Genomic DNA, 138,959 nt, shown 5'->3' on the forward strand with positions numbered 1-138,959 from the left:
ATCAGTATGTAGACGTGTGTCTTGGTACACAGCTACGAACATATAGCTATGTGGCTATGCTAACTAGCGCTAGCACTTATCCATGATAAATAAAAATCATCCACTAGATCTTCAAATCTGCAGACGTGGGGAGTAAAACCGACCTCTGCCAGAAAGGCAGCAGGACCTTTTATGAAGGATTGGTCACAGATTTAGCGTTTCTTGTTGTTTTATTTGTCAGTATGTCGACGTGTGTCTTGGTACACAGCTACAGCTACAGCTACAGCTACAGCTACAGCTACAGCTACAGCTACAGCTACAGCTACAGCTACAGCTACGAACATATAGCTATGTGGCTATGCTAACTAGCGCTAGCACTTATCCATGACAAATAAAAATCATCCACTATATCTTCAAATCTGCAGACGTGGGGAGTAAAACCGACCTTTGTGTTTATTAAGACAGCCTACAACTAGCATGCCTCCCTCCTAAGCTCCTTGTTAGCACACATTTGTGCAGGTAATGAAAAACGGAGGGGGGATTCAGTATTATTTTATACAGTCTATGGGCTGAACAAGCTCCGAGCTCTGACTCCGTGACAGACCGGATATTGTTGTTACGTAACAAAAACACGGAAGTCTGAAACAGCTCGTTTCACACACATTTACAGAAAGGTGTAGAAATCAGAACAGGGGCAGAATGGATTTTTTTTCATTCTCGGGGGGTTTGTAGACATGCCAGGGACACATATTTCAGGTAAAGAACCATTAAAAAGTCAATTTTGCATGATATGTCACCTTTAACAATGACAATGTTATCAATAATGACAATGCTATTAACAACAATGACAATGTTATCAACAATGACAATGCTATTAACAACAATGACAATGTTATCAACAATGACAATGTTAACAGCAATGACAATGTTTGTAAGAACAATGACAATGTTATTAACAGCAATGACAATGTTATGAACAACATTGACAGTGTTATGAACAATGACAATGTTATGAACAACAATGACAATGTTATGAACAACAATGACAATGTTATTAAGAACAATGATAATGTTATGAACAACATTGACAGTTATGAACAATGACAATGTTATTAACAACAATGACAACATTATTGTGTAATTAACCACAATGACAATGTCATTTACAACAATGACAATGTTATTAACAACAATGACAATATTGACAACAATGACAACGTTATTAACAACAATGACAATATTATTGACAACAATGACAATGTTATTGAAAACAATGACAATGTTATTGACAACAATGACAATGTTATTAACAACAATGACAACATTATTACCAACAATGACAATATTATTACCAACAATGACAATATTATTACCAGAAGTGACAACTTTTTAAAGTTCTATTTTTGGGCATTTTATTAATAGGACAGCTTAAGAGAGACAGGTAATGCTAGAGCAGAGATCGGGGGAAGACAGGCAGCAAATGGCTGCAGCGCGGAGTCAACCCAGCGACCTCTGCAATGAGGACCATAGCCTCTGTACATGGAGCGCACCCAGACCACAAGGCCACTGGTGCCCCTTGACTACATTATTAATAACATTGGATGATTCTACCAATGTGAAAATGGTCACACCATCAGTGGCATTGCTTCTACTTATGATAAATGGACTGTACTCACATAGCCCTACTCTAGTCCTCTGACCACTCAAAGGGCTTTTTCAGCACGTCACATCACCAGTTCACACCATTTACATTTACATACACTAATAGTAGAGGGTGCTGTGTAAGGTACCCATAATTATTTTCATGCACGTTCGTGGCTCATCGTCTCGCCCAAATGCGCATTGACAGGAGCTTGAGCCACCAACCTTCAGACTGAGATGATACTAAATCAACCACCAAGCAATGGCTGAATTTGGTTTGACCAACAGTGACAGTGTGTAACAACATCAGCAGTGGTTTAACACGTGTGGTGGCTTTGGCTCAGTGGTAGAGTTGGCCAGAAGCTTCGTTTCACATTCCAACAGCCACATGTTTTTGAGCAGGAACCCATGTCGGTCCCTTGACATAGTCAGCAGTGGATGAATATGTTTGAATGGAAATACTTCACACTGAATGTCCCTTACTTTATCATCCTCTACAGTGTGTGAATGTGCCATGAATTAATGAATGTGACCAGTAGTGCAAAAGCAATTTGAGTGGTTGTAAACATGACAACAAGCAACATATGTCAATTCACCATCAGCAACAGTGACAGTAGCTTTTCCTTCAGGGTCAATGGTTCAGCCAACCAGAACAATGACTCAACCAGCAGCATCACTGGTTACCAACAGTGACAATGTTTAACTAACGGGGACGTCAATTATTCTGACAGCGGCAATGTTTCTAATAATGTTACAATGATTCTATCAACCCAGTGGATTGATTAAAGGAAACGACGTATCAACAGCTACGATTATTAATAAGTATATTAACAATGTTTCTACTACAAGTACGACTGCCAACAACAGCTACAACATTTCCTCTCAGAGATATTATCTTTGTATCAAAATTAGTTTTGTGGCTTTTTCAGCCCCAAATGAACAGGACATATCAAAAGGGGATTTTGTATCCTAAGGTGGCAGGGTTTCTATCAACTGGGACATCTCTGCAAACAACAATAACAAAGTTATAAGCAGCAGCAGCAGCAATACTTCTAGCAACATTGATTATGTTTCACTTCGAAGAGACCACTTTTATTACGAGGACATTCATTTATTGCAAAAGATCCAGAAAAGGATGTCAAATGTGCAATGTTTCTGGCGATAAAACATGTGTAAACTCTCCATTAAGAGAGAAAAATGCTCTGATGTTTGCAGGATTCAATATTAACAGTAAACAGATATTAGAGCACCATCATCAGTTGTTTCAGTGCATGCATTTTTGAACCAAACTAATATAATAACTTTATTTAATGAAGTGGTGAGACAATAGACCAATAAATCATGTTGAAGAGGTTTTTTAAGGTTAAATAAATAAATAAAAATGGATAAGTACATAAAAGCAATAAAAGGATAATAAAAGAGGTTTTTAGAATGAGAGGACGATATCACATCGGGAAAATAAGAAAAGGGGAAAAGGATACGTTAATTAGGAACATTTAAATAATATATATATCATTTTTTTTCAATAAATAATAAAATTGAACTAACAAGTACAATTCAAAACAATTAATAAGTTGGATACAATTTGTAATTTAATTTGTAATTTATTTATTATAGGATAGCCCTTGAGATGCAGCATCTCATTTTCAAGGGGGTCCCAACAAAATAATAAAATAATAAAAATAATAATACAATCTAATAGTAATAGTAATAATAATAATAATAATAATAATAATAATAATAATAATAATAATAAAATAGAAGTAAAAGCGGTTAGAAGGGTGAAGTCGCATAAAAGCTCTAATGTTTAGACTTTACCTGCAAATCCAAAGACTGTGAGTAAGTGCAAGAATAAACTGACAGAAATGCTGACTCTTCTGTTTTTCTAAGAAATGAAGCATCTTCAAATATTTGTTAAGACACTTCAGGAGATTTAATTGAAGCATTTCAGACTAAATGAAGATTTCCCACTGCTGGAAAAAAAAGCTCCAGTAGAGACAGACCAGATAAACAAGTAACCAAACACTCATCTGCATTCATCTCCTCACCCTATTCATCATTATTTTATCGCATCACTCCAGTCGTGTTGAAGAGCAGATAAATGAATCTGATGGTCCGGCCTCATCTCTGTGTGTTTTTCTCTGAACAGTCCTCTTTAGATGATGAGATGCTCACAGAGTCCTGATGAAAACATCAGAAAATTACCTGCAAATCTCATTTCGAGGCCACTTGTAACTTGATTACAGAGCGCTGAGTGGATTGAGCGGAGGCTGCGTTTCTGAGGCACATAGCGTTGATGCAGCGAGTGATAAGTGAGGGAGAAAAAGAACAATCAGCTGTTTATCAGCTGATTGAGTCAGAGCATTACTTAAGCGTCATAATGCAGGAAGGCAGGCGGGTTTTCCCGGGTATAACTGAGACGCAGAGGTTTAAAAGAGAAAAATATGGTGAAAATAATGTTAAGTCATTCACAATTATTTTATAAAATATGGACAATACACCCAGTCTTTTTCCAGGACCTGGTTTAGCAACAAGGCTTGGCTAACTGCATGTAGTGAGGCTAATGCTTTATTCTGCTTTCCCTGCCTCCTTTTTCAAACGTCAGGATCTGACCCAGCATGGATTAAGACAGGTATTACTGATTTGAAGCACTTTTCAGAAAAGACAAAGAAGCATGAACAAACTGGGATCCACATGGAAAAAGCACTGTGACTAGCCATGTTTGAAAAATATACATTTCATACCAGCTATATGAAGGCTACAGGATAGGGATGCAGTCCCTTGAGTGTCCACTAGAGGCTGACTCCAAAAGTCAAGGTATCCCCATTAACACCCATATTAAAATGCAGATTTACGCAACAGAATTCAACATGTTTACAGCCTCGTACAGAAAATATTTATGTACACAATGCAGATTATTTTATAACTCCTCCATAGTGATTATATTTAGGCTGAGTTAAAGCACAGATTTGCATATTTAGGGTCCTGAGTGATGACTGACAGGCGGGTGTGTTGTAGCTCCACCTCCTCGTCTGGTTGACTGAAGGTTAGTTGGAGTCAGCATTATGTCAACTGAGCTTTAAAAAGCCTCTTCAGAGAACATCAGGTGACATCACTGAGACTATGAGGTTGACATGCAGCAGAGGCTGTGATTAAGAGTACGCTTCTACATGGGGTACATGCTTTAACCACTGAGCTACACCAGTGCATGGGAAATGTTCAAAAATATATTGAAGACTTAAAGTGATAGTACTTATTTTATGTTGGACAGTTAAGAGAGACGCAAAACTCCATCTACATGGCTTGTAACATCATGTAATGCAACCCGACTCTAAAACCCTGAACTATCCCTTTAATACCTGTGTGAGTGTTTGTTGATTGATGCTTTACAAACGCAGTAACAATATTTGAATATCCCATGCTCTCTCCGTCCGACACTGTTTGTTAAATAAACGTTGACCTGGCGATGTAACAGCTCTGCTGGAGGAAGCAAACGTGTGAAACTGAAACAAGCTCCTCTCTGCAAACCGAGTGGGGGAGGGATGGAGTGAGAGAACGGATGAGTGGTCAAAAAGATAGATTAAGGGGAGGAGGAGAGTATAGGGGGGAGGGAGAGAAGACGGATGAAGGAGGGAAGGGGACGGGAATATTGGAGGAAACGTGGATGAATAAGAGGAGAGATGATTCTGCTCTACTCCAAGGGAAAGAGAGGAATGTACGGAGGGATGGAAAGATTGAGATAAATAAATCATTGAGGTTTTATTCGAGAAATGATACATAAATAGAGACATTAATAATTGAATTTACATAATGAAAATCACACCTGAGCCATGTGCACAGGCTGCACACACACACACACACACACACACACACACACACACACACACACACACACACACACGATCACATCAAATCAGAGTTGACATTTACAGATCTGCAGCATTTTTTCTACATGCATGCATTGAGACACGTCAGGAGGAGGGAAAGTGGGCAACAGACAGATGATTAAAAGTTTCTGTTGGTAGAGTTCAGGCGATTTCTGCAAGATGTTCTTTTCCAAAACTTTCTCACTCTCACCTGGAGTCAGTGTGTGTCTCGGTGTGTTGTTGTTGTTCCTTAACCTTTGCAGAAAATCATATCGAAGCGTCCGTAAAGTTTGTTGTTTTTTTAAAGAGCAGCTGAGGCCAGAGGTCTGTCGGGTCTGTGGGTGCAATAAAAAAGTCATAAAAATGTCATAGAAGCAACCAGAACGAGGTCGTGGTTACTGCCGACTGAGAGCAGGAGTGGGCGCAGACGCCGTGATAAAACCGATAGTGTGTGGACTTGCTGGTCACCATCTTTGTTTTTTGAGCAAGATTTTTAGGATGAGGGAGGAAGTTGTTTCTTTAAGAGTGAAGTTGATTTACAGGCTGAGGACAGAGAAGGTGCAGCTTTCACACAGGACTTCCACCAGATCCGTGTTCGGTCCGTGTTGAAAGTCCGGTGCTGTGGCGGCTCAGAGACGGGCCGGACATGGAACTGGTGGAATTTGGCCGTCAGTTTCTTGTACCTGAGAGTTGTTTGTGCAATGATGGTTAACTCTGGCTAACAAAAACAAACACAGACGTGCAAAACAAAAATAAAACAAAGGTCAAAGTTACGATTAGGGCCCTATCATGAACTCCACGCCCTTTGTCTGCCTTTTCACACATGTATGTTGATTAGGGGTGGGAATTGAAAAACTGGATCCAACTTAGAACCGGTTCCAATTGATCAATTCCGTTGGAATTGTACTCCTCAAATGTTATCGATTCCTCTTAACGATTCATTTCCCAGCACAACGTCACATCACGGTACGTTGCAACACTCTGCGACGCAGATCTCCTTCAACAACGAGGAAACATAGAGAGGAAGAACGCTTTCCTCTCCAAATTCAAAGTATTTTCCTCCAGGCTCCAGGGGCCACGTCTGGACTCACGCGGTCGAAAATGAGGCACAGAGAGAGGGTAAAATACCTCCGCGATGACCCCCGGAGGAAAAGCGTTTTTCCTTTCCAAATACAAAGTCTTTTCATCCAGGCTCCAGGGGCTACGTCCGGACTCACGCGGCCGAGAATGAGGTCAACCTATTGTTCAGTATGTTCAAGTTGAATATGTTCATGTTCAGTCTTGTGCAAACATCATTTGGGAAAAAATAAAATGGTTCCTTTTGGTGCGGAAGACTGTGTACAACTATTTTTTCCCATCAGGAGAAAATAATTCAGGAACTGTTAGAAGAATTGATAATGAATTGGATTGATAAGCAGAATCCACAATGGCATTGACATTGATAAAATCTTATCAATTCCCACCCCTAATGTTGACGATATGATAATGTCAGACATCTTCTCAGTGACTGGAATAATGCTGCATTCATGTGGTGTCCGACACATTGGAAAAAGGAGTTTCGGAGTTGGAGAATGCTTGTGAACTCCTGCTAAGTCCGAAAGAATTTGGTGCCCGACTTGCAGATATATTCGTCATGAACATTGCAGAGAACAATGTTTTAAAAGCACATAAAGCACACACCAAAGTCAGAAGAATGCCTTCTTAACTCGGAAACTGGGACCATCTGAAGAACTCATGAATGCAGTGGTACCCTGTTTAGTTTTGGAGAGGGCTGGCACCCGAGAAGAGCATGCAAGAGAAGAAAGAGGTTTGTCTGCTGGCATCAATATATACATATCCCAATATGTAAGCCCATAACTGCACGTTCAAGTCAATAACAATAGGTAACTGAGTCGAGCAGTAAAAAGTAGAAGGCAGAGAAACTGTGTCCAGCATGATCTGGATTATCGGCCAGCTCTGCTTGGACTTGGAATAAACACTTCTGTGTCTCAGTCACTGGATTTGGAAAATGCTGCTTTCAGGGTAACATCCAGACGTCCTAAAGTCTCTGTGATGAGTTTTTAACCGGTTATGAAACAGACTGAAATAGATACCAATGTTTCTCTATGACCCACAAAAGCAAACGGAGCATCCGCAGCAAGACTGATCATTTCTGTATCGTGGTTTTTAAAGCCATACCAGACGACAACAAAGACAACAAAAATATTAACATTGCAAGGGAAATTTGACAGTTAAAATACGAGAGGTATCCTCTTTGATTTAAGAGTGAAGCCAATACAGAAATGCCTTAAACATACATTAAATGGCCAGCAGGGGGCGACTCCACTGATTGCAATTAGAACTTAGATTGTCTTGCATGAAATTGTTCGAGTTCCGGGTTGAGTTATTCTCTCACTTAACATTTTCCTCATGAATTTATGGTCTCAATCTCTAATTTTAAGTCCTCTTCCAAACAGATTAATGTTCTTTTAGAGAGAGCATGCAGAGAGCATGCTTTTATTGATTCTGCTGCTGCTTCTTTCTTAATATGTATAATAGGTGTAATTTCTTTTTTTCCTCTACTGTCTCTACTGCTCTAATGCTTTGATCTCATTCTATCACCTGCATCTCATTCTATTCCTCAGTGTAAATTTTGGCGGCTATTTTAGATTTAATATTAGTCTTAGTCTTTAGACAAAAATGCGGGTTAGTTTTAGTCACATTTTAGTCTTTTCAGCCCTTTATAGTTTTAGTCTAGTTTTAGTCGATGGAAAATCAAAACATTTAAGTCTTTGATCTTTGCCAAAACATTTTCTCTATTTAAATAATTAATGCAGTCGATCAGATATCGGTATCAGGGTTATACCAAGTGTTAAAATCGTCAATATTTCAATCTTTTAACACTTTTGCTTGTGTAATATCTTTAATATCTTTAGTGAAATAATTCAGTTCCTGTTAAAAAGTCAAAAGAAAGGTAGGTGACTAAGCTAACACTGCTAACCCTCAAATAATACCTCAGCCTGTCACAGGAATGCATCACTTTTATCTTTAAAGATTAGACGCAGAGCAGGGGGAAACATGGAGTTTGAATGTCCGGCAGTCGGCCACTAATGTTTTCGTCTCGTCATCGTCTCGTCAATGAAAACTAAACATACTTTTGTCACAGTTTTTATCATCAGTGATGCACTTTAGCTCATCATAGTCTCAATTTCGTCATGAAAAAAAAGAGTCGTTGACGAACATTTATCGTCATAATTCTCGTTAACGAAATTAACACTGCTATTCCTTTGATAACATTCCATTAATTTGATCTCATTCTATTGCTTTGATCACATTCTAAGTGTAACGTCCAGCAGGGAACTCCACGAGTAGGACAGAGAAGATTCTATAGGTCTATGAGAAAATGTTCCTCCTCCTCTTCAGCTGATTTATTCCCTCAGTAAAGACTTTATGGTCTCAATCTCTAGTTTCTTCTTCATCACAGCATGATGTTCATTTAGTAAATGAGGGTCCCATTTAGAGTCACAGAGAGCAGGAAGAGGGGGAAGAGTCAGACAGGGCTACCTGTAAATGAAATGTTGGCCATACCCAGCCAGGTAAAACAAGATCCTTGTTCAAATATTGCAAAATGTAGACATAGAGGATCAGTGGCAGCGTGTGGCCAGTGCTTTAAGGTTAGTAGCTCTGGGTAAAGGTTATGGTCTTGGTCAGCTATGTGAATGGGGCCTCAATGTGTAAATATAGTGGTGTAAAACATGAGCAGGGTGTCTGTATCTCCTCTGTTTTCAATTTGGAAAGCTTCCAGATGCAGCTGAAGCAGTCTTTCAGGATAAATGAGCACATGTAATAATTCTGAAGACAGAATAGGTGGAGCCAGACAGCGAGTGTGTGTGAGAGAGATATAAGGGAGAGAGAGAGAGAGAGTGTGTGGTGATGGAAACAGCCTAAAAAATACAGCGACAGTGCCCTCTAGCTCAGCTGCTCTGCATTTATTTTGAATTACAGAGACAGCTCACCTGATGTTCTCTGCCTCTGCTTCAGAAGAGAAGGTGTGTGTGTGACACGTTCATACATCTGTGAGGAAACTGTGGCGTGTTTGTTTTGTGGTGACGGGGAGAAACAAAAAGGACATTTCTGCTTACTTTTCATTGTTGTGGAGGCAGAAAATCTCAGAGATGGGTAACTTCAAACCACCAAAGTGAAACCAGATACTTCCTATTTGTGTGTGTGTGTGTGTGTGTGTGTGTGTGTGTGTGTGTGTGTGTGTGTGTGTGTGTGTGTGTGTGTGTGTGTGTGTAATCCTGTTTGTGTGTCTTAACAGATCACAAGTGTTTCTTCAATGTCTCTGCAGCAGACGCTCTGACCTCTGTTAGCTTGACTCTCACACACACTGTAATTGCATTTCTAACTTCTACCAGATTAACACACACACACACACACACACACACACACACACACACACACACACACACACACACACACACACACACACACACACACACTCATGCCCAGGGGAACCGCGCTGAAGCTGCTAAACTATTTTTAATCATCTTTACATTTGTTATGAACTGCAGTTATGATGGAGGTAGTTAACTCTCCTCACCTCGTACTGGGAGGACTGGGGAGAGGAGGAGGGGGAGGATGAAGGGAGAGAAGGAGGAATACAAAGAGAGAAAGAGGAGAATACAGATGAATGAGTAAAGGTGTGTTCTCACATACAGATCCAGAGCAGCAGTTTCCTCTGTGAGCCCGAGGCCCGTGTTTGTCTCTGCGTTCAGCAGGTTATTTAAATCCTTCACTCTGTTGTTTTTCTGGAAGCTTGTTAAAAATCTGCTCTCGAGTATTAGAAAGTTGTTCTCTCTTACTGAAGCCATGAGAGGAATATTATTGTATTTTTAAACCTGTGCTTTATTTTGATATATTCTGGGGTAGTCTATAAATGACTAATGGGAACAAAAGTTATTCCAGGTTTCAGGCCAGCAGCAGAAACCCCCAATTGAATATTTTAACATCAGTTAAAACTCCTTATTGTGCCTTTAATGTATATTTTAAGTGAGTCATACCAATATGATAAACTTTAACCATGATATTATTATTAAGGGCTGTGACTCAGCATCCTAAGTACAAATAAATGTCAGTTCCTCAAATCTTCAGTGTCAGCCCTTTTTTTCAACCCTTTCACTTCCCTCTCTTTGACAGACCAAAATCAAGAAGGGGCGGGGCTTTTGATACCAACTTCATAAACAACAAGGCGTAGGCCGATACAGAGAAGCCACTAACCACACTTTTTTTTTTGCAGGGTATAATTAACATGTCACCTCCCGCTGTGGATAATGTCTGCAGCCATAATGCTCTAAAGCTCTACTACCTGGATGTAAAGGAGCTCAGGTGATAGATGTCGTCTCGTAGCGCGGCATGGTTTGTCAGAATGTTGATTTAGTAAATGGAGATAAAGTTGTGTGTAGGCTGTGTCTGGTTAAACTGACATATAACTACTCCACCAGAGCAAAGAGGAACCAGCACATGCATGTGGTCTGTGTTATTTAATTGGGTGCTAGATGGATAAACAAGTCCGTCATTGGGAAATACTCAGGTCAGAGTCAGAAGATAAAACAGGACAAAACCACGCTACAAAAGGAGGTTATAGGAAGTTCATTTAAAAGCAACCATTGTTCTATGGAGCCCCTGAAGTTTACCTCAAAAACATTTTTTATCACGTGTGCACAAGATTAATATATTGCTTGAATATTTCTATTCTATCTATGATATTAGGATTTATGATTCTATTTCTTTATACGCCAAATCTGAAATAAACAAAACAGATAGGTCCACAAAACTCTGGAGTAATACTCTGTTATATTGATTTTATGATTTTGCTTTTATGTTCAGTATTTTGTGCTTAAAACTCATCAAACACTTTTTAATCTCAGCTCATCACATACCGACTGTTTTTAAACTGATGTATGTTTATGATCTTAGGGACTGTTTTAAGGTTCGTCTTTTCGCTGTTATTAAACTCAGGTGATGTGAAGTTTTAGAGAAGTCTGAGCCGTTACCGTGTCCAATCAGTGAGTGATGTTCGATAAGGGGTCCGTCAGCGAAAAAGACTCCGGCTGAGCCTGTATTATTCACTTAAATCCAGGACAAAAGAAAGACTCAGACATCTCAAATAAAGATTTCAATGTCTCAAAACACAGTCCTCAAAACAAGATGAAACCGGCTGTTACGAAAATAAAAAAACACCATCATGTCAAGGATGAAGGTTTATGTATGTGTAGGGGTTTAAAAGAGAGAGAGCAGAGGGAGGAAGGGAACAGGACTTACGGTTTCAGGGAGCCAGAAGGGGAATCATCCAGGAGAAGAATCACAGGCCAGTCCTTTAGGTGGGAGTACAGAGTCTGAGTTTATGAAGTTTATCACGTCATTTGCTGCTGATGGATGAAGTGGTATTCAAGTCCAAAGTGTCCTTCTCAGAGAAGTCCAAATAAGATCAGGAGTTTAAAGGAGCAAAAAAGGCAAGCTAAAATCTCAGCCCGCTCCAGCTTTGTCGTCCAAACGTCCTTATTCCTTTGTAAATTTCCAGATCCACACTCCTCCTGACTGTTCTTCTGCAAAATTAGTCTCCTCTTTGCTCTCCCTCACACACACACAGGCCACAGGTGTCAGTAATCACCTTATCACCTGACTTTAACTCTCCTCTGCTGGGCCACACCAACCCCCTCTAAAAGATAAACAGCACTACTCCGATGCAGAGCAAAGGAGCATCCAGCCTCTCCTCTGGCTGATATCCACACTGCAAGAAGGACTGAAGGCTGGTGGTGCTAGCTCTGCTAGTGGTTGCCACACTCTGCAGACTCTGTGGTCTCCTGTTCAGCTGTGTTGCATTCATTGTGTTAACTTTTAACTGTTCCTGAGTGTTTTCTCACCTTTAGACGAGTCGACTAGCCTGAATTTTGATTTCTGTTTGAAAGGTGGAGGAAAGTAGTCCCATGAGAAACATCCATAAACCCGACAGAGAACAACCTTTTTTGAAACAGAAATACATTTTACATCACTCTCTTTAAAGCCAACAGGCTCTACTGACAAAAACGTTTATTGCACATCGTGAAGGATAAAACATCTTAGCAGTCAGTTTAATGTACAATAAAGCTCAAAAACTATGTAACACAGTCGTTCTGCCCCAAATACTCACTAGAGCAACACATGTGGATTCATCCACTGCTGAAACTAGTCCTGAAATAACGCCTGTTCACTTCTCTCCTGCTAAGGAAGTTAATACCTCTGAGAACAGCAGCAAGCCAATCAGAACGCAGGATTTTCTGCAGTGTAACTCTTGTTATACATGAGGAGGTCTGTGTCTCCAAAGTCAGACTCTCACAGCGGGTGGGCCTGTCAGCAAGAACCGGATCAACAGACACACACACACACACACACGCACACACACACACACACACACACACACCTAAACACACACACACACACACACACACACACACACACACACACACAGTCTCATCGTCTCTTTCTGTCAGTGTCAGTCACTCTAATAGGGCTGCTGTCAGGTAGTTCGAGCATGAGATAGACAGAAGGAGAGAGAGAGAGAGAGAGAGAGAGGGAGAGAGAGAGAGAGAGAGAGAGAGAGAGAGAGGGTGAGTGTGGTGGTGTTTACTTGATTGATTTTTACCAACAGGCCCACACAAACACACACACACACACACACACACACACACACACACACACACACACACACACACAGGGTGTGTACCTGTACCTCTGAGCTCAGTGTGCAGAGATGCTGACTGTTTTAACTCTGAAGTTTAATGAAGATAAATCTGACGCTTCTGGTTGAACCAATAAGCTCCGCCCCCTTTTTGCACACTCTTAATACAACGTGCATCACATAGTCCCTGCAGCTGCTTGATGGTTTGCTATTCATGCCTCAGATGTGACATTATGCTGGGTTAAATAATAATAATACTAATACTACTACTACTACTACTACTACTACTAATAATATTATTATTATTATTATTATTATTATTATTATTATATACAGATACACAAGACTTCTATTTTTGCCGGATACCGGAGCACGACGCATCAATCTCAACACAGCAGATGGAGCGGGACAGGAAGTCAGGCACCAAAACAAAATGAAAACATCCGGTTAATTTTCAGAATAAAACACTCTGTGTTATCACCAGATCGTATTTCACTTAACTACAACAACAAACCGTCATAATGAGCGGAGCTAGGCCTGGAGTCAACAGGTCAGAGGTTTTCAGAGGACCAGAAAGACAACATGGATGAGGAGAGGAGGAGGAGAATCCTTGATTCAGTGATTACTGCTGGAAAACCTCGGTCACAGGACACAAAAATACTCTAAAAGCATAAAATGATGATGGATATAAACTTCACCGTGGCCTCCTAAACATCATGGAACAATGATCTTTCTAGTGCAACTCTCAAAGGAAACTAAAACTACTGATTTGAAGATGAATATTTCTTTAAATGCAGATTGTTTAATTCCAGACATCAACTGCTCTTACGTGTCAGGAGAGACGATAAGCAGGAATAAATATGTCCTGACATGTAGCCGGCTGAAGGGATTCACCTCCACAGCTGCCCTTGGAGTTAGTATTCACAGGCACTGTGCCGGTTGTGTGTGTGTGTGTGTGTGTGTGTGTGTGTGTGTGTGTGTGTGTGCGTGTGCGTGTGCGTGTGTGTAGCTGTGGCTGAAGACGTTTTACAGACAGGAAATGACACGTTATGGTGTTGTGTGTTCAGACATTGCCAGGAGCAGTTTAGTCCTCGCAGGTTAACGAGGGGATGATGCAAAAGCTCACAATACAGAGACAGATGTCACACACACACACACACACACACACACACACACACACACACACACACACACGGTTCACAGTTACCAGGAAAAAGTATTAGTAGGTAACTTTTCCAAAACCATGGTTGTATAGAAAGGAAATCATGAAGCTAACCCTCAGACTGGTGAACAAAAACAACCACAGAGGCCAAGTATATTTGAACACTGACGGAGCCAGGTGTGCTTCTTCTGTTTGCTTCCATTTCTTATGCTAAGCTAGGCTAAACACAACAAGTAATGCTGCTATAGGCTTAGACTGACACACTGGGATCCTGTCTTTCCCTCTCTCTCCTCTCTCTGCCTGTCTCTTACTTTAACTCTTCCTGTCCCACTAAAGTTACTAACCATCGACCTTTCTGGAGTCCCTGAGCTCCCTTGTCTCGTAGGTTCCTCTGGATCTCTGCAGCTGTGGATGTGCCAGACTCCAGCTACTACAACTAATACTATCCGTCTCACGCCTATCATCATGTGTCTAACATAAGTCTGGTCCTGCTGGAGGTTTCTGCCTGTTAAAGGAAGTTTGTCCTTGCCACTGTAACTTGCTAAATGCTGCAAAGTGCTCTGCTCATGGTGGATTAAGATGAGATCAGACTGAGTCCTGTCTGTAAGATGGGACTGGATCTTATCCGGTCTTTTTGTTGGGTCTTTGTTAATAATTGAACATAGAGCACAGTCTAGACCTGCCCTGTTTGTATCACTTTTGTGATCAAGATCATTTTTCGTTTCCTCTTCAGGACAGGGTTTCCAGGATGTGTTCTTCCTCTGGTTTTTCGAAAGGATGTGTGCTTCCTATGGTTTCAGAGAGGTTTTCAAAATGTGCCAGAAGCTTGGATTTCCTCTGTTCAGACATAAAAACGACTCTTTGGTCTGACTAACGTTCAAACGGACTCATCAGCGTCTGTTTTCTTTCAGCGGCTGTGAGCTCAAACCAGCTGCAGGATGAAGAGCTGAAAAAGAAGGTCAGACGTCTAATTGATGTTTTAATTAACTTATTAACCAGACGGCTCTTTGTAATTCCAACAGGCCGACTCCGACGATGTGACCACAATGTTGGAGTGAACGCAGGGACAAATGTGCTGCAATACATCAGAGGCTCTGACAGCAGAGAGAGTCAGGAGATGATAAAAGTTCAGGTCCATGCTTCGACAGAGTTTCTAACAGACGAAGAGAGGGAATGTAAAATAATCAGATGTTAAGTATGTTACTAAAAAATGTGTCAACAAGTATGCTTCACTCTTGTAAAGAAAAATGCAGCAAAATGAGGCCGATACAAAAAAAATCCAAACTGCAGTTCATTGAGTGTCCACTCAAGGCTGGCTCCAAAAGCACAGGAATCCCCAATATAACCTATAGGTGCTTTTTGACAGCAGGAACCAGGGTCTAAATTTAGTTCCTGGGTCAGTTAATCCCTGAGAGCCACGCCCCCAGGAACTTTTAGGGGGACCCTGTAAACTGGAGACCTTCAGCTGAAAGGGGTCAGTGTTTGTGGAGTTTACAACAGCTGTTGAAACACAGAAGAAGTCCACAGGAATGCATCCTAGTTTAGTTTTTATTCAAATGTCCAAATGATCATCTAAAGACATTTGTGAGGGATGCATCCAGATGAAAGTCTCCAGTTAACAGGGTCGCTCTTTGAACTGGAACACCGGTCCTGTAAGTCGAGCGTTTCAGGCGTTTTGAATCATCTTTGTCTCGATCCATGAAGTGTAAATTGAATGAATCCATTTACAATAAAGCACGATCAAAAACAACACAATAGTAATCTCCTTCATGCTAACAATGATGTCGCACATGATGATAACGGCCTGTCTGTCTCCTTCTATGGGGTCATCTTTGCTGTATGGCCTTCGTCTCTTTCTTACCGCCCTCTACTGGTCAAAAGGTAATTATTGGATGTTTTCCTGCATACTTTGGGTCCGTATTTAATGACAGACATGACGTTTAATGATAACATGCTAAGAGTTGGAAAATAAAACAGGTGTGATATCTTAAATATTTAATGGTTGTAAAATTTAAGAGACACCTTTAATAATGAAGGGAGAGACTTAACGAATATGTGTTTCTGCAGAGGTGAGCAGTGAGCTCCAATCAAACAGTATCAATCCAATCCTGCTCTGTGCTTTGTTTACAGACGCCGAGAAGACCCAGTTTATTCTGGTATCCCGTCTGTTGTTATGACAACCTATATTACCACAACTTTCTCATGCAAAACCTCCAGGGAGGGCGGGAGAGTGGGCCAGGTACAGCTCTCACAAACACACACAGATACATACACACACAGAGAAATGATTGTGCCGTCTTTTCATTATCATTCTCTGTTTAGACGAGCACACACTCCGTCACTGACAGTCTCACAGCAGCAGGAAGTCATCAGGATCAGAGTGTTTGTGAACGTATTGTCTGATATTCTCTGAGAGGGATCTCTGTTGTAACAATAAAGAAGCCGAATCAATCCTGAAAATAACTCAGGGCGTGATAAAACTCTATCTGTGCGCGCTGTCAAGACTGTTTTTTCAGCACCACGGACAGCAACCGGTGAATCAGTCCTCAGATCTCTGGGATTTGATTGGAGGAGAACAGACAGAGGTGACGTTCTTCTTTCTAATGCCAATCTGATTTCATCTAGAAATTAAAAATTAACCAGGGGCTGGTCTTTGGGGTGGCCTTGCACCCTTTAAATCTGGTTGGCCACCACATGGACAATTGGCTTTTGGCCTTGTCGAAGAAAGTATTGAAGAAAAACAAACTACTGGCAGCTTTCGTTGCATTTGTTTACTCCTCAAAGATTGAAGCTAAGATTTAAGTGAGAAGTAAAAACAAAAACATACACAACGGTATAACATTATTGGGATACTTTCATATTAGTAAGTATAAATAAATGCTGTTCATCATGTGCAAACAAATGTGTAATCCCTACAAAAGCCAGTGCCCCAGTTTGGCCACCCCAGTTGAAAGAGTCTGACTCCGCCCCTTCTGTTAATAAGCAAGATATCAGTTTCTGCACGTCTCATAAAAACATGATTAATTTTTTTTTATTTCCCTACATATTTTGGTGCATTGGTCAATGGTGTCCCTTAACCTTTTGCGTCCTTTGCCTCCCTCCATCTCCTTCCATCACAGCCATGTGTCACCACCTAAAGATAGAAAAGGGCAAAAAGGAAAGCCCAGAGCCATCCCAGCAGGCTCATTAACTTGCTGACCTCGATAAAAACATGACAAATTCAGGACAGGCTTTCCTCACAGCGTTTATCTGAATATAAAGATATACGAATAATTGTGAAGACATGGGTTTAAACCAAGCGGCAACCTCCGGTCTAAAAATATGAGTCAATGCGGAAGTGTTAAAAGCTGCAGTTCATCGAGGATCCGCTTGAGGCTGGCTCCGGAAGTACCGGAAGTCACATACACATGAATGGGGAAAAGACGATCTTTGCAGCATTAATAAACATGTTTACAGCCTGGTACAAAAGATGAGTGTAGTCTGGATAGCTAATTTCTCGATGTCCTCTCACTGTGAGGGGGGTGAATTTTTTTCTAATTCTGCAATTTCGAAGATATTGAGATTACCAGTCTTCCAATGAGAGGCACAGCTGCCTGTGGGAACACTGCAGCTGTTGGCTAGGAGGCTCAAAGCCCGCCTCTTTACGTCACACTGGCTCGACAGAAGCAATATGGCTGCCGCAGCCGATTGGTCTCAAAACAGCTCTTCAGAAACAGATGGGTGACGTCACGGATACTACGTCCATATTTTTTACAGTCTATGGTTTAAACATACAACCCTGAGTTATTTTTAATGTCCAGCAGGGGGCGCCTTCACTAATTTTATGTAAAGTTTGTGTCATGGTACGCAGAAAACAAAAAGAGGATCCAGACTAAAGTGCAGACTAAAATAAAGGTCTAATTAACAAACAACAAGAGAGAATCAAAAACGTACATTAAACAAATTTTTTTTTTTTTTTTTATAACTTTATTTTCAAGTGTGTTACACCAGTGTGACATACAACAAGGTAATCCCGTTGTCGACAACAGTTACAAAGTAGACCACCTAAACAAAACAACAACAAAAGGAACAAGACAGATTCATCTTTAAACAAATCTACAAGAAACACAAGAGAACAAGACAAGGAAGACGTGGTAACACTTAAAGGCGTTGCTACCAAAAAAAGTAAGATGTGTTGGCATGTAGGCATAACCCAAAACTTACTTTTGTCCTGGGCCTGATTGTTCTGAAGGGTAAATCTGGATAACAAGGACTTGGATTTTGAAAATTATAGTTTGGATGTCATACAACTTTGTCAACAGGGGAGCCAATGTCCACACAAACTAAAATTTACCCATGGTTGCTTTAAATGAAACAGTTTATGTTTTATAATAACAGCTGTTCAGTCGATTATTTTATAAGAAGGACAAAATCCTTCTACTTTTTTTTCCTTAAACAACGCCACAGGTTTTCCTCTTTACATCCAACATTTCAGCGCGGATATCCCTTTCAAAACCTCAAAACCGTTCTTGTTTTTATACCTGAGCAGCATTGTTTAATTTCCTCACTAAAGTGTCATTCAGCAGATTAAATCACATGAAAATGTTATTTTTAGAGCTAATGAATTGACTTCTTCCTCCGAGTATTCAAAGTAAACAGAGACCTAAAATAAAACAACGTTAGAAATCATACGTTTGATTCCAGTGACAACGACATGACGATAAGTGATCTGCACTCTGTCACTCCTGTATTTCTCTCGTCTGTTTTGTTCTTCTTCTTGATGATGCTCGTTGTTTTCGGTGTTTCTGGGTCTGATGTTTATCTCGTTATTTTTCGGTCTGGTTTGAGGGTCGAGGTGTTTTTAGAAAAATGGCTCCAGGCTTCGTCTGTCAGCTGCAGGGTGTTTGTTCTCTCGCAGCTCTTTTGTTAAATTGAATCAAACGCAGGTTAATAATAACAAGCTGACTGACTCCTGCTGGAGCCTCTGATTCAGAGTTCTGCTCCTGGTTTTCAGAATGTACTGGTGAAGCTGCTCTGAAACATGTCACATTATTACCGGAGGCATCGTAAAGTACAGGATCACTGTAAGAGACCTGAGCATGGCAATAAAGAAGGATGAGTCCAACGAGATCTTGAGAAAACAACATGAAACCAACACGAGGCAACATCCAGTCTTGAGAAATTAAGCTTTTGGAAGTGTTAAAAACTGCAGTTCATCGAGCGGCCACTAGAGGCTTGCTGCAGAAACACCAGAAACCACATACACACCCATTCAAAGAAGACGATCTTTACAGCAGAAATAAACGTGTTTTAAAAAGCTGTTTTGGTCTGATTAGGTCATTCATTTAAATGCACACACTACATGGATGAATTTTTTATAACTCTTATTTTTGAAGATATTAAAGCTATAGATATTGTTAGGAGGCTAAATGCCCGCCTCAGCTCCAACTCTTTGCCCCTTGTTTGGTTGACTGACTTAACTTTACCAAGAATTGAACCCAAAAGCAGGACTCGAGCATATCCTGTATAATAAATGGACGTAGTCCCCATGACGTCTTTATCTGTTCCTGAAGCTCTGTTTCCAAGCTGATCGTCAGCCGGAGCCATATTTGAAATGTTGAAGTCAACTTAACTTCTGTTGAGCTAGTGTGAGGTAAAGAGGCAGGATTTGATCCTCCTGGCTAACAGCTACAATGTTTCTGTGTGTCAATCAAGTCAGACACGCCCTTATTTGGGCAAAACTCAAAATCTTAACAAGTGTGTGCTGGGAAATGAGCTACTCAGACCTACAGTGTTTTTTTTTATCAAGACTGTAAACATGTTTATTTCTGTTGTAAACATCAGCTTCTTTGAATGGGTGTGTCTGTGGTTTCTGGTGTTTCTGCAGCCAGTCACTAGTGGACGCTTGAGAAACTGCAGGTTTTGGCGCTTCTGCATGGGCTTCATATTTAAGAACGGAGGTTGCCGCTTGGACTCAAACTCAGACTCAAGGTACCAGATGATAACAAGACACAGGTGCAGCATGTTAGGATAAAAAGGGGGGCGGGAGAACGGGACAGGAGGTCAACAAACGTAATCAAGAGATAAGAGTGAGTAACAAAATAAAACAGTAAGTTCAGGACAAGAAACCTGAGGAGAGGCAAATAAAATAATTTAAAGTAACAGAGACTCTGTCCATGTAAATGACGTGTCCCCCTCCGTAACGCTTGCGTTATATAGTTTTTGTTTTGCTGTATTCAAGCCTCATTTCTGGAAACACTTGAATATTGTACATTGGATTTGGTGGAGTTGTTTTGTGTGATAGTACAGAATATTCTCTCGTTATAAATGTATGTCCAGCATAGATTCCTCTCCAAAGCAGAGATATAATTGGTTGAAATCTTCAGCCTCAGATGCCTCCCCTCCTCCCCCTCCTCTGTTAGCCTGTCCTGAGGTCAGTCCGTCTATTTCACAATGAAAGTCCGGCTTGTGGCCCGCTGACCCTGAAGGTTCTGCTGCTTCTGAGATACCAGCCCTGAAATTAACAACCTAACCCCCTCTCCTACTCCTCCTTCACCCCTCCACCTCCTCCTCCTCTTTTCCCTCACCCTGCTCTTCTTTTCTTCTTTGGTTCCTCTCATCTTCCCTCTTTTGTTTCCATTCCGTCATTCCCTCCGCCTGTCATCTCTTGTTTCCTCTCTTCCTCCGACGCTTCTCTTCGTCGTCTTGTTTTCACACAGATGTCTTTCTCCCTCTCATCCTCCTCTCCTCTTCTCCTTCCTCTTCATCATCACTTTTTGTCGAGAACTTTCTCTCAGCCCTGCTCTCTTTTCTCCTCCTTCAGATGAAACATCTCCAGTAAGATATCATGAGGATTCTCTCCTCCATCAGAAATTAATATTGGGCATAGCGTTAGTTCACAAACACAAGCTCGGCCTACAGAATTCTAGCTGATCTTATCTCCAGCCCCTATCAGCTGATTACAACTATGAATCCTGCTGATGCTCGCTCTGTTCTGTATCCTGGGGGCCTTTGCTGATGCTCTCCCTGCCATGCCTTTTCATGTATGCACATGACAAAGAGGGGAGGTGTGCTCTCCCCACCTCCACCCTTCCTCATAGGCACATGGAAAGGTTTGCACACACTACTTTTTGGGTTTAGGCTTACGTATACAGATCCTACGCACTGTTTTAAATGCCAAACCCCTGATTTGTTAACATGCACGTAGAAATGAACGACGCCCTCTTGCAGCTGTCGCTTTGCACACACAGCTGGTGTTAAACATCTATAAAGTATCAGCAGTTCATGTTTAATATCGATTAAACCAGAGGAAGAGACAAAACAAAGTTGGAGAGCTGGAATTGACTCCTCACACACACACACACACACACACACACGCACACACGCACACGCACGCACAGAGGCCCTCACAGAAATAAAGAGATGAGCTGTGGGAGTTGAATTGCACTTCACTTTTTACAGCTCTGCCTCCTGGAACAAAACTCATCATCCCAGACATCATCTCCGTCTCCCCCCCCCTCTCTCTCTCTCTCTCTCCCTCTCTCCTCATCCTCTGTGCTGTTACCAATCACTGACACAGAGAGGAAGGTCAGCGCGTGTCTCTGCTGAATACTCCACTCATCATTTACACTGCTGGATCCCTGTACAAAGTCTGAGTCGTCCTCACAGGTTGGAAGAGAGAAATAAAATCTCCCCGGGTTAGAATTTTGAACCTGAATAAATAATTCACTCATTAAAGAGCAAGGCGGTTTTTAATTCAGTCAGGGATTCATGCAGACGGTGGCCACGGCTGACACGCTCATTTGAAATTGAAATTGTGGGGAGTTAATGGGAATGAGCTGATTTACAGTGTGTTCATTTATTTAACAATGCTAAAGGGCGAGCGGGTCAGGTGTGTGCAGGTGGGCTGAGGAGGTAAGGGACTGGAAATGGTGCAGGGCTTAAATATGGGGGCTAACAGCAGCAGGAACAATCTTTATTAGTTAGGCAAATGTTCAAACTAATTTTAAAACACATGAAAAAGTCCAAAACAAATGAAAACATATGCATTTACAGCAATCTAAATGTGCTTTGATATCGTCATACTTTTCGAAGGATTTGTTCAATCCCTAAATGTGTCATCTTAAACGGTAACGCATAAGCACTATGTCCGCCGTCCTTTAAACAGCCTAACAGGTGTGGTAATCCTGCCATTAGCACCTGTAATGGTGGGGTCTACCGACATTAAATGCGATGCTTTGTTGGGGCGTTAACCTGGATCATGCATATTAGTACAAACTGCCCTTTTTCATCGCTAATGGAAGGACGTGCATACGGGCCCTGGACTCTGACATCAACAGGTTTAATGTAGAAGACAGGATGGGGATGGGAGGGAAGTAGGTTGCACTGCTAACAGAGCTACACAGCCATCATGAACTGCTGGCTGCATGGCTAACAAAGGTTTGTACACGGACGAACCTTGATTTATTACAAAGGGAAGGCTCCAAGCAACCTGGTGGTGTTTATTGTTGTGTAGTCTGATAACTGATTAATTTAGTGTCTGTGCTTTTTTTTAGTGTCACTCAGCACCCCCTGCAGGCCTGGAGGACTTCTGCCATAAGGTCAGGAAAGTATTTTTCTCCTGCATGTATTTTTCAGTGTTTTGACTTTGCATCATACGGCATTAAAGCAGCTGTTTTAGTTATTTCGTTTTTTTATATTTGCTTTGTGTAAATCTGAAAAAACGAGAAAGATCTTTCTCCCTGAGCCTGTGTGGGCGGCGTGCAGCTCCTGTTGTGGCGTTTAAAGAATTCAGATTTTAGACTGTGGGAATATTTTCTGGAGCTTGTGAGTCCGGCAGCTTTCAGGTGTTCTGAAGCCAAACACACCTTATAACACAACAATCAGTCAGTTTGAAGAATGACTCAGACGTTTCTCTTTCTCTGTATTCGTCTCTCCCACACGAAAACAAACACACACACACACACACACACACATACACACACACACACACACTCACTGCACAGATAAAGAGCAGAAACAGGCGAGCAGACGGCTGTTTTTGAAAATATCAGTGTTTACTTCACAATCTGTAATTAGCAGACTGTTGGCTCATATACAAGTCAAACTTCAGTTGGACGATGGCCAATAAAACGCTGATTTACAAACATAATGGAGGAAGTTTAACGAACTCACTTCCTCTTTATAATGGGAATAATGTGATCATTAAACCGAGCAAGACAGAGAAGACATCCAATTTACAGGAATGATTTAATACGACAAATATGGAACATCCCCAAAGTCATCAGCTGGTTCATCTGAAAATACAATTATGCCACACTGACTTAATTTTGGCATCATCTATCACATTCTCTCACTACTTTGGAGTCTGCGAACGGCGCCTTTTTCTTTTCCAAGATGATGATACACAGAGGGAAGCTGCCATGGCGCTCTTTTGGGCTCTGCAGGAACACACCAGGGTCATACACCTGCGTTCGAAAGCTGCAGATAAACTCAGCACCGACTCCTCCCTCTCCTGTGATTTCAGGAGAAAGCTGGTCCCAGAGAGTCGGGTATACGTAACGTAATATTCTCTACTGCCATCCACTGCATGAATGATGCATGTTTGTTTTGAGTTTTGAGTTGGCAGTAAACAAATAAATACTTTGTGTCCATACAGCGTTTCGCTTTACTCTGCACAGGTTTGAAAGCTTGGCTACAGAGCATGACGTTAATGTTATGACTACTTCTGCACATGTGCAACTCTTTACAAAGATGGGTATGAAGTAAGATGGCTCACTTACAAGCTACTTTCGTGCACGCTGTTTGTGCTGTCCAACTATTTTTTCATACATTGGATTCAGGTTTGTTGGTCAGGTTGGGGCCACTCGGATGCACCTATCTTCCTCCTTTTACCCACCATTTACCCACCTTACTTCCAATTTTAATCCGCCTTTCTTCCACCTTTTATCCACCCGTAATCCTCCTATCTTCCACCTATCTTCCACCTTTAATCCACCTTTAATCTGCCTATGTTCCACCTTTCTACCTACTTATACCTGCTGCATTTTTTCCATCTGCTTTTTCACCTTTTTGTGGTGACTTCGTGGCTTTTGTACTGCTGCTCCCTGCCACTTGTCCTGCTCCTCCCTGCCTCAACCTTCTTCTGCCCCTTCCACACTCCCTGCCTCAACCTTGTACGTTCCCTACACTGGACTTGAACCCTTTACCTTCAAACTGCTAACTGGCAGTGATTTCCTTTTTGGGTCTTTTCCTTCTACTAGTTGTTTATGAGCATGGTTGTATGTGGTTGAGCTGTGCCTTTAAACAACTACAACAAGGTGGTTGAATGAAAAGACCTAAAAAGGCAATCACAGTGAGGGAGCTCTGTGGTGTTTTGGATTGGGCTGCAGCCTTATAGTCTGATGGTATGTGGTTCAAATTCAACTGAGGGCGTTAAATGTGAGATGAAATGAAACAGTTTCCTTGCAATGTGGTTGGGTGGTTATATACCTCCTTATACCTCCGTACTTCGACCTGCAGTTCCTATTGCCTTTTTCGCCCATTTGTGGGGATTTTCCTGGACTTCATTGCTTTTGTCCTGCTCCTACCTGCGTCATCCTTATTCTGTCCCTTGTACGGTCCCTGCCTCAACCTTGTCGTCCCTGCCTCAACCTTGTACGTTCCCTACACCGGACTTGAGCTGTCCCGGTCTTTACTGTCCTACTTACAGGCACTAAGGCAGTTGGCTAAGCTCCTGAGGGACTGGGTGGATAGGATGCCAGGTAGAGACTATTATGAGCCATTTCCAACACTAGATCCAGTGGCTCTGAAAGGAGCTCATCCAATTCATAAGCTGTATTTGTGATGGGGACTGCAGCAACATTTAAAATTTTTCACCAATAAGGTTCTACTTACCCAAACTTTAAACAGCTGTCATGGATTTTGCTACAGGAGTTGAGATTAAATCTTTTAATATGTGTTATTAGAGATCTTTATGAACACATTGGTGAAGAGCAATTTTTGGTAACGAATTTATGCCCAGATTTTCACAATTTTCCCTAACTATCAGGTAAACTGGAACCTGTGATCATGTCTTCAGTCACTGATGCATCTTTCTCTGATGGCCGAGCAAAGCTGCATGAAGAAAAACAGAAACGCCTCTAAGAAGCATTTAAAGACGCTGAATTGTGATTGCTCAACCCACCTGGGACACTTTTATTGCCAGATGCTGAGAAGCTGATAATGCCACTCTGCCTCTCAGACACATATTTAATTATCGCTCACAAAATGTAAGTACAGCGGCGAGCACTCGGTGGGAAGAAGCACGCGGACCGGTCTGTCTGCTGTGATAATGGCAGCTAAAATAACACTGAAATTAACTGTGGTTCTCTCTGTCGTTAAAGCAGCAGGACGAAGGGGACGAAAGCAGACACACTGAAGACAGAAAGTGCCGGAGCGATTATCTGATCCCGGATCAGTTCAGATCGGACCACACAGAAAGATAATGAAGGTGGTAAATATAGATTTAGCACATCACACACCAACAGATCCTGATCACCAGTGTTTGGAGCTCCCACTGCTGGCTGGCTGCAGTATGGCTCATGCAGTAAACCCCGCCTCCTTCATGTTAACAGATGGGACATGAGTCAAACTTTAAAATCAATGTGCACATCAAAGAAATGTTCCTCAAACATGGTTCCTGTTGTTAAGTGTTTATTTTTTGGTGAACGTTCGTTCGGTGTTAAAAAGAGGAGATCATGATTGACAGTGGACTAATCAGGCAGGCTTCTGCAGATTTTATATAACAGAGAAAAAAATCAAAGATAGCGTTTCATTACAAAATAACATTTTTTTAATTTTTCAAAGAGACATAAAGTTTCCCTTCTGTACCAACAAATAAAGAGAGAAGTCTTCATCACTTTCAGGTGCCCAGGTGTCTCACTGTGAAATCTGAAAATGTGTTCACACCAACAGAAATCTTGGCTCCTCTGGATATCTACCTTCATTGGCTTCTTGAAGCTCTGCTGGCATTTCAAATGAAGAATTTATTTCCCCATGGTTAAAATGAAAGCCATTAAAGTGGACGAAACAAACACTATATGACAAAGCTCTTTGTGTTGTGTTATAAATGTAACGTTGAAGTCAATTCAAGATATCATTTTTTTCTGCTCATCATCACATAAATCACACATGACGTTTAGGCATTAGTCGTCGTTGCATCTTTCTCTTTATTTGAAAATAATTCTTTACTTTTGTTCTGATTATGGTTGTCTACTCGGTATCTTGTCACTTGGATTGAAGGTATAAATCAAGATGCAATGCCATCACTCCAAACATCATATTGGACCTGGGCCCCCTGCAACATCACTTGAAACCCACAGTAACCAATCTTGGTGTTATAATGGACGGTGATTTCAAATTAGATGAACAGATCAATTCTGTAGTCTGATCTTGTTTTTACCATTTGGGGCTTTTATCTAAGATTACAGAGAGAGCCTCCAGGCTTGTAAATTTTTGTGACACAAATGCTTAAACATTCATACATTCATGTTTGGTGTAAATTGTGTTGTGAGAGTTGCGTTTGTCACGTTTTTGCTTTTTTTTTCTGCATTAACAGATTTTAACTCAGGACAAAAAACAACAAATGAAAAAGAACCTCTGGATCTGTTTTGAGACTTGTCTCTCAGTTCTTATGTTTTGCCGTAAGTTTATATTTAACTTCTGATTAAACACTTCAACAAACACGCTGAGTGGCGTGCAACTGACCTTTGGACTCCTACACTCTTTGAATCATCAGAGAACTCGTATTTATACTATGACATGATCAGCTGTTTTACTTTGGACCACAATAGAAGAGAGCATTGCTATTAGAGCATGCATTTTAATGTTATTTGTGCAAGCACTGACATTATCTCTAACAAACAGCAGCTTGTACAGAGGTTTTTTAGTGAGAAGTAAACCAATGCTGCTCTTCAGAAATCCTCAGCTGTATCTGGAACCTGCCTCCCTGCTCCTCCATCCTTGTTTACACCGTTTCAACATCTCCCCAGGTTCTCCCTCTCTCTGACTCCGATGGATCCATCCTCCTCCTCGGTCTCTCCGGTCTCTCCCTGTGCAGCTTAATTGATCTGGCTGCCTTCAGCTCGGCCGGCTGATTAATTGCATTCTCTGCCGGTGTTTCAGGTTTGAGATGAAGCGGAGCGAGGAGGGTGAGTGAGGGCGTTCTGATGAAGAAGAGTCTGAAAACAGAGCGCAGACAGAGAATGAAGAAAGTAAGTGCAGCAAATGGAGTTCAGGAACTCCATTATGAGTGTGATTACAGCCCGGTATGATAAAACGTCTCAGAAGGGAACCGGCAGTGACGGGCAGATCGGGAACTTTTACAACTTTTTTTAAGTGTTGATGTCGTTTAGCGCTAAGGAGAGCTGTGAGACGTTAAAAAAAACCAGACCAGAGAATTAAAATGATTGATTTGTCCCACAAACAAACACGCTCACATGAAAACATCTGATATGTTTAAAATGCAGGCACTCAAACACATTTTGAACAAGCCAGGAGACAGCAAATATGCTCGTTTACAATATTCCTGTCACATTTTCCAAAACCAAGAGGAGCTGTCGAATGACATTTAAGCTCTGGAGGAGTGGAAAAGAACAACTACAGAGAAACACATGCTACCATTTCAGTTGGAACTTTCTGTGAAAACTGCAGACTAACCTTGAGCACTAAATGGGTTTTGAGAGAGCTATCATGTATTTAATACTTCTGAAGTTAGTTTACCAGAGTCTGAAAATAAATAAAGTATTATCTTTTGCTTAACCAATCAGATCACTGAACCCAAGTAGGAACCATAGATGTAGAATCATGTTCTACAAACATCTTATTGGACTCAAACAGAACAGCTCAAACGGCCAAGCTTGAATCAGAAATTGGGAAAGCACACAAATAGCTTTATTTACCAGAAAACTCTTGAAGACACGTCCACCTTAAGTTCCAGCAAATCTGTCTATTATTAATTTATAATTGAAAACACCCTGGGCCTGAAAATAAAGTAAAAAGGGAAATGAACAGCTGGCTCAGTGAAATGGCACACACCAGTAAAAAATAACTATATTCAAAAGAAAAGAAAGCAAAAGCGTGGAGCTTTGCAGCCTTTAAAAGAACATTTATCACCAGCGGTAAAACATTCAGTCTTGCAGAGAGTCAACCATGAGGGGTCTGGTGTTCCTGCTGTTGGTGGCTTTGGCGAGCGTGAAGGTCTTCGAGCGCTGCGAGTTGGCGAAAGAGCTGAGGTGACGGGATGGATGGACACGGAGGCGCCAGCCTGGCTGACTGTGAGTACCAGCCTGTCAGTGTGCAGACACTGGACCATTACCACAAGGCATTCACATGCAGTTTTTAAAACATTGATGCAACATACAATTTATTCCTCACGATTTAAAAGATTAGAATGAGGAATAATTCTGAAACCTAAACTGTGCAGGGATAATGTACAGTGAGCAGCTGGTCACAGGACATTAAGTCCTGACAGGATGGACAAGAATCAGACACGTAGCAAAGGGGTCTTGTCCACCTTGTCAGGATTTTAGTTAGCATAACCACCAAGTCACTATACATTATCCAACTTATTACCACATGTCAAACAGGTACCCTATGATTAAGACATTTTGAAGGCTCTGTATTTTATCTCTGCAGGGGTTTGTATTGCTTGGTACGAGTCCAGTTATAATACTCAAGCAATAAACAGCAAGAACAAGAACAAATCCACCGACTATGGAATCTTCCAGATCAACAACCGCTACTGGTGTAACGATGGAACGTCCACAAACAAAGCATGCAGAATCTAATGCAGCGGTCAGTAAAGAAAAACGCGCCAGCTTTAAAAGCTGTTCAGTTAAGACCAGGGATTTTGAGAGTGCTTTGCTATTGACCTGGGATATTATTATTATTATTATTTTTATATATATATATATATATATATATATATATATATATATATATATATATATATATATATATATATATATATATATATATATATATACATATTATTTTATTATATTTAAAAAATATTATAATTAGTATTTTTTCTTATTATTTTTATTATATATATATATATATTATAATTATTGATAACAATTATTACCACTGTTGGTGTTATTATTATTGACAGTAATATTGATAAGAAATGTAATTATGATATATATATATTTTATAATGTATTATCATTGTATCATATTTTATTATTATTATTATTATTATTATTATTATTATTATTATTATTATTATACATTTTACAATTATATTTTTGTATTTTTTTTATGATTGTTATTAATAATTAATACTGCTGTTGTTGTTATTGACAATAATGTTGATAAGAAATATTATTATAATATATATATTTTTCATTATGTAATATTGTATCATATTTTAATATTATTATATTTTTTCTAATTCATTTTTTGTATTTTTTTTGTAATTATTATAAATAACTGTTACTGCTGTAGTTGTTATTGACGGTAATGTCGACAAGACATTTTAACAAATAAGATTTATACCCATTTTTCTTTTTGTCACAGATCTTCTGACTGATAACATCACCGCAGCGATCACCTGTGCCAAACGAGTCATCGAGGACCCCAATGGCATCACAGCCTGGTGAGATCTGATCACATGACTGGATCACAGATTGTGGTTTGTTTAAGGACCCTCTAACTGGGGAAAGATGAGTAAAACAATGTCTCTCTGTCTGTTTCAGGATGGCTTGTGGAAAGTGTGAGAATGAGAACCGAACTCAGTACGTGGCAGGATGTCGTTTTGATAATGAAGAAGAATGATATCAGCGAAATATCATTCTCACATGCAGCACAATAAAACGCTTCTGTTCTTTCTTTGCCTGATCTGACAGCTAAACAATAAAACGCAAGCTTAAAAGCAAAAAGTCTGATCTTTATTTTGGTGTATTTCAGTCAGACCACTCACGTTGTGATGGTTTGATTGTTGCAACAGTAGAATATTGTGTTAAGCATCCAAGCTCCGACAGCCAGAGACACAATCAGTCCAAGGTGTGTCAACAGAAGGATTGATAAATAGTCATTATCTTAATTTACAGCATTACGAGTTAATCAAACTAAAATTCAGGGTGAGTCAAGGCCAACGTAATGAACAAACAATTATGACTGAGAGGCATCTGCAGCTCTGACCTGAGAAAGAAAAGATGGAAGTCTAGCTCACAGCGCTGGTTTCATAATGAATTGGAAGCCGTGGAGAAAAACAAGGAACGGCAGCCAAACCTTGAGCAAATCAAACACCACACAGTCCTTTATTTAGTCCCTGTGAACCAGAGCTCTCCTGTGCTGCAAGAAGAGAAAGGCAAGTTCACTGAGTTCATCATTCATGCTTTAGCTTTGGATCGTCTCTGATAAACACTCAAGGGTTAATTGGTGCTTCATATTTTCTCTCTGCATATATTTGTTGTGTTAAATTTAGGACTTTTTCCTCCTTTGGAATACCTGCAGCATTTTTTTCAAATTGCAATCATTTTATTCTCTGAAACAGTGAAAACATCCACACTGGTGACGCCATTTTTACTCTCTCGTCAGCTTGTTGCAGCTTGTTCTTCTTCTCTGGATTGCAATATCGCAATATGTAGGTTTGATAATTAGTCAGTGAAAGGAACTTTTATTTGTGGTTTTCATCAGATAAAACTGTTTTATTGGAATAGCTAAGGCTGATTAATGATCCTGCGTTGAATTGACGGCATACCCTATGCCGGGGGTCCGCGTAGCTGACGTGCACCTCCTCCAAAATGTAACTACCCGTAGAGCCGACGCGGACCGCAAGCCCTGTGATTGGTCCGCTCAGCGGCATTGTATTTCCCACATTTAAAGCACTTCCGGGATCCCGGACAATGGCCGCACATCGGCCGTGTATTTCATCTCTTCCTCTCTATTGTTCATGTAATCATGTCTGTATGATAAACAGCAACATGTATCAGCTGTAGATTAACATAACACGCTCTGAATCTCTGTGGAAAAGTAAACAGAGATCGTAGCGTGGCCGGAAGCAGGCGACCGGCTGTCAGAGAGACCACACGGCCCTCAAGTGTTTCAGCAGAGTATTGCTGCCCGACACGGACACATCAACGCAGAAGTATGTGGTGCTCATGTCCGCGTCAGCCCCAGTGGAGGGGAGACGCTGAGGTATAAATCAGCCTTTAATGATAATAAAATATTCCAGTTAGAGGCCGATAATTTATTGGACAGAAGAAAATACAAAATGATGTTCCACAGGACACAAAAGACAAGATTTGCCAATCAGATCACTTCATTGCATTGGTATGACTGGTTCAGCTCCTCAATAACTGCAAGTCCCATACCACCCCATCACACATGGTGTCCCCCAAGGCTCACTGCTTGGTCCCCTCCCCTTCATCCTCTATTTGCTCCCCCTCGGCCACACCATGGACTACAGTTTTACCACTATGCCGATGATACCCGGCTCTACATCCCCACAAAAACCTTCCCTCCTGCCATCCTCTCCACCCACACAAAATGTTCACATCACACCCATCCTTCAGCACCTCCACTGGCTTCCCATGCAGCACCAAATCCACTTTGAGATCCTGCTCAAGCCCTCCACAACTTTGCGTCCTCATACCAGGCCGACCTCCTCAAGCGCCACTTCCGGTCTCGCCGCCTCAGATCCTCAGATGTCAAACTCCTGCCCCCATTACCTAGACCCAGCACTGCACCTTGGGGAACATAGCCTTTGCCATCATTGCCCCAACTCACTGGATCTCCCTCCCTCCAAACATCTGCAACTCTGACTCTCTTCACTCATTTAGAGATCAACTCAAAACTTCTACTTCCTGTTTTTGGGGGGGTTCTGTATTTTTTCGCACTTCATGTAAGGAGTCTTTGAGTACCTTTTAATAAAAGCTCTGTAAGTCTTACCACTTATCGTTGTTATTACTTTTACTGTAATTTGTGGAGCTTCTGACGGCTAGTTTGCATTGCTAATGGCTGGACGTGCATACGGGCCCTGGTCAAGAAGCTGTGCATGAAAGAGAGTGGAGGTTTTGACAGTTTGTCTCCACAATCAAACCAAGAAAAATCGTCCGGAGCTGCAGAACTCTGAGAGCATTTTTGCTTTGGGATATAACTGTAATATCTGTTTAACTATAGCCCATTCTTTGAGACAGTCCATGTGCAGAAGAACAAACATGCAATATCACAAGCAGCACAGTCCACATGAATAATCATGCTTTGCCACTGATTGACTGTCAGCGACTGAAACAGAAATGAGGAACCAAGGACATGCACATAATGTTCTGACTGTCAAAGTGAAAGTAAACACAACTTCTACTTCCCAGAATTCTGCCAATGACACTTTCATTTCAAGTTCCTGTTTATCAGGCTGCACTGGTGGTGAACTCATGCCAGTTACAGATCTGGAATTCCCCTGTCTGTCTGTCAGTCTTCAGTGTCATGATTATACAACACACTGCACCTGGACACAAACAGAGTATTTCACAAGACCAAGCTTTGCTCAGAAATTAGGAAAGTACACAGTTCCCTTAAGCTGACCATTTAAAGCAGAAGTTTGTGACTGCTCAACCTATAAAAGGATGACTTTCAGCAGCTGTCCTCATTCAGTCCTGCACAGAGTCAACCATGAGAGGTCTGGTGTTCCTGTTGTTGGTGGCCGTAGCCAGTGCGAGGGTCTTCGAGCGCTGCGAGTGGGCCCGGATACTGAAGAGGAACGGGATGGACGGGTACAAAGGCATCAGCCTGGCCGACTGTGAGTGACTTCCTCCCTGCAACATCACATTTAATAAGTGTCAGATATAGTTCTGATCAATAATGGCTATAAAACATTTATTTGAAGTAGGCCTTGAAAGAAGAGTAAAGAGTAAAGTGAGGATGTACTGTTATGACTTTTTGCACTGAGATAGAGACAAATATTTGAACATTGCATTCCCAGTCTAGATAAGCAAGTTAAACTTTTATCTATTGGACTAGAATGATGCAACTGAGCTCTAAATATCTATAGGAGCTTCTTATCTTAGACGCATGTTTTACGTCTATTGAAGTTATAAGTTATTTGAAGCAATGAGGCTGTTAGTTTCAGTTTGTTTGAAGTATGTTATGCACATGAGATTGAAAAAGAAACCTGTTCATATTTGACTCTGCACACATTTCTTTCTTTAATCAATGGCTGATTGGTATTTTCCTTATTTCAGCTGGTTATGATAGACTGATTCTGACATTTGTTGGGTTTTATCAAATCTTTTGCAGAGAATCGCCCAAAGCAGTTCATGTTAGCTTATCACAAACACTTGAATTAAGGGGAAAACGTTATCTGACCAGGCTGGGAGTCATTTCAAGGAAACCAGCTGCAACTCCAACTCTTTTTTCATTTGGTTGATTTAACTTTGTTTTCCTCTGCAGGGTTTGTCTGTCTGAGTGGGAGTCCCACTACAACACCCAGGCCACCAACCACAACACTGACGGATCCGCCGACTACGGCATCTTCCAGATCAACAGCCGCTACTGGTGTGACAATGGCACTCCCACGTCCAACGCCTGCAACATCAGATGCAGCGGTCAGTATTGACAACCTACATGCTGGCCTGATGATATTCAAGCACAAATATAGTTAACGTTTTTTGGCTCTGTGCAGTTTGCTCTTGTTTTGCATCTGATTGGGCAGATATGAGCTGTCAGCATCTCCACTCTGTGCTGTGCAGAGTGAACTCATATCCTCCCAAGCTTAAATCCCAACAAATGTTCTCCTCAAGACCCTTTCCAAACAGAGCAGGTCTAGACCGTACACTATGTTCTATTATTAACAAAGACCTAACATCAAGGACAAGATCCAGTCCCATCTTACAGACAGGACTTAGTCTGATCTTATCTTAATCCACCATGAGCAGAGCACTTTGCAGCATTTAGCAAGTTACAGTGGCAAGGACAAACTTCCTTTAACAGGCAGAAACCTCCAGCAGGACCAAACTCATGTTAGACACACAAGCCCAGACTGATCTAACCTCTTGTCTTTATACTAATAGTGATGTCAAAGTAATATTAACAGACTTTGTGTACACAGCTTTGGGTAAATACCTCCAACTCTAAGTAGATGGTAAAGAATTCACTACTGGTGTTTTCTGAGAATGAGACGTTTTTTGTAGTGATGCATAAAAACGAGCCAATTCTGCCTCAATGGATGCATGATGGATTTTTTAAATATGAGACCCTGTTTGCTCTGCAGGGCAGTTTGTGATGCATTTAACCTTTTCTGTGTGCTTTGTGAATTAGACAGTGTCGTCTTGTCTCGTGTGCACAGGTTTAGTGTGCACAAAAGCAACTACTACTGATAAATACCTCGTAGAACCCCAACTTCTAAACCCTCTGTGTGATCTCTTTTAGTGTCATGTGCACAACTTCAGCAGCCACAAAAGCAGCCCAATGCTTTGTTATTGAGGCAACACTATTTATCAGGAAGAAACAGGTCTCTCTCAAAGAAAGAATGCTTTTTATTTTTTTAAAAATCTAATTTTTTGTTATAAAGAACTCTATGTTGAGATTTGAAGGGTCTGTTGTGTCACGTAAGGACAAATTCAGAAGAGGACCCAAGTGCAGATTAACAAATAGTTTTAATAAACACAAAAAATAAACAAAAACATACTTTTTCAAACAAATCCAAAGGGAGACACTGAGAACACGCGGAACACACGGACATACTCATGCAGGGAAAGACAATGCACTGACACAGGAGAGGGGACACAGGGAAACTAAATACACAGGGTGATAAGCAACAGGTGTGGAACACAGGACACAGGTGAAACAAATGAGTGCAATCAAAATGGAGGGAAACACACAAGGGCAAGAAACTAAACCAAACCAGGCACTCAGGGATCAAGAACTACTAAATTTAACAGGAAACAAGATAGACTAGAAAACACAGAAGGAATACAACACAAGACACAAGGAGGACCTAAGAAACTTACAAATAAACTAGAAATATAAGAAGGAGAACAACAAAGAAATACAAAAACGAAGGCAACTCATGACGTGTTGTTTTGTTAAGAAACATTGAAATCAAGATTTTCTTTATTTTCCTTCTCAGAGCTCCTGACTGATAACGTCGTCACAGCAATCAACTGTGCCAAACGTGTGGTCAGGGATCCCAACGGCATCGGCGCCTGGTAAGATTTGATCATGTGACTGAAACACAGATTGTTTTAAGTTCATTGACCTTTGACTTGGAAAGACGATGAATAACGAGACCTCCCTCTGTCTGTTTCAGGGTGGCTTGGAGAAATCGCTGCCAGGGCCAGGACCTGAGCGGCTATGTGAGAGGATGTGGTGTTTAAAAATGAAGCAGGAAAAAGAGAGTGTCATCGGCATATTGAGTTTCTCACAAGTTCAGACACATCGGATTAAAATGCTTGTATTGTTTGTGTTGCTGATCTGACACGACTGATGAAATAAACAAAGAGAGAAATGTTACAAAATGAGTGAAATCATAATTTTTTTTACTTTTCTTGTGTTACAGAAAAAAGGTTGATATTTCACTGATTGAGTTCAGAGTATTTAAGGCCCTGAGGGGTCAAAGGTCAAGCTCCTTAAAACGTATTTTTTTAGATGAGGACATGATGGTTCAAATCTGATTTTACGAAAGTAGGACTAAAATAAAAGTCATAACACTTAAGTCAGGAGCACTTTAGTCAAAGAGAATTATTGATTTGCATGCAATAAGTTATATTTGGCAGTTTGGCTCTGTTCTGAGACCTCCCTGCCCTTCAACGTTCCTACACGGAAGGGCTAAGACTGAGACGGGTGGAGCACACCTCCTACCTCTTTCATATGCATACATGAAAAGCCAAGGCAGGGAGGGCATCAGCAAAGACCTCCAGGCAACAGTGAGGATACATGACACTAGTAGGCAGGTGTATTTATAAAGCAAATTTAATATGCAGCCAGTTATGTTAGATTCTCTCCCTCTCTCTCTCTCTCTCTCTCTCTCTCTCTCTCTCTCTCTCTCTCTCTCTCTCTCTCTCAGTCTCTCTCAGTCTCTCTCTCTCTCTCTCTCTCTCTCTCTCTCTCTCTCTCTCTCTCTCTCTCTCTCTCTCTCTCTCTCTAAATTCAATTCAATTTCAATTTCAATTTTTTTCAATTCAAAGGGCTTTATTAGCATGGAAAACATACGTAATCATTGCTAAAGCTTAAAAAGAAATAAAACACAAAATTATAAACAATTACAGAATAATAACATTCAATGTTAAACTAAGGTTAAACTAACAGAGCTGTATAGAAGTATAAAAGTAAGAAAATATATGAATAATAAAGATAATAATGATAATAAAAATAAACATAACAATCATAATAATAACAACAACAATAATAATTACAATAATACCAATAATTACAACAATAATACTAACGACAACAAAAATAATAATAATGATAATAATAATTTCATTTATCTTTTATAGATGACTACAGTTTGTAGTCTCTCTCTGTCAATTCAAATTTACTTTATAGTCTCTGTCTCTCTCTGTCTCTCTGTGTCTCTCTCTCTCTCTCTCTCTCTCTCTCTCTCTCTCTCTCTCTCCCTCTCTCTCTCTCTCTCTCTCTCTCTCTCTCTCTCTCTCTCTCTCTCCATACTTCTGTAACTTAGCGTACATAGTATACAGTGTTGGGTCTTATTATTTATTTAAATTAGGAAGGATTATTATAAATATCAGCCTCCTTCACTGCTCTGAAGTCTGTAACTTGCAGAGTCTTAGTGTCCCGCCGGACACAGAATCACAACTGATCCTGTCTTAACCAAAATGAACCTTTAATCATTCGATTCATCTTAGGACTTCTTCCCAAGGATTAAGACTCGCACATTGAATCCTTCCTGTGTGGAGTCACAGCCTGAAGCTGGCTCAGACCTCTTGACTCCCCAGCAGGGTGCCCGTATGCCCAACATCTAATAGATCTAATATCAGGTTAATTCCATAAGGCCATTCCCTGTCAGAAAATATCCAATTTAAAATATAACATTAAACAAACATAAGTATGAAAACATGAAATATTTTAAAAACTAAGATCAAGAAAGAAAGAAAGTAAATTGAGTTAAAAATGTCATTAAATCTCAGTTTGTAAATTAAATTAAAAGTTTGTGGTTACAGAAATAAAAACTAAGGTTGAAAGATGAGTTTGCATCCATTTAAGAGGTGGAGTAAGCAGCTAAAAGTAAAATCAGACACAGCAGAAGCTTAAATAGAAAGCACATTTTGAAATATGCCAGTTAAGTTGCAAAGAAGGTAGTCAGCTGAGTTGTCAGCTGATATGTGGGCGGAGCTTGACTTTGTGGCCTTCCTGAGCTCACGCTGTGCTCAGTTTGTAGTGAAGGGTTTAATAGAACTTGTCCAAGCCATGAATAGAGTATTTTTTGTCTCTTTTCTTTTAATAAAGCCTTAATCTTCATTTATTTGGTGACATACAGTATCTCACAAAAGTGAGTACACCCCTCACATTTCTTCTAAAGATGAAGCACAAGAAAGCCCGCAAACAGTTTGCGAAAGACAGCAGACTAAGAACATGGATTACTGGAACCATGTCTTGTGGTCTGATGAGACCAAGATAAACTTATTTGGTTCAGAAGGTGTCAAGCGTGTGTTGGGGCAACCAGGTGAGGAGTACAAAGAAAAGTGTGTCTTGCCTACAGTCAAGCATGGTGGTGGGAGTGTCATGGCCTGGGTCTGCATGAGTGCTGCCGGCACTGGGGAGCTACAGTTCATTGAGGGAACCATGAATGCCAACATGTACTGTGACATACTGAAGCAGAGCATGATCCCCTCCCTTCAAAAACTGGGCCAGAGGGCAGTACTCCAACATGAGAACAACCCCAAACACACCTTCAAGACAGCCCCTGCCTTGCCAAAGAAGCTGAGGGTGAAGGTTATGGAGTGGCCAAGCATGTCTCCAGACCTAAACCCTATTGAGCGTCTGTGGGGCATCCTCAAATGAAAGGTGGAGGAGCGCAAGGTCTCTAACATCCACCAGCTCGCTGATGTCGTCATGGAGGAGTGGAAGAGGATTTCAGTGACAACCTGCGAAGCTCTGGTGAACTCTGTGCCCAAGAGGGTTAAGGCAGTGCTGGAAAATAATGGCCACACAATATATTGACACTATGGGCCCAATTTGGACATTTTCACTTAGGGGTGTACTCACTTTTGTTGCCAGTGGTTTAGACATTAATGGCTGTGTGTTAAGTTATTTTGAGGGGACAGTAAATTTACACTGTTATACAAGCTGTACACTGACTACTTTACATTGTATCAAAGTGTCATTTCTTCAGTGTTGTCCCATGAAAAGATATTATTAAATATGTGCAGAAATGTGAGGGGTGTACTCACTTTTGTGAGATACTGTATGTTTGTTTTAGTTTAGTTAACAAGAGGGATGCACTGATGCAACTTTTTACATCCTAATCAAGCACTGATACCTGGTTTTTAGTATCCCTGATCCAGAGAGTGTTAAATTATTAACATGTTCTCATCTCTGTGAGTGTGAGGTTGGGTGTCATTTATGTGTAAGGTAAAGGTGTGACCTGGGCATGCTGTAATCTCACCTTATCAGCCAGCTCATTGTTCCTCATGATCCTCAAGCCTGAATCAGTCAGAATCATCAAACAACAAGAATAGATGCAGACCCAAACCTGCAGGTCTGAGAGACCTCCGCTTGCAGCTCTCCCCGGTTGAATACAGCAATTACTCAATCATTCAGAGATGTTCAGCACTGAAGGCCCACTTGGAAACGGAACCGTTCCCTGAAAAGAGAGCTGAATAATGTCCCTGGGACTCGGTTTAGAACCTGCTACCCACAGAGAAAGAGTTCTGAGTTCATCCAAAGGTCCTGTGTCCCCTGTGAAAGTTCATGAAATGGAAATGCAGCTCCAGGGCTCCCTGAAAGAGCAGGGCCCTTTATCCCAAAATAACTGTATGACTATCAATTCTTTGAAGTTTCTCTGGCTCGGGTGTTTCTCTGTCGGGACGGGAGCAAACACCTGCAGCAATCTGCTGGAATCCTGAGAGGAGGCTGTAGATAAATCTGAGTTGTTTGGTAATGACTGGTTCATGGCTTTAATGTCTGAAAGCTTTATCATGATCAGATACAGCATCATCACCGGCAGCAGCTTCATGCCTCCTGTTTAACCTCCGCCGCCACCGTGTTCGGATGCTGAGCACGGAGAGACGCTGTTACAGGATGGATACAGGAATCCCTGGACAGAGAGAGAGAGGGAGGGAGGGAGAGAGAGAGAGGGAGAGAGGGGAGGGAGCATCTGGCAAAGAAGCAGGAATTTAAATGTGTAGTTGCCGTGATCAGAAACTGGCATCATGGAGCCATTAGCAGATGCAAATGAGAGTCGAGCTGGCAGACTGGGTGTCTCACACACACAAACACACACACCACACACCACACACCACACACAATCACATACAGTCACACATACAGAGGCCAACATCTGGACCGGGAGCTGGAGCCAAGAATCTGACAGAACAAACAACATACTGATTAGTTAGCTACCAGACAGAGATAAAACCTGTAAAGTTCGATCTGAGGGCGGCGCAGAGTGAAGGTTAGCGGGTCAGGAACGTCTGAAGGGTTCATCCTCATGGGAGCAGGAGAAGGATTAGGACATTAAGTAGCAGGCTGGAAGATAGATGAAGAGATACCAGAAAACTTTGACATGATGGCAGTGAAATTCAAATGATATCGACAACAAATCAACAACAACAAAAAATGAATTGATGGGACCAGAACACATTAATTTTGTTGTTTGATTTTCAACCTGCACAAAATAAAAAAGTAAATAAAATAATAATAATAATAATAATAATAATAATAATAATAATAATAATAATAATAATAATAAATAAATAAATATATATATATATAATGTTAATAAATGAATAAATATCGAATAAATACAATAAAATAATGATAATAATTCCCGTAAATTATTATAAAACAATAAAAACCACAAAATAAATTGATAATAAATGAATAAAAAATTTTGAAATAATAAGAATAATAATAATAACAATAAAAATAATGAAATACAAAGAAAAAATAATAATGTCAATAAATGAATAAATGAATATAAAATAAATATATATAAAATGATAATAATAATAATAATAATAATAATAACAATGATAATGATAATAATAATAATAATAATAATAATAATAATAATAATAATAAGAATAATAATAATAATAATAATGATAATAATAATAATTACTAATGATGATAAATAAATAGATAAATAAATAAAAGAATAAATAAATAAATAAATAACCTACACAATATCCAGGTACAGAAAAAAAACGTCCCTGAAGACAGACCAACATTTCACACACGGCTTATCCAAAACAAAATGTTACATCTGAATTACAAATGATAATCTAAAAGAAGAGTTTGTTGGAGTTTGTATGTTCAGACCTTCCTATTTTTGACGTTTTATGGGTGTCTGCTCCTGTGCAGTGGTTTTGAGCTCCCAGCCAACCGTCCAAGGTCGGGACAGATAAACACAAAGAGAGTAGATAACATTTCTGCCTCTCTGCTCTGCTCTCTGTCAGCAACAGACATGCATCTTTAAGAAACACCAAGAGGACTCGTAGAAAACATTAGTGTTTCACCAAACTGTGAATGAGAAGGTGTAGTGTGTGTGACAGAGGGCGGAACAGAGAGACACTTTATCCTTACATGATCAACCATTGATCCTCTTTCTCTTTGCTCGTGACAGCTTCTTGATGAAAACATGGGTCTTGATTTGTTTTAATTATAAGCTTTGAGGCTTTTTGACACTACAAAATGTTAAATTAACAGGCTTCATATCATTTAACAGCATGTGGTATTGTAAAGTATTGAAGTATTAGACGACCTTAGTGTAAATCTTCAGCTTTGACAAGGTATAAAATTAAAGACATCAGATGATTGTGAATATAATCATTTATTTACTCCAGTCCAAGAATGTACACATACATATGTCCTCTTAAGGTATAAAATTTTTCTTAAATAAGCAATTGTTCCATTTCATATTCATGTAAATTCTCATTATTTCATTAAAACCCCTGAAGACTTCTTTAAAACTCACGACAGTCACACACCACAAACATCCAAAAATATCAAGCACAGTAAGAGTTCGAAGAGTTAGCAAAAGCCGTCCAGCAGTTTGCAACCTGACTTTGGGATCGCTGATGATTTTATTATATTTATTTATTATTTATTATACATATTATTTTCACCTTTATGACACAAAGAAAAACAAACATGTATCTGTATTTGAAAATTGAGCGATTATAAAGTCGTAAAGTTTGTGCATATGATAAATCACAGAGAGATTAAAGGCTTGGGTTGTTGCTATACGCTGGAAATATTGCTGCTGTTGCTCGCCGGGTTCCTGTTGCTGGTGCAGTTGTTTGTTGACATGTTCATGTTGTTGCTGGTGTTGTTTTCATCGCTGACGCTCTGGAAAAGCTTTGTAGTTTCTGTGTTCCTGGCTGTCGTTGAGGGTTACGAGATAACGGTTCAGATGATTCTGTCTCTGGTGGTCTTTTTTTGGTTTGTTGTTCAGATGAAGAGGATGATGATGATGATGGTGGTGATGATAAACCTGAGGCTGGTGAGCAGAAGGATTCTGGAGAAAGAGAGAGAAACAGACATGGTTAGATTTACTGTTCACAAATTAATCTGTAGATTTGAAGCTTTTTACCAAAGTAACACCAGAGACAGCTCAAACTTAATGAAGTTCTCTGCCTTGAGGTGTTTTTGAAGAGGTTTCTGTTTTGGTTTGACCCCCAAAAAGGAACATTCTTTGCTAAATAGACTCATTTGCAGCTAATGCCAACAAAAATATGCACACATATCTTCATCCTGATGAGTTTGCAAGCTTTTGACGCAGACTAAGAACCTGAAACTAGCTTCAAAACGTGCAGTTGTTGCATCAGGATTGATTTTCCAACGGTGGACTCAAGTTGTACACACTTCAGACCAGTTTCAGCCGAATGTATCTGCCTGTTGAGACTGTGGCAAAAACTTTCGGCTTGTCTTAAGAGTGGGGAAATAATGACAGTTAGCTGACACAGATGTGATAGCAGCCTTAGGAGCTACTGGACCACCTCTGAGAGGGAAAAGTGGATCAACATCCTGTCCTGCAATCCATGCAACGGCAACATCATCCCTTCCATCCCTTCTGCCTTGTGTTGTGCATGGTTTGTCAGAGTTAAAATGGTTTTTTTTTTTGCCAAGTTTATCTTTAAAAATGCAAAATAAATCTGCAAAATAAACACACCTACAAACAGAGCTGTTAACCTCTTTCTTTACATGTTGCACGGTGTTCTCACCTCCTGCCAAACGCTGACAGTCTTTGAAAAACATGATTTTTAAAGGTTCAGACTCGGCTTTAAGGTAGGAGGAAAGAGGGAGAGGAAGGTCAAACACAGCCGTCACATGTAATTAAGTGCCAACATGTGTTTGTGTTAATGAGCACTCAGCTCTACGCTGGTGTCTCCTAATAACAGATAAAGCGTGAATATAATCATGAGGCTCTCTGCAGAGACCTCTGAACGAAACTCCGCCCCCTTCCCCCCTGTTCTCCATTAAACCAAATTGATTCGTTTAGCTTGTCTTAATAAAAACCCTCGGCAGAGCAAACCGTCTTCCCCCACCTCCTGTGGAATTATAAATACAGCCTCTGGACAAAAAAATGTCCAATTAATGCAGAGAGCCTCCATGCTAATCATTAGGTTCTCCATTAACCCCTCGACACCTCCTCCCCCTGCTACATTAAAGAGGGGGGAGGGGCTACAATTACGATGCTTGTCTGCTGAGGCCTTTAACCGGACTGAAAACATTTTAATTATACATAAAACAGCAGAGCCAAGTGTTCACACGACAGGGGAGCACCACTGATATCAAACACTACCATGTTCTGCTCCTCCCATTGGACGTCCCTGTTTTCCTCCCAGTGCCTGAGAACATTCTGACTCCCATACGTGGAAGAAATGTTCCTCTGATAAAAATATCAGAATAGACGAAGTAAAGGAACAAGATTTATGCCAAACTGACGTTGTTAACCCCTTCGCCCCATTTCGCATCCCCCTTTCCACAGTTTGACTTTGTACAATATTTTTAAAAAGAAAGCGCCATTTAAATCCCTGGCACTTCAATTCCATCCCACATTATGCATTTTACTTCTCTTCCCTTGGTCTAAATCTTTTATTTACCATTTTAAATTCACCGTAAGTCCCACTTTATTTTTTTCAACCATTTCTGAACCTTTTATCATGTCTTTTTTCATCCTACCTTTGGATCTCTTTTCCATATTCCTATTTTAAATTATTTATGTTGTTAAAATACCTTTTTTCATTACATTTTCAGTCCTTTTGAACCCCTAGGCTATTATTTTTTCCATCAACCATTGCGCCATTTGGAATCCCATCTTTTTATTTCACTGTATCTACATTTGACCTTCTTAAGTTTTTCATTTAGCAGTATCAAACACCTCCTACTTTCCATTTACATCATATATTTTGTCCATTTTATACCCATTTTTTTTGGCATCCCTTCTAGGAATAATATTCTTTTCTATTTGAATACCATTATGGTTTAATTTATCATTTTAATCATGTAATTTAAAGGCCTAATCCACCCAAACAACTCAGTTCTAAAACCTTGTTTAATACACAAATTGTTTTGTAATTCTTAAATTGTGCCACTCTGAATCCCTTTTTTTGTAACCCTCTCCTAATCCATAATTGCGCCACTTTAGGATCTCCTCGTTGTGTTCCCATTTAAATTTTGTATGGGTTTCTTCCAATACCTTCTTCTTTTGTGCCATGTTGTTCCCCTTGCTCCATTTGGCATCCCTTCTTCACGTCTTCCTAATCTTAACTCTATCACTGTGCCATTTTTGTTGGGTACCTTGGGTTTTCCTCTAACTTTCTTATTTTCATTTTTTAATCCTTAAGTGTGCCATTTTATTCCCCTTGCTCCATTTTTAACCCTTTTTAATATTTTGAATATCCCAGAGTTACCTTGTTTTGTAAATAATCCATTTAATTTGGTACTGAATTTTAGTTTTTTTTTAATCTGTAAGTGTCCAATGTTTACCCAACCTTTACTGTTTGCATCCCTTATATCCATTTACAATATTTATTTGTGCCATTTTGCATCCTTTACCTTGCAACGTAAGTCCTTCCCTTTAAATATAAGACTTTGAATAACTATATTTACCATTATGAAACCCTCTTTGTTCCATTTAGGATCCTACCTTACCATTTGGTCTGATTGGAAACACCACATCGATGCTGATGGTCCCAAAAACTATAATTTTCCATACCTGATTTGTCAGCCTTACGTAAGGAGAACACAGGGTTTAGTTAACCCACCAAACCGTCTTAAACATGAAGTCTTTGTTTCAGTATTTTTCTGCTTCATTGTTTTGGTGTTTCAGCGTATTAACATGTCTGTGTCTGACTGTTGTCTTTCAGTGTTTCAGTATTTTCATGTTTCGGTCTGATAATCCTCAGCTCAGCCTTAATTACTCCCTAATAATTAGAAAATCCTGATAATCTGCAGCTTAATCGAGGCAATTCAACTGACTGACAGCGTGCACGCTCACACTCAGCAGTTATCGGCCTGCTGAATGACTTTGAAGCAGATAATTCTCAGTCTCAACAACCACTAATTACCAGCAGCTAAAAAATGCTGCAGGAGTCTGAATCAGCTTCTCTGGAAATTACAAGATACACAGCTAATAATCGCACCCACCCACCCGCACATACACACACACACACACGCACACACACACACGCACACGCACACACATGCGCACACACACACTTAGAGACAGAGGCGAGCCTGTTTGTGTGGCGGTATCAAACGGTCACAGTCTTTTCTCAGTCAGCAGAGAGAATCTTTCGTCTCGATCAGATAACAGCAGCAGTCTGCACATTTAAAGGAGCAGTGCCAAATTTAGAGTTTTCCTCTTTCTTGTCTTTAACAGAAGAGGATAAAAGGATGGATGTCAGTTTTATTTCTGTGTTTGATCTGATCTTAACCCCTAAAAAGGTTCTGCACACACATGGATTAAAAGTATGTGACATTGTTTGAAGGGTAATTTTATTTTTGCATGCGTAATGTTTCCAGAAATTCATACAGGAGAAAGTCATGCTGAAGCAGAACTTTCATGAATGAATTATAGAAGGACAGAGCAATCAATTTCACTTTTTGAATTTGAGTTTTGAAACCTTCCCTTCAAACTACTTCCAACAGTTTATAACTTGAGACAGAAAAGCACAATAGCAAACATTTAAGTGTCGAGCAAGGATCTAACTTAATCTTCGATCAGAATAATGCATTTTGAAAAAAATATATAATAACTTGTGTACAATATTGGTTGGATTTTTATTTGCTCTTACAGTGTTTTTTGTTTTATTTATTTTATATATTTTGCTTTTTTGTGTGTTTTTTAACTATTTTTTAAAAGTGTTTTATTATGATTATTTTATTTTATTCTATTTTATTTCCTGACTGCGTTTTATCTTCTGTGTGTTTTAATTCATTTTACCTCACTGTGCAGAACTTTGCTAAACTTGATTTTTTTTTTAAATGTGCTATACTAATAAAGTGGATTGGATTGGATTTAGTTTTAAAAAACCTGCAAGGCACAGTTTGACGACATAAATCAAATAGTTTACAGGAAAAAGTTAATCCACGTTGAGTGTTTTCAAGAACATCAAGGCCTCTGTAATAATATTAGTTATAAATACAAAGGTAATTAATTAGAATTTTCCCTGTACCTAAATAAAACACAACTTGAGAAGTTCAACAACTTTATTTCCTTTATTACTAAATGTTACAAAAAAATTCCACCTGAGTTCTTCTAGAAAATAAAGATTTAAGAGCTGATTTCAGACCTTCTGTCGGCCATGTTGATTTTCTGGTGCACTTGCAATGACTGGCCAGTGGGTGGCACTGTGTAAGGGGACGAACTAAGGTCCAAAGAGGTCAAAATCAATCAAAATCTGAATATTTAGAAGAAAAATCCCTTTTAAACAGCTATTCAAAGTAGTGACTATGCATGAAACGTCAGCTGTTCTATCAATAAGGGAAAAAAAGCATACAGCTGTGTAGCTCCAACAAAGTGTCTCTGATAAGACAGTATTTATTAAGCTAGCTCAATAAGAGTCAGTGAATGGCTTCGTCAGAATCTTTATTGAACTTCAAACATTAAATTCCTCTTTGCAGAGCGAGGCTGGAACAAGTTTGCAAGATCTAAAGTCTACAAACTAGCTCAATATCTGACCCTTCAGTGGTCATCCATCACTGAGGTTTTACCCGGAGTCTAATTACTCACAGAGCTCCAGAGAAATGGACCCGAGAACTCAAACAGGTAAAAACACTGACTGAAGCACTCTCACATAAAAACACAGTTTCTCTCACGCTCATCGAGTCTCGGTGCTTCAGAGCAGGCTGCAAGCTAATGTTTATAATCTCTATTAACAGATTCTGCATGTATGTAGATTGACGTTAATGCAGCGACTACACGCCCAGACATCCATTACTGACGTCCTTCATTTGGTGAAGCATCTCAAACGTATTCAGGTTGATCTGACTCGTATTTAAAAGCTAAATCCAACTCAACTGATTAAATTCAGAGCTGGGTACTGCTGGGCTGCATTCGCTCGGTCTGTAGAGACTCTGTTTGGCAACATGTGGGTCGCCCAGTCAAGTTCCAGTATGGACCAAAGTCTAGAAGTTGCAACTGGTTCCTGAAGAGGTGCCATTTCACCTCCTGAGCCCTGCTGAGGTGCCCTTGAAAAAAGCAACTGCTTTAAGGTGCTTGTTCGTGAGCAGGCCCCTCACTCTGATGTCTTCATGAAAGCACATCCATGGGAATTAATAGAATCCGTCTTCTTCCTCTGACTAGCATATTAAACGTGGCAGCATTAGCTCATCAGCACTGAAGTGTTAAGTTTTAACTTGTGAGTCTTTTTCAGGTCGTTTAGGAACAGATTTTCCAAGTTTTTTCCAAAACAGCTCTGACTTATTTTCATATCTTGCACTCAAAAACAAGTTTTTTAGTAGCCTGGGGTTTCACCTAGCTCAGTGTTTCAATTGAAGACATAATATTCTGAGACTATTGTCCTCAAAGCGGACGAGCGAGTGAGGCCTCACACGGGACTTTCACCAGATCCGTCCGTCAACACCCACCGGTTGAGTTTAATTACTAATTCAAGGATTCTCCTCCTCCTCAGCTCATCCATGATGTCTTTCTGGTCCTCTGAAAACCTCTGACCTGTTGACTCCAGGCCTGGCTCCGCTCATCATGAAGGTTTGTTGTTGTAGTAAAGTGAAATACGATCTGGTGATAACACAGAGTGTTTTATATTGAAAATTAACCGGATGTTTTCGTTTTGTTTTGGTGCCTGACTTCCTGTCCCGCTCCATCTGCTCTGTTGAGATTGATGCGTCATGCTCTGGCATCCGGAAATAGAAGTCTTGTGTATCTGATCCGGAGGGCTCCGACCTGCTGGATCAGACATGCAACTGGAACACAACGGAGCGGATCCAGTGGAAGTTAAGACATTGACTAGAATAGAAACCTATCAGATCCAGTGTGTTGACGGCTTGGAGACGAACCAGATACGGATCTGGTGGAATTTGGCCGTTATGCCTCATGTCATTCCCTACCTTCTGTCCCCAGTTTTCTACTCTATCCACTGTCCTGTCTCTTAAATAGCGTGCATATTGTTGCACGTTGGGGCATGATGCAGGCTAGGGTGTGGCGAAAGTCTGGGTGCTGAGCAACTGTAGAGATTATTTCTGCAGCGGTGTCTTCATAAGAGGAAGATCACTGAAAACAGCTATGAATCTTTATGAGTTAGCTAGCTTTGGTTTTGCTGAGTCACTGAGCATCCAAAAGTTCTGTTTGTGTCTCTGAGGAAACTGGGTCAGGAAGAGAGGAGAGGAATCGGAAGAGCAACATGCATGGACACATGAGAGCAGCCTTAACTGATAGACAAGCCTCTGATTGAATATCATTTTAAGGAATCTTTAAAGCTCCCTGTGGAAGTAATACTGCTGTGTCTTTACGAGCAACAACAACAGACATGAAAGTTGATTATTGAGGTACAGTTATGAGTCGGACGAAGCGATAAAGAGCATGCGTTTTTCTAATTAATCATGCATAAGATTCATTATGAGTTGGAAATTTAAAGTAGAGGAAGAAGATTTCTTTTTTAGCAAACATTCACTCATGTACCGAACAGCAAAGAGATGTAGAGTTCAAATTTGTCCAAAGGAGGCGCCAAAGTTGACACAATCGAAAAGTTCCCCACGGGAGCTTTAAGTAAGGATGCTAACATGCTAACTTTCTTCTTTCCTGCATGAGAACTTTTGAAACTAGAGATTGTTTTCTGCTGGCAGCACTTTAGCACTAGAATCTAAAGCACATTCATCACTGCAGCCGGAGTAAGGGAGGACTTGAGCTATAAAAAAAGTGCTGTCCAAACTCTCTCTGTCGGACTTTAATAAAAAAGTGTTGGACCTGTTTCTGTCCTCGTTGAGGCAGCGTTAGCGTGTTACTGCCACCTACCGCAAGAAAGTAAGGAAACGACAGAACAAACAGATGAAGAAGGAGGATAAGCAACTCAGCAATAAAACAAACATAAATAAATTATCAGGAAGCAGCATCGAGAGTCACAGCGGCAGGAAACCAAGTGAACAGTTAGAGATTCTGGGAAGATTTAAAATGGTTGTTTCAATGGCCCAGGAGACACACACACACTCAACACACACTCAACACACACACGCAGGCTAGCCGCTGCCCTCTCTCTCTGGTCCAGCTATAAAAACCCATTAGTAATCACTCCTCGACTCTCAGCGGCTCTTTTCGCCCAAACGACTTCCATCCAGCCAATCTGCATAAATCTGCATTAATGGACGATTCTCGCTCCGCAGAAAACAAATGTGCTTTGAAAAAAACACCTCCTTATCTGTCGGCTTTTAGAGGAAATACCAGACACACACACACACCATCCATCTGACAACACACACATGACTGCAGCTTCAATTAATAAAAGATTTATCATGACAGGAACATCACTACGGCTGCACTTACAGAGGAAATATACAGAGGCTCTGACTGGACAAACAAACGCTGAGGATCTGGATTTTCAGAGAGCTTCAGCAGGAATGAAGACGGAGGGTTTGTCCTGAGGAGTGATGACCTCCAACGCTGCGTCCTCGTTATCAGGGTTTTCAATAAGTCATGAGTCATTCTGTGAAACTTAGATGCAGGTTTGCTTTCTTTGAGGATGTTTGCCTCAAAGAATCAAGCTTTAAAACCATAGACGGTATGAAACATGTTTGTAAATGCTGACTCACCCTAACTTTTTTGTTGACCTGATTAATAACAGACAAAGGGGTGGAGCTAAGCAGAAATTTAGCCCCCTTACGAATAAAGAAATTAATCAATCAGACTCAAGTCTGCATAGCTAATTTCTCGATCGGCACACACTGTACGGGGGGGGAATTTTTTCATAACGCTGCAATTTCAAAGATATTGAGATTATGAGTTTTCCATTATGAGAGGCACAGCTGACTTGATTGACAGGCGGGAACACTGTAGCTGTTGGTGAGGAGGCTCAAAGCCGGCTTCTTTACCTCACACTAGCTTGACAGCAGTTATGTGTTATGAGTTGAACATTTCCAATATGGCTGCCGCCAATGATTGGCCTCAAAACAGCGCTTCAGGAACAGACGAGTGACGTCACGGATACTACGTCCATTATTTATACAGTCTATGAAACAGCCCCAGTTAGTTTATAAAACAAAAAAAACATACACAGGAATCTGTTTGATATTTGAATGTTTCAGGTTGAAGCAGCTGATATGAGTAGTGGAGACAGAAATGGTGACTGCTACCCTTGTCCCCAGTCAGCAAAGTCTGTACACGACCCCAGCTATAATAAAAACTATAATAAAGCCAATAAGGGGGCACTTGTTCTTGAGCATTTGAACCTTGATATAAAATTAAGTCAGCATAGTTTGGGGACACTAGGCAAGAAATCCAGGGGAATAAAAAGGGACGATAACATTTCTGAGTCATGTTTTCCCTCAAAGAGCAGAGGAAGGATCAAGATACCAATAGCATTTATAGATGTCAGATTGTTTGCTGTGACTTCTGTTGGTAAATTAAGCTAACAGAGAAGTTCTAAAAGCTGCAGTTCCTCTAGTGTCCACTAGAGGCTGGTTCCAAAAGCCCAAGGAACCTTTTAGAGCTGATATTAAGAAGCAGAATTCAACGTCTCAGTCTCTGTTCCTCATTTCTTCACTCATGACCACTGAACACAGGCAGTTTTTATTTTTAACTAATCCTTTTGATAAATTCAGGCTAGTTTTGCATAATTAGACATAATTAGGGGGTGTGGCTTTGGCCTCAGTTTGACCACTTCACCAGGGTCTTGGGTCTGTGGTTTTTTGCATGATGATGTCCTCTGAGAACGTCATCTTTTTTCAGATCCCTCCTGTTCAAAGATGTTTCTTAGCTTTAATACACCTCCGATCCTGCTGATCCCAAACAGCAAACTTCAAACCAAACAAAGGTTCAGGTCTGACAAGTCAGCACCTCTTTATGTCTGACAGATTCTGAGGTAATGTTTTTATGTCTGATCTGTTGTATTTCCCTCCAGAGACGTATTGTTTTGTATTTTCATATCTGCAGTTTAGTGCTTTCAAAATCAACTCACTGAGACTTGGATGTGGGCTCTCGTTGGACTACGAGGTAAACACACCAGTTATTGGATGAAGCAGACAGAAAGATTTCTCTGCAGATGTCCTGACGTGAAGCTTTGGTCTCTACAAAACAACCGCTGCCGGGTTCAGGCAGAGTTCAGAGAGGAGCAGGGGTGAGATACTCCGGAGCCGCTGGTGGAAGAGATGAAGCTTCATCTTTGATCCTGGTTTCAGTTTAAAGGTAAAGTTGATAAAAGTTTTCCATTGCTCCAAGCTTCAATATCGGTCAGAAACGTGGGCCGCTTCCTGAGAGAGAGTGCGTCCAATCAGAGGAAGTCCCGAATTAAAGGCCCTGACGACCTTTAATTCACAGGTGGATAAAAATCTCCTCCGTGGATTCGTTTTTTAACATGAGAGGGTTTTTTAACTTTAAACGCAACATGAGCGAGAGTGCAGGTGAAGCGCTGAATCTAAAGGTGAGTTGTATTTACTGCAGGCTGAGTCAGTTTGTTTAAAGGCTGCGTCACATGTGCGGTGTGTGACGGCTGCAGGACGGCTTCATCTACATTTCACCTGCTGAAAATCTTAAAGGTGGCATATCATGCAAAATTGACTTTTTAATGGTTCTCTACCTGAAATATGTGTCCCTGGCATGTCTACAAACCCCCCGAAAATGAAAAAATCTATCCGCCCCTGTTCTGATTTCTCCACCTTTCTGTAAATGTGTGCTGAAACAAGCCGTTTCAGTTTTCTGTGTTTTTCATACATCAAAACGCCATCCGGTCTGTAATGGAAGTCAGAGCTCGGAGCTTGTTTAGCCCATAGACTGTATAAAATACAACTCAACTCCTCCTCTGTTTTTCATTACCTGCACACGTGTGCTAACAAGGAGCTTAGGAGGGAGGCATGCTAGTTGTAGGCTGTCTAAATAAACACAAAGGTCGGTTTTACTCCTCACGTCTGCAGATTTGAAGATCTAGTGGATGATTTGTATTTTTCATGGAAAAGTGCTAGCGCTAGTTAGCATAGCCACATAGCTACATGTTCGTAGCTGTGTACCAAGACACACTGACAAATCGACATAAAAAATAAAACAACAAGAAACACAAAATCTGTGACCAATCGTTCAGAAAGGTCCTGCTGCAGGCGCCTCTCCGTCAGGATCAGATTCTGGATCAAATTCAGAGGGTTGAAGTAACGCGGGTCTGTGAGCAGCCATGTATATTCAGCCAACATGTAAACATTAGATTAATGTGCTGGAGAGCCAAGGCCACATCTATTTCCTGAGGGGGCGTGGTCGGAGAGCTCATTCTCATTTAAAGGCACAGACACAGAAAACAGCCTGTTCTGAGCAGGGCTGAAAAGGGGGGTTTACAGGCATGCCAAAATCTGATTTCAAAGTGTTTTTTGAGCAATAAACTTTAAAGACATGTTTTGGGGACCTCTTAGACCAATATATTTTGATGAAATAGAGCATAATATGTCACCTTTAATTAAGACAACGAGGTTCACCTGGGCTTGGGCAATTAAAAGCCCACAGCTGTCCTGCTGCCTCTCCTTCAGGGGATTTCTGTGCTTTTGTTGTGTTTCTGTTCATCTCAACTTAAGTTTAGATGATCTTTGTTCCAATATTTAAATACATCTGTCACCTTATATTGTCAAGTTTTTGTAGGTGTTTTTATGATTTTATAAGCGTCTTGTTGTGGTTTGTTGTCAGCCCCACAAGGCCGCCTCAGAGTGAGGTAACACTTGTATGTTGTGTTTTTTGTTGTATATGGAGCTGAGGTGATGCAAGACAGATGTCAGGCTCTGTCCGACAATAAAATCAAGTCTCTGTTCATTTTAAAACAGCATACGGTTACAGACGATATTTCCTCTTGTGCAATCTCCTTCTCTTTCTCTGCCTCATCTCCGCCCCTCTCTGTCTACACACAGTTGTCTGTTAATGTAATTAAGATCATTTTAGTAAGAAAGTAAGAAAGATAACCTTGATATGGTGAATAAATGTACAGAAGAAGAAAACTAGAACTTATATTTAAATCATATAGGCTTTAAGGTCATCATTTAAAAATCTAGCAACGTCAGGTTACAGGAAATAAATCTACCAGAGAGATCTCTCTTCCTCCTCATCTCACTCTCTCCTCTCTCTCTCTTTCTTTACACACTAAATATAAATGATCAGAATCAGAAATACTTTATTTAACAAACAAACCTCTGAGCTCTCTTCCTCTCTCTGCTCTCAGAGTAGAGTCTCTGGTCTGCGGCCCCTTTAAACGGAGACCCTGACCTGGAAGAGCGGCGGGGAAACGGAGGGATGATGGATGGATGTGGGAACTTGTGAAAGTGAATGTTTTTTAATTTGGTTTTGTTTACCGGCTCCGCGGAGTGAAATATAACCGATAACCAAACAAACTGTAATACAATACACACACACACACACACACACACACACACACACGCACACGCACACACACACACACACATAAACACACATACACATAAACACACATTCCCTTAACCATTAACACACACTCCAACAACAACAAGCACACAGCCCATCAATCACACACACACACCCACACACACACTCAGTCTGCTGCATGGCTGAGTTTCAATCAGACGCCAAGAATCACATCAGCATTCACAACACACAATACACACACACACACACACACACACACACACAGCAGATTGGTTGTACTTCTCCATGGTTTGAGACATTTAAAGCCGTGATCTGTAACTTTCCTCACGTTCAGACTGCAGTACAAACGTTGAGTCATTCAAACCTCCTCAGACGTGCTTCAGTGCTTCAATCGTTTTGTATTTCAGTAGTTTGTCATGTGATGTTGTTTGCCTGTAGAAGTGTCACTGAACATGCTAACATGCTGATGTGAGCGTATCGTTGGGTGCATCTCATCCTGCAGGAGTTCTCTGTGAGGTGAGCTGCAGAGGTCATTCAGGGTAAGCCAGGTTTCAAACTGCAGCATGCAAAAACTGATCAACTGTTTCTCACTGCAGGAAGTGGACCAGCAAGATTACCCATCAGCCATTGCAGCTCTGCATTATTACTCATTACCGGGCATTCATTTTCATTTTACTGAATTTCCCACCAGGATGAATAAAGTATTTCTGATTCTGATTCTGAAAATCGATGGCCTGTTATTGTGCTCTGCTGGATGAGACCTACGAATATTATCCTGCATGTAAATGGAGGAACCAATCCGATGTGCAGCGAGGTTCAGTGGTGACAAATCAGACAAACGTCAGAGCTCCAAATGTCGGTTGTACGGCATGTTCTGAATGTTATGTTATGTCCTTGCCACTGTAACTTGCTAAAAGCTGCAAAGTACTCTGCTCATGGTGGATTAAGATGAGATCAGACTGAGTCCTGTCTGTAAGATTGGACTGGATCTGATCCTGTCTTGATGTTGGGTCTTTGTTAATAATTGAACGTAGAGTACGGTCTAGACCTGCTCTGTTTGGAAAGAGTCTGAGGATAACATTTGTTGGGATTTGGGGCTTAAAGAGGTAAAAGACACAAAAACTGCTGCTTTACAAAATCGAAGAATGCATATGAAACGGTGTGTTTATGGACTGAGAATGAAAAAGAAAACGTCACAGAGTCTGAAAGAAAGAGGAGGGTTAAAAAAGTTGAGTTTGTGCAGAGTGTGGATCAGAATATGAATCTCTTCAGGAGGAGAACTCTTCATTTAAGCGATGGATCAGATCTCAGTTATTCAAAAGTTAAACTGGTTTTAATAGAGACGCTTTCGTTCCTTCACCAGTCTATTTAAAAGTACTATTAGAGTTTGAGTTCAGTAAACTTTAGACTCAGATGTCATGACGTGTTCGGGGTAACGAAAAGAAGAAGTGATATCTGTGCTCGAGGGCTTTCTACATGCAGGAGTCTTTAGGAGGGAAGTTAACTTAGATAAACATTCAGTGAAACAGGAAGTTTAGAAACCGCAGAACTGATGACTTGTAACGTGGGTCATATGGTATCTACTGCCCCTCATCTATTTATGACACTCTTTGTTTATCTCTGTTTCATCCTGTCATTTCTTTCAGACCTCATGTTTCTAACTTTATCTTTTAAGTAAGGAATAACGTAAAGTGAGCGGTGTGCCAACAGAAGCTAAGGTTTTTGCCACAGTGGCAACAGTTGGAGGTGAAATGTTCCGGACTCCTTTCTGCAGATTGATTTAATGTGACGTGTGTGATCAGTAACCTGTTGAGGATTCATCTCTGTAGCACTGAATGCAGATCAGAAAATAATCTCTGAATCGATATTGGGTGCCGTAAAATGTGTCTTACACTTGTTTCCTTAAAGGATGATGTTCTCACACTTTTTAAACCATCTCCCTCCTCTTCTCTGACTCTTCTTCTTCTTCTCTTATTCTGACTGAAGCTCACCTCAGCTCACCTGAAGGCTCCCTGTGTTTCCATGACACCTTGCTGATGCTAACCTCTGTCTCTAAAAACCATCTGCACATTCAGAGAGACGTCTCTAACATTTTTAGTACAATGGCATTTAGCAGACATTGTACTCTTCTTTCTTTCATAAACAAATTTAAAACACTACTAATGTTGATTTCTTAAAGAACACCTGTCAGTTTAAGAAAATCAAACTTCAGGTCCTGATTCTTTAAATTGTTTTTTGTGGATGGAAGTGATTTGTATTTTAATTAGGTACATCTTCCTTTTGTCACAATGTCTCAAAGATAAACTCAACAGAATCAAACTGATCCAGACCATAGACTGTAAATAAAAATGGACAGCGTTGCTCCACCTCGTCCCATTGTACGGTTCTGAAGCCAAAAAACCCCACTCCTGGGCGCAGACATTGTGCAGCCAGAGTCTGCGAAGCCACAGAATTTCTGTGGTTGCCACGGTTATTTCAGTGTCGGTGCGGTAACGAGCTCCGCCCTACAGCGCAGCGTCACAAGATCCTATAGAGTTTCCCTCTACGGCAGCTGTCAGTCAAAGCAAACCTGGAAGTAAAACCCCATTTTATAACTTCTAATAACTAACAAAAAAGAAACTTTTCAGAAAAAAGAGGCCTTGAACACAAAACAGTCAATTAATAATACATATCACCACAGCATACGGATCTGAGAAACATTCGTACGACGTGTATTTATTTTTTAAAGTTTGACTGCAGCCCCATTCAAATTAATGGGGGGGGCAGAGTTTTTGACCTATACTGCAGCCAGCCACCAGGGGGCAGACACTTTGCTGGAAGCTTCACTTCCAACCGAGCGAGATGCACCCCTGATCCAGGCACAGACGACCAAATCTGTAGGTGGGTCTGTGTGCTGCCTACTTCGTCTTACTTTGGGGGCGTCAAACTCTACACAAACGGACACATCCCGAAAGTGTTTTTAAAATATTTCTATGTGGTGCATGCACATCCTTAAACTGCTAGGCACCCGATGATGGGTTTTTACTGAAGAGTAAAATTAACAATTATTTGGTGAAATATTTTGGACAAGACTTTGACTTTTCAAACTACTTTATTAATGCAACAGTTCAAAATAAAACACTTAAAAATCTATCTCAATAAGAAAGAAAAAAGAAAGAAAGACAGCAAGAATAGAGGGAGACAATAATTGAGAATAAAAAAAAGATGAACAGAAATATAAGATGAGAAGAGTGGAAAGAAAGAAGGGATAGAGGGAGGAAGGAAAGACAGAGAAAATAAGTAGCTATCTTGAAGTTGGAAACCCAAACTGGATCACCTGATCTCTTTATTTCTTTAAACGTCCCTCTTTAAAGATTTGATCCGGTCTTGTACCTTTAAAGGACGATATCTAACGTTGAATCCTCTGATGAGCTCACAGACATGTTTCCTCTCTGCAGCTGGTTTATTAAAACACCGCTCACCTGTCTCTCTCTTTCTCTCCTCCTCATCCGTCTTCAGGCCCTCTTCCCCTCCAGCAGCTCTCGGGTGTTTTCGGCGGCCCGCGCCAAACCATCAGCCATCAGCGCCTCCTCCAGACTCCTCCTGGCCTGGTACACCTTCAGCTCCTGCTCCCTACAAACACACAGACACAATAATATCATTATAAATTACTTTATTTCTACATTATAATAAAACAAACAGCACATTTTGATATATGAAGATGTTTTCGTCCATGTTGTTTTGTTTCTGCTGTTGATTAAAGTGTCAGTCCAGCTCCTTGACCTCAAACTCAGCGACGTCAGCTCTTTAAAGAGGACGTCTGTGATTATTTCTGCTGTCACAAACACAGAGGACACGTCTGCCTCCTTTTCTCAAAACAGGCAAAGTAATAAAAGGAGAGAGACAGAATGTGGGCCAGCGTCTGAGACTGGATCTAGATTAAAACGCAGCCAAAGAGATGCAATGAGACGCGGCCCGTTAAACTGTGTTTGTTCTGTTTGAGACTAAAAATAACATCAAACTGAAGAGTTTGAAGCATCATACGTTATCATTTATTTTGGATGTAATGATGCTTTACAAGACAGTTAAAATCAGCATCTGAATCATTTTCAAACAGCAGAGGGCGCTGTCTGCCATGGATCGCTCTATTTGACGAAGCAAACGTAAGTTTAGAGAGTCAGACGAGTCGGTTTATTAAGGTAACAAAAACAGAAAAATGAATTGTCACAGGATGGTTAATAAAAAGGGATAAAGGCAACAAGTAGACAGCTTTTATTTTGAAAAGACAGCCCTGTTAGAATAAATCAAAGCTCTCTCTCGTCTGTCAGACTGACACGGAGAGCTGTCGCCGCCCTGCTGGTGTGATCGCTCTCAGGTTCTCTGTAAATGAAGCTGTCAGCTCCGAGCTGTCAAAACGTCTGAGTCCTCTCTGAATACATCAATGATTATGCTGCTTTATGATGGTGGTTTTGGTTACAGACCTTCACAGTTTCCTGTCAATCGAGCTCTGTGACTTTCTGTATTTTTCTGTCTGAAATATTTTCGTTTTGGTTTTTAGTATCCAGAACTTCTGCAGATATTTCGAAAGGAGAGGAGAGTGGATAGAACTGTGTTATTTCGCAACACTCAACACTGCAGGAACGTCCACATGAGCATGCATAACAAGACCAGGTGCAGCTACAAGCGTTGTCAGTCCAGCATCGTGCACTTGATGTAGGTTTGGGTCATAAGTAATGGCCCTGTCACAGCTTGACGATTTAGCCAGCGTTTTCCCGACGTATCAAAATGCCTCTAAAACACTACACTGAATTATCGATGTTTCCATTGACTGCAACGTTATCATCTAGCAGCAGTGCCCTTTGCGCCCTTTCAAAATAAAAGGACATTTATTTTTTCAGAATAGAAAGTAAATGGTTAAAGGGACTTGTACTTCTATATCTCTTTTTCACTCTTTCTGACCACTCAAAGCTCATTAACACTACTCGTCACTTTCACAAACATTCACTCACTGATGGTAGAGGCTGCTATAGTAAGTGTTAGCTAATCTCATTCATACACATTCACACCGCTGAACAACCGAGGGAGCAATTTGGGGTTCAGTGTCTTCCCCAAGGACACTTCGACATGTGTCTGCAGGAGCTGAGATCAAATCGCCAACCCTCTTTTCTTCTCTAAAGCATTTAAGGAAATTTCACAAAATCAGCCATCACAGGAAGTGAGAAAATGAAATATAAAAATGCTAAAACATAAGTAAAATATGATCAGACACAATCAGAATAACATTTAAAGAGCAGAGACATGACATAAAAACTGCAATCACAATACATGTATTAAATTTAAATTAAAGCTGCAGTCAGAAGACAGAAGATCTGCAACAACCCGACTGATCCTCATGAGGAGGAAAGTGCTGCACATGCTCAGATGATAAACCTTTAAACACACATGCAGAGTCGGTCCTGTCACACCGTCTGAGCATGAGCAGAACGTTCCTCCTGATGAAGATCCAAACAGATAGTCTGCTCTTAACGTGTCGTTAAAAACAGAAACAAGAAAATGTTTCAAATCAAAGAGATGAAAACAAGATTTGTACAAAGTAAAAGAGAAAAGCAGAGATGTTTCTGTTTCAGGGAGCTGAGGAGGAATATAAGAGGGAAGAAGAGGGAGGAGAGGAGGAGGAGGAGGAGGAGGAGGAGGAGGAACGAGAGCGATTTAGGATGACAAGCACATTCAGCTGGAGAGAGAGGAGGGAAGAGGAAGAGAATTGGAAATTAATGGAGGAGAGAGATAAGAAAGGGAGGCAGAGAGGAGGAGGAGGAAGGCTGTAGGGAGGGAAGAGATATGAGAAGAAGGAAGACAGAGGGAGGAAGAGGAGGAGGAGGAGGAGGGGTAAGAATTGAAAGGTGGAGATGGAAAACAAAGGGAGGGGGAGAGGGACGAGAAGAAAATATTTAAAGGATGGAGGAGACAAGGATGAGGGGATGTTGAAGGGAATGAGGAGAGGATTGATCAAAAGGAAGGAAGAGAAATAAGGCTGAAGAAAGGAGGGATGAGAGAAGGATGAAACTGCAATGGAAGAGAATAAAGTGAGGAAGGAAAGAAATGGAGGACAAGTAAAAAGAGAGGAAGGAAATGAGGAGATAAACAAGGAGTGGAGAAAGAAAAAAATAAAGTACTTAACAGAATAGAACAAGAAAGAAAAAACGAAGGATGGAAAGAAAGGGATGGAGGGAGGAAGGTTAGAAGGAGAAAAGAAAGCATGAAAGAGAATAGAAGAAAAGGTGAAGAAGGTCAGAAAGAGACAAAAAAAGGAAGGAAGGATGGAGAAGGTATCAGAGAGACGTAAGGAGAAGAGAAAAGAAATGACAGATGAAGGTGTAAAATAAGGAGGGAGGAGAGGAAATAGAAGGAAACAAGAGGAGAGGAGAGGAGAGGAGAGGAGAGGAGAGGAGAGGAGAGGAGAGGAGAGGAGAGGAGAGGAGAGGAGAGGAGAGGAGAGGAGGATGAGGTGATGGATTCCAGTGATTCCGCTGTAATGGCTTCAGCCAGCTGTTCTCTGCTACTGGACACACACACACACACACACACACACACACACACACACACACACACACACACACACACACACACACACAGTCAGAGTGTGTGTGTCCACAGTGCCCCCTGCTGTCTCTCTGCAGAACTCGTCTCTGTGAACTGATCAGAGGAATTACTCTGCTTTATGTTTGAACATCATTAAACTTCTCTCCTCCTCCGTCTGTCATCCATCACTTTGCAGGAACAACTTCCTCCACTCGTTCACTTCATTACGAGGAAAAAGAGAAGTAAACGCAGAGAGATAATCCATCACGTTTGAGACTACAGCCGGGCTTTTGTCTATCCGCAAGGGGGGATGCAGAAAAGAAAACTCTGAGCTCTACATGGTGCATTCAAGGAACCTGGGACACCAGAGAAGTCAGAAGATAGGGAAAGGTTATAAAGTGATGTCCGCTGAAAATGTAAGGCGGCTCTGTGCAGGTTTGTTGTGTTGTTTTGAATGTGGCAAACATCATGTAAGAGGTTGGGAGTGAACAGGAGTTACAGGTTAATGTGATTATCAGACCACTCGGAGCAACTCACTTTGAAGGAAAAAGATCCCCGTCTCTCAAACTGATAAATGCTCCACGATATGTCTGATACTCCAGAATATGATGGGATGTGCTAACATAATCCGTATCTAACTTTTCAGTCCTGTATGCATTTTCATCAGGAAGCTAACAAGTACTTGTGAACGAGAAAAGGGATGCTATCAGCAGGCTTTGGTGTCTGCAGGAAGAACAGCCTGTATGGAGAGCAACAGCTGGTGTTCTAGAATGTTCTAGAGATCAAAGACAGAACTGCAGAATTCTGAGATCAAAGACATAATTCTAGCGTTCTGTCTTTGATGTCAGAATTCCAGAGTTCTGAAAATTCCGTGAAGGAGGTCAAACCTAAAAAATCATCATGGTCTCTAATCCTCTTTCAGCTACAACTAACCTGTAATTACAGATTCTGATTCACAAACATGTTGAATCTGGATCTCAGGGTCAGGATTTTAGTCTGAGAAGGGTTCTGGTCTCTGTCTGTAGTCTGAGTAGTATCCACCAATCAGGTCTCAGCAGGAAAAACAGTCTGTATGGAGAGCAACAGTAGGTGTTCTAGAATTCTGACATCAAAGACCGAGTTCCAGAATTCTGTCTTTGATGTCAGAATTCTGAGAACAAATGGAACATTCTGCAAAGAAGGTCAGACCTAAAAAAAACATCAGTGTCTCTGATCCTCTTTCATAGACCTCCATTCAACAAACAAACATTGTAAAGGTAGTTTTCTTTTCCTCTTGAGGACAGACCTGACAAAGCTTGACTTTTGACTTTTGACTAATCTGCATCATGATGTTATTTCAGCAAACTTAAGACTCGGTAATTACAAGAACATCACAAGAACATCAGTTTCTGTTTCAGGTTTGAGAGTACCATACAACACAATTTTATCATTTGGATTTGTTTTGTTTCCATGAAGCAACACTGTTAAAAAAAGAATCAATCTTAAAGCTGATTGGCTAATGGAGTTAGTGTAACTTTAAGCTATGATTCTAATCCTTTAGCAGCAGGTGTAACAGATCTGTGGATGAGTCTACAGATCAGAACACAGCTGATGATTGATTCAGCAGCTGCTTCCTCTCCATCAGCGATACCTTTGCTCTAACTCTCCCGCCTGGCTGTAGTGGCTGCCGCTTCTCCTCCGTCCTCCTCCTCCTCCTCTGTCACGCTTCATTAGTACTCATCTCTGATCATCTGTCTCCTCTCTCCCCACCCTCTCATCCTCATCCATTCCAATAACTTATTTTTTCCGCTACCCAGCATGCATCAGTCACCTGCACTCATCTGATCTGTCTCAGGCTGGAGAGAGACTCTACAAGCGCTCGACTCCAGGTTTCATCAGAGGTCGGAAGAGGTGAGAATTTAAAAACGTGTATAAGAGACTGACTCAAAAACGCTGATGATTACACCTTAGATCGTCATGATTAAAGGGTAAAGTGTGACTTATATTCACTACAGGTGATACTTTAAGGTCTCTGCAATCAGTTAGAAGACTTTTACTCAGACATCTGTTTGGAATGTGACTGAAATGAGTTTAAAATATAAGTTTAGCGGATATTTGTGCATCCCTGGTATCAATCTAAGGTGTTTAAAAGCTTTAAAAAAAACTAAGTTTACCTGTACACACAATTAAGCTAACATTTTTATAGAGCAAACTACATAAACAAAGGTTTCCACAGATATCAAGACTGTTTGTCGGGGTGCTCTCCAGGGTGCTGATCCTGCTGCTGGGAGCACCATGGGCGGTTTAGCTCTCTCTCCTTCATCCATAACAGCAGGAACTTCCACCTTATAACTTCTAATCTCTGCCTCACCTGTGGGAGTTTACCACCCAGCGAGCTGAGGGGGTGAGACAGGTCTGTTGGGTTTTCAGTCTCAGGAAGCTGGCTCTCTTTTTAACCTGTCTACCTGTTATCTTAAAGTTACAGCAGATCATCCCTACTGTACGACAACAAGGTGAGTGCAGCATGAAAGGACTCTGGATTAAGTCTGTCAGGGTTAACAAGTTAATTGTGATGTGATTAAAGTCCAAAATTTGTGCTTTGTTTGTTTTTAATCGCATGCAATGTCATCTATTAGCCCACCGTAGTTCAGCTGCCGCAGTGTCTTCCTGCTTCCCACTGCTGCCTTGATGGAAAATAACAACACAACTGCACTTCTGTTTCATTGTTGCAGACTAAACCCCCTTTTTACATGTGACTACTCGGATAAAGTAAACCTCACTCTTCTTTGTTGATCTGTCTCAGATAGAGAGCTTTGTTGGTTTTTGTTTTGCAAAGAAAATAAAGTCTTTAAATGCTTCTTTGGTCTCCTGTTTCCTGCAAGTCAGAGTGCACAACACTAAGATAAAAGGGCTGAGGTGTTTCTGAATAATTCACCGCCAAAAGACAGATGCGTCCCACTCTTTCATCTTCAAAGAACGATACACTTGTAGAGGGAAAAAGTAAAGCCCAAAAACTGAAGCTGGCACTAATGATGCCGCTTTTAAGAAGAGAGCAGGGCTTAGTCAACATTTCTAATTAAAAGTGATTGAAATGTCTTTAGGCTAAAGGTTCATCCTCTGGTATCTTCCTTGCCAGAAAGACTGTTGTGTAGTCACACATTGTAAGACATAAAGACCTATGAATACCTGATGTGTTCGTCAGTGACGGTGTAGGCTTTGAAGAGCGGCTGGGACGTGTTAAGCCAGATGGCCGGATTCTTCTCTGCAGCCACAGACGTCTGACCCGTGATTGGAGCAGAGCTCATGTGCAGAGCGCTGGCGATGGCTGAAAGCAGAGTTTCCTCGCTGGAGTCTGGACCAACACCTGAAGAGAGTGGTCAAAGGTCAGAGGTCAGGAGGAGCATATCAAGGGTGGAGGCCAATCTTGAAACCTATCAGTTACCGTTTGATGACAGTCTATGCCCCGGAAAACAATTGACAACTTTTGTTTTTGTTTTCTGTATTAGCAGGAAAGTTAATAATTTTACAACTTGGCTCATTAAGTTCTCACAGAAGGGCGCCTGTTTCTGTTTCTGTCTAGTCTCAGTTTCACTGTAAACATTAAGCTCCACAGAGGCTTCACTCTGGCTTACTTCAGCGGTATGAACCTGAAACAGAAACTGATGTTCTTATGATGTTCTTGTAATTAACAACATCATTATGCAGATTAGTCAAAAGTCAAAAGTCAAGCTTTGTCAGGTCTGTCCTCAAGAGGAGAAGAAAACTTTTACAATGTTTGTTTGTTGAGTGGAGGTCTATGAAAGAGGATCAGAGACACTGATGTTTTTTTTGGGTCTGACCTTATTCGCAGAATGTTCCTTTTGTTCTCAGAATTCTGACATCAAAGACAGAATTCTGGAACTCGGTCTTTGATGTCAGAATTCTAGAACACCTACTGTTGCTCTCCATACAGACTGTTTTTCCTGCTGACACCTGATTGGTGGATACTACTCAGACTACAGACAGAGACCAGAACCCTTCTCAGACTAAAATCCAGACCTTGAGATCCAGATTCAACATGTTTGTGAATCAGAATCTGTAATTACAGGTTAGTTGTAGCTGAAAGTACAAAGCTTTGTCAGGTCTGTCCTCAAGAGGAGAAGAAAAATACTTTTACAATGTTTGTTTGTTGAATGGAGGTGGGAACCATCATTAATGATGCTGCATTCAGGGAAGTCAGGAAATCTAAATGCTGATTGTCTTTAGTGACACAGCATCAAGCAGATTTGTGTCTCAGTGCAAATGTTTGATCTAGAACAGATTGTTAGCTGCTCTTCATGCAGATATCTGTTTATAGAGAGAAAGAAATCCTCCTCAGATTCACAACCATGGGAGCCGTCATTACGCTGGATTGTGCTCCTCCAGCTTTTGCTCTCCATACAGAAAACAACTTTTCAAATGTTTGTTGAATGGAGGTCTATGAAAGAGGATTAGGGTCATTCAAGTTCTTCACGGAATATTCAATTTTCTCAGAATTCTGTATTTTTTTATTGATCGCAGAATTCTAGAATGCCTGCTGTTGCTCTCCATACAGATTGTTTTTCCAAAGCCTGCTGATATGTGATTGATTTGACTACAAACAAGCTACAAACAGAAACCATAACAGTTCACACACCACAGTATGGTCCATGTTTTTGAAGAGTCTATAAATAGAAATTGGGATGGAGACTCACTCTGCAGTCCTTTGGGCAGGTCCATCGACCGCAGGACTTCCTCTGTGACGTCTGATGAACGGAGACCTTTCAACCTTCTCTCCCAGAACAGCTGCAGACAGAAAGACAGATGACAGACAGACAGTTTAATCTCAGCCTCTTGGTGCCCTGACGTGCTGTGAACTGGAGTCTGCTGCTGTGTTAAGAAGCTGTAAAATCCATTTCATCATTTTGTTGCTACTTCACATTCCAATAGGGAGCACTTGAAGGCTTTTACTGTGAAGTAGCTTCATGAAGTGCAGCTTTACCCAGCAAGGTCTCACATAAGTGCTCAGCTCATTGGAAATATTGCTTTCTTCCCAGTTAAACCATTTCGAGGGGGCGCTGATAAACGCTGTAATACGGTGTAATTTCATCACATTTAAAGGTAATTCTTACGTTTACCCTGAAAGCTTGCTGTGAAAAAGTCTGATGAACATACAATAAAAACCTATGAGCCATGAGATCAGCAGGTCAGGGGCTTTTCACTTTCAAAAGGCTCCTTCAGATGCTGTCGAAAAAATGTGTTCTACTTTTCCTGACCACAAGTGGTCCATCAGATTCCTCCTTCATGGCCTTACTTCTCTCAAGATTCATTGTTCTCTAAATCAAAGGAGACTCACTTTAAATGTCAGTGTCTGATTTCAACTCAAAGTAGCAGCTGGTGATACAAATGTTAAAGAAAACACAACTAAAGAAGCCTCGAATCTTCAGATTAGCTTTGAAATAACAGGTTAAGTTACGTGCACTTAGATATGTTAGATAATTAGCCACCTAGTTAGTTGTTTGTGAGCAACAGGCGGGACCCCTCCTTCACGGCCGTCCTTCCAAGGATGCCGCCCCTGAGTTGGACAGAACTGTTGTAGTTTTTTTGGACAGTGCGTTTGGATGATCCGGAAAACAAAAGGTAGGCGGGGTAGTACATTTTTTTAAGTGAGTTGGTTACTTTTGAATTTTACGACAACATTTCGGATGCACATCAAGATGATGAGCGCTGATTGGCTTTTGTAAATATCTGTTTCTAGAGAGAAAGAAATCCTCCTCGGATCAACAACCATGGGAGCCAGGATTTCATGTGCTCCTCCTGCTTTTGCTCTCCATACAGACTGTTTTTCCTGCAGACACAAGAGCCTGCCCATGCACGATTGGTCAAAACTACTCAGACTACTACTGGACAACAAATGGAAACCAGGACACTTCCCATGCTGAGAATCCAGACCGCCAAGTAAAGTTACTACATTTACAGTATGTGTGGAAATTGAAAAAACAGACTAGAAAGATTCATACAAAGTGATTTAACATTTTAAATGTACATCTGTATAAAAACACACAGCTCAGTTGTGTTTTATTGTGCAGGTCTCAGTTATGTAGGGTAATAAAAATCCTGTTATCAAAACAAATAAATACAAAAGAAGGATTGAATAATTAAAATCAACAAAGTAATACTACTCAAAATCACCTATATTAAACTGCTTACAGGTCTGGGAGAGCAACGTTTTCCTGTATTTGCAAGACTTTTACATGACAAAGATTTTCTACCATCTATATGCAAAAGGAACTAAAATATTTCTTTCACAAACAATTGTTTAACAGGTGAGACAGCACGTCATCTGCACCTGACATCACTTCAGACTAGAGATGGGAAGTTGAAGCCTCATGAAGCTCTGGGCCTGTCTGATGTGATGCTTTGGAGCTTCAAACTCAGAAAGAACAGCAACATCTGGTGGCTTATAAACCAACTGCAGCCCTTTCAACTCTGTTTTTAAAGTTTCAGTGAAATATTTGAGAAATGAAAGTCAGAGAAGCAAGAAATGAAACTATCTGTACCTCCGCCAACCTCTGCTCAGATGTACTGAATTAAATATTTCCACTTGCATCAGTATGTTCCTTTAAATCACAGCTGAACACATATATTTATCCAAAGGCCGTCTTGTACTATTGTTTTATCCACGATGCTACATTTATTTTTAATTTACTATATTCATGTTTTTCTTTTATTCACTCATTGCTTTTATTTGTTTTACTGATTTTAAATGTTTTATTGTTTTAATTGCTTTTAATGGTTTCTCTTTCCCTCTTTTATTCTGCTGTTCCTCTTAATTTGTCTTGCTAGCTCTATATATCCCCCCATGCTTTGTTTAATATTGTGGGTTTTTATTATGTAAATCACTTTGTAACGTCTGTTTTGATAAGTGCTATATAAATAAACATTATTATTACTATATTGTGTGCAAGTGTGTTGGAAATAAATAATAATCTGTTTTTTATTTCTTGTATTTGCAGATAAAAACTAAAGTAAACATGTTTTGTCTTCACTTTTCCTTTCCTTTTAAGAGACTTCTTAACTGTTGAGCTGATTCAAGAGTTTTTGCAGCAAAGGTGACGTTCAAAGCTTTAAATGTCATTTAACCTCTAACGCTTATTGTGAAGCCTCACAGTTCACCCGAGTAAAACAAGCTCCGGTAACATCATCTGCTCGTCTCTACTTCGTGACGTCTCCTGTAAATCCTCGCTGGGTGCGACACAGGCTCTCCTGGTTGACATGTTGGTGTGGATGATGCTCCAGTTTCAGTCACTGGCTGGCCGTTTCTCCATTTGAGCACTTGAGTAGGCCGGGACTTAACTCTGAGTCAGTTTTTTAAAAATGGTGAATTTTATCGTTGTTAAACTTTTTTTTTTTCATGTCACATCACCTTTTACCCCCTCTGAGGATCATGAACTCTGTATGTGAGTCCCAGCTCTCTCCCCATGAGGCCACATCTCCCTCTAGTGGCTGCTGTCACCATGACAGCCTGCTCTCCTCCATCATCTCATGTTTAACAGCCCTGACCCCGCCCTCAGGCATTACCATGGAGACACCTGAACATGTGAGTGTGTGGCTTTGTGTGAGTGATAACAGCTTCTCACCTGTCTCGGCTGCTCGGCCCCTCGCTGCATGTCCGACTTCACCTTGTTGCCGGGATGACTCGTAACCTTTGTAACGGGCTGTTTAAAGATGGAGGCCGTCTGTCTGATGGGCAGAGCGGTGTTCAGGTCCGGTTTACCTCCCTGAAAGACACGCGTACGAGTCAGTGTGTGTGTGTGACCTGACTTATTTTCCTTCACCTTCCCTCTCTTTTTCCTTTCCTCCTGATATGGTTTACTTTCCGAAACATGAGACAGAGAGCGATAACAAACGTGTGTGTGTGCTTGAGCTTAAAGGGTTAACTCCAGCTGAGGTCTCACCAATAACAACAGGAAGTGTGCATGTGTGTATTTGTGTGTGTGTGTGTGTGTGTGTGCTCCTAGGTAATGAAGTGTGAAGAGCAGCAGCAGAGCTGCAAACTGTGTCAATACACCACCCACACACGCATGCACGCATGCACGCACGCACGCACGCACACACACACACACACACACACACACACACAAAAACACACACACACACACACACACACACACACACACACATACACACACAAAGGTTAATTCTGCGTTGCTGAAGGATGTTGATGTGTGTTTGTTCAATTCAAAACAACACACTTCACCCCCTGCAGCTGTGGAGAAGCTCGAGTATGGAGGTTACCAGGCTAGCTTAGATTAGCTTAGCTTAGCTCCCTCAGGTGGGTCCAGTCCACATCATAACAGATTCTTGTGTTGGTTTGAAGCAGACACTCAAAGTTATGGAAAGTTCAATGACTCTTGTGTTAGCGTTTGTTACATTTCTTCCCACCGTTCCTCCTCTACTGTGATTATCCGATGCACACAGTGCTGTAGGAGGAATCAGGAAGCTGCCTTACTAAAACAATTAAATAATAATAATGATCAGAGGATCAGTGCAATAATGACCTAAATAGAACTGAATGACAAAAATGGCCGCCAATGTTTCTCAACTCAACTCAAACTCAAAATATACCTGCTTAATCGTGATATTCATCCTGCTAAGTGGTCGATATAAAACAAAGCAAATGTCACGTTTTTTTATTTGAGTTACCGTAAACTCTGAAAAAATCGCACCGGTGTAAAGACGCACTCTGTATTTGAAGGTCAATCAGAGATTAAAAAAATGTAAACTGTCTTCCTGCATGGCGATGTCTATTTTGATCAGTGATGTCTTCAACGAGGAGTTTCTGTGCAGCTGTGTCGCTCTTTTTGTTCCGTTTGTTTTCACTATCGGGAGTTTGCACTCCTACTAGCTAGAGCAGGGGTTCTGAAACTTTTTGGAGCCAGGGACCCCTCATAATTGTAACACAGATGAAGCACATTAGTGATGTGTCATGATCAAAAGCTGCGGCTCTGAGAGCCGATGCTTTATAGTGAATCAGAAGAGCCGGCTCCCAGTTTTTCATTTCGCTGCTTAGCTCTCACAGTGTTCAGCCCCAGCTCTGCTCACAGCAGAACTTTGTTTTGATTGGTCGGCATGGCGGCCATGCTGCCAATCACATGTGAGGATATAGGATTCAGGTGATGGAGGGGAGGCTGTGTATCCTGGCTACATCTGTTCCTTCAGAGAGAGTCTTCTTGAAGACCGGGCAAATTCTCACTGAGAGGAGAAATCAGATCAGCCCATCCAAGCTGAGGATATTAATAATGTTTGCTCCAGTTTGGTTCTGTTTGCATGAGTTTGGTTCTGGTTCTGTTTGCTCCAGTTTGGTTCTGGTACTGGTTCTGTTTGCTTGAGTTTGGTTCTGGTTTTGGTTCTGTTCTGTTTCGGTACTGGAAAATTTCTGGTTCGGTTCTGGTTCTGGTTCGGTTCTGGTTCGTTCTGGTTCGGTTCTGGTTTAGTTCTGGTTCGGTTTTGGTTCGGGTCTGGTTCGGGTCTGGTTCGGGTCTGGTCGGGTTTTCTTGAGTTTGGTTCTGGTTCTGTTTGCTTGAGTTCGGTTCTAGTTCTGTTCTGGCTCGGTTCTGGTACGGTTCTGTTCTGGTTCTGTTCTGTTTCTGTTCTGTTTCTGTTCAGTTCTGGTTCGGGTCTGGTTCAGTTCTGGTACGGTTCTGGTTCGGTTCTGGTTGCGGTTCTGGTTCGGTTCTGGTTCGGGTCTGGTTCGGTTTGCTTGAGTTCGGTTCTGGTACCGTTCTGTTCTGGTTCAGTTCTGTTTCGGTTCGGTTCTGGTTCAGTTCTGGTTCGGTTCTGGTTCGGTTCTGGTTCGGTTCTGGTTTGGGTCTGGTTCTGTTCTGGTTGGGTTTGCTTGAGTTTGCTTGAGTTTGATTCTGGTTCTGTTTGCTTAAGTTTAGTTCTGGTTCTAACCCTAATCATAACCCTAACCCTAATCTTAACCCTAATAATAACCCTAACCCTAATCCTAACCCTAACCCTAATCACAACCCTATCCCAACCCTAACCCTAACTCTAATCCTAACCCTAACCCTAACCCTAATCCCAACCCTAACTCTAATCCCAACCCTAATCACAACCCTAACCCTAACCCTAATCCCAACCCTAACCCTAACCCTAATCCCAACCCTAACCCTAATTCTAATCCCAACCCTAACCCTAACCCTAACCCTAACCCTAATCACAACCCTAACCCTAACCCTAACCCTTATCACAACCCTAACCCTAATCCTAACCCTAATCACAACCCTAACCCTAACCCTAATCACAACCCTAACCCTAATCCTAATCATATCCTTACCTTAACCCTAGGGTTAGGGTAAGAATGGTTTTGTAACAGAATAAATGCACCAAATTGGTCAATTATAAGGCTGCTCATAAAAACACCGTACGTAAAAGGGTTTTCAACACAGACCATTCGTTTTTTTTCAAAATTAAGGTAAAACATACGGCTACAAAAGATCCTAAATTAAGAGCCGTTCGGGAGTCGAAAGAGCCGACTCTTCTTTGGGAGCCGAGTTAAAAGAGCCGGCTCTCTGAAAAGAGCCGAACTTCCCATCACTAAAGCACATGCTTACTACCATTTGCACTCTTAGTTTCCCTTGGAACTATTTGTATCAATGTAAATACTTCAGACCTGTACCATAGTGATAAACAGATAACACTTCAATTTGAATCAAGTAAATACCACTTGTATACTTTAAAACAGGGGGTCATTTCATTCCTTGTGGACTCAACATGACAACATTTATACTTTTCAAGTAATTGATCTTAAACGCTTTCAGAAAACGAACAGTAGCAAGACTCACATATCCCTTCGAGCCACCAAATGGTATCATAACAATGGTGTATATGCTGTTTTTAATGACACAGCACAATTTTATAATTTATTAGAAATGTATTCAAATTAATTCACGGACCCCCATGCTATAGTTCGCAGACCCCCAGGGGTCCCAGGACCCCACTTTGAGGACAACTGAGCTAGAGTACGGTAATTGAGCTCTCAGCCTGCAGAGAAAGTTGTGAGAAACAATAAAACTAGACAATATACCCCCGTTTTCTGTGAATGCATGATTAGGAAACGAAGGAGAAAAGGTGTGAAAAAAGTTGTGCAGTGTTGCTGTCTTTTCCAGCACAGCGTGCACTCAACATTCAATGAATGGGGATGTGTTTTGTTAATCGGGTCAGGTCGCACGCAGCCATGTTGGAATAATTTTCCAGGACTATATGTGATTTTCCAGGACATTTGACTTTTTCTCCCATTTTCCAGGTGTTTTCCAGTACTGGAAAACTGGTCAACTGTTTTCCAGGTTTTCCAGGCCGGGTGGGAACCCTGTCAAAGACAACATTCTAGAATTCTGCCTTTAAGATCAAGGACAACATTCTAGAATTCTTTCTTTCATGTCAGAATTCCGAGAGAAAAGTCAACATTCTGAAGAAGACTCATGTCCAATCTGTTAACATGGAGGAGGCGGGGTTTATGCTCTGAAATGCAGCTTGTTAGCAGGGGGAGCGCCAAATGTTTTGACTCCACTGTGAAGGAGCTGTTGTGTCGCTTATGTTTCTATTAATTCTTCTTCATTTAACTGATACACGACATGTCAGCCATATTAATTATGCAAGTCTATGTAGTCTTCCTCTGCTCTGCGGATTGCACAGAGGTTTATGAATACTTCTAACATGTGCTGCCAAAATAAATACCATAAAATTCAGAGTGTAAGGTGCACTTTTAATAACTGTTCATCTAAAAAAATCTGCCGCATCCTTAAACCAGTGCAACCAGAAGAGGAAGTAAGCAGGACTGTCTCCAGGTTACCTTAGGTCATGATGACCAGATGAGAATTCCTTCCTCATGCCTGAACTTCCTCCTCTGTTCCTTTCACTCCTTGCTTTAAATAAAAGTATCTTGCTCCCAAGTTTGACTTTCACCGGGGAGGTTCTGTTTGTTTGTCGAGATGCCAAGAGGCTGCAGCACGGGCCGAGCAGGATCACATGACATCTGACCCGACTCGTAAACAAACTAACACTGAGGTTTAAAAAAAGCTGAGTCGAAAACATCCAAAATATCTTCCATGTGTTGCTTCAGAGTGTTTCTACAAGCTGTTCATGATGTGTTTTTGAGTTTTTGATACTGGCTGCATATCTCTGATTTTTGTTTTAGTGTTTTCAAACCTACATTTCTACCTCCTGAAGGACGGGACTCTCGACCTCGGCAGAGCTCTGAGCTTTCTCTGCACTTTTACTTTCTCTTTGTCTGACCGAGTTCTCGCTTTAACAGAACATTTTGTCATTTTTTTGTTTGTTTTAAATTGTTTAGTGATTTATTGCTGATCCGTTCCGTTTGTTTGTTCGCTACAAACTTCAGGAACGAGATGATACAGTTTACCCAGAGATAATAACATCTCTGACACCGAGGAGTTTCTCTGCTTTCACTGCGCTGAGAGGGAGGAGACAGAGCTGCTGTTATCTCTGGTTCAAAGCACACTACAGCACAAACACACACACACACACACACACACACAGGCTTGACCTCTCTCCGTCACACACACACACACACACACACACACACACACACACACACACACACACACACACACACACACACACACACACACACACACACACACACACAAGCACACAGCTCTCTGACCTGTGTGGGCGGGGCTGACTCTTGCAGTAACTCTAGTAAGAGAAGCTTAAACATGACCGGGGGAAATACTGCTTTCTGGTTGGCTGCCAGGCGTCTGCTATAGATCTGGTCAACAGTTCAACCAGTTACCAATCAGAGCTGGAGACCAGATACTCCTGACATCTTTTGTGAAAAATAACTTCTTACATGTGGATATATTTTTCATTTTAAGTAAATTAATGTATGTTGTACAAAAGCAGAGTGATGTTGTTTAGGTTGATTAAAGTTTGAAGGTAAAATGTCACCTTCACTGTCATGTGAGTGTTTCTCAGAGCTGGTGTTCTGTGGAATAATGCTACCTATCCAAATGTGCTTCCAAGTAGCTCTGCAAATGTTGCTCCCTCCTGTTTGGATCTTTTCTTGTGTTGTATTACTCTCAGATGAATGCTGCTTGGCATAAAAGTGTCTGGTTGAAGTAGTAGCATTGCACCACTGTAATGCCAACACATGCACATGACATTGTGTTGGTCTTAAGTGGAAGGAAAGAGGGGAGCGTGCATGCATTTTGCACCCCAGTCCATTGTGAGCATACTCTGATAAAGTGTGCTCACAGTTTGTCTCAATTAATCAATCAAGCTTTATTTATATAGTACCTTTCATACAAATCAAATGCACTTCAAAGTGCTTTACAGCGATTGAAAATAAGAAAGAAGCTAATGGAAAAACATATTAAAAAACAAAAAAATATTTTAAAATAGAGATTTATGCACACCGACAACAATAAAATATGTGTAAATAAAATAAGTTAAGTATCAGATTATTATTAAGAGTATACATCAATTTAAATGTATTTAAATAAATAAATAAAAAATAAACAGTAAAAATTGATAAAAATAATAAAGCAACATTTAAACCAATATAATAGTAAAAGTAAGTAATACAATTGTTAAACCCTACATAAAAGCCAGATTGTCTGATGATGTGACTGTGTTTTGGTGAATTTGAAGTCTCTGTGTGCTGTTGTCTTGAATCTTTAAGGCTGAATTTAGAGTCATTAATTTGTTTCAGAGCTATGGTTGTCCACAGAGACTGTCCACTACCTGTCACACACACCGTATGATCAGCCTACCTTCCTCTGCAGTACGTTAAGATCCTGTCTGATAGAGTCGGCCTCACTGGAGATTTGAATAATACATACATCTGCTGTGCCACGTGTGAGGATGTACAGTACACACTGTCTCTCTCTCAGTCAAGGGAAGAAGACGGCACAGATCGTTTCTCATGTTGTGGGAATGCTTCAGCAGGAAAACCCAGCATGCATTTTTCTGTCAGGAAGCTTTCAACGACTATCTGAAGGTGTTGATTCAATGTTGATGTTTTGACCAAGACTCATCACACATTCATGCAGATTTAAACGATGATTTTCATGTCCTATCTCATGAATACAGCAGCTGAAATGTTTGCATTAAAGTGCATCGCAGGTAGAGTTTGATACAATCCTGCAAAAACTGCTCCAAAGTCCTGCAGCCATCACGTTCTGTTTGCACGGTTTGCAAATATGTGTCTATGCATATGATTATGGCGCGTATGCATGCCTCTTTTTTTCAACATCCATGATACCATTCTCATCCTAAATCAATTCATTCATGTGTGCACACAGGCTTCCTGTCACTGCTTCATCAGTCAGTGAGTCAGCACCCCGGTTGGGCCACTCCACTCAAAGCCTGCTCACGCCCGTCACTGTTGGGACAAAGACTCGTCTGACAGGACGGAACAAGTTTGAGTCGAGACACCCACGATGTGAGAAAACTCACGGCCACATCGTTCACGAGTTGAGTGCAAGTCTGAGTGTAAACAACCACAAGAGGGGAACAAGTTCTCATAGAGAAACTTTCAAGGGAGATTACAGACAAACGTCACCGGACTGTACTGGAGTCGCGCAGCCATTTCAGCGCTACGAGAATAAAGAGAGTAGAAGAAGAAAGCTCAGCCGTCAATGGTTGTCGTATCGCTCTCAGATTAAACTCTTCCTCTCTGCTGAATAAGTGTTTGTGCAGTAACCTGCTGACCTGTGAACTTGCTGCAGGAGGAGATGTGTTAATCCCATAATCTTATAACACACAACACAACTCGAGCAAAGGCTAAGCCCCGCCTCCACAGGTGTGTGTGTGTGTGTGTGTGTGTGTGTGTGTGTGTGTGTGTGTGTGTGTGTGTGTGTGTGTGTGTGTGTGTGTGTGTGTGTGTGTGTGTGTGTGTGATCTTCGAGTGTTACCTTGGCCAGGTTGAGCTGGTCGTGTCGAAGTCTCTGTTTGTTCTTCTGCATCTTCCCCGGCATCATCTTCCCGGTCCGGAAGTCGAAACATCCCAGATCCACCGCATTTCCAAGGTATCGGGAGAGCTGAGGTTTACTCCTGAACTTCTTCCCTGAGGGGCTGAGAGGAGGAGAGAGAGTCAGAGTGATGTCACATCACCAGCTGTGGCCTATTACCCCTCTAGAACACTACACTCCCAACATGCAGGCCTGCTGGTCGTGCCTAAAGTCTCTTAAAGTAGCATGGGAGGTCGAGCCTTCAGATATCAGGCCCCTCTCCTTTGGAATCATCTACCAGTCAGGGTCCACGAGGCAGACACCCTCTCTACTTTTAAGAGTAAGCTTCAATCTTTCCTTTTTGAGAAAGCTTATAGTTAGAGCTGGATCAGGTTTGGACCAGGTCTTAATTATGCTGCTATAGGCTTAGACTGCTAAAGGCTCCGACTGCTATAGGCTTGGACTGACACACTGGGATCCTGTCTTTCCCTCTCTCTCCTCTCTCTGTCTGTCTCTTACTTTAACTCTTCCTGTCCCTTTAAAGTTACAAACCATAGACCTTTCTGGAGTCTCTGAGCTCCCTTGTCTCGTAGGTTCCTCTGGATCTCTGCTGCTGTGGACGTGCCAGACTCCAGCTGCTACAACTACTACTATCCGTCTCACCACTATCATCTCTGTCTCTCTTCTTCTTCTCCCTCTATCCCTCTCTCCAACATGGTCTCAGCAGATGTGTGTCTAACATGAGTCTGGTCCTGCTGGAGGTTTCTGCCTGTTAAAGGAAGTTTGTCCTTGCCACTGTAACTTGCTAAATGCTGCGAAGTGCTCTGCTCATTGTGGATTAAGATGAGATCAGACTGAGTCCTGTCTTTAAGATGGGACTGGATCTTATCCTGTCTTGATGTTGGGTCTTTGTTAATAATAGAACATAGAGTACGGTCTAGATGAATCACAGCGGTGTGTTTGCACGGTCTTGTTTGGGCACACGGCTGGAGAAGCTGCATCAGTCTGAATCAGCTTTCTAACCACAGAACTCTGTTTAGTATGATGCATGCAGAAATAAAGGAGTGATAATATCTAACTCCACCTACAGTCGGAGTCTGCAGGTGGATGCTCGAGGCTGAAGGTTTGAGTGCAGCACTGGTGCAGAGCAGAGGCAGAGACCGGAAATCCTGCAGCTTAAATAGACTCCCTAATTTAGAGGATACGTTTGTCGGGTGATTGTGAGAATGATGCATGATGAATGTTGAATTAGTGCAGCTTGAGTTGCTGCATGAACTAGCTCACAAGTGTTGCTCCATTGAAGTATGATCATGACAACAGCAAAGCAACTTTTGATGACTAACTCAGAGTCTTAAACATCCTGCCTGCAGAGACCCATTTATCCTCCCCCCTTGTCCAACAGGGAAGACATCATGCTGGGAAGGATGTGTGGACAAACTGAGAGAAAATATCAGAGGGAGAGCATGTGTGAAAGGAGCTAAGGTTACTTTTTAAATAATGCATATGTATAAGATGCGTTTTAGGAAGTCAGCATTTAGGTCAGATGTCTGATCCTGCAAGGGCGAAAGGTTCCTGACGGCAGAAGCAAACTCAGAATTTAGTTTAGTCTTTCACACCGCTGCACAGAACGACTAATAGAGGAACTGTTTAATCTGCAATCCAGACCGGCTGCATCTTAAACCTGCGTCTTTTAACGGCGAGTGTGTCAGCGAGGTCAGTCCAGGATCAGAGACCTCGGGGGAGCAATAAAGGTCCAGAAGTGTTACTGGTCCTCGCAAAGATAGAAGAACAAGAGCAGACACACAGCCTGTGTTCAGCTGCGTCTGACATGTAGGTCAGCAGCAACGCAGCAAAGATCAGAGGCCGTGTGTGTGTGATTGTGTGTGTGTGTGTGTATTGTGTTTCATCTTGCTTAAGCTCTGCTCTGTAGCCACCAGATGAACTCTGTTTCTGTGGCCGTGTTCTTCCTGGGAACATTGTGGAAGTCATGTGAATCAGACGTTTGGATAAATTGTGGTGCAGACTGAGATAAACAGCGTGAGTAAAGATGGAGGCAGCAGAGAGCGAGGGAGAGAGGCCTGTGCAGGGTGGTGTGTCAGGGTGTTGCTGCTCTTCCAGTAAGTCGACCTGCTGACTGGTCTCCTTACTGGAACTGATGAGTCACATTTCAGGGCAAACTGAAAGTAAAGCCGCCCGAGCGTCTGCCCTGCGAGCGGCTGCTGCTCCTTCATGTTCAGAGTCCAGGATGTGACGGCGCTCACATGTGTCTGTCTCTGAGCTGTTAATCTGATCTCCCCGCCCGCTGATCAACAGGAAGAGAACGCATGCTGCCTGTGAGAGCAGCCGGCGGCTCTCGGGCGTCACAGCTTCACCACAGACCTGAGCTAACGATGACATCATTTCCTCTGCAGTCTGCAGGAGAGAGAAGATACACGGCCAGGAACATGAAGGACCCAGGACTACACACTGATCTGCCTTAGAGGAGGGCTGCGATGAGAGATTCATGCAAAAATGCTCATATCTTTCTTTTGTTCCATAATCAAATATAACAGTTACTCGTGAGTGATCACTTTTTGTAATTAAAGGAGTATTTCACTACTTAAAGATATATTTGCACCATCTTTAGTGAAGATTTATCAGACCTTTACGTGCACCACTCTCCTTAAAACTCCAAATTTTCATACACGTGTGAACCAAGCGGTAACCTCCGGTCTCAAACTATGAAGCCCATGCAGAAGTGTTTGAGGCTGGCTGCAGAAACACCGGAAACCGCATTCACACCAATTCAAAAAAGGTGATCTTTGCAGCATTAATAAACATGTTTACAGCCTGGTTCAAAAAACAGCATGGCTCTACGTAGCTAATTTCTCTATCGGCACACACTGTACGGGGGTGATTTATTTTCTAACGGGATGGTTCAGAAGATATTAAGATTATAAGTTTTTGCCCAAATAAGGACATGACTGACTTGACTCCTGGACGGGAACACATAGCTGTTGGCGAGGAGGCTCAAACCCCACCTCTTTACATCACATTTTGTGTGGCTGAGTTCCGCATTACCAATATAGCTGCCGCCGCCAATTGGCTTCAAAACAGCGCTCAGGAACAGATGGGTGACGTCAAGGATACTACGTCCTTTATTACATTCTATGGTGTAAACGCAGACGTTTGACTCTGAGAGGACTGTTCTCTGCACCCTCCTTGTAAAAGTCAGCGTAAAGCGGGCGTGAGCTGATGTGTGAACACAGCAGGAACACACCCTACAAGCGAGTGGGCGGCGTGATGATGTCATTCACATGCTTCAGATGTCATGTTAAGTTTGCTGCTATCGTGTCTGTCTCGCATTAATGATCTGAAACTTGTTGAAGGGACACAAATGTAGAGACAGTGAACGCTGCTCCTTTAATTAAAGGCACAGTAAGGAGCTTTCATGTTGAGTTGATTCTGGCGCCCCATCTGGAGGAAATCAGTATTGTTTTTTGGCATCTGAATCAACACTTGAGAGGAGATAAGCGGGAGTAGCAATGACGCTTCAACACGGCTTTTAAATTGTTTTTAACTAAAAAAGCCATGGCAGAGATTAGTCGGTGTTTTGGTTTAAACAGCGACCCTGTTAACTGGAGACTATCAGCCGGATGCATCCCTCATAAATGTCTTTAGACGATCATTAAATATCTGATGAGGATTTTTTGAAATCTTAATAAAAACTAAACTAGTTTGCATTCCCAGGAACTCCCTCTGTGTTTCAACAGCTGTGTAAACTCCACAAACACTGACACATTCAGCTGAAGGTCTCCAGTTTACAGGGTCACTTTTAAAACTGTAACTCCGAGAGAGACGCATTCATGGTAGACTGAGAGAAGACTACTGTTACAAGCTGCTAAATCAAGTGAATCACAGCTTCTTCTTTTGAAAAGTACACACACATACAAAAAAGATAGAACTAATAAAAAGACATGAAAGAAAGAGAAATCAAGTGAATCACAGGTGTGTGTGATGTTATTGTGGATGGTGGGTGGAATAAAAACACTGTGGTTAATCTACCAATCAGACACCTCAGATACGTAGAGCCAAGCCATTTTTTGAACCAGGCTGTGAACATGTTTATTATTGCTGCAAATATTGTCTTTTTTGAATTGGTGTGTCTGTGGTTTCCGGTACTTCCAGAGCCAGCCTCAAGCGGATTCTAGATGAATTGCAGTTTATAACACTTCCGCATGGGCTTCATAGATTGAGACCAGAGGTTACCGCTTGGTCGTCAGTGGACACAGGCCCTTAAGGCGCTGGTCGGATATGCCATGCTTCTGATTTTTTAAGGTGGTCCGTCCGAACATTAATTAATTTTAGGATCAATACATTTACACAACTTAAAATGTGAATTAAACGTATAAAAGTGAAAATGAAAAAAAAACACAAGGAGCTCTTCATTTGGAGGGTCGAGGTGGGAACTGGCCCTGACTGAACTTCATGAAACAGCTTTTTTAAAACCACTAAGTTTAATAATATTATTAACATATCAGATATTGATAACACCGTCAGTTATACACATCATGTTGCTAAGGAAAGGGGTAACAACGCATTTGGCTTTGTCTATTTTTTTAATGATTAATCAATAATTGATCGTTAACGTTTCCAAACATCGATCACGGAGATTTCTTAATCCTGACTGTTTTAATCCTGACTGTTTTATCACCTTCAGATGAGTCAGCTGGTTGGAATTTAACTTTCTGTTCACAGCTGTTAAATGAGTCGCTTCAGGACATCTCTCACCATGAGACAACTTTTGCGAAGTGCTTTGAAGTCGAGGTCGTCAGTGGACACAGGCCCTAAAGGCACTGGTCGGATATGCCATGCTTCTTTTTTTAAGGTAGTCCGTCCGAACCATAGACTGTATAAAATATGGACGTAGGATTCATGACGTCACCCATCTGTTTCTGAAGCGCTGTTTTGAGGCCAATCGTCAGCAGCAGCCATATTCCTGCTGTTGAGCGATTGTGACGTAAAGAGGCGGGCTTTGAGCCTCCCAGCCAACAGCTACAGTGTTCCTGCCTGTCAATCAAGTCAGCTGTGCCTCTCATTGGAAGACTTGTAATCTCAATATCTTAGAAAATGTCGCGTTAAAATAAAATTCACCCCCGTACAGTGTGTGCCGATCGAGAGTGCTTCAAAGTCGAGGTCGTCAGTGGACACAGGCCCTTAAGGCGCTGGTCGGATATGCAATGCTTCATCTTTTTAAGATAGTCCGTCAGAACATTAAGTAATTTTAGGATCAATACATTTACACAAATTAAAATGTGAATTAAATGTATAAAAGTGAAAATTACATAAAACATGAGGAGCTCTTCATTTGGAAGGTCGAGGTGGGAACTGGCCCTGACTGAACTTCATGAAACAGCTTTTTTAAAACCACTAAGTTTAATAATATTATCAGATATTGATAAGGGACACTGTGTTCACCACCTTATTATAACCACACTGAGACAGTGAACACTTTCTGATCAGCTTCATGAACAGCAGGAATAACCCCCTGATTTAAGAAGGTCCAGGTTGACTAATCGATCCCTGTTCCCTGTGCAGCTGATCCGGACTGATCGATAAGTACCTGTAGTAGTAGACGTCGCTCTTCCCTGCGCTCAGCCCGGACTTCCTGATCACTTCTTCTTTCTTCCAGCCGGGCGGAAGAGCGGGACAGTCCGTCCTCTTCCTCTCCATCCTCCCCCTCCTGAAGATCCCACGATGATTCCTCTGAGGGGACCGTATCGATCAGTCCGCGGTGAACCCGGCAGCCCGGGCGGTCCCACGTCACGGAGGTTCACGGCGGCTCTGCCTCCCTCCCTCCGCCCCGGCTGCTGCGGAGTCTCTGCCGCGGAAAAGTGTCCCGGGTCGGGCTCGGGGCTGCGCGGTGCCGGGGTGAACTGCCTCCAGGTCCGGATGTAGCTCAGTCTGGCCCCGGGGAGACCCAACGGCTCATCTGATCCGATCTGAACTGAACTGGACCAACGGCAGGCTGTGACGTCTGCGATATTACACACACACACACACGCACACACACACACACACACATACACGCACACACACACATACACGAACTGACACTAACACACACACCCTCTCTCTCTCTCTCTCTCTCTCTCTCTCTCTCTCTCTCTCTCACACACACACACACACCCCCTCTCTCTCTCTCTCTCTCTCTCTCTCTCTCAGAGATCGTCTGTTCATAGAGATGTGTCACTCCGAGGTGATCAAAGAAAATCAAGGTTTTTTAAAAGATGGCCGACGGAAACCGAAAGTTGTTGAGGCTGCACTTTTTATTATCGTAGTTCTTCAGGGTCATAATTATGTCAGTTTATTTTATGATGTCGGCATCATACATTTTTTTTAATCCCACCAGGTTTAATAGCTTATACTCTATGTGTGGATTTTATTACTTTTTGACACATGGTGATAAGCATAGACTATATAAAATAGGCGTCATCTTGCTCAGCTCAAAGTGAGGCCGCCGCTGGCTGCTCCCCCTGGTGGCTGGCTGCAGTATAGATCAAAAACTGTCTCCCCCATTCATTTGAATGGGGCTGCGGTCAAACTTAAAAAAATAAATACACGTCGTACAAATGTTTCTCACATACGTATGCCGTGGTGATATGTAGTTATTAGTAATTGTTTTATAACTTTGTTTGTTGGAAGCAGTTTCAGTGGTAGCAAAGGAAAAGTACAATATGGTACAGAGGACTTCCATTCGTCCCATCTTTCCCTCTTTTTTCCCTCCCACAAATAAGGAAAATAATAGAATCCAACCCAAATGTAAAAAATAATAAATAAAAATAAATAGATAAAATGAAGGGGGGGGGCTCAGTCATCACAATCAGGCAGGGAAGTCAAAGATTCAATATGATTCAAGAGATGGCTCCAAGTCTTATCGAATGTGTTCGAGGAACCATTAAGGGATGAAGTTATTATTTGACTGTTTTGTGTTCAAGGCCTCTTTCTTTCTGAAAAGTTTATTTTTTTCGTTATCCGGATTCATATTGATTGACAGCTGCCGTAGAGAGAAACTCCGTAGGGCCTCGGGATGGTATGCTGTAAGGCGGAGCTTGTTACCGTCGAAACACACAAATTCCCTACTGCGCAGACTCTAGCTGCAGAAAATTTACAAGATGTCTGCGCTCTGGAACAGGATATTTTGGCTTCAAAACCGTCCAATGGGAAAAGGCGGAGCGACGCTGTCCATTATATATACAGGCTATGGTTCTATGAGGAAGAAGTGCCTTCCCAGCCAATCAGGGTAACGTAGTGGGGCCTCCACTCGACCAATCAGGACAGAGGGTTGGGAAGTAGCTCTGATTGGTCCGTGATAACGGGAACGAGGGGGATTATATCATTGCTTGATACAAAGGCATTGGAAAACACAGAGATTTCGCCATAATCTCCAATTACTTCACTTACAGATGAGTACAGATGGGTATTATGACGTTTTCTCTAAACTCAGCAGAAAAAAAGGAACGTTTTTTAAACCATTCCTACCAACAGCAGCTTTAACTGACACTAAAGTATAATGTGTAAATAGCCTGCAAAACATGTTTTGGTCACAACCACTTTAGAAATTATTCTAATATGATAAATATGCAAATAATAACTTTTATGTGTAAATAGTTCACTATATAAATAATAGAAACATATTTTAACCTTAACTTAAATACATGAATTGACTTTCCTATTAAAGCTTATAAATATATTGTGAGCACAAGTTGTTTTTCTTCAAGTAACATTAAAAGAAACAAGACAAACCTAAGTTATTTGGATTCTGGTGTCTGGACTTTGAGTCGGAGTGATCCCTCTCTACTTTTACTTCCTCATCTCGCCGTGCCTCCACTGACGTCAGAGGCCGTGGGTTAAAGGGGCTGCAGCCATGAACTCTGGAGACACAGCAGATAGTGGAAGTGGTCAGACTGTTGGAAGGTAAGTATTGTGTTATCTGAGCTGGGTCAAAAGGTGAGGTGCAAAGATAAGAGTGAGGGAAGATATTCAGATCAAAAATGAATGCAAAAAAAAAAGTTTGATACTGTGAGGTTGTTGCACTTTTTACTCCTTCTCATCAGTGACACGTCTTACAATAATCATCCCTATTCAAGAGAAACTGAAAGTTGTGGTCTCAATAGATATCTTCACTTTGCTTTAACTTATTTTTGTATTTGACCATTAACCATGATTTCTTTATTTTTTATTATAAGTTAGCCAAAAAAAGTGTGAAATGTCTCCTCGTCTATTAAATTCTCTGCACTCATATTTTGGGAATGCTTTTGTATCATGATTTCATTGCTTATTTGCAAACAGAAGCCTTATTGGTGCATGTTTTCTTTACGTTAGCGTATAAATACAAATTAATTGACCATTAATGATTAATTAATTACGTAGAAGGGGTGGGATTGAATAAGTTTTACCTCTTCCCACTCCTTTTTGGGTATGTAATCAGAATTGTTAGTGATGGTACAATTTATTATTATTATTATTATTATTATTATTATTATTATTATTATTATTATACCTACTACTATTATTATTATTATTATTATTATTATTATTGTTATTATTATTTCGCATTGTATGTAACTTTTGTTTTTTCTGTTGTGTTTGTCTTTTTGTTTATTCTTGCTTGAGATTATTATTATTTCTACTACTTTTTTTCACATGTTCCCAATAAACACTTTCAGATCAAATCAAAATCAAAAATCAGGAAGGTTATTTAAAGCTGTTGTTCGTAGTCGTGATATAAACATCAGTTCTGAGAGAGATTACGATTGTCAACACTACGCTTCCCCTCTCTGCTGTCGTAACCCCGCCCACAAAAGATCGCTGTGCGCCTTCTATTAGGAAGTAGTGGCTTCCCAGCCTCGTAGTGGGGCCAGCACTCGACCAATCAGGACAGAGGGTTGGGGAGTAGCTCTGATTGGTCCGTGATAACGGGAACGAGGGTAATAATAACATTGCTTGATACAAAAGCATTGGAAAATGCAGAGATTTTGCAATAGTCTCAAATTGCTCCACTTACAGATGACTACCGATGGGTATTATGACCTTTTCTCCAAATCCAGCAGAAAAAAGTAACGTTTTTGTCACCATTCCTACCAACAGCAGCTTTAATCAGGGCTGTAGTCTGCTGGACTATACTCTAGTTAAATGCAGAAAATAAACAGATAAAAAGACAAGTCATGATCACACAAATATGACAATAAAATAAAGTAAAGACTGCGTCAAAAAGAATTATTAAATAAATACATATTCAAATAATTTCTTTAGATCTATAACTTAAAGGAGAGGATTCTGCTTTTTATTTATGAGGGTGTATTTTGTGGTATTTACTTTGTTTGACACCTTTTTCTGTCACACTTTTCTGCACTGCTTCTAAACCCGTCCAGCAGGGGGCGACCTTGCGCTTACACGTCTGTTTACCAACCGCGTTAAGCAAGCGAGGAAGTCACATAGGGAAGTCAGCCCTGATTCCAGACCATGTTCCAGACCAGCTAGCTGAGAGCTAGCTTCACCCGGGAGGCTTGAATCTCCAGTTTCAGAGGTCTGTGTTGGCTGTGGACGAAACTGAAGGAAGAAGACACAAACAGGAGACAAACTGGAGTAAAATAGTAAGCTGTGTGTTTTAATTTGAGGTAGATTAACAGGTTTAAATCAGAACATTCCTGCGTTAGGCGCTTTTCTCCTGTTAAGTATGTAAACACTGTAACTTAGCTTATTCGGACTTGTCAATAAGTTATCCTTATGGAGGCAAAAGTCCTGTAAACACTTCAATATCACTAAAATACTGTTAACCTTCTGTGAAAACAAGTTATTTAATCATTAGAGAGTCAACGGTGCTGATTTATTGTGTTGTGGTTGTTGTGAGCTAACTGTTGTCAAGGCTTACACCAAACAAGCACTGATTTTCTATCATTCAGACACCTCCAGGTTGCTTCCTGTGAACTTTTAATGACTATACAGACATTCAAAAGTTGCTAAATTCACTTAACAACTTTCTGACACCTGCTTTTATGAAGTGAAACTCAGATTGGAAGATGTTGAATCATGATTGTTGACAGTTTGGACTCAATAAAAAAGATAACTTCAGTGGTTAGATACACTAGGAGATCAATAAACTATCTTCATGTCTTGATTAAGTTCTGTACATGGTGTGTTTATTTCTACATGATGCTGGTAGACAAAAAGATTAACTCATATACATCACTTTAGATTTTAAATCCGTTCTACGTCACAACGCGGAAGTTAGCATCTGATTGGTTAAGGCACTATACACGGAATAAATTGTCAAATCTGGACTAGATTAAATTAACAATGATTAAATCAAATTAAACATATATTTTAATTAATTGTATTTGTATAGATTTTATTAAATTAAAAACTAAATCATTTTATTTTTAAAATAATAAATAGATTCAAATTCAGTTATTAGTTATACAGTCTATGATTAAAACACAGTTTATAATTTTGAAACCTTTACTCTATTTGTGAAAATGTAAATGCACTTAGACCACATTGTACCAGGTCCTGATCCAGAACCACTACACCTAGACTCATTAGATCTGGGCTAGACTATCCCTGGAAATATTTTTAAAAGGCCAGTTTCACTGTTTTTGTGACTCCAGACCACATTGGACATTGTTATACCAGTGAAAGTGACATTTCCCTTCTTTTTCTGCACCCCTTAGAATAATTTAGTCTGAATCTTACAAGACTATGTGTTGGTTCTGGTTTGGGACTTGTTCGATTGCGGTCTACAGCAGGGGTTCGCAAGTTGTGGGTCACAAGATGCCGTCTAAAAAACAAAAACAAACTATTTGAAGTATTTAAAATCGCATATTTTAAGCTTTATTGTACAAAATAATGTTGCTAAATCATAGATAAAATCATCCAAAATGTCATAAATATTCTTCTTTTCTTTGTTGTCTCATGACATCTGAGCTGATCATGATCGATCCAGGACAGAGCAACATTTAACCACCTCGAGGGACAGTGGATTACTCGCCAGCATCATAGCGACCTCTTCTTTCTGTACAAGACTCATTATTAACCTCAAAATGTGGTTCTTGTGTTTTTTCTTTCTGCAGCATGGAGTACAGCCGGTTGGTCGGGGACGTTCTATCTCCAGAGTCAACTGTGACCTCCCTGCTGTCCAGCTCAGGTCACCTGAGGAGCGGTCTGCTGGCTCCTGAACACAACGCCACCTTCAGATACAGAGACAAGGTTCACTCTGCTTTCATGTTATTACTTATGATGAGTTCACTGCAGCAGGAATGAGATCTGTGGAGGAAGATTGCATGCCTTCAACTGCTTTTATGTCAGTGGTGAAGTCCAGATGAGCTGCTGGCTGTAAAATATTCGGACGTGTCTCGTCGTGCTGAATATAATAACCCATGCATGTCGATTTATCGACCCCAGGAATATGAGTCGGCTTCGGCAGCGTTGGACGCCTACATCACAGACTTCGAGAGGAGTCGACAGAGCAGAGAGTCTTCTACGGGAAAGCTGGTTCTGCCTCAGAGTCCACGCTCCACACCGAGCAGAGCTGGAGTGAGCACGCTCAGGAACAAAGATGGTAGGTCATCAGCTCTGTGTTTGATGATTTAAATATTGTTTCTGTTAATCCTGATTAAATCATCTGTTTTTAATGTTTCTTTTTCACCCATAGTCCTCCGGGAGCGTCTGACGGAAAGGGAGCTGGACTTCCTGAACCTCCCCGTCAGCTCGCTCCATCATCGCAGCAACAGAGACAGACTCTCCATGACCACTGATGAGTTACTGTCCATCCCTCATGATGGCTCCATGCCCATCACCCACACCTCTGCCTTCATCCAGGGTCAGTAGACGCACTACCCAACACATCACCTACAAGTCTAGCTTCAAACAAGGTCCTTAAACCTATCACACACTCCTCTGCCTTCATGCAGGGTCCTTTAATGCATCGCTTCCTTTATTTATCCACAAGTCCTTCATCACATCTCACACTTTTTATTGCATGGTCTTTAAACGCAGCACTCACATCTCCACTTCCTCCCGAGGTCTTTAAATGCATCATCCACACCTGTGTCTTCATCTGAAGTCGTTAAATGCAGCACTCGCACCTCCATTTTTATTGAGACGTCATTAAATGCACCATTCACACTTTCAACTTACCCAGCTGTCATTAAACGCATCACCTGCAGCTTCACTTACATCCGTAGGTCATTAAACGCATCACCTTCGCTCACATCTGAGGTCTTTAAACGAGTCGTGCCCACCTCTGCTTTTATTGAAGGCTCCTTAAATGCATCACTGATACCCGAGGTCATTAAACGCATCACACCTTCTCGTGTTTCTATCAAAGCTCTTTGAGTTCTGGTTTGTTGGACAGTTTCCATCGTTGTGCAGGTCTCGTCCTCTGACTCTCTCGTCTTCTGCTTCAGGTCTCGTGTCCCGATCTGCAGCCCCTCAGCCTCGCTTCACCTCCTCGAGACCTGCACACAGAACCTGGGACAGACCCGGCTGCAGCCACACCACCCCGGGACTAAACCTGCACCACTCTCACCCAACCAGGGCACACAGAAGCTTCATGTTTGTGCTGTTTCTTCTCTTTGTTTTAAAACAAATGTTGTATAAACTTTACCTTTCATAACTTTCCCTCCTGTCTGTGTACAGAGGGAGACAAGGAGCAGCCATGTTGAGACCAGATGCCGACGTCTCCTCAGGCAGCTACTCAAGGGTGGCTATGGTTTATATTTGAATCACCTTGAGGTCTTCGATATTCTTCTTCTATGTCCAACAGTGTTTTACTCTTTCTCTCTTTCAGTCTGCACACAGAGCAGCAAGATCAGAGCGAGCAGACCCGTCTTCGTCCTTGCTCCACCTCCCTCACTGGTTCACCAGCAACAAGTCTGAAATGAACTTCTCAGGAATCACCAGCGTGCCCGACCTGAAGTATCCGGCCTGGATCCAACGCTGTGACCTAAGCGAGCCGCCAACGCCTGCAGAGTCCGAGCTGTGGGACGGTACGACAAGCTCCACACGACACCAAAGACACCACAGTCCACAGCTCAGCCATCAATAACTCACACTGCAGATTGTTCTGCTGCCTCATGCATGAGTCAATGTTTGAGTCTCCAGCTGCACAGAGTTTTCTACCCTATCAGGCTTTTGATTTCTCCTCCTCCTCCTTTTTTAAAGAGTAAATGTGCAGCTGTTGGAAGAGGCATCCTCTGCATTTGCTGTCTTCTTTAACATGAACTGAAATAGCTGACTAACTGACCCAATGCCTGCTGCAATAACTGATAATTAACTCCAAAGCAAAGCTGCAACATGGACGACCAAAAACATTAATTGATCCATTCTTAACTCAACAAGAAAGCCTGGTTCAAATCAAGTCTGATCTCGTTAGAACCGCCTGATTTTGTAGTTTCCAGCAACACTGAACTCGCTCTTCTTTGCAAAATAAGAAATAGAAAAGGTGCAAAATAAATCCTTTTATTGCTGTGTTAAAGTATGTGCATGCTATTTTAAAATTGCAATGCATTTTGTGCATTAAAGCTGGCCTGTCATCATTTTAAACTACATCTGCATTTGGCATCAACGAAGACGCTTCACAGGTGGTGCAAACAGTTCATTTAGTGTATAACTCCTGACATATCATTATCAAAACAACCTTTTTTGATCTCCATGTTTATCTTTCAGGTGTTTCTCTACCCGCACATCACAAAACAGGAGCTCCATCCTGGGTGGAGGAGCTGGAGGAGGATGATCCAGAGCAGATGCCGGCTCAGGTGAGAGAACTCGTCTGATAAAGTGTTTGCAGAGAGGTCCTGATTCAAGACAGAGTTATTGTGGAGTGTTCAATGTTACATCCTGCTCTCTATCAATGGGAGGCGCTGGCTTTGGTGTCATGAGCGTGCAACTTGTGTCACGTGATTAAAGGTGGTAACTCCTGACTCTATTCACTCACGACGACGGATTTTGACTGTTAGAACATGACTGAAGCTCAGAGATTACTTGTCGTGCTCAGTTTGGAGCAGCAGGAGCTCCGTCTGCAGGGACTTGGCATGGGAACTGGAGGATAGCTGGCCCACGTCTTAGTATGGACCAAAGTCTGGTGGTTGGAGAGACGCCAGTTAACCTCCTGGACACTGAGGTGACCTTGAGCGAGGCGCCAAATCTCCAGCTGCTCCGGCTGCTCGCCTGTGTGCAGCTTCTCCTCTCTGACATGTCTCCCTTAATGCACAGAGTCCTGTCCATGCGTGTGCAGCATGGTCCTTACATTCATGCAGGATCAATCAACTATCTTTTTGTCTTACTCGTCTTCTTCTCATGTGTCTCAGGCCGACAGCTGGCAGACTCTCAGAGATCTCAGGCTTCAGTTTGCTGAACAGATTTCTCTCCTTGCCTCAGAGAAGAGAGGCTCCAACGTCATGGAGACTCTTTTCAAAAGTAAAGACTCAAATGACTGATTTTGATTCTATAACATGTGACATTTGGATCCTTTTGGAATATCTTTTGTTTGTGTTTGTCCTCCTCTCAGACAACAGGATCGAGTCTCTGATCCAGAAGGCCGATCAGGTGTTGAACTCTCTCTCTCAGAGCTCTGGAGGGGCCGACAGTCGTTCACAGTCAGGTGAGACTTGAACAGAGATGTGTGCTTCTCTGCAGCCAGGGATGAAATTAAATTAAACTTTGTCTCAACCTCTCTATGAAGTAAAATTTCTGCTGTGAAATGTTTTGTGTTTCAGTCAGTATCTCTGATTGTATTGAAGAAGACGTGGGTCGTCTGAACTCAGAGGAGCAGCTCCACTGGAGTCATTTAACTCGGTAAGCTTCCGTCACTCTCCCTCTGTTGTTGGTTCTGATGCCTCATAAGTAAACACACTGAAGATGTGATGATGTGTTGAACCTGCAGGGACTCAGTAGCAGCAGCAGCAGCAGGTCACGCTGACGAGGTTCAGGCTGACAGAGGAGTTCAGGTAAGAGTTGATAACACAGTCTAAAATTATCATGTGACAGATTCAGGATCGCAGCATCCCCCTTCTGACTGCATCCTCCTGCAGGCTCAGGGCTGCGTCTTCAAGCAGCCGGGTCCAGCAGAGGCTCTGAAGCAGATGCTGTTCAGGCTGCAGGCAGTGGAGGCGGAGCTTCAGAGACGACCGCGGACACCAGGAGCTCCAGGAGACGGGTTACAGGCGGAGGAGACTCCAGTGAAGCAGGTGAGAACAGACACTTTAAAGGTCCAATTGGGGGCGCGGGTGGCCTAGCGGTCTAAGCGCCCCACATGCAAAGGCTACAGTCCTCATTGCAGGGGTCACCGGTTCGATACCCGGCCGGTCAACCATTTTCCGCTCTCTAATCCCCACATATCCTGTCTCTCTTCAGCTGTCCTATCAAATAAAGGAAAAAAGACCAAAAATATAAAAGTGTATAAAAGGTCAAATTGATGCTGCTGTTTGAAGTTTAAGAAAACACTTGACATGGCTTTCATCCAAACATTCAGCAGAGACCTGAGGAAGAAAACAAACTCTGTGCTCTCATGTTTAGTCTGAGGGAAAAGTCAAGGACTGAATCTAAAGAGTCAAAGATAAGAACAGTGAGTCAAATCCCTGCACTTCTTTCTTTTATCAGAGCAGAGTAAGAACAACAACACGGCAGGATGAGTCTTCACTGGTTGAGTCTTAAATTGCACCTTGTATTTAATTAGTAGAACTCTTAATCAAACAGTGACATGTTGAATAAAGTTTGTCTCTTCGTGCTGCAGAAACCTGAATCGGAAGAAGAGCTGGAGAGCGTTTTTGGAGGAGCGTCTCTGCAGAGGTAACCGAACATGTCATGTCAGATTTCTCATTCATCTCTCACAGTGCCACATGCTAAACGCTGGTATCCGTGCTGTATTCTCCATCCTCAGAGCTCTGCATCACCTGAGCCGCCTGAAGATGCTGGTGGAAGAACCCAGAGAGAAACGCACAGAGAACGAGGAGGAGAAGGACGAAGATGAAGGACGCTACTCCTCCTCCTCTGCTGAAGGACTCGCTTGCTCTCTGCAGAAACCGTCCTGAGACTGAGAGCTGGTTCTTCACAGCTCCTGTCTGTCTTCATCATCTCCGTCTGTGTCCTTAAACATCCTGCAGCAACAAGAGAAGCTTACACCGGAACAGAAGCTGCAGGTATGATGACAATCTTCGTGTTTGGAGCCGAGCCAGCAGGGGGCGCTGTTTCATGCTGACATTTAACACGCCAGTTTCTTCATTTAAAAATGCCATAACTGTTTCATGCTAATGGAAACACGTTGCAATGCTAGTCACGAGTAACTGTTACACGCCAAACTTTACTTTGTTGAAACCTGTTGTTGATATGAACAGCGTTTCACTTCACCAGTGTTACAGATTCATAATGCTAAATATTAGCATAAACATGCTACTAACATGCATTTGTTTACAATAAGGATTTTATGCTAATGCTACAGTATTGCAATGCTCAAGTTCAGCTCATTGCAACACTACATGTTACATTTTTAACTTCACATTCAAAAGAAAGGATGAAAAGAAAACATATCTAAAAATTTGAAGTTATATATTTTAAATACTGATACATGAAGCACTTTGAGGTGAAAAGTGAATGTTTTATTGTTCTAAATGTGCAAACTGAGGGCGTCTACTGTGCTTAAATTCACACATTACAGATTTATATTGCATTTTAGACACCACCTGTTGAATCAGAATTACTGTACAAGACAAGAAGCGTTAGAATCCTGAGTGAGGGATTAAAAATTAGGGTAAAATAATCCCCTGAATGCATCTATGTCAAAGTGAAGAGGCCAAATGTTTGCTTTTAGTGCAGGTTATCAGTGTAAGTTTATGATGAAGGTGGAACAAGAAGTTTGAGGAAGAGTGTCTGAAGAAGTTCAGCTTTAGCTTCTTAAAGTGTCCGAGTGTTTACGACTGAAGTGCCAAAAAAAAACACGCCTCATAAAGTCTGTAACGAAGGTTTTTACACATGAACTTGATGTATGTCATTGTTGGTCCTGTTACATTATTTTTTAAAGGTCTTGAAAGTCAGTTACTTACTTTAACTCTCATCCTTCTGTTGAACTTTATTTAGTCTGATTCGGACACGTTTTATTTGTATGTTTGTTCAGTTTCAGATGAAAAGATGAACTTGTGTTTCTTAAAATGCCACCTGCTCACATTAAAGCAGTGTCTCTACCTTCAAGGTGTCTGTCTGTTATTTTAATCTTATTGCAGATAGTTCAGACTATAAATGAAACCTAAATTCTTCTACAAACAAAATAGTGATTGTTTTTGAAGCATTTCAAAGTTGGAAAGATGTTTTCTTCTTCTTCCTGTTGCTGAAATGATCAGAAACTGTTTATAAGCAGGGTACCCACCCGTCCTGGAAAACCTAGAAAACAGTTGACCAGTTTTCCAGTACTGGAAAACACCTGGAAAATGGGAGAAAAAGTCAAATGTCCTGGAAAATCCCATATAGTCCTGGAAAATTATTCCAACATGGCTGCGTGCGACCTGACCCGATTAACAAAACACATCCCCATTCATTGAAAGTTGAGTGCACGCTGTGCTGGAAAAGACAGCGACACTGGGCAACTTTTTTCACATCTTTTCTCCTTCGTTTCATAATCATGCATTCACAGAAAACGGGGGTATATTGTTTATGTTTTATTGTTTCTCACAACTTTCTCTGCAGGCTGAGAGCTCAATTACCGTACTCTAGCTCAGTTGTTCTCAAAGTGGGGTCCTGGGACCCCTGGGGTTCCGCGAACTATAGCATGGGGGTCCGCGAACTATAGCATGGGGGTCCGTGAAATAATTTGAATATATTTCTAATAAATGATAAAATTGTGCTGTGTCATTACAAAACAGCATATACACCATTGTTATACCATTTGGTGGCTGAAGGGATATGTGAGTCTTGTTAATTTTCTGAAAGTGTTTAAGATCAATTACTTGAAAAGTATAAATGTTGTCATGTTGAGTCCACAAGGAATGAAATGACCCCCTGTTTTAAAGTGTACAAGTAGTATTTACTTGATTCAAATTGAAGTGTTATCTGTTTATCACTATGGTAAAGGTCTGAAGTATTTACATTGATACGTTTTACAATACAAATAGTTCCAAGGGAAACTAAGAGTGCAAATGGTAGTAAGCATGTGCTTTAGTGATGGCAAGTTCGGCTCTTTTCAGAGAGCTGTCTCTTTTAACTCGGCTCCCAAAGAAGAGTCGGCTCTTTCGACTCCCGAACAGCTCCTAATTTAGGATCTTTTGTAGCCGTATATTTTACCTTAATTTTGAAAAAACTAATGGTTTGTGTTGAAAACCCTTTTACGTATGGTGTTTTTATGAGCAGCCTTATAATTGACCAATTTGGTGCATTTATAGGGTTGTGATTAGGGTTAGGGTTAGGATTTGGGTTAGGATTAGGGTTAGGGTTAGGGTTAGGGTTAGGATTAGGGTTAGGGTTAGGGTTAGGTTTAGGGTTAGGGTTAGGGTTAGGATTTGGGTTAGGGTTTTGATTAGGGTTAGGGTTGGGATTAGAGTTAGGGTTAGGGTTGTGATTAGGGTTAGGTTTAGGGTTAGGATTTGGGTTAGGGTTAGGTTTAGGGTTAGGGTTGGGATTAGAGTTAGGGTTAGGGTTAGGATATGATTAGGATTTGGGTTAGGGTTTTGATTAGGGTTGGGGTCGTGGTTAGGGTTAGGATTAGGGTTAGGGTTAGGGTTGGGATTAGAGTTAGGGTTAGGGTTAGGATTAGGGTAAGGGTTAGGATTAGAGTTAGGGTTAGGGTTGGGATTAGGGTTAGGATTTGGGTTAGGGTTGTGATAAGGGTTAGGGTTGTGATTAGGGTTAGGGTTAGGGTTAAGATTAGGGTTAGGGTTATGATTAGGGTTAGGGTTAGAACCAGAACTAAACTTAGAACCGAATCAAATTCAAGCAAACCCAACCAGAACAGAACAGCATGGCCGCCATGCTGACCAATCAAAACAAAGTTCTGCTGTGAGCAGAGCTGGGGCTGAACACTGTGAGAGCTAAGCAGCGAAATGAAAAACTGGGAGCCGGCTCTTCTGATTCACTATAAAGCATCGGCTCTCAGAGCCGCAGCTTTTGATCATGACACATCACTAATGTGCTTAATCTGTGTTACAATTATGAGGGGTCCTTGGCTCCAAAAAGTTTGAGAACCCCTGCTCTAGCTAGTAGGAGTGCAAACTCCCGATAGTGAAAACAAACGGAACAAAAAGAGCGACACAGGTGCACAGAAACTCCTCGTTGTAAACATCACTGATCAAAATAGACATCGCCATGCAGGAAGACAATTTAAATTTTTATAATCTCTGAGAGATCTTCAAATACAGAGTGCGTCTTTACACCGGTGCGATTTTTTTCAGAGTTTACGGTAACTCAAATAGAAAAACGTGACATTTGCTTTGTTTTATATCGACCACTTAGCAGGATGAATATCATGATTAAGCAGGTATATTTTGAGTTTGAGTTGAGTTGAGAAACATTGCGGCCATTTTTGTCATTCAGTTCTATTTAGGTCATTAATGCACTGATCCTCTGATCATTATTATTATTTAATTGTTTCAGTAAGGCAGCTTCCTGATTCCTTTGCTGGCTCTTTTGTTTTTTTCTTAGCTCATTTTATATTTTTTGAGAAAAGAGAAAGCTGAGATGAGAGTTGCCCATCATTGTTACTTGGTTGCACTAATAAAGTGAAGTGCTGTACAGCTGTGGTTGCATTATTCTATTATCAATTTGCCATCATTTTTAAGCATGTAAGAGATGATTTCATTGATAGCCATAGACTACATGTCTTTCAATGTAGACTTCCACTGAGAGGAACATATTACACTATTTAGGAACTAAATCAGTAACTAAATTTAGTCATACCAGCTTGATCATCAATGAAAATGTCCTGGAAATGTCCTGGAAAATGATCTCTGGAAAAGAGTGGGAACCCTGATAAGAGTGAAGCTAACAAGCTGTCTATATCAGTGTATCGTCTGTAAAGAAATGAGGCTTTCAAATGTTTTAAAAAGTGTATAAAAATCAACGCAGAGGTCAGGATATTCTGGTTTTAAGTTGCCAGAATGAGAAAAAAACACAGATATTTTAAAATATTTTCATGTTTTATTAACTTCCCAGCTATACGGCACATACTGACAAATTTGGGGCGTAGCGTGACTCCTTAAATGGGTGTTGAAACCTTCGACTGCTTAAAACATCAGACTTTGTGAGTCGTGTTTCAGCAAACTAAACAGGAAGCTACTTTTTTGAGATATTTGCATTTTAAAAAATCTCCAAAAAGCTCAAACGTGACAAAAACGGCAAAGTGGTGAAGTTCAGGAAGCTCCAGCCTTTCACTCAAAAGAGGCCACGCCCAAATTCATGCATGTCATCATGAATAGAGGAAACAGAGAGCCAAGAACTGTTTTTGTAGCACGCTGTGATGTCATGTTTAATTCTGCTGTGAGGTCAGACTCTTACATCTAACATGGAGCTCTATGAGGATTGACTCACTTTTGAGGGAAGCCCCTAGTGGCCACCTGAGGAAGTGCAGTTCTTTGGTGCTTACACTGTAAGCTGCATTTTCTTTCCTTGGTCATGACCAGACGTTAATCAGCCCGTCACTCCCCGCTGATATCACAGTCTCCCCCTTGTGGTCGAATGTCACACTCTGCACGCCATCACAGTGACCCGACAGGCTGCTCACTGCGAGGGAATCCACCTCCACCAGTCTTACCATGCTGTCGCTGCACGCAACAGCAAGTGTCCTCCCTGACGGGCTGAACGCTACCTGGTTGGCGGCCTGTGGTCCAATATCAACCGCTGCTGTAGCTGCTGACGCCTTCCTGATGTCCCACAGGTTGATAACGCCATGAGAGTCACAGGAAGCTGTGATGTTCCCCGCCAGGCTGAAGGCTGCATGGTTACAGGGGTTCTGGTGACCCTGAAAGGTAGAGGTGCAGACTCCCAGCCTGGCGTCCCACATGGCGAGGGTTTTATCGGCGGAGCAGGTGAGGATGAGGTCAGAGAAGGGCAGGAAGCAGACGCTGTTCACAGAGGCGGTGTGGCGGCGCAGTGTGAGATGGTTGATCTCTCTGTTCAGGTCCCACAGCTTGGTAGTTTTGTCAGCAGAGCAGGATGCCAGGAAGTGACCGCAGGAGTGGAAGGAGCAGGACCAGGTGGGCTGAGTGTGACCGGAGAGCGTCATCACGCAGCAGCCACGAGAGAAATCCCAGAGACGCACCTGAAGGACAAACGGGCTGAGAGTCAGGAAGTGAAACAATTTAAATTTAGAGAATGTGAAGAGTAACGACTCACTCACCGTCGTGTCTCCGCTCGTCGTCGCCAGTTTGGCTCCATCAGGGTGAAAACTGCAGCCAGACAGCCAATCAGAGTGACCCTCACCTGTCAGCACCATCTGACCAACCTGGCAACACAAACATCATCCTTTAATTTCTCTGTTATCAGCTCACAGCTCAAAGCCAGCGTCCCTGATGGTATAGGGATCATAAGAGTCCATGGCATGGGTTGCTTCCACGTCTGTGAAGACTCCATTAATGCTGAACAATATATACAGGTTTAGGACCAACATATGCTGACATCCAGACAATGACGTCTTCATGAAGACCTTACATATTTCAGCAAAACCACATTCTGCACATATCACAACAGCATGGCTCTGTAGTAGAAGAGTCCACGTGCTGATATGACCAAGAAGAGACTCTGAACTGTTGAACAGCTGAAATCCTCTATCAGGCGAGAATGTGACAACATGTCACTTTAAAGTCTAGAATCTGGTCTCCTGAATGTTGTTGAAAGAAGAGCTTAACACATGGATGGATTAAAAAACAACAACATTGAATTAAATTAAATAAATTATTATTATTAATAATAATAATAATAATAATACAAAATAAAAAAATGATAAATAATAACAAAAAAAATGAATAAATAAAATAAGAATTAGATTAAATTCAATTACTTAATTAAATACTACAGTAGATAATACAAAAAATAACAAACAATAAAAAATATATAATAATAATAGTGATTATTATTATTATTCTAATAATAATAAATATATAATTTTAAAAAATCTGAATTTAAAAGAATGTCCAGTGTGTTGTTGAAAGAAGAGCTGAACACCATGGATGGATTAAAATAATAATAATATACTAGATTAAATCTTATTTATTATTATTAATAATAATAATAATAATAGCAATAATAATAACACAAATAAATACATAAAATAATAATTTGATTTAACTAAATTAAATTACTTAATTAAATAATAAAATAAATATTATAATAATAATCACAAAAAAATATTTAAAAAAAATCAGAATTAAAAAAGAAAAATGATGCCTTAAAAATATATCCTATATGTGAATTAATTTAAAAGAAGAAAAGTCCAGGTTGGTAAATATGACCCAGGAGACTCTGAACTGTTGAACAGCTGTAATCCTCTATGGTCTCCTGAGTGTTGTTGAAAGAAGAGCTGAACACACTAGATGGATTGAAAAACAAACCCATCTCGTACCTTCTCCCCATCCACTGGCAGCGCCCACAGCCTCCAGCTTCGATCATCACTGGCGGAGGCAAGGATCATCTTTCGTGGATGCAGGTGGATGCAGCTGATGGGGAGCTGGTGAGCTCTGATGGAGCAGGACAAGCTGAAGGAACTTTTATAGTCTCCATCAGAGCTCACCTGAGCCAGGCGAGGGTCAGGGAACTCTGCTCTCCTTGGAAGTCTTAAGGTTGATCTTGCAGGTGAGCTACTCCTGAGGCCTCTCTCTTTCTTGATTTCAGAGTCCTCCTGGTTTTTCACTCGCTCCTTCTCTAAACTGAGGAGCATTTTCTGCGACAGAGCGCCCTGATATTTGTCGTCCAACTGTTTGAGCGCTGGCTCAAAAGACTGCAGGTGTTTCCTCAGCCTCTTGTGGTCCTCCATCAGCCGGTCCTTCTCCTCTAGAGCTCGTCTGTACTGTATCCGGTGGAAGTTCCTTTCAATCTGCATCCTCACCAGGCTCTCCCCGGCCTTCAGGACCTCCTCCCTGAGCTGGTAGGTCTCCCTGCAGACCTCCTCCAGCTCACTTTGGAGGAGCTGCTGGTGTGTGAGAGCGTCAGGGATGAAGCAGACACCAGTAGAGGTCATCTTCAGAGACTCGGTCTGGAGCTTCTGAGCCGAGCCATACCACTCCGCCTCAAAGCTGCTCAGAGTACGGCTCATCCCCAGACCCCGGAGGAAGTTCCTCAGGAAGTCGTCCACTGCCTCTGGGATTTTGGGAATAGTTTGTTGTTGTTGTTTTGGAGGATCGTGTTTCCTCCTTGAAGCAGTGGAGGAGGCGGCCTCCCTCATCGCCTCCTCAAAGTTCTCCTCCACCTCCTCACTCCTCTCCTCCTCCTCCTCCTCCTCCTTTGAGAAAACCTCCGTCTTCACCTCCTCCACTCGCTCCACTCTTTCTGTCCTCTTGGCTGACATTTTGACTCCTCTGCCTCTCAGAGTTTTGTTTACATGTTACCATGGTAGCTGTGTGCAGAGCAGCTGAGTGTTGTTGTACCCTGTTACCATAGTCACTCTGTGACATAGCTACTTTTGTTAATGTCTGAACTGATACCAGTGTTTTTAAAGATATATTTTATTGTGAAAAGGTGTTAAATATTTTGAAAATATAAGATATGAAGTATTAGATATTTACAGGCTGAATTCTTTCTGTAATTAAATGTAAACATTTTTAGTGATTTTTTGTTATTATGCAGCATTTTTTCTGTTATTGTTGTTCTGTTTTGGTCATGTGTTTAACGTGTTTTTGATAGTTAGCATGTTAGCTAGTCAGTAAGTTAGTTAGCTAGTCAGTTAGTTAGTTAGTTAGTTAGTTAGTTAGTTAGTTTTTTTATTAGTTTAATTATAAAGCCAGAATATTGTCAAAAGGATAAGTATGTGAGATTGAAAATGGTCAGTAGGTTTGCATGTTAAGTTACAAATGGTTATAATAATAATAATAATAATAATAATAATAATAATAATAATAATAATAATAATAATAATAATAATGAATAAATAAATAAATAGATAAATAAGTAAATAATTAAAAACAATTAAATTGAATCAAACTAAATTAAATTAAGTTAAATAAAATAAAATAAAATTGAATTAAATTAAATTGAATAACTAAATAAAATAAAACAAATATGAATAATATTAATAATAATAAAAATATTCATATTCATATTAATAATGAAGTAAAACGACTAATAGTAATAAAAACAAGTATTATTATTATTATTATTAGTAGTAGTAGTAGTATTAGTATTATAAAAAAATAACAAAAAATAACAAAAACAATCAGATTAAAAAAACGTTACACCTCAAAAAATATTTTCATTTTTATGGACATTATCCTATTCCGTGGTAAATTTTAAAAAATGTGTGATTAATTCTGAAAGAGTTTAAGCAGGAAGAGAGAGAAAGAAAAAATAAGAGGCGACCGGTGACTCTCGGCCGCTAGAGGGCGCTCCTGCTTCCACTCCCTGCTGGTCTCAACCATGGTCTCAACGTCATATGAAGTCGTCACATGACTGTCAGGAGGAAACACAACAGGAAGAGAGTTTGAGCTTTTTGTTGTTGTGAGTATTTAACTATTTATTAAATTAAGAACTTAACAGAGAGTCAGTTTTGAGCTCGAGCTTGAATCTTAACGACTTTTCACACGTGCACGGTTTAGCGGCTGCATTTTTGTTCTGCATGGAAAAACAAAACTCCACTGAGAGTTCACTCAATTTAAGATAACATTGGTTATCAGCAGAGGTAGGTGATATTAAAGCAAAAATGTAAGGTGTGGTTTACATAAAGAGGATCGTATTGTTAATTCGGCTTATAATTTGTTTGACTTTCTCAGCAGAGTTTTTAATGTTTTCATAAAATATAACACAAACTCGAGTCGTCTGGTAGGATGGTACACATGCTAACAACTCATCTGAGCTTAAACGACACATTCATTTCAAGACAGTTGTGTTGAATTTAATGTATTAAGCATCAATGATGTTATAAATATCTAGTTTTCAGTGTGAGGCACTTTTTATAGGATTACTACTTTAACTTTGCATTTTTATAATTTTGACGGATTTTTGAATGGAGTTCGGTTTGTGGTGTTGACACCGTTAGATTCACGAAAGGACAGCATGTTCTCAGCTGTTTCACTCTCTAACACTTTAACTCACTTCAATCAACAGATGCAGCTGTGTAGGGCTGTTCGTAGAGCTTCAGTTGAATTTAAAGCTCAATATAAGTGATGTGGAGATGCTTGAGTGATGACTGTTTAGTATTTGTGATATTTAAAAAGTAATTTTGATGCACAGTGCTGATATAATCATCTACAGTCAGATTAAATCACCCTATCCCTCATGGAATAGAGATGATCATGCATTAGATGTCTTTAATATATATTTTTGACATTTTTTAATACTGCAACAAACAAGACAACACCAAAAACACTACCAAACCAAGCAGGAGGAAAATGTATAAAATAAAAAAAAATCAAAGAATCTTAAATTTAATCCAGATTAAATGTTTGTTTTCTGCATAAGAGATCTATTCGGTTTAATCCAGAGAAACCAAAAGCTTGTGCAAGATCTTGCAAAAGCTCCTCAGGATTAACTGTTCTGTTTTATTTCCTGCATGTTTTCCCTCCTGATAGATCTCCCTTATTGTTTAGCATACAGTAAAAACATTCATCACAACATCTCAGGTGTTTGATCATCAGAAAAGTGTAAATGCATGATTGTATCACCCTGCAGGGACAGAGGTCACCATGGGGTCTGCAGTGGAGAGGACAGACGAGCATGTGAGAGAGTACCTGATCTACAGGGGGTTCACGGGCACGCTGAAGAACCTGGACGGGGAGATCAAGGCGGACAAGGAGAAAGGCTTCAGGGTACGAGTGAAGGAAAGAAGGAGGGATAACATTTCATAGACAGAGTTTAACTTATGTCTGCTTTTTCTTCAGTTTTTACAGGAATTGTTTTTTATAGTCGGTTAATTTTGGTTTGTCTTCACGGAGGAATCCTGCTCTGCATGAACTCGTATCTTAGTTTAGAGAGTTTGTCTTATTCATTTAAAAATACATCACATTAAACATCTTATTCTATCCTATTCTCGTCTTCTTCTCTGCAGGTGGATAAGATCATCGATCAGCTGCAGCAGTTCATGCAAAACTTTGACCTCTTCGGTCTGAAGGAGTACTGGCTCTACCTGGACAGACGTCTGTTCTGCAGACTGGAGGACGTTTACAGATCAACCGTCAACAAGCTGAGGACCAGCCTGTACAGATACTACGTCATCAACACCATCCAGGTAACTCCTGGAGGAACCTCAACGCTTCAAACTGAACGAGAACGGCTTTTAAAGGACGCTCTCTTTCCTCTCTGCAGAAAGGAAACCTGGAGAAGACTCAGGAGTTCTTCCAGAAGCAGGCGCTGGAGCTGCAGGGTCAGGCAGAGTGGCGTGATTGGTTCATCCTGCCGTTCATCCCTGCCCCCGAGCAGAACCCTGCGTTCTCTCCGTACTTCTCCCGACAGTGGGCCGACACCTTCCTGGTCTCACTTCACAACTTTCTGTCTGTCCTCTTCCAGTGTATGCATATCCTTCTGAGTCAGTGTCAAGTGCTGCATGAGGTTTAATCCTCATCAAGTCTGTCTTTAGAGAGAGCATCAGTGTGCATGTGTTCAGATCTGCAGGTTTCCACTCCTTAACTGTCTCCACCTCAGCCCGTCCTGCTGAGTTTTGACGCCGAGGTTCAGAGGACGACCAGCCTGACGGAGGAGAATGAGCAGCTCCGCCAGCTGGTGAGAATGAACTCCTTTCATCATACACTTTCATCAAAGTATTAAAGATGGACGATAAATCAGGATGATTAATGCATTTAGAAATAATCTGCAACAGCTGACGTCTGTGCTCACAAGGCTGATTTAAAATAAGAAAATATGGAACAGATAATGTCTGCAGATGCAGCATGAAAAAAAATCTAGATCATAACTAAATCAAAAACATGTTACTTGCTAAAATAACCTGTCTAAGGGACTGCAGATGTAAATTAGCTTTAAGCTAACTCTGGTACAATGCATCAGATGGTGACATTTATGTTAAATATTGTACATGGTCCCTTTACAAATAAATTGAATAAATAAAATAAATCTATTAGATTGTAAGGTGCAGACTCAAAGGATGTTATTATTATTAAAATAGTTGTATTTTATCAAATGCAAAAACCAAAAACATGATATCAGCTGACCTCCTCTCTGATTATCGGCTCTGATATCAATCAGAGGAAGAGAGTAGATCCTGCAGTCTGCTTCCTCCAGATGGTCGGTGAACGCCCAAAGTTTGTCGGCTTCTTTCTAAATTTGGTCCTGATATTTTACACAATATATTTTTGCAGTATGAGATCAAACTTTATACCTGACCCGTCTCGTCTCCTCTCGTCTTCTCCTCCAGCTCTTCGCCCTGCAGACAGAGAACCGGGACCAGAGAGATGGAGACGAGGTGGTCCACCACAAGCTGCCGGCCTACGTCCAGAACATGGACCGCCTGGGAGACACTGAGCTGTGAGACACTAAGATCACCACACTGTGTTTACTGACTGCGACTAAGCTGGCTGCCACTCTGACACAGACTCACTCAGACCAGTTTTTAAAGCTTTAACTGAACTTATTGATCGGTTTGTTGTAACAACGTTTGAATATCAGCTGTTTAAACTTTATGAAGCTCTTAAAACAGTGAGATGTGTTGGTGCAGATGGCAGCCATCTTTAAAATCCTCTCCATGATCCGTCTTGACTTCCTGCTTTCTCTCTCTGTTTTATTTTCCTCCTGATGAGTCTCTTTTATTTCTGATCCTTAAAAACAACCTCACTACTATGTTTGATATGATGTCTTAGAAGTCAGACGTGAACCCTTTGTGTGCTGAATGACGGATACTGAAGATCTAACGTAGATTAAGATACAAACTCAGCCTCAGTTTCCAGGATTGTAAAGCTGATGGTCGATGTTTTTAAGGTGTGATTTCTTTTTTGCATCATTTTTAGAGATAGAGAAAAGTCGACATGTTTGCATCCAAAGAAACTCATTTATCCTCTTCTTAAAGTCTTTTTAATAATAATTTTGAAGCACTTTTGCGTTCACTCGAGAAACAAGAAACATCTTCCTTTTTCTGAGTTTATAAGATATTTATCGATTCATTATTTCAGACTAAATCATATGCAGTATGTAGGCAACCTGAGTGCATTTCAGATGCATCCTCTTACATCGATAAAGCACAAACTCAGCAGGGTCCTCCAGATCAGAATCTAAATGCTCCTGCAGAGTCAGCAAGCTCATAACAACACCATCTATGTTTCTTATGATGCACTTTATTGTCTCTTTAATTGCTGCACATGCTCAATATTATAAAAAAAACAAAATAAGAACAACAATCTGCAAACACAATGCACAAGATCTGCACAAAGCTGCAGGAAGAGACCAGGAAGATAAGAACGTCATGACGCTAAGAAACATTATTTGAAACTTTGATTGAGGTTTGCAGAGAGGAGGTTTTAAACCAGCTCAGTTTGCACGCAGAGTCTACATCGTCTGTCTAAAGCACTTCACTCTAAGCTTGTACTCCAAGTGGAGACATAAACATCTCAAACCAAAATCAAACTCAACATTCGAGTATCTTCTGAACTCAGAAAAACAGCAGATCTCTTTTTCTCAAGTGAAGCTTTGAAGCACTCGTAGCAGCAGATTATTATTCTGTGTTTATTTAACTAAAATATCTATTTAAGTATTTTAATAACTTATTGTAAACGTTTCAGTATTTATGGTTTATTACATTGTGTGCTGTGATGCGGTTGCTGTTGCCAAATAAACAATTCACCTCATGAATTGTTGTTTTTTTGTCCGTACGATCAATTACTCAAACTCACACACTCAGGGAGTCACACACTGACTGATAAAGTTAGTCTAAAATCAGCAGAGTAATACAGTTTAATATATTTGAGCATGATGACGAGTCCAGCATAGAAAAACATGCAGAGTTTGGAGTCAGTCTCAGTCCCAAATCAGGCTCTGGTCATGAGTCTGATCATGTGAAGAAACGGCAGGTTTTCATCTGAATACAGAGCCAACATCAAAGGTGCTGAAAAGCCTGTTGCTACCCGAGCTATGGGCCCCCTCGAACAACACAGATATTTTTAAGATTGTTCAGAAATTAAAGAAGTTTCTCTGCAAACTTTAACCCGAAATACGTCAAATTTCCCCGCAGGTAACTGATGGAAAAAGCCAATCTTGAATTGAACTAAAAGTTTGCACTCAAGGTAAATCATGCTTACACTGATCTCCAGAGATCTGTTACCCTACATTTATATTTTTAAATTCACTCTAATAACAAAGCCACTGCAGCATTTATTGCATAATTTTCCTTTTTGCTTCTAAACTGGTGGGTCGGGAACCAAAGTGGGTGGCAGAGCCATTTTCAGTGGGTCTGGGATGTAAGCCTGCAAAAAAGGTTGTTAGCCTTATCTTTTTTTTAACAACATCATTAAATCTAAGTTAAATGAGAAGATTTTGTATCCAAGTTAAATCTACAACAAGTCACTGAGGTAAGTGACACCTGTTACCTGTCTGTCCACATCTATGACGAACCATCCCCCAAATGTTATACCTAAGACCCTTTCAAAGCTACTCCTGACACCTCACCATTACTGTTCCTGCCGTAACTTGTTCCCTTTGTGGGAGAGATTTTATTAACAATCTTCGTCTTCGATATTGAGAGCACAGTTGCTGTTGTGTCTTCATCACTCTGACATTAATGGCTTGGCTGTCAGCCGTATCTTATCTTAAAAATGTAAATGAAGAAAAACTCTAGACTTATTCCCAACATCCCACGAGCATTAAAACAGGAACATTTTCAAGCACAAAACAGATCTGAAGGGGAATATTGTTTGCTCTAAACTCAACCTGATGCACCATTTTGCACCATTATTCAATAGTAGACTGTCTTTAAAATGATAACCAGGCTTGCAATCCATCAATGTCAGATGGGATGGTCAACTACATAGGCCTCCAACAACACTGGCCTAATAGCTGTTAATCCTAACAGCTTGTCCAGTTATTCTCAAACAAACCCCAAATTATGAAAGCTGCCAAGTACTACAAGGCCGGTTCTTTGGTATTCTCCTTTGTTACCCTTCAATTGGATCCATCTGCAATCGGCCAGTCTGGAGGTCTGGCACCAAGTAGCACTACTACCGTCTCTCTTGGTTATCATGTTGGCAGTTAGCTTGCAATGCACAGGCAATCACAAATCAACCCAGAAAGCACAAAACAAAATATATATAGAGCTTTGGAGAGACAGTGACCTTCTGTAGTTTGAAGCATGACTCAACACGCTGACTTGTTGTGGGTATAAAGCTTCCTCCTTCTTAAGTTCTTGGATCAAAGGGTGCTTCATTGGATGGTAACCAAATGAGCAAGGCGATTACACACCAGTTAGTGTTTCACCTAAAAGTAGGCAACACTTAAAGATGCAAAAGTACAAAGTCTTCCACATCTACACGAAACATACCTTCAATTTGATGAAATTAAAGTTGACTCAGGAAGTTTAGATTGTATTTTATTCCATGCGTTGTTGTCCATAGTATTCTTCCCTTGTTGTGACGGCTTTCTTCAAGTTTCTTTGGTGCAGTTGCCTCTTTGGATGGTTGCTCCCAACCTTGGGCAACTCCAAAGTTTGACATAGTGTTGATGGATAGGACTTGGACATGTGTTTTCTGCAGCCTGCATCCCATCTTGAATCATTTGTCCTCATTCCATGCTCTGTTCTTTAACTTCCTCTCTCTCTTCCTCCACCTTCTCAGGGACTTGGTGTCGAGCACACGCACCATCAGCACCACCACCACTCCTTCCAGAAACTTCTTCTCCACATTCCTTCCCCAGGCCAAACGCACTCCGGGGAAACCGGCTCCGGTCACCACGGGGTCCTCGCCGAGCCAGGTAGCAGTAGGCAGGAAGGACCCGTCGATCAATCTGGTGAGAGTGAATTTTAGTTTGTGAACTAAGCAGGGGACACATTTGCAGGATCTTTGATTTTACGGTGGTTTGATGTTTGGCGAAGGGGTTTCCCAATGGTTTTGACAAATTGGCGACCATGTTGGCTGTTGTTCCTCTCGTTTCCACTAGGGGTGCTCCAAGAAAACACCAACTTCTTTGTGCAAATACAGAAAAGAACATTTTTACCCAAGTTCAGCTCTTAAAATATCCTGTACCTTGGTATTCAACGTGCCTACAGTGGAGATTTTGAAAGTAGAATAGTTGATATTTGCAAAGCTTGCTGTAAATTGATAACACTCTGAACAATTTCCCATTGGCTGATCCAGTTGGGTATGATTGATCGACTCCACTTTGGCTGCAGATAGCGTGGACTTGCCAAGCTAAAACATGCCACACTAAAGCGTCGGCCATGATTTTGTTAGTCCTAACAGAAATCTAAAACCCTGTGAGTACTGCTTTCTCCAGCCTGCAAAGTCCAAAGAGGTGGTCCAAACCAAGGAGGTGAAGCCTGTGTTGAGCCAGGCACCCATCAGTGAACCAGTGAGCTCCCAGTCCCAACAGTCCACAAACCAGTCAGCAAACCAGCCCACACACGCTAGACACAAGAGGATCCAGGATCATGAGAAGGAGAGGAAGGAGCTCTTCTCCAAACCGCTATTACAGGTACCGAAAAACTGCAGCCTCATCAGATTTTAGTTTTAAGACAGTAGCCCTCTTCTTCTTCTTTTGTTGGGTTTTATGGATCCTAAACAGTTGCATTACCGCCACCTGCTGGTTCAAAATGATCCTTCTTCATGACAAAACCCAGTCACAATGATCCGAGTTGTCGTTTTTCCCTTCCCCTCTTTCTTTTGCACATCCACACTTCTTCCAATTTGTAGCCTGATGCAAAGAAATCATTATCAAAGTGTTGCAAGATCCCTGAAAGTATCTTTCTGCATGCCATCTTCAGGTGCCAGAGAAGAAGGGGGAGGCGGGGGAGGTGGAGCCTGTTGCAGACACCTCCACTGAACCTCCAGAGTCTTCCTCCAGAGGAGGAGGAGGAGCAGAGGGAGGAGGGCTGTCAGCGGAACAGCCTTTCATCAAACTCAGCCAGGAGGAGTATGGAGAGCATCACTCCTCCATCATGCACTGCAGGTCTGACTCTCACTTCCACTCCCACTGCTTCTTCTACATCAAACATCTGCAGATTAAACTCATCCTTTCTTCTTCTTCTGTGTCTCAGGGTCGACAGCTCCGGGCGCCGGGTTGCTAGTTTGGACGTGGATGGAGTCATCAAGGTGGATTCAGATTGTGCAAACGTATCTGCACAGTAATCATAAGAAGCACGTATTAATGCTTTTTATCTACCTGTCACTAGGTTTGGTCCTTCAACCCCATCATGCAGACGAAAGCCACCATCATGTCCAAGTCTCCTCTGCTGTCTCTGGAGTGGGCCACTAAACCGGACAGACTGGTACAAACATGACACACACTGCACATCATGTGAATCCTTATTACTCAAGTGAAAAATACAGAAACAATGGTTTACAAAGTGCTGTGACAAACACCTAGAGAACCCAAACAACGATTTAACCCATCATCACAAGAACCCAACAACATGGACTGAGAACAAAGGGACCAGGAAAGTAGTTGATTAAAGAAAGAAACAATAAGATAAGATAAGATGATACTTAATTGATCCACAGGGGGAAATTTGGTTGTTGCAGCAACACAGACATTGAAGCAAGTAGTAGTACAAGAATAAGGGTTGGAAAAATATGGTACAAAAAAAATAAAATAATAATGAATGAAATAATAAATAAATAGTTAAGTAAGATAAGTAAAATAAATAATTAATGAATAAATCATTAATACAAATGAATAAATAAATATGAATGTAAGTACATGAATGTATTCATTAATGAATAAAAATATGAATTAATACATAAATAATAATACAGTTTAACATTAATAAATAAAAATGAATGAAAAAAAATCAGAAATAAAATATTAATTAATACATAAATAATGATATAATTGAATATAAATAAATAATTAAGAAATGAAAATAAATAAATAAAGGGATATAAGCATTACAAAAGGGAATAAAGCACTTAAAGAGGGGAAAAGCGATAACGTAAAATAAAAGCAATATAGATAAATATAATCAATAATATAGCTTTAAGCAATAAAAAAATAAATTATAGCATTTAAAGATAAAAGTGATGAAAGAAATTATAACAAAATAAATGAAAGCTAAGAAGCTAAAAGACAATAACGGGGGGGTTTAAAAGATTAAAGCACAATGTGCAGATACATTTTTAAGGGTTTAAAGTTGAGTTTTGTGGAGTTAGGAGTGGTTGAAGCTGTGATTGAAGTTTAATTTAGGCTAAGTCTGTAGGACATAAAAGTTAGTGAGAGTGAAGATGACAATAACAAGCTTTTTCATGTGTGTGTGTGTGTGTTTTATTGTCCGTGTGCTCAGTTATTACTTGGCAGTGGAGTCGGCACGGTGCGGCTCTACGATACGGATGCCAAGAAGAATCTGTACGAGATGAACATCGATGAGACTCATCCTCGGTAAACCGCAGCATCTGTCTCTTGAACTGAGTCACTTTGATATCTTTGATGTCTTAAAGTGTCAGGCTCTTAATTTTATAAATGTCGTGTTTAAAGGTTTCAGCTCTAGTCTCTGCTAACAAACCGTCCTCTCTGTGTGTCTGTCAGGATCTTGTCTCTGGCCTGCAGTCCCAGCGGCTCCTCCTTCGTCTGCTCCGCTGCAGCTCTCAGTCGATCCGGGAGCCTGGACTCTGCTCCTCGACTTCCCATCCCAGTGTCGGGACAGCTGCTGCTGTGGGACACCAAGACGGTCAAACAACAGGTACAAAGAAAGACGGTGTCAACTAAGTTTACGTGTTCAGATATTTGTATTATTATATTAAGATTACAACTATAAATCAGTCAGGAACCATGAGAGCTACATGTGTGTGTCCAGTATCTGCAGTGCATTCAGAGTTCTGTCTGTTCCTCTCAGGTCCAGTTCTCTTTAGAACCTGAACCAGTAGCCATCAACTGCACAGCCTTCAACCACAACGGGAACCTGCTGGTGACCGGCGCAGCCGATGGATTCATCAGACTGTTCGGTCAGTGAATGTATAGAGAGTAACAGTTTACATATCATATAATACAGATAATATATTTACATCAAACAGCCTCTTTATAAACTCTGAGTCAGATGTGAAAGTCTGTCTCATTCCGCACTGACTCTGTCCTCGGACTCTCTGCAGACATGCAGCGTTACGAGAGCGCCATGAGCTGGAGAGCTCACGACGGAGAAGTTTACAGCGTGGAGTTCAGCTACGACGAAAACACCGTCTTCAGCATCGGAGAGGACGGGAAGGTTTGTGTTTTTAAGGACTCAGCTTCAGACGGGATGAGAGTTTCAAACGTGATGTTGATGTTTGTGTTTGATTCGTGCGTTCAGTTCATCCAGTGGAACATCCATCGATGCGGGGTGAAGCAGTCAGAGCAGGTTCTACCTCAGGACGCCACGGGGCCCTTCGTCCTGTCAGGTTACAGCGGATACAAACAGGTGAGTCTGGTTCACCTCAAAGCCTCCAGGGTCCAGCTGTTCAGGGATAATCTGATCAGATAGAAGCTGTCAGATGGGGTTAAATATTAAACTAAGTCGTTCAAAAGGAAAAAAGAGATTAAATTTTTTTATTAATTGATATTTTTTTTGATAAAACCTTGTTTGTGATTTCAAAAAATTAGATTAGGGTCTACAAACATCAGGGTTATCCTGATGGATTACAAGAACTAAATGTGATAAAACTTTTAAACTGGTAAATAAAACACATTTTTATAATATAAAAAACTTTTTTAAAAATATTTTCACCTGAAAACTGAACCTGTAAATGATTTTGTCCCTTTAAATTAACTCATTAAAAACCCTTGAATATCAAACAGAATTCAAATTTTCGTAACTATATGTATCTCTCAGTTTGTGGGGTTTTGGCGCCCCCTGTGGACAAAGCATGTAGTACATTGTCCCATTTTGAGTCCTGGAGATTTTAAGAAGTCTGTATCTGGATCAGGTTAAATTAATCCAGTTTATCTTTGGGAAACCGGGACATAAAGTCATGTGGATCGCATGATCTCAAAGTGGACTCCAAAATCTGGATTTTTTTATTTTCAGTTGTGTTTTTGGGCATTCTTGCTTTTATTGATGGGACAACAAGAGAGACACAAGAAAGGTTAGGAGTAGAGAGAGGGGGAAGACGTGCAGCAAAGGGTCGCGGCCAGGGTAACTCAAATCTGGATCAGTCTGATCTAGATCAAACCTTTGATCAACCGACCCCTCAAGCTTTTTATTTATTCACTTTTATAACTTACATATTTATTTCTAAAGCACATCAGATGTCAAAGTTATAACAAGTTTGGCACAATAAGATAAAACCATCAGTTGAATTATGTGTAAATAAAAAGGTGACACAGATAAATGTTAATAAATGTGATGATTCACTTTCCTTGTTCAGGTTCAGGTTCCTCGAGGTCGACTCTTCGCCTTCGACTCTGAAGGACAACATGTCCTCACCTGTTCAAGCTCTGGAGGACTCATATACAGAGTAAATACACCTTCATCTTCATCATCATGTTCACATGTTCCCTGACATCCACATCAGCTGCTGATGACAAACTTTTAACCCTTAAACTTCTTATAAAATCCTCTTTGAATGTATGTATTTTTTTCTTTCCCCCTTTACGTTACAGTTAAGTTCATATACAACCACTGACATTAAATTATATTTATTTTTTATATAATTTATTTGAATAATCTAAACGTTTTTTCTTCCTTCAAAAGAAACAAATGGTTTAATTTTGTCTTTTTACATATTTCTTGAATTAAAATAAAGCTATTTTTGTTTTTTCTTATGGTAGCATCAACAGGAATAATTTCCTTTTAATATGTATATTTTATATTTTTTATTTATTTACTTAGCTTTATTTATTTTGTCTGATCTGTGTGGAACTCCATTTATTTCAGCTGCATTTAAGACATTCTGATGTCAATAAAGTTGTGTTTATTATTTTAACCTGCTGACATGTCCACTTGTCACTCCCCTCTCTCCAGCTGACCAATGGGGAGCCAGCTCTGGAGAGTGTGCTGTCACTGGGCGGGCACAAAGCTCCTGTGGTGACAGTCGATTGGTGCTCTGCCGTGGACTGCGGCACCTGCCTGACCGCCTCCATGGACGGGAAGATCAAACTGAGCACACTCCTTGCACAGAAGTCCTAACTGTGGTGCTAACAGAGGGCGAGAGGTCAAAGGTCATCCAAGCTGATGAGGAAGTTTTCACAGTAACAGTATTCGGTGAATTAAGTATGTCATCTGCATCTCAAACATGTAAAGCTGTTATGAATTCATATTAACATTAAAATTCAACAGAAAGTCAATCTGAAAGCCTGTTTCTGTCTTACAAATTTCATCTGTGCATATTGTCTGAGCAGCAGTTTGGCTTCACTTTCTGCAACAGGAGATGGAGGGGCATCCATATGTACATGCATTCAGTGTTCTGAGGAATCAAACTGCCTAATGAAGACACTACCTCTCTGCTGTGATGTTAAATAACAGTATTCAAACCACCTGGCTGACAATGTGTGATGCATATCGTGAAGAGTCCCAGTGATGTTCGCTCAATTCAAATTCAAATTCAAAATACTTTATTTATCCCCAATTAAAGGGCCAGAGAGCCATGGTATAAAAGGTAGGTCAGTAACTTCACAGCAGCAATATGTACATTCTCAGATTATCACATTCACACATACATCCCAAAATTTAAAATTAAAATAAATACAAATTAAATAGAAATCAAACATAATAATAACTTAATTCAATTCAAAATACTTTATTTATCCCCTGGGGCAATTAAAAGGCCAGAGAGCAGTGGTTTAAGAACAAGGTTAGGACAATAACTGCACAGCAGCAATATATACATAATCCTGCTCACACAAAAATAAATGCATTTATCCCGAATATATACATTTAAAATTAGAATTAAAAAAGAAGTGTGGGGAATGTGCCGTGGTTGTGTTAGGATAGAGAATAAATTAACAGAGGTAAATATTTATCATCAGAAGAATAAGGGAGTAATACAGTGTGGGTAAAGGGGTCAAATGATCACAGTGCATAAAGAAATCAAGTACAACTGGAAAAATATGTAAACAAACAGCATGTAAAAAAGAAAGAAAACTAATACTGAATAAATAAAGCGATCACAGAACAGAAATACACAGTAAATAATATGTAACAGCTGTATGAGGTAGCTTATGTAGTGGCCATTTGTCATAAAAACTTCAAGAAAAATCAAAATATCAAACTCAAACTTAAACTAATCTTAATCAAAGGGTCAATGATGCACCGTTGGGATTTGATGTACGCAGGCAAAAGAAGTCCAATGTCCATGCAAAAGTTCAGCGGTTTCCAGTGGTTTATTTTGATGGCAAGCAAGCAAACAAAAGGAACAAAGAAAATCAGGGCTCCCGCTGCCTCTCTTGCTCTGGTAAAAAAAAAAACATAAGCCCACCTAGGTGCATGCTGGCCTTCTGCCACCTACCTACCTAAATAACCTCAGGTACCAACAGTTCCTAATCACCAAACAAACAAAAACAAACAAATGAAATACTAAATATGCAAAATAATCTAAATATACTAAGCAAATGAACAGCAAAAAATATAACCCAAAATCTAACTTAAATGAGTTACAACAAAATAAGTTTATATAAATCTAACAATATAAACTTATTTTTTTATATATATAAATAAATAAATAGATAAATAAATCTAACAAGGGGCTGCATGGGGGTGCAGTGGGTGGCACTGTTGCCTCACAGCTAGAAGGCTTCTGGTTCAAATCCCCGGCCAAGCTTGGCCTTTCTGTGTGGAGTTTGCATGTTCTCCCCGTGCATGCGTGGGTTCTCTCCGGGTACTCCGGCTTCCTCCCACAGTCCAAAAACATGCACTCCAGGGTGATTGATCACTCTAAATTGCCTGTAGGTGTGAGTGTGTGCGTGAATGGTTGTCTGTCTCTCCATGTTTGCCCCGTGATAGGTTGGCGACCTGTCCGGGGTATACCCTGCCTTCCGCCCGAAGCCAGCTGGGATAGGCTAAGATAATGGATGGATGGATAAATCTAACAACTAATACTACTAATTAATTCTAAACTAAATAAACAACTAAATACAAAAAATAAACAAATAGCTCCAACAACTTGTACTGGATAGATAAAGTGGTTGTAGTGCAGTGCAGATTGTACAATCAGCATTTATGTTACATTTAACTTCATTTGTGTTAATATTTTAATTAAAACGTACTATCTTTATTTTTTTCTAGTGTTATTCTCTCGATGTGTTTATATAATCTATATTTTTCTCCCCTGAATTTGAATATTTGTGACATTAAATCCTGTCAGTGTATGACGCTTATGACTGCAGTAACTGCTGTACGCCACAGGGGGCGCCAGACACCCTGAGCCACAACTGTCTCCCGCGAAGAAGAATCAGGGGCAACAACAATAACAGACAGCTAGCTACAGAGAGAGAATAGCTCCTCACTAACAGAGAGAATATCTCCAACATTAACGGACTGGAGCACATAAATCCACCTCTGACGCGTGCATACAGAGCGTTACCGCGAGGGGGGCTCGTGTTAGGGGCGCATGAGGGTAAATTTAGACGCTGTATCGAGTTTTTACAGGAATAACATGCAGCTGTTGTTGTGACGTGCAGACGGTTTAAGCTAACTAGCTTCTCCGTTAGCAGTTCGGTTCTCTGGTTCCCCGGTTCCGTTTAATGTCACTGGGCTCCGGTTCCGCGTGCAAACATGGAGAGCTTGTACAAGCGCAAAATGTTCGCGTCCATGCGGAAAACCAAAGTGGACGCGTCGAAGAAGCGGCAGATCGGCCTGCCCGCCTCTATCCTGGACGATAGTGACGAAGGCTCCTTCTCCTCCTCCTCCTCCTCCTCCGCTGCGTCCCAATCCGACTATCAGAGCTCCCGGGATGAGGACAGCGAGCAGGACGGCAAGGACCGCAGCGAGTCCGGCGCGTCCTCCAGCGACCACAGCCGCTCGGTGACCCGCAGGAAGCGCTCCTTCCTGGGAGGCGACGACAGCTCCTCTTCCTACAGCCCCGGGGAGGACGAGGAGGAGGAGGAGGAGGAGGAAGATAAGGGGGACAGGAGCCAGCCCAAGAGGATGGTGCACCCCAAGAAGAGGAGCAGGCTGCAGCGGCAGGACGACTCGGACTCGGACCACGCGGAGCAGAAGCGGAAAGAGGAGGCGGAGAAGGCGAAGAAGCGGCAGAGACACAACAAACTGCTGGCGCTGTCCCAGAGGATGAAGGCCCGGGTCCCGAACCGGAGGAGGAACCGCATCAAGCAGGTACAAACCAAGGACCAGTCACACATGGACCAATTGATTTAACATCCCAGACCTCTAATTAATACAATATTATACAGTAGCTTTTGTTTAAAGGGTTAATGCATGTACATATTAGGATTTAATATTTTATTATTATTTTTATTTAACCTTTGTTTAACCAGGTAAGTCATTAAGAACACATTCTTATTTCCAGTGACGACCTGGCAAAAGGCACAGCCTTTTGAGGGGTAAAGGGTCAGGGATAACAGTAATGATAAAAACAAACACAAGGGAAAAAACTTAAGAGACAAGTTAAACTTGACAGGACTACGGTGGCCCTGAAGTGCAAATCACATCAGCAATTCAGAAAAAGAAACTCTTTTGTCTCTCACTCTTAAACACACCTGCACCTGCCTTTAATCCAACATGTCCAAATATCCTCATCAGATATTTAATGATTATCTAAAGACATTTGTGACGGTGAGGGATCCATCCGGCTGGAAGTCTCCAGTTAACAGGATCAGGTCGCTAGCAGGATTGCAAACTCCACAGTCAAAACAGATGGTTCTAGAAGGAGCTACATTACATAGCAGACGTTGCAGAGACTGAAACTCTGGATTTTACAATTTTTAAAAACAAAAATGAGTTGGGTTTGGTATCAGAGTCAGAGCGTCCCTGATCTAAAGCCGAGGTTGAACTTGTGTTTGTGTTTTCAGGGAGGAGATGACGAGGACGAGTCTAAAGACGCCGAAGACGATGCAGATGACAATGATGTCAAAGACGGAGGAAGAGGAGAGAACGGAAACAAGAAGAAGGCTGCAGACGATGATGAAGGAGACACGGAGGAGGAGAAAGACAAAGATGAGGACGAAGAGAACGACAAGGTTGAGGAGAAAGACAGTGATGAGGAGAAAGACAGTGATGAGGAGAAAGACAGTGATGAGGAGAAGGACGATGATGATGAGGAGGAGGAGGGACAGAAGTAGACCCTGCTGGAGAACAAAGATGAAGATTGAATGTGAAGAACTGAACCGACTCATAACTGTTAGTTTGTGCAGTTTTTTTCTCCTTCTTTTAAAGCCGAAACACGAAGAACTGAAGGACTCATTAGAGACGTGGAAGAAGAGAGGACCGCCTCAAGAGACGTTTAATCTTTAGAGGAGGAAACCGGACGCTCATTTAACGCTTTAATGATGAGATCAAACAGAAAGTCTCCTCCTGGTATGGTCTCATGTTGTTTCTCTTAGAGCTCCAACTCTGCTGATTAACTGTCAGATTAGTTTTATTCTAATGTCTCTGATTGTGCTGAAATAATATGGGAAACATAGGAAATTTATTTAGAGAGTAAAAAAGGAAAATTATACTTAATTTTTATGTAATTTAACTTTAGCTTCGGATGGGATGGCTCACCATCAATTAATCACTAAAAATCAACTTTTATGAAAAATTATTCCAACTTAAGTAATTTTTTTTAGGAAACTACGTCCTGTATTTGTTGTTTCCAGCTCTTTTAAATAGGAGAACATGCTCCTTTTATGTTTTTCAATTCAGCGAAGGATTTTTTTTTTTTTAATTTTAGACAAAATAAATAATTTTAAGAGTGATCTGAGGGCTCTGGGAAATTACAATGAACCTTTTTATTTCTTATTTTTTTGTATAATTTATAGACTTTTAAAAATACTAAACCTGAAAAGAAAAGGTTCATAAATAATTAAAGGGAGAAAAAAAAAGAAGTTTTAGCTTCAAATCTCGTCCTAAAGGGATCGTTTGTTGTCTTTAAAGAGAGTATGTTTGAGATTTCTTTCACGGGGGCTGAGGTTAAAAATCCTGCATCCCAGACTCTTTGATTTCAATGCATCATGTATCATAAATCTGGAGCTCTCAGGAATCATCCTCTAAAGGTTACTTGAGTTCAAAGTTTGGACTTTTACTAAAAGTAGCAGTCTTGTTAAAAGCTGCATGATGCAGGCTCTTTATGTCAAATATTCAGTCTTTGTTTTATGCCAATAGTTTGATTTTTAAACGCAGGAGAGAGTTGTAATCTCAGAGTATGACTAAATTGTTTTGAATCTCTTTTTTACGTGAACTCCTCAGACAGTCGGCACAAACACCCTGAGTTAGGTTTATTATTATTCACCTGTGCACACCTGGATGATGACAGTAAATCAGCAGCAGTGGGCTCAGAACAGGAGGATTACACTACAATAAAGTGGGCGTGGCTTCATCAAGGTCAGCTGACTGTGTGTGATGTGTCGTCATCAGATAGAAATATAAACTAAAACATGTCAAAGATTGAACAAACACTCCTGTGTCAATCAATCACCATAGGAGCGGAGTGAAGTCCGAGTCCCAGCATGCATTGGAGGAAGAATCATCCAATCAGAGAGCGTCACGTCCTTTTCGTTCCTGACTGGAGGCGTTTTTTTCTGAATGTGCTGAAGCTCTAACTGGTGTGGATGGACAGCAGCTGCTGAGGCTTCTGGGTAATGCAGTATTTAGAGACATTAGAAAAACCCAACAGAAGCACTCGGATGGTTTTTCTTGCTCTTCACTTTTTAATTTGTTAAAATGAAAATGAATCAGTTCCTGCAAAGCAGAGCTTCTTATTTCTGTGTGAGGACATCGTGGTCTGAGCGGAGACAGAATGATTTCAGCCACGAACGACAACACCTGTACCTTTTACTGTATTATAGCTTTGTATTCGTTTCAAGTTAAATGCAGTGTTTGCAGGAATGTCTGTGTTTGGTAGTTCTGTCCATCTCTCTCTGTCTCCTGCTTTATTTTAAGCCTCTGTCACTTATATATCTTTGGGGTTCTGGCTCTGAGCTAAACATAAGAAGACATTTTAAAGGATGGAACTTTTATCATTCAGCCTGAGCGCCATTTTTATAGCCATATATTCAGGGTCTAAATTACTTAAAAAGTCTGTGAATTGAACCCGTGGATTACTTGAATTGGCAGCATTAAAGCAGGCTTCAATGGATGCAACATAATTATTTGGGGGGGATGGATCAAGTGTCAACATCTGATGTTGAAAAATAAAGCCAAAGCAGAAGTGCTAAAAACTGCAGTTCCCCATTTGTCCACTTGGGGCTGGCTCCTAAAGCTCAGGAAGCCCCATTAACACTCATGTTAAAATGCAGATCTTCAGAGCAGGAGTAAACCTTGTACGAAACACAACCGTTTTATTTCAAATAGCCGAGTGTCTATTTACACACACACTTTAACATTACATTTTATAACTCAATGGTTTTCAAGATATTTAGGTTACGAGATTTGCGTAATAAGGCTCATTTCGGGGCGGGACTGATGAAAGGAGGAGGAGGCTAAAAGTCCGACCGAAAGTTAAGTTGGGTCAGCTTCTGCATGAGGCTACGTCCATGTTTTGTATAGTGTATGCAGGAGTCTGGTTGCTTTTTAAGAGAGTGATGCAATGCCCGTTTCCTATTTCAAAGAAAGGATCTTACGAGCACTTTTATTTACATACTTTGACAGGGTGCATTTTTCCATGGAGAGGACTTTAAGCTAATTTCGAAATCCAGCCATTAAATTCAATAAGATGTTTAGACCCCTGAAATATCTTAAAATATAGCTTGGGACTACAATTAGCAGAGTAAGGGCCTGTGTCCACTTACACAATATTTCTTTGTTCAGATTTGCTTTCATTCGATAACATTTTACAAATAAAAACGTAAAAAGCAGTTGACAGAAGTGGTGTTGTAGCATCAACAGCAGCTTTAGACCTTGAAATAGTAGCTCTAAAAAACGAGGGTGACTAGATTCTCCTCTATCGACCCTCGGCCATTGTTAACAAAGCTGATATCAGAAGCTCCGCCCCTTTTTTAATTTTGGTTGGCTGGTGATGTAAAAGAGACATTGTTCTAAAAGTTGAACTATTTCAGGGCGCTTTTGCACTCATGCCACTGAGCTCCAAAAACAGTTAACTGCTTTGGTTTTGTGTTGAATAAAAGTGCTGCCAGTGCAGAAAACGCCATCATTGGACACAGGCCCTTAGTCTCAAAGACCAACCATCAGTCTCGGTAAAGTTTCGTAGACATTTCACTGTTTCACATGTCACTTAATAATCGGATTGTTGATTTAAAAAATATTAACAAATGAATTGATTATGATTGTACCACTTTAATGCAGACCAAAGTCTGTATTCAAACTGTCAAATAGGACGTTTAGGGCCTGTGTCCATTGAAATCCCTGTTTTGTTTTCATGCATTGAGCTGAAGTGTGTTTGCTGTTGGTTTTCTCTTCCAAATTAACTGATGTGACTTCATTTTTGACCTTTGGGAAAGTATATGATGCACATCTGACGTTTAAAGGTCTGATGACAGTTTTTATGTTGGCTTGATTATTTGTTATTGTGCTGAAAGTTTGTAAGTTTGAGTATCGTGAAAGACGGTCTGTGGCATGTCCAGTCTGGTTGATGACACTTTGATTGTTTTGCTCTTGGTTATGGCTTTGTGTTCACAGACCTAAAGGTGACACTTTGGTCTTGTTGTGACACTCTGGTGAGCAAAGACAGTGTGATGTGGTTTAAAGCTACAAAAACTACCAAAGAAGACCCATCCATTGAAAACATAACCCAAGAATTTAGAGGCATCCCAAGCCAAAACACAGATCCTGAAGTTTTAAACATCTTTGAATTCAGTATTAATTCATTAAAACGTCAGAGAGGATGGACAGAACTTTCAAAACAAGCTGTAAGATGAATAAAGAGTCGTCTTTCTGTTTCACTTGTATAATGTCATGAGAAATATTTCTTTTAATTTTTTGTGAACAGATTGCAGTTTAGTTTTTGCACTCACTGATCTGTTGTTTTGTAAACGTTCAAATGTAAAAGGAGAAGATGCGCAGTGTCTCTTGTGTACAGAATTAATCCGAGCAGCCCACTTTAACGCTTTGATTCTCCTTTTCTACTCATTTTTTCTTCTCTTGTGACTGCTACAGCGCTCACGTGCTAATGTATAAATTGGACAAGTAATGTCCCTAAACAGAAGTTTTTAAATATCCCATTAATTTCTTCTTTTTGTTTTCTCTCCTTTTATTTTTTCCCCCTTTCGTTCTTCCTCTGTGTCTGTGAGTTTTGGTGCACTTGCATTAGAAAACAAGGCGTAACTGACCACATAGTTAGTGTGTTCTGCAGATTGCTGCGCTCTAACATTGATAAATCAGATGTAAGCTGATGGGAAACTGACTGTAAAGAGTATTTCAGTGAACCGCAGCTCAGACTAAATCTACATTTTTAAGTGTGTAAGCGCCTTGTGGCCTTTTTTTGCTTTTGCTTAACTATCTGACTCAGTGTGGTGAGGATACGAACACGAACACACTTTAAAGTTACATATCAGTGCTGTGTGTTGACTTGTTTTCAGTGTATTTGGGGGCTTTAATTGCTGTACAATGCTTGTCAGATCAATCTGCTCGGCAACACCTCTTTTATAAATAAAGGCTCTTTTTTTGACCAACAAGTTGTGTTGGAAATCATTTTTCTAACTTAATACTGCACAAATTACAATTACCTCCCCTATACTTAAAGACAGCCTCATTGTTTGTGTGTTGAATCCACATTAGCAGGTGCCGAACCTCATTACAATTAAATCTAATGATAAAACACATTGTTTTCTAATTATATGACAGTATTTGGTCGTCATTTCAGGATTCAAGATTGTCCGGTACTTAACAAGAAAACAGAAGGGACAATAAATATTAAAACCTACAGAAATTTTTTAAAGTAAAAATACTTTCTGTACAAAAAAGTATAAAATACGGAAGAAAATTTGCGCCACTATAAAAAAATTGGAAGTCCAATTTATTATTATGATTATGATTATTATATTTGTTATTATTGTTGTTGTTGGTGGTGGTAATATTATTATTATTATTATTATTATTATTGTTGTTGTTGTTGTTGTTGTTGTTGTTATTATTATTATTAATAATATCATTATTATTATTGTCCTGAAATTAAAGTCAGGATTCTGACTCTTTTCTCAGGATTCTGACTTTAATCTCAGAATAATTATAATAATATATATTATTTTAAATTGGACCTTAATTTTATTTTTTTCAGTGGCCCTTATACACGGACAATTTTTAAGACATGAATAAATAAATTTGCCTAAGCCAGAGTGCACATTTTGGCAGATAAGTATATTAATAATATAATATATATGATATATAAATACATTTAACAACTCCAACTCCCATGATGCTTTGCTAAACCCTCCTTGTAGAGAAGAAGCCTCTATATTTTATGTTTTTAATATTTTAAACGGATAATAACCATTTAAATGTCACTTTACTTGTTGGGCTTCATTACGAGATCATGTGACCGCCGCCATCTTTGTCAGTGGCAGTGAAGCCAGCGCGCAGGGTGAGGAATGAGCATAAGCCCCAGCGGGAACTCCGTCGAGTGTCAGTCCGTGTCTCAGTGCGTGTGATCCGGGCAGCAGCCATGGTTCAGACTTGCTCCGCGTACGGCTGTAAGAACCGCTACAACAAAGACAAAGACATTTCCTTCCACAAGTAGGTTCATTTAAACTCTGCGTGTGAAGCGTTTAGCATTAACTGTCCGGATGTGACGGTTAAACTCTGAAATGTTGGCGAGACAGTTTGAGACTTTACACCAGTCTGCGTTTACTAATCCTCCGTTTTAACAATTGGTCACTCATCCTCGACAGCACACGGTAAATACAAGTCACTGAAAGACATTTATTGTACCAGTAGGTTTAATTAATCAAATCGGGTTGCATGTGAGTCACTAAACATCATTATATTAGCATTAAATCCCAGTTTGGTGTCAAGTTTGCCTGCCAACCTCACAGTCCCCTAACACGTCAAAGTACACTATGTCAATCAGGACTCTCCACTTTACTTGATGCTAAAACTGAACTTTTAATCACTATTTCAAACATTTTCACCAGCCGAATTCAACAGAACAGTGTACAAATTCATAAAAACACTAACTTATACATCTTGAACCGTGTTTGTCTTATCTAAACACACGAGAATGATAAATTATGAGAAATCTAAGAGGAGTTTGGTGATGGTTGTTCACGAGCCCTGTCAAGCTAACGTTAGCCTCCAGTCTCTGCTGGATTAGTGTAAACATGAGGAGACCATGTTCAAGACTTTACTAAAGAGTTAGTCCACATTAAGTTTAAACTCATTTATTCTCGGTATTTCATCTGGTTGTTTGGGTGAGAGGTTAAGTTCCTTGTTGCTCCCAGCAAGTCTAACAAGTCACAGACCAACATCAGAGTTACAGGTAATAATAGGTGTAATAATAGGTGTAAGGATATTTAACTTCCTGTTTTTATTGATCAGAAATCTGTCTGTTTATTTCATATTTGCAATTATACAAGTAAAGGTCAAGACTGGAAGAATTTACCCACTTTAAGGCCAATTATTATAACCCATCACATATTCATTTAAGCTGCTAATTTCAATTTAATTTCAATAAAGTGTTTTTTTTTCCCAAAGTAGAAATATTTAAACTGTCTATCCAGCACTTTTGGCTGATTATTTAACCATACCATTTAACTTAACCCCAAAGTAATTGTTTTAAAACACTTAATCCAATACTTGCATTTCACATTTTAACCTAATAATAAATCTGTTTAACATTTTCACCTCCTTTTGGCCTAATATTTTAATAATATGGCCATTTTTCCACTGCTTTGGGTTAATATTTCCACATCTTCTCCATATTTCTAAAAGTTTTAATATCAATAAATAACTTTCAATCATTTATTTTAACCATTTAAATTACTCCAAATATAAAGTACTTCTTTATCTTTCTTTGTACAGACAGTATTTTTATTTTCATTTCGAATTTTGGATTTGAGTTTAGATTTATGTATTTGTTGCCCTTACTGAAGTGTTCCATTCACCAGGTCACATTCCTTGTGTGTGCGAGCTCACTTGGCAGTAAAGCTTTCTTGAATCTTGAATCTTGAATATAATATGAACAGATTGGTGTTACTATCCAAGTAGGAATTTTTTTTCTGTTGCCATAAAAAGAAATGATAGAGACATTTCAACTGGCTGTAATATAGATTGAAAGTCACCATAACAGACATCTAATACAATCCAAACAATCTGATTGAATATACACCAAATTCCATTAGAAAAATATGTTATTTTTGGCTCATCTACAGCTACCTGGAACTGTTTGTATTTCTGTTGTTTGACTCAAGTCTTTAATAGTTTACTTCCAGCACAATGTGTAACACGCAAACAACACACAAAAACTAAATGTTCAAGGCAGGAGTAGACAACCAACTCCTTATGCTTTATTTAATAAAATTGGAGCGGTTTACTCCTTAATGTTTTAGATGAGCGTAATATTGTAATCTCATTAATTTAAGCAAATTTTCTTTAATTTTACCCAATTATTTAAACAATTTCCAAATATTTATTTTGGACTTTTACATGCATTATTATGTATTATTTTTTACTTATTATTTCTGCTATTAAAAAGTTACTTTAACCCCCACATTTTAAACATTTATATAACTATAATCATGATATTTAAGCATTTATCCATCCATTTGCAAACACATTCACTTTGCAGACAGAGATAAATAAACCATTGTCTGATTACTGCTGATAGGAGCCACAGATGTCCTTACACTCGATTGTGTTCCTCCTGCTTTTGCTCTCCATACAGACAGTTTTTCCTGCACAGAACAAAGCCTGCTGATTGGTCGATACTACTCGGACTACAAACTTATTTAAATGGAAACCAGAGCACTTCACATACTGAACATCCAGATCTGTGTAGAAATGAAAACCATCTTAAGTTGATAGAATTGCATTAAATTAAATATTATTCATTGATTGATTGATTTTTGCAGGTTTCCTCTGGCCCGTCCAGATATTTGTGGTAAATGGGTCTCAGCGATGAGGAGAAACAACTTCAAGCCGACGAAGTATAGCAACATCTGCTCTGAGCACTTCACCAAAGACTGCTTCAAGATGGAGTGCAACAACCGAGTGCTGAAGGACAACGCTGTGCCGTCACTCTTCACCTTTAACCTCAACATAAAGGTGAACCAACTCGTCCATCCATCACCGAGTCCACGCTTTGCTTTATAGACGTCTCAAGGATAGATTCTATACGGAGCAGGGTAAAGAGGCACGTGCTCCACTGTAAATTATAATGAGTGATATCTCTCTTTGTTCAACAGGCTGTTGAATTTTCAAATGTGATTTAAGGTGTCCGTTGTTCGGGTTTGGGAGTTAGGGTTCTGGAAACCAGTCCTATTTCTATTAAAAGCAGGTCCTTCATTTCCATACTGGTGCAACAACAACTTATAGAGTAGAGAGAGACGGTGTGGAGTGGAAACTGAGAGGGAGATGGCACATGAATAAACATGCAAGTCACGTGGACATCAAATAGTCCACATTTTTCAATTGTTATCTTCATTATTTTTGTCTCCTGTGCACATGTGAAAGCTGTGTTTGAAAGCTGTGTTATCCTTTTGTGAATCAGACCCTCTGTGTGTTTACAGACCTTGGAGGATCCCTTCCCCTCAGAGATCCACTTCCCCCTCTCTCTGCCTCTGACCTCTGACCCCGTGGCGGCTGTGCTGGAGGAGGAAGTAGAGGAGCCCGGGAGGAGCCTGTCTGACTTCTGGGGCAACACAATGCCGGTTAACTTCGATCACAACTACACGGCGGAGGATCACAACTACACGGCGGAGGACTCGGCTCATCAGAAGAAGCGCATCGAGCGGCTGGAGGGGAAGGTGGGCATCCTGAGGAAGAAGCTGAAGACGATGCAGCAGAAGTGTCGGCGGCAGGACACGCAGCTGAAGAGGCTGAAGGCCGAGCGTAAGACGGCGAAGACGAAACGCGAGCCGCCGACAGCGTTTGGAGAGGAGTACGTGATCTTACCCAAACACATCTACCTCTCGCTGAAAGGCATTGAGTAAGGAGGAGCGGAGAGAGATCAGTGCGGTCGGTTTAATCTGAAGCTGTCAGCAGCAGCCGGGCGGTCTGCTGACCGAGGCAGAGAACCCCGGGCTCAAAGCTGGACGACTCAGCGGATCAGGAAGGTACAAAAGGATGTGGACAAGATACGACAGATAAAACAAACTGCTTATTATCACCTTTTTGTTCTTTCTACCTTTCTTTCTCTTTGGGTTGCAGTGAAATGACTTTGAGATGAATATTTAGGAATTTGGATGAGCTCGGGTTCTGTTGAAATATTGTCTTTGTTTGTAAACAGGAAGTTATTGTGAGCCCTGGAGGAGCTGTGCACAAGTTCAGGGTGGAGTTTGAGACGGTCCTCAACCAAAAGAAACAATTAAATCCAACGTCTGAAGCCCCTCGAAGACAAAACCAGGAATCAAGAATTTGAAATACTTACCTTCTTTAGCTGCTTCTTTAAAGTTGAATATTTTAATTTATCAGGAGATGAGATCCAGAAGCATTTCACATTATGTCGGTCTTATCTCTGCGCTTTTTAGCTAACGCTTGAGCAAACGCATGGCAGGCTCCAGACTTTACAAGCTGATTCTCAAAATGTCAGACCTGTTTGTGTTCAAAGTTAGAGGCGGCTGCAGAGAGGCGGCTGCTAGCTTGCTTGTAGCTGCTCATTTTGTTTGTATGACACTTATCTGTGGGGCCATGAGGGCTGTGCACTGAGCTGCCTTATCTTTAGCTCACCAGCTGACTAAAACTCCTCGTCCAGTTTAATGAAGGAGTCGAAAATGTTGGTGATGTCTCTGGAAACAGAAAGATAGAAGCCGGCTTAAACCTTTCAAGCCTTTAAGCATTCACCAGGTTAACCATGTTCAGATTTCAGCTCCGTTTTGGCATTATCTTCTCACAAACCCACTGCTGAAAGTTTCAACAAAGTTTCAGGAGCTCCTCCCCCTAAAATGTCCAAAGTCTCTCACTCTCACATCCCTCAGACGAGGCAGGTCATGACAGTAAAGTCAGTCTTTGAAAGCCCCAGTGTGACAACATGATACTGGATGAAGAAACAAAGAGCGGCACCATGATCACCAGCATCATGGAAGAAACCTCCAATCAAACAAAATCTCACCGTCTTCTTCTGCGTGACACATTTTCCTCAGACACCTTGTCTGTTCTTTTTACAAAGTCCAAGGAGTTTTTAGCACACTGCGGTAAAGGCCAGGTAGCTGAATCTTCTTCTGCTGCTTCCTCGATGTCTTCTTTCTGTTTTATGGGGTAATTCAACCAGCGGAAAAACCCACAACAACTTGCAACTTGTAAGCAGACATCTTCTCTGCTCTCGTCTTTTCATCCTGACGTCGCTCTTTTGGGTTCGTACCAGTCACATGTTCGAAGCACCATCATCCCCGCCACCCCCTCAGAATGGCTCGCCTCTACTTCATGTGGATATTTTACTCGGATGCTTGCAGAGGAAATTCTGTGTCGGGGTGAAAATGTCCGTCTTCGTTTGCACACGCAGCTCACCTTACTCTCAGTTTAGTAACGGAGAGAAGCACATGTTTGTTTTTTCTAAAAAGTGTTGAAATGCACCTTTAAAGACCTTTTGTGTTGTTTGAAAGTTTACACAAAATAAAAAAGAATCTGACTCTAACCATTGTCTCATAAAATCCAAGTATTAGATTTTTTTTCTCCTTAAACGTGGGGTTGAAAATCAAGCAGCCCCTGAAGTCCTGCAAAGGTGACCCTGTTTTTCTTACACATACGTGATCACCTGAATATTTTTCTGAAAGCTTTCGTAAACATGATGCAAAAAACAAAGCGTGTGTAGAATCAACTCACCACTGCATGCTGCTGTCTGTTCCCCTCACTGGATCTGCAGCTGACATTTATATGACCATGGTACATCAGCTGATCACACCTCGAACATACAGACCCATGCAGGCACGTTGACTGAAGATGACACATGCTGATTTCATGTAAATATAACCCCAGTAAAGATGTGTTAACATACAACCTTATCCCTCTAAAAGAATAGCAGTAGTGAAACTACGCCAGCAGAGGGTGCTGCAGACCTGCATTAGACTCAATCCGGCATTCTCTGCTGATGTCTTGACTGCTGAGCACACTCTACCACCCGATGAGTAGTAAGTGAGCTTCTCTGATTTCAACAGTTTCATTCACCTGGATGAAGGTAAACAGAAAGTTAATGTCTGCCTTGTGTTCTGATTCCGTTGCTCAGTCGTCTCCTGACATCAGGCGGCCTTTAAGTGAAGAGGGAACCAGTGATTTCATCGGAGAAAGAAAATAGACTTCTGTGGCCACATATTGCTTTTTATGTCTTTTATGACAGCACTGCAGGAGCCAAATTGGTTAACACAGCTGTCAATCATGGCGTTAATATGAAAGAGGGTTTGGGCTACTGATTATTTTTAAGTTCTGCCTTTTTTCTCAGAACTCTGCCTTTAAGATCAAAGACAACATTCTAGAATTCTGTCTCTAAGACCAGAGAAAACATTCTAGAATTCTGTCTATAAGATCAAAGACAACATTCTATTCTGCCAGTAAATGTGCCCTCTGCTGGCTGATAGATAGATTACAGCTTTAATGCACTTCATTTTTGGCTTAAAGGTGACATGTCACTCTTTTTTCATCAATATATATTGGTCTAAGACGTCCCCAAAACATGTCTTTAAAGTTTATGCTAAAAAAAAAAACACTTTGAAATCAGATTTTGGCATGCCTGAAAAGCCCTCTTCTTCAGCCCTCCTCAGAACAGTCTGTTTTCCCTCTGACCACGCCCCCTCAGAAAGTGGATGTCCCCTCGGCTCTCCAGCCCGTTGATCTAATGTTTACTTGTTGGCTGAATATACATGGCTGCTCACAGACCGCATTACTTCAACTCTCTGAATCTGATCCAGAATCTGATCCTGACGGAGAGGCGCCTGCAGCAGGACCTTTCTGAACGATTGGTCACAGATTTAGTGTTTCTTGTTGTTTTATTTATCAGTATGTCGACGTGTGTCTTGGTACACAGCTACGAACATGTAGCTATGTGGCTATGCTAACTAGCGCTAGCACTTATCCATGATAAATACAAATCAACCACTAGATCTTCAAATCTGCAGGCCTGGGGAGTAAAACCGACCTTTGTGTTTATTAAGACAGCCTACAACTAGAATGCCTCCCTCCTAAGCTCCTTGTTAGCACACATTTGTGTAGGTAATGAAAAACGAAGGAGGAGTTGAGTATTATTTTATAAAGTCTATGGGCTGAACAAGCTCCAAGCTCTGTCCGTTACAGACCGGATATTGTTGTGACGTAACAAAAACACGGAAGTCTGAAACGGCTCGTTTCACACACATTTACAGAAAGGTGGAGAAATCAGAACAGGGGCAGAATGGATTTTTTTCATTCTCAGGGGGTTTGTAGACATGCCAGGGACACATATTTAAGGTAGAGAACCATTAAAAAGTCCATTTTGCATGATATGTCACCTTTAATTTTAAAATCAAGAGACTACATTCCCTTTAACACATAACTACAGCAATAACTCGTGTTGTTTCACTATGTCCTTATCTTGTGTCTGTAATACTCCCTGCAGCCTGTAGGGGGCACCAGTTACATGTGGGCTCTTGATGTTTCAGTTTGGACAGCAGGTTTTACCTCCTCCGTGACCTCGACCCTCCTCAGGTGAACTCAATTCTGCAGGCCTGAATCTGATCCATGCGCAGGCTGAAGCTCCGTCCCCTCAGGCGAAGCATCAAGGTCGTCCTGTCCGAAACGTAACACGCCTCAGGCTGAAGCGTGACCACTCCGATTAGGCAACACCTGGATGATCTGCTCCCAGCATGCTTTGCTACAACTGCAGATTAAAGGTTATGCTAAAAAATTTTATACAGCACTTTTTTTTAACTCTTGATTTTTAACACGCAGGTCGTCAGATAAAAACAGCTGCTTCATGTTTCACAGACTCTGCTTTAACACTGAAGTTTCATTATGATTCAAGGTTTAAGCAGAAACCTGCTTTCATCTCAAAGATCAGGAAGACTGAGAGAGAAAAAGAAGAACATCAAAAGAAGGGAAGGACAGAATATTACCAACACGATGACTATCAGAGTGCATCTTTCACCACGCTAATTATTGAGAGCAACTAATACAAAGATTTTCTTGTTTATCGACAAATACTCATATTATGCCGATAATGTTTTGAATCCCTTAAAACGATAACTTTTGAAAGGCAGTGCAAAGAATTTTAGAAATTGTAATAATATTTATTTATACATATATTTTAAAAAGTGCAACATAAACTATTATGTTACATATTTAAATAAAAGAAGCAAAACATACTTTCTCTGAAATACCTTTTATTTTTAATATTATGTAGATTTTTTTAAGTTGCATGCTGCATGAAATATAACTAAAATAATGTACAAAATTTGAGGAATATAATAGAATAATTTCACACTGCAAAATATTCAAAATAGATTGAGCATCATGCAACTTTATCATGAAACTTGAGCAAAATCTTGCACCAAAAAATATCCCAAAATATGCATTTTAAACTGAACCAGAGTGACTTTAAAAAATGTCAAAGATAAAGAAGTTATTTTAATGAAACTTAAATAAATTGAATAATACATTTAATTAATTTGATGATATATTTCATATTTTTCTGCCTCTTTGAAATAGGTACAAACTTAAATTAATTTTTAAAAAATCAAACAAAACTCAAACATTTCCAAGACAAAGTATTTCTGTTTTCTAAAAATGTTTTGCTTAGAAAATAAAATTGTAAAACAAAAAAATACCATCAAAACATACATGTTGTACGTATGTTGGCCTGGAGGTAAGATGTTGCTCATAAATGTCTCCTTTTTTCTGCGATTAAAAATTAAAATGTTAGTATATATAGATCTATAAATAAGGATATAATGAATCATTAACTATGTAGAGCACTGTTTGTTAAAATGTGACCTTCATGTGGATCTAATGTTAATGTCAGAAGTGTTCGAGGCTGAAATCTGTGTTTTAAATAAGCGCAGCATGTGCACATCAGAGTCTCTCCCTCCATCAGATCGTTTTCTTCTGTTCACACTGATGAATCTGTTTCTTCCTCTGACCCAGATAGAAACATCACAGCTCCTCATCCTCCTCAGTCTGGATCCTCAGCGCTGAGCCCGCTGCATCGAGAGAGCCGGGGACTTAGGAGTAAATGAAGGTTAGCGGGACGAGGATGATGATAATGAAGATGATGTATATAAATATAAACACTGCCATACGTCTAAACTGTGCCTGCAGCATCTATCAGATCTATAATACTGTCTGATCTCTGTGCCAGTGATCCAACGTTTCCTCAACAACACTCAGAAAAAAAGCAACGCCTCGGGGAGGAAGAGAGCGGGGGAGGAAGGCGAGGGGGGAGAGAGGGCGGAAACGGGCTTTATCTGTGAGCTGAGAGCTGTCGGTTCAAATCCCAGAGAGGGGGAATGATCAGAGGAGGGAGGAGAGTGAGCAAAACCACCACGAGGCTGCCGAGGTGCTGCCGAGCAGAGCAGCTGCCTGAGGAGGACTCGTGTTAAAGTGCTGAGTCTAGTTACAGTACGTAGATCCAATTCAATATGGAAACACTAAATCTGACATTAAAAGAGTTGTTTAAGGAAAATGCAGAAAATATATACTTTCTATTTAAAGCTCTGAATTCTAGACTCAGTCTTTAAAGTCCTGCAGGGAAGAGAACACATTTTTGTTCTGTTTTTGCATTTGAAAGTAATGTGCTCTACAACTTCCTGATTCATAATTTGCATGTTGTAAATATTTAAATAATGCTCTAGAATAACACAGTTTATGCTCTAAATGTCCTTATTTGTGCAGAAGAATAAGCTGTAGAAACTCCACAATCGTGAAAATTCATCCTCTTAAATTCTGAAGTTCGATAGTCTGGTATTTTAATCTCTTAGCTTCATAATTTGAGCTCTTAAACTTAATAATTTCTCATTTCACATTATATTCCAGAGTTGTTCTCTAAAATTTGTGTTTGTGCTTTTTACACAGACTTGTGTATCACATACATATGCTTAAGTAGTGCATGTGGAATTACACCAATCATTTATTCTGCATTTCATCCCATTAAATCTTGATATCTCACCATATACTTTAAAATTTAAGGTATGTCTAACACTTAGACATTTGATAGATCATTTGCTTTATTCGTGAGCTCCTCGGATTGTCCCAGTTTCTGGGGGTGGGATGCTGATAAATACTAAAACATTGTTTAAGCTAATGCAACAGACTTATTAAGGGTTAAATACCTTACTAATGTTGATAAGTAATGAGTCAAGGTCACTCTTATGTGGACAACAACTAATGCTAATATCTTATTACAAACTATATTTGTGCATAAAGTTGATGTGCAATACGTGAATTAATGTCTTAATGTTAACAAAACATAATTTTCCTGCCAAGGTGACGACAAATGTCATGTCAAATTCTTGCCTGAGATGTTGCTCTTACTTGAGTAAGTGACCCTGTGCATTTGCCAACATGTTCGACACTAAATGAACACAGCAAGTTTCCCACAGTAGTATCTTGTGTTGTCTTGCTCAGAGTGAGTTGCTCACGTATCATTATCATGTCTTAATGTTGTATTCCAGGTCGTAAATTGTATAAACCTTGTTAATCTAATGCTCTTTGGAAATTTCACCCCCCACGGATTAGTATTCAGCCAGATTTCAAGTTAAAATAAAGACAGAACACAGCTAACGTTAGCATTCTGACACTTCCCAGTTTATAATTAAGTTAAAAAATCACAGATAGGATGCGAAAGGTGAAACATTAGCTCAAACAAGACAATTATTCTATAGCTGACTACCACTGAGCGCTAATGTAGACCAGAATCTGCCTGTAAAGACCTAAGCATTGTATTATTGGCTAGCCAACGTGATCTAAGCATCAGATCAAAAGTCACCAATAAACATGGTCACACCTTAAACCATAACACCGGCGGTTTTAGCTTAAGCCGCAATCTGAGAGCAGGATGAGAAATAGAACTTGTGTACCAGAAACTCAAACGAACGTCAGATAAATTTTCCAAGATTCGGAAAAGAAGGATTAAAAAGAGTACAGAAACTGGACTAAGGTGAACCCCTTGGTGTCAAGACCATAGACTGTAAATAAAAATGGACAGCGTTGCTCCGCCTCTTCCCGTTGTACAGTTCTGAAGCCAAAAAATCCCTCTCCTGGGCGCAGCCATTGTGCAGCCAGAGCCTGTGAAGCCTTTGTAATAAGCTCCGCCCTACAGCGTAACGTCACAAGACGCTGTGTGCCCTTTGAAGTTTCGTTCTACGGCGGCTGTGAATCAAAGGAAACCCAGAAGTAAAACCCCGTTTTTTAAACTCTAATAACTAACGAAAAAGAAACTTTTCAGAAAAAAGAGGCCTTGGACACAGAACAGTCAAATAATAACTACATATAACCACAGCATACGGATGTGAGAAACATTCGTATGACGTGTATTTATTTTTTAAAGTTTGACTGCTCCCCCATTCAAATGAATGGGGGAGACGGATTTTTTGACCTATACTGCAGCCAGCCACCAGGGGGCAGTCGCACTGCTGAAAGCCTCACCACCAGGGCCGTATCCGGCACGCTTGGTCAAGACCTTAAACATTGTATTGTTGACTAGCTAGCGTGAGGTAAAATTAGACACCAACATAACTTTGGAGCTCCAAAAGTAGCCAGCTATAAACTAATCTTTCTCTGTGATATTTGAACTTAATGTTAAACAGGAAGTGGCTGATCACAAAACTAAGACATGATAATGACATGTGAGCTACCCAATCTGAGTGTGAAGTCAAAAAAAGATGGCCGCCATGGGAATAAGGTTGTATATGCTACTCTTCCTTCACAGTGCTGTGTAAAGTGTGTTTGTTAGAGGAATGGGCTCCACCAGCCAGTCTCTTCTGCACAGACTCTGACTCCACAGTTAGAATATGTCAGCATCGTTGCAGGAGTATTTAGGCTTCATTTTTGTGCATCAGGCGGAGGAGGAGATGCGTCATCTATCGACAGTTAATGCTCGGTATCTGCAGAGCCATAAAGTAAACGAGCAGAAGGAATAATTGGAAGTTCTGTTTTATGAACTTTCTTCACCCCGGGTTCCTCTCTGCAGGTGGTGCAGCCTGATTAGAAACCATAACTTACTCTGCGTTTAAAAACCTGTCTCTGCTCGCTCTTTCACCCATCCTTCAACACCCCTCGCTCAGAGTGAAAGTATGTGGAGCTCATTTGATGATTCTGTAAAGTATTCCCTCTCAGCTGGAAAATAAACTCCAAAGAACAAGCTGAGTGTTTGATGGATGCTGAAGTTGAGAGTGTATTTACCCGCTTGGTAAACAGAAACCTCTCATTGTGTCCGTGTTTCTGTCTGTTGGTGTCAGCATGACGCACGGCCGGGTGGAGGCCATGTGACATCACTCCTCTGGGCTTTAAAGGGCGTTTCTGTGACATACCGTAACCATAACCACGGGCTTTCACCTCCTCCGTGTGTACGTCTGTGTGTGAGGGTGCCTCAGCTTTAACACAGCAGAGGTGTGTGCTGTTGGTTTGAGTCACGTCTGACAGTTTAATTCCCGTCTGATGTCATGAGAAAGTCTGCATGTCAGGAAACGGGCTGCAGAGTCCGACTGTAGCACAACAACAACCGTCTGAACAACAACTGATCTGTTGGAGTCATCTTTGTCCACTCGGGTGACAGATCTGTTGAAATATTTCAACATTTTATTTGATGTTTGTAAGCTGATCAGAGCTGCTGTTAATCCTTCGGGTGCTTTTCAACCTGAAGTACCAGGAACTAAATAGTTCCTGTGGCCCATTGCTGCTGAAGTCCCTTGAATATTATGCAAATGAGGCCAGTGATGTATAGAGAAGCTTTAAAAGTGATTACACTACACCACCAGACCAGTAGAGGGTAGTAAGAAAAAGACGAAGGCCGTACAACAAAGATGACACCATAAATAGCAACAGACAGGCCGACATCGTCATGTGGACACTACAGTTAGCCTGTTAGCCTGAAGGAGATTCCTCTTGTGCTGTTTTTGATTGGGCTCTATTGCAGATGGATTCACTGAATCAACACTTGGAAAGAGACGAGCTCTAGAGACAAAGAAGATTCAAAACGTCTGAAACGCTCGACTTAAAGCAAGACGACAGATTTTAAAGCCATGTCAGAGATGGACTGGTGTTCCAGTTTAAAGAGCGACCCTGTTAACTGGAGACTCTCAGCCGTGTGTATCCCTCACAAACGTCTTTAGATGATCATTAAATATCTGATGAGGATATTTGGACATTTGAATAAAAATTAAACTAGGATGCCTCACTGAGGACTCCTTCTGTGTTTCAACAGCTGTTGTAAACTCCACAAACACTGACACGTTCAGCTGAAGGTCTCCAGTTTACAGGGTCACTCTTCAGACTGTAACACAGGGAGCTGACAGAGACACATTCACACTATCAGGCTCAGAGAAGACCAATGTTCAGGAGTTATTAAACCGAGTGAATCGCAGGTGTGTGTGATGTTATTGTGGACGGAGGGTGAAATAAAAACACTGCGGGTTCTCTACCAATCAGAAACGTTCTGCAATGCAGGCCACGCCCCCAAAAGTTACAAGGGGGAGATTAACTGCCCAGGAACTAAATTTAGACCCTGGTTCCTCAAAAGGTACAAAGTTCCAGGGGAAAGTTTCTACTGCTGAAACGCACCTTTGGTGACTTCACCCAGTGGTTTATTTGTTTGCTGCCTGTTTGAAGCGTTGAATTTGAGGTTTTGACTGCTGCAATCTTAGATTTTTGGAGCTAGATGTTGGTTAATCACAAGGTTCTTTCTGTAGACTGTATATTTAATGGAACAACAGTAGTATTTTTTGTGACACAAAGTCCCATCGTGTCCTTTAGCTGCACTGTTATGTGTTTGAGACATCAGAGCGGGTCGGCTTTGCTTCTTTATGATTAACTTTCTGACGTTGATCCGGTGACCTGCACCTTTTAGACTGAAGTGTGGCCCGACAGACAAACGGACAGACGTACGGATGCTGGAGAAAAGGCCCTGAAGCTGCTGTGCTGCATGAAATTACAGAGAAAAACACGGCGAGGAAATTTATGCTGCTGCCTCTTTGTGTTCACGCTGAGAGAGAGCAAGCTGAGCGGAAACTGATCACATCTGATCAGAGCGACGCTCAGGACGAGGCCAGCGGTGGAGGGCTGCCTCTGTGTGTGTGTGTGTGTGTGTGTGTGTGTGTGTGTGTGTGTGTGTGTGTGTGTGTGTGTGTGTGTGTGTTAAGGGGGGTGCACGTTCATGGAGCCATAAACTAATTTCATCCAGAGTCGTGGTCGCAGCTTGTCTAAAAATACTAACGCCTCGTGTTGTTTCATCTTCAGACTGGAGGTCAGAGTCAGAATCAGCAGCTTTCACTTGTTTGTAGGATTGTCCTACATTCAGAGTTTGGATAAAACAACTTTATTATTATTTTCCTGTCATAATGATTTATCTCAAATGACGTCTGCTAACATCTTGAACTCTGATTTAAACCCTTTCAATACCTTTTACATCTATACTCCACCAATAAAGCACCGTTGTCTCACTTTAATCTCATTTTTATGCATTTAAATCAAATTAGCATGTTTTTCTTTTTAATAATCTTAAAGAAGCGGAGGCATTGAAGTGTTTTCATGCTCAGTTTCTCTCGTTCTGGATGTCAAAGGTCGTCCCTTAGCAGCACAGCAGGAAAAGCAGCGATTAGTCAGCCAAGGTTAAAAATGATATTTAAAAAAACTTGAGGCCAAAAGCCCAAAACGGACTCCCTGCTCATCACTGCTTAATGAGGTCACATCAACGCAAACATGACAACACATCGATAAGTCTCTTACAGGAGGCAGGGATGACACAGAGCTGATACAGACAGAGAGATATCTGACTGCAGACAGTTATTGATATTTAAAATAATAAGTGTGAAGCTGTATAAAAAAAAAAAGGCAGTTTAGCATCCACAGCGTTAGTTCTTAACAGCTGGAAGTGACTCAATTTGGACAAAAGGGTGACGCCAAAGAGATGCTAGTAGTTGGTAAATGTTAACCCTCCTGTTATGTTCGTTTCTGAGGGACAGCAATAATGTTTGTGGGTCAACTTGACCAGGGGCATGTTTAATTATCCAGAAGTGTCAGAACAAAAAAAAATCCCAATAAACATTTGTCAATCTCATTATTAACTCCATTACTTACCATTTAGATAGATAGATAGATAGATAGATAGATCTTTATTTGTCCTTAATAAGGAGATTTGTTGCCACCGTCTGTACAGGGATACATGTATGAACACAATAACCATAACCATCCACCCAGCCTCACAGCAATGGTGCCCCGCATCCCACAAATATACACACCAGACACATATGAACACACTGGGCACATATAAAACACACCGAACACATATGAACACACTGGACACAAATATGCACTCCGAACACATATAAACACACCGGACACATTACAGTGGCATTCTGTTAAGCAGTGCTATGGCCGATGGGACGAAGCTTCTGCCAAACCGGGCTCGCCTACAGTAAGGGGATCTATACCTGCGACCGGAGGGGAGTAGTGTGAAGACTGAGTAGAGGGGGTGTTGGGGGTCCAGTGTTATAGTGCGTGCTCTGCGTGTGATGGCTCTGTTGTTGAGGTCAGACAGGTTTAAATATTTAAATCAATATTTAGTGCAATGGTGTTCTTTAATCCTCACAGATCATGGTTCAGTGAGGATAACTCACTCGTTTTTTTTAGAAAATTCATGTTAAAGCTTTTTGAATGTACATTTGAAAGACCTAAATGTGAATACAATAGTTTTACATGACATAGATTTTTGTTTATTTCATTTTGATTTTTTTGATTTTTTTTTATGAAGCGATGTTGATAAAATAACAGGAGACACCTCTTCTGTCCCATGCTGCCCAGATTTTGATGCTGTATTTAGCTGGCTTGGAAGGTATATATTGCCTAAAATGGAGGGAACCTCTGAAAACCTCTACCCTTTCATCCACTGTGACAAAACCATTCTGACTTTAGTTTTTTATTTTAATCAAACTTTTTTTATTGTACAAATTAATAGACGCAAACATATCCACAGAACAGAACCAGAACCAAACTCAAGCTAACAGAACCAGAACCAAACATAAGCAATCAGAACCAGAACCAAACTCAAGCAAACAGAACCAGAACCAAACTCAAGCAAACAGAACCAGAACCAAACCCAAGCAAACAGAACCAGAACCAACTCAAGCAAACAGAACCAGAACCAAACTCAAGCAAACAGAACCAGAACCAACTCAAGCAAACAGAACCAGAACCAAACTCAAGCAAACAGAACCAGAACCAAGTAAAGCAAACGGAACCTGAACCAAGTCAAGCAAACAGAAGCAGAACCAAACTCAAGCAAACAGATCCAGAATCAGGTCAAGTAAACGGAACCAGAACCAAAGTCACACAAACAGAACCAGAATCAAACTCAAGCAAACAGAACCAGAACCAGAACCAAACTCAAGCTAACAGAACCAGAACCAAGTAAAGCAAACGGAACCAGAACCAAACTCAAGGAAACAGAACCAAAACCAAACTAAAGCAATCAGAACCAGAACCAAACTTAAGAAAACAGAACCAGAACCAGAACCAAACTCAAGCAAACAGAACCAGAACCAAACTGAAGCTTACAGAACCAGAACCAAACTCAATCTAACAGAACCAGAACCAACTCAAGCAAACAGAACCAGAACCAACTCAAGCAAACAGAACCAGAACTAAGTCAAGCAAACGGAACCAGAAACAAAATCACGCGAACAGAACTAAAACCAAACTAAAGCTAACAGAACCAGAACCAAGTTAAGCAAACGGAACCAGAACCAAACTCAAGCAAACAGAAGCAGAACCAAACTCAAGCAAACAGAACTAGAACCAAACTGAAGGAAACAGAACCAGAACCAAACTCAAGCTAACTGAACCAGAACCAAGTAAAGCAAACGGAACCAGAACCTAACTCAAGCAAACAGAAGCAGAACCAAACTCAAGCAAACAGAACTAGAACCAAACTGAAGGAAACAGAACCAGAACCAAACTCAAGCTAACTGAACCAGAACCACGTTAAGCAAACAGAACCAGAACCAAACTCAAGCAAACAGAACCAGAACCAAACTGAAGGAAACAGAACCAGAACCAAACTCAAGCTAACTGAACCAGAACCAAGTTAAGCAAACAGAACCAGAACAAAACTCAAGCAAACAGAACCAGAACCAAACACAAGCTAACAGAACTAAAACAAAACTCAAGCAAACAGAACCAAACTCAAGCTAACAGAACTAGAACCAAACTCAAGCAAACAGAACCAGAACCAACTCAAGCCAACAGAACCAGAACCAAGTTAATCAAATAGAACAGAACCAAACTCAAGCAAACAGAACAGAACCAAAATCAAGCAAACAGAACCAGTACCAACTCAAGCAAACAGAACCAGAACCAACTCAAGCAAACAGAACCAGAACCAAGTCAAGCAAACGGAACCAGAAACAAAATCACTCAAACAGAACCAGAACCAAACTAAAGCTAACAGAACCAAGTCAAGCAAACGGAACCAGAACCAAACTCAAGGAAACAGAACCAGAACCAAACACAAGCAAACAGAACAAGAACCAAACTTAAGCAAACAGAACCAGAACCAACTCAAGCAAACAGAACCAGAACCAAACTGATTCTCTGAAAAGAGCTGAGTGAAAAGAGCCGGCTCTCTGAAAGGAGCCGAACTTCCCATCAATACTTACCCAAATCATAACCCTAACCCTAATCTGAACCCTAACTCTAATCATAACCCAAACCCTAATCTTAACCCTATCCCTAATCATAAACCTAACCCCTACCCTAATCATAACCCTATTCAATACCCTAACCCTAATCACAACACTAAACATAACCCTAACCCTAATCTTAACCCTAACCCTAACCCTAACCCTAATCATAACCCTAACCCTAACCCTAATCTTAACCCTAACCCTAATCCTAACCCTAATCATAACCCTAACCCTTATATTAACCCTAACCCTAACCCTAACCCTTATATTAACCCTAACCCTAACCCTAACTCTAACCCTAATCTTAACCCTAACCCTGATCTGAACCCTAACCTTAATCATAACACTTACCCTAACCCTAATCTTAACCCTAACCCTTACCCAAATCCTAACCCTAACCCTAATCATAACCCCTTACCCTAACCCTAACCTTAATCATAACCCTAACCCTAATCTTAACCCTAACCCTAACCCTAATCTTAATCCTACCCCTAACCCTAACCCTAACCCTAACCCTAATCTTAACCCTACCCTTCCGAATTGGACTCATATTATTATATTATATTATATTATAT

General features: G+C 40.8%; 9 protein-coding genes across 11 annotated transcripts in view; 6 read left to right on the top strand and 3 right to left on the bottom strand.

Annotated features, from left to right (window-relative positions):
* The window catches only part of dcc (DCC netrin 1 receptor), a 371,365-nt gene extending 359,134 nt beyond the window's left edge, over positions 1–12,231 (bottom strand). Inside the window, 1 exon segment of the mRNA XM_034709663.1 lies at positions 11,790–12,231. The gene's annotated coding sequence lies outside the window, so the exon portion shown is untranslated.
* A 14,855-nt stretch (positions 12,232–27,086) lies between these two features.
* LOC117831233 (lysozyme C-like) lies at positions 27,087–30,215 on the top strand. The gene is given in 5 exon segments (XM_034709830.1): positions 27,087–28,599; positions 28,601–28,641; positions 29,003–29,161; positions 29,887–29,965; positions 30,066–30,215. Coding segments are annotated over 5 exon segments (441 nt in total). The 5' UTR covers positions 27,087–28,516; the 3' UTR covers positions 30,145–30,215.
* A 2,732-nt stretch (positions 30,216–32,947) lies between these two features.
* Positions 32,948–35,828, top strand: lyz (lysozyme). Its single transcript, XM_034710205.1, has 4 exons — positions 32,948–33,109; positions 33,759–33,914; positions 35,438–35,516; positions 35,618–35,828. Exons 1-4 carry the CDS (start codon positions 32,983–32,985, stop codon positions 35,682–35,684), a joined length of 429 nt encoding a protein of 142 aa, XP_034566096.1. The 5' UTR covers positions 32,948–32,982; the 3' UTR covers positions 35,685–35,828.
* A 5,476-nt stretch (positions 35,829–41,304) lies between these two features.
* mbd2 (methyl-CpG binding domain protein 2) lies at positions 41,305–81,144 on the bottom strand. Its single transcript, XM_034710380.1, has 7 exons — positions 80,654–81,144; positions 75,016–75,175; positions 67,711–67,851; positions 64,786–64,876; positions 63,260–63,437; positions 56,998–57,148; positions 41,305–42,010 (listed from the first exon to the last, which is right to left on the bottom strand). The coding sequence occupies exons 1-6, from the start codon at positions 80,761–80,763 to the stop codon at positions 57,031–57,033; spliced, it is 798 nt and encodes a 265-aa protein (XP_034566271.1). The 5' UTR covers positions 80,764–81,144; the 3' UTR covers positions 41,305–42,010; positions 56,998–57,030.
* Positions 81,145–84,497: 3,353 nt separating this feature from the next.
* On the top strand, positions 84,498–92,274 carry c19h18orf54 (chromosome 19 C18orf54 homolog). Of its 3 annotated transcripts, XM_034710091.1 has the most exons (16): positions 84,498–84,686; positions 86,163–86,298; positions 86,494–86,650; positions 86,744–86,911; positions 87,498–87,645; positions 87,730–87,793; positions 87,881–88,079; positions 88,759–88,847; positions 89,400–89,508; positions 89,600–89,692; positions 89,808–89,886; positions 89,975–90,038; positions 90,123–90,278; positions 90,563–90,655; positions 90,824–90,879; positions 90,971–92,274. In XM_034710091.1, exons 2-16 carry the CDS (start codon positions 86,164–86,166, stop codon positions 91,119–91,121), a joined length of 1,761 nt encoding a protein of 586 aa, XP_034565982.1. In that variant the 5' UTR covers positions 84,498–84,686; position 86,163; the 3' UTR covers positions 91,122–92,274. The 3 variants fall into 3 exon arrangements, with proteins under 3 accessions (XP_034565982.1, XP_034565984.1, XP_034565983.1); XM_034710092.1 differs by lacking the exon at positions 90,563–90,655 and having other exon boundaries at positions 84,506–84,686; XM_034710093.1 differs by lacking the exons at positions 90,563–90,655; positions 90,824–90,879; positions 90,971–92,274 and adding an exon at positions 90,691–90,784 and having other exon boundaries at positions 84,503–84,686.
* Positions 92,275–95,505: 3,231 nt separating this feature from the next.
* Positions 95,506–98,630, bottom strand: LOC117830938 (sperm-associated antigen 16 protein). The gene is made up of 3 exons (XM_034709302.1): positions 97,628–98,630; positions 96,407–96,511; positions 95,506–96,328 (listed from the first exon to the last, which is right to left on the bottom strand). Exons 1-3 carry the CDS (start codon positions 98,567–98,569, stop codon positions 95,681–95,683), a joined length of 1,695 nt encoding a protein of 564 aa, XP_034565193.1. The 5' UTR covers positions 98,570–98,630; the 3' UTR covers positions 95,506–95,680.
* A 953-nt stretch (positions 98,631–99,583) lies between these two features.
* wdr91 (WD repeat domain 91) lies at positions 99,584–111,619 on the top strand. The gene is made up of 18 exons (XM_034709301.1): positions 99,584–99,714; positions 100,885–101,021; positions 101,261–101,440; positions 101,518–101,725; positions 101,849–101,931; positions 102,581–102,690; positions 105,981–106,152; positions 106,639–106,836; positions 107,126–107,310; positions 107,399–107,453; positions 107,534–107,629; positions 108,641–108,735; positions 108,883–109,036; positions 109,190–109,298; positions 109,443–109,555; positions 109,640–109,747; positions 110,694–110,783; positions 111,290–111,619. Exons 2-18 carry the CDS (start codon positions 100,899–100,901, stop codon positions 111,452–111,454), a joined length of 2,244 nt encoding a protein of 747 aa, XP_034565192.1. The 5' UTR covers positions 99,584–99,714; positions 100,885–100,898; the 3' UTR covers positions 111,455–111,619.
* A 2,070-nt stretch (positions 111,620–113,689) lies between these two features.
* ccdc82 (coiled-coil domain containing 82) lies at positions 113,690–120,051 on the top strand. Its single transcript, XM_034710011.1, has 2 exons — positions 113,690–114,595; positions 115,291–120,051. The coding sequence occupies exons 1-2, from the start codon at positions 114,038–114,040 to the stop codon at positions 115,558–115,560; spliced, it is 828 nt and encodes a 275-aa protein (XP_034565902.1). The 5' UTR covers positions 113,690–114,037; the 3' UTR covers positions 115,561–120,051.
* Positions 120,052–120,909: 858 nt separating this feature from the next.
* Positions 120,910–126,161, top strand: thap1 (THAP domain containing, apoptosis associated protein 1). The gene is made up of 3 exons (XM_034709495.1): positions 120,910–121,108; positions 123,442–123,634; positions 124,099–126,161. Exons 1-3 carry the CDS (start codon positions 121,038–121,040, stop codon positions 124,519–124,521), a joined length of 687 nt encoding a protein of 228 aa, XP_034565386.1. The 5' UTR covers positions 120,910–121,037; the 3' UTR covers positions 124,522–126,161.
* The last annotated feature ends 12,798 nt before the right edge of the window (positions 126,162–138,959 follow it).

The sequence above is a fragment of the Notolabrus celidotus genome, chromosome 19 (assembly GCF_009762535.1).
Source record: "Notolabrus celidotus isolate fNotCel1 chromosome 19, fNotCel1.pri, whole genome shotgun sequence".
Lineage (NCBI taxonomy): Eukaryota > Metazoa > Chordata > Actinopteri > Labriformes > Labridae > Notolabrus > Notolabrus celidotus.

Bases quoted from the DNA above. Each gene is read 5' to 3' on its own strand.
- lyz (XM_034710205.1), top strand. From the start codon at position 32,983: ATGAGAGGTCTGGTGTTCCTGTTGTTGGTGGCCGTAGCCAGTGCGAGG. The intron at 33,110-33,758 runs GTGAGTGACTTC...TTTTCCTCTGCA, and splicing joins AGGCATCAGCCTGGCCGACT to GGGTTTGTCTGTCTGAGTGG. The intron at 33,915-35,437 runs GTCAGTATTGAC...TTTCCTTCTCAG, and splicing joins CTGCAACATCAGATGCAGCG to AGCTCCTGACTGATAACGTC.
- mbd2 (XM_034710380.1), bottom strand. From the start codon at position 80,763: ATGGAGAGGAAGAGGACGGACTGTCCCGCTCTTCCGCCCGGCTGGAAG. The intron at 67,852-75,015 runs GTAACACTCGAA...CGTGTCTTTCAG, and splicing joins ACCAGCTCAACCTGGCCAAG to GGAGGTAAACCGGACCTGAA. The intron at 57,149-63,259 runs GTATTCATAGGT...GTGTGTTTGTAG, and splicing joins GTCACTGACGAACACATCAG to GGAGCAGGAGCTGAAGGTGT.
- c19h18orf54 (XM_034710091.1), top strand. From the start codon at position 86,164: ATGGAGTACAGCCGGTTGGTCGGGGACGTTCTATCTCCAGAGTCAACT. The intron at 88,848-89,399 runs GTGAGAGAACTC...CATGTGTCTCAG, and splicing joins CAGAGCAGATGCCGGCTCAG to GCCGACAGCTGGCAGACTCT. The intron at 90,039-90,122 runs GTAAGAGTTGAT...ATCCTCCTGCAG, and splicing joins AGGCTGACAGAGGAGTTCAG to GCTCAGGGCTGCGTCTTCAA.
- LOC117830938 (XM_034709302.1), bottom strand. From the start codon at position 98,569: ATGTCAGCCAAGAGGACAGAAAGAGTGGAGCGAGTGGAGGAGGTGAAG. The intron at 96,512-97,627 runs GTACGAGATGGG...TTGTGTTGCCAG, and splicing joins TGCCAGTGGATGGGGAGAAG to GTTGGTCAGATGGTGCTGAC. The intron at 96,329-96,406 runs GTGAGTGAGTCG...TTTGTCCTTCAG, and splicing joins CGACGAGCGGAGACACGACG to GTGCGTCTCTGGGATTTCTC.
- wdr91 (XM_034709301.1), top strand. From the start codon at position 100,899: ATGGGGTCTGCAGTGGAGAGGACAGACGAGCATGTGAGAGAGTACCTG. The intron at 107,311-107,398 runs GTCTGACTCTCA...TCTGTGTCTCAG, and splicing joins TCCTCCATCATGCACTGCAG to GGTCGACAGCTCCGGGCGCC. The intron at 109,556-109,639 runs GTTTGTGTTTTT...TCGTGCGTTCAG, and splicing joins GCATCGGAGAGGACGGGAAG to TTCATCCAGTGGAACATCCA.
- ccdc82 (XM_034710011.1), top strand. From the start codon at position 114,038: ATGGAGAGCTTGTACAAGCGCAAAATGTTCGCGTCCATGCGGAAAACC. The intron at 114,596-115,290 runs GTACAAACCAAG...TTGTGTTTTCAG, and splicing joins GGAGGAACCGCATCAAGCAG to GGAGGAGATGACGAGGACGA.
- thap1 (XM_034709495.1), top strand. From the start codon at position 121,038: ATGGTTCAGACTTGCTCCGCGTACGGCTGTAAGAACCGCTACAACAAA. The intron at 121,109-123,441 runs GTAGGTTCATTT...TGATTTTTGCAG, and splicing joins AAAGACATTTCCTTCCACAA to GTTTCCTCTGGCCCGTCCAG. The intron at 123,635-124,098 runs GTGAACCAACTC...GTGTGTTTACAG, and splicing joins CCTTTAACCTCAACATAAAG to ACCTTGGAGGATCCCTTCCC.